At 43.4% G+C, this 144,179-nt stretch overlaps 1 protein-coding gene and 2 long non-coding RNA genes across 10 annotated transcripts; 2 read left to right on the top strand and 1 right to left on the bottom strand.

Annotated features, from left to right (window-relative positions):
- Positions 1 to 3,215: 3,215 nt before the first annotated feature.
- LOC123363587 lies at positions 3,216 to 12,561 on the bottom strand. 4 transcript variants are annotated; one of them, XR_006576820.1, is made up of 3 exons: positions 8,548 to 8,694; positions 5,266 to 5,359; positions 3,216 to 3,354 (listed from the first exon to the last, which is right to left on the bottom strand). It is a non-coding gene; the product is annotated as an uncharacterized LOC123363587 (long non-coding RNA). The 4 variants fall into 4 exon arrangements; XR_006576822.1 differs by lacking the exons at positions 3,216 to 3,354; positions 8,548 to 8,694 and adding exons at positions 3,364 to 4,122; positions 12,456 to 12,561; XR_006576821.1 differs by lacking the exon at positions 3,216 to 3,354 and adding an exon at positions 3,364 to 4,173.
- A 12,688-nt stretch (positions 12,562 to 25,249) lies between these two features.
- Positions 25,250 to 47,614, top strand: LOC123363588. Its single transcript, XR_006576823.1, has 4 exons — positions 25,250 to 25,367; positions 32,214 to 32,286; positions 44,175 to 44,270; positions 47,394 to 47,614. It is a non-coding gene; the product is annotated as an uncharacterized LOC123363588 (long non-coding RNA).
- A 54,987-nt stretch (positions 47,615 to 102,601) lies between these two features.
- On the top strand, positions 102,602 to 143,516 carry UBXN2B (UBX domain protein 2B). Of its 5 annotated transcripts, none has more exons than XM_045004731.1 (9): positions 102,602 to 102,692; positions 109,387 to 109,490; positions 111,669 to 111,740; positions 114,190 to 114,355; positions 114,682 to 114,768; positions 118,302 to 118,411; positions 124,511 to 124,648; positions 135,988 to 136,149; positions 141,801 to 143,516. In XM_045004731.1, exons 1-9 carry the CDS (start codon positions 102,684 to 102,686, stop codon positions 141,961 to 141,963), a joined length of 1,011 nt encoding a protein of 336 aa, XP_044860666.1. In that variant the 5' UTR covers positions 102,602 to 102,683; the 3' UTR covers positions 141,964 to 143,516. The 5 variants fall into 5 exon arrangements, with proteins under 5 accessions (XP_044860666.1, XP_044860668.1, XP_044860665.1 ...); XM_045004733.1 differs by lacking the exon at positions 102,602 to 102,692 and adding an exon at positions 102,706 to 102,723; XM_045004730.1 differs by lacking the exon at positions 102,602 to 102,692 and adding an exon at positions 106,322 to 106,484.
- The last annotated feature ends 663 nt before the right edge of the window (positions 143,517 to 144,179 follow it).

Here is a 144,179-nt window from a genome sequence, read left to right as displayed (position 1 = left end):
TAGTTCCCCCGGGATGGAGTATGGAGGTGGATCACCTGGCTGCTGAATTTGAGCAGCCAGATACCAGGGCTATTAGAGGGGTACAACATGGAGCTATTTGAATCAGGGAGGCTTTAAGGCAACATTTTGACAATGAGCACCAGTAATGTGTCTTTCTATACAGCACTCTGCCATGCTCTGTTAACTTGCCGCCTTGCATGAAAATTGTGATGATTCCTGACAGGAATTTGTAGTCAGCAAATGATCAAACAGCAACTATATATTACTACCAGCAGCAACCACACCTGTAGGAGACAAATAAAGTATGGCTATCTTTCAGAGAGTTTGTTTTTATTAAATACCAATTAACAACACACACACAAAAGTCTTGGTGGGAAGGGAGATAAGAGTGCCGGGCAGTGTAAGCTCTCATAGCTATGTGTAAGTCCAGCTATCATTTTGGAAGCTGTCCAAAGGGGTGGAGTGAAGGGGGTACCAAGACATGCTGGGAAGTTGCAAGGAATGTGTGGAAAGAGTTAGGGGAGGGCATGGAAAGCAGGGCTGTATGGGTGGGGCCAGCATGCATGGAGCGTGCTTGGAACATGATTAGCGACCTCAACATCTCTGTTTGCTCCTCCATCACTTTTATCATCTGTTCCTGGCCCTTTACAATGTGCTCCTCACTCTCCTTTCTGTCCCCTACTTGCTCTCCCCTACTCCCCCATTCCTTTCCCTCCTATGACTAGAGGAGTGTTAACAGGCTGCTTCACCTTGAATGGTTACTTGAAACGTGTTAGCTACATATGCTAAACAATCTGTTCCACCTTGTATTTAGCTGTGACACTCTGAGGGCTTGTCTTTGAATCATAAAATATCAGAGTTGGAAGGGACCTCAGGAGGTCATCTAGACCAACCCCCTGCTCAAAGCAGGACCAATCCCCAGACAGATTTTTGCCCCAGATCTCATAAACAGGGAAGCTGCACCTCTGTAGTGTTTTAGTGAAGATGCTAGTACATTGTTGGGAGAGCGTCTCCCACTCAAGTAGTTAATCTACCTCCTCAAGAGGCAGAAGCTATGTCAACAGGAGAAGCTCTCCCGTCAACATAGCAATGCCTATATAGGAGGTTAAGTCGATATAACGATGTCGCTCAGAGATGTGGATTTTTGACACCCCCAAGTAATGTAATTATACCAATATAAGTCTGTAGTGTAGACCTGGTCTGATTTGGTTTCCCAGGCCTGAAGAAGAGGTCTCTCACCAACAGAAGTTGATCCAATAAAAGATATTACCTCACCCACCTTGTCTACCTGATGTGTTAAAATAGGCCAGTTATGTGCACATTTGTATACAATCAGTTTTCAGAGTTAAACTATGTTTTAATTGACTACAATAAACTTTGAACCAGTCCTTACACAAAGAGACAAGCTACACAATTTCAGGATCAGCAGATCAGAGGCAGGGCAATCAGATAAACTCTCATTATGTGCTAGAATGAACATATAGACTCAACCTTAAGTATGGGGTAAGGCATAGCTGCGGGTCTGTTCCCCTTAAAAAGAAGGGCAATATTATTTTACACTTTTTCAGATTACGGCACAGTTCTCTTGTTTGCTTGCTCTCTGGCTTTCTTTATTTCTCTTGTGTATTCTATCACATCTCCTTTGTAAATATCTCGTGTTGTAATGAAAGCTGTTGTACTTCTAGTATGTCAATAATCTCCTGATAACTTCCTTCATGTAATGTGTGCACAGGTAAATTGCTTTGATGAATTATATTTCAAAAGTGAGTAATGAGAACACACTGTTGCTTTACCGTAAGGTGAATGAGAAACTCTTTTGGAAGTGTGCAAATATTGGGAGTCAGACACGTGTTTCAGTAAACATCCCTTTTTGTAGTAACTACTCACGCCAGTATCCATCAATGAGGAGTCACTAGGGATGGGGTAAACATAAATGTTAAGATGGACAATAGCAATAAATTTTGTTACATAATATCACACAAAATAATATAGCCACTCTGTTGAAATAAAGTGATGCTTTCATGCTGGAAAGGATTAAGCCACTTTCAACACAGACAAAGGGACAAGAAGGTTTGGTGAATCCACCTAACTGCTGCTCCAAAATCTTCATCAGACAGCTCCATCACTAGCATTGCATAGCATGCCTCCATTTACTAAGAAGAAAAATTCCTGGGGTCAGGGGATTTGAAAGAACAGGATTATTTAGAACACAGTTATTTTACCAGCCGCCAGGTGTACTTCATCATATTAGCCTGTCTGAAGATAAAGATCAGAGGGGTAGCCGTGTTAGTCTGGATCTGTAAAAGCAGCCAAGAATCCTGTGGCATTTTATAGACTAACAGACGTTTTGGAGCATGAGCTTTCGTGGGTGAATACCCACTTCGTCGGATGCATCCGACGAAGTGGATATTCACCCACGAAAGCTCATGCTCCAAAACGTCTGTTAGTCTATAAGATGCCACAGGATTCTTGGCTGCTTTTGAAGATAAAGAGAGATTTTGTAATCTGTTCACATGCAGTACTGGTATGACAGGAGTAAGTTACATGATTGTTCTTTTGAAAATATGTACAATTCTCCTATCTGAATAGCCGTAGAATAGCTCGGCAACCTGTGGAATTCATTGTTGCAGGAATTCCTTGTAATGTGTTGCCACTTTATAAAGTTTTATTTTGTTATGCTTCAATAGGTATATCCTATCAGTAGCTGCCTAGAAATGTCAGAACTATTCCAGTAAGATGCTTATGCAGAGAACAAGCTATAATGGTGCCCACAAAGCTTCTGAAAAGATCTGAATTACAATGCCTCTCAAATATCTAATTGGCTATACATTTAGTTAATCAAAACTTGGTAAACAATCTACAGTAGTGACATCTGGCATCCTTCAATAATATCACAATCATTGATAACACTCTATTTGGATCATGTTTTAACAGGGCACAAATATTTTGACTCATAATAATCCTTGCAGTTATACATGCCAATAAAACCTCATTGTTTAAGCTGTTTATTGCCAGGGTAGGAAAGAATTCCCTAGCTCCCTGTACCGCAATGGCCAGGTGCATTATTTGCAGGGTAGATTTGTCCTTTTCCTCAGGAGCATGAGACAGAGAGCCATTGCCAAAGGCAGGATTCCTGAGCTGGGAAAACAATGGTTTGATGTAGCAGAGCAAATCCTATGTTTAAATTGGGACTCTTCCAAATTCCCATCCTCTGTCTGCCTAGTATCACTGCATGCTCTCCAATGAAGGAAAACATACTGCATCTCTGCCGGTCTGGATGTGGGAAATCAGTTTCATTGCCAAAAAACTGGAATTGCTAAGGTAGAAAGTCATTGTTTGTTCTGATGCTGGAGTCTGGAAGGAGGATAGAAAAAGCTGCATGAATACTGTTTTGTAACTACTATCTTGGGATGCTATAGGAAGGATAATGTGGAAATCGAACAGCTTGGGTGGTTTTTTCCACACTCGACAATAGGTTTATTGAAGAGAGGGAAAAGGGAACAAAAATAATCTGTGTATCTGATGATGAGGGAAATTATGTTGATGCCTAATCTTTAAAGAAATTGCATGCAAACAATTCATCTCTATGTTAAAGGCTTTGTCTGTAATGCTGCCAAGGTCATTAAATGCATAAATCCAATGAGCAGAAAGCCCTTGAAAGAAAACTGTACTCCTTTTGCTCAGCACAGCATTCTCAGAGCTTAAATGGTAAGAAGCATTGCTTGCCCTGTCTGAATGGAGAACTGCATTTGGAAATAAAGTTTTTAATTACAGCTGGCACTTCCAGGTTTCCCTCATAGCGTATACAGCCCTCATCCTACACAATGCAGTTGAGTCAGATCAGTTTGTCCTTTTTTCCCATCTCAAAGGTGCCAGGGCTTCTTGCTTCAGAGACCCCACCTGTGAGCGCTCTCCAATTCTGCCAGTGTCTCTCTGTGACACTGTTCAAGGCTCATTACGAGACTCTTCTATTCAGGTCAGTCCATTGTTAGTTTTTCTTCTATTCTTACTTTCTGGATCAGGGCTAAGGTACGATTCACAGCATCTTCTTCCCGTCACTGGCTAGGAGGCTCAGAAGCCTTTTGTGCAGCCAGCACTCTCCATCCATCACAAACCATGTGGCTTCAAACAGGAAGTGCAAGATTTTGTCCTCTTTGTAAATACAGTAAATTGCTATAATTGTTAGACATTAAAACAGAATATGGGTAGATGGCAACCGCTTTATGATTCCCAGTACAGGATCTGCCTAGAAATGTAGGAACTATTCCAGTAAGATACTTATGCAGAGAACAAGCCATAATGGTGCCCACAAAGCTTCTGAAAAGTTCTGAATTACAACAATGCTTCTCAAAGATCTAACTGTCTATACCAGGGATAAGCAACCTCTGGCACGGGTGCCGAAGGTGGCACGCAAGTTGACTTTCAGTGCATTCACACTGCCTGGGTCCTGCCACCAGTCTGGGGGGCTCTGCATTTTAATTTAATTTTAAATGGAGCTTCTTAAACATTTTAAAAACCTTTTTTACTTTATATACAACAATAGTTTAGTTATATATTATAGACTTATGGAAAGAGACCTTCTAAAAATGTTAAAATGTATTACTAGCACGCAAAACCTTAAATCAGAGTGAATAAATGAAGATTCGGCACACCACTTCTGAAAGGTTGCTGATCCCTGGTCTATACATTTAGTTAAATGGGTGTTTTTAGCTAAAGCTGATAAAGATTCCACTTTTCAGCAAGAGCTTCAGAAATGCCAGTCTTCTCACCTTCTGAACTTTCAGTTTGCTACACTGATCTTGAAGGAGGGGTTACTGCTATCTTTTAATATACTAATCCCTTTCACCAGAATGGAAACTATTGGGTCCAATTCTGAACGCACCTCCAATGAAGTAAATTGAGAGCAATTTTGCAGATGTAAATGGAGTTACTTCTCTCATAAGTGAGATCAGAATCAGACCTATTGTTAGTAGTATTCACAATGATCTTTACAAAGTTACCCCAAATCCTTGATATTGCTTGTCACACTAGTTTGGCTACATTAAAAGGATTGCCTTTGATTTAACCACTCAGCAGCACATTCTGAGCATGTAAAACAACTCCACTGAGCAGACCAGCTGAGTCGCTGCTTTTGACTAAAAACCCCATGCAGCAGAAACTGGAGAAATCAATAACACTGTGTAGCTTAGAAAATGTGCTGAAGTGGTCCAAATTTCTTAAGTAGAACCATCCCAAATAATAATAGTGAAAAAAAAAGCAACTCACCTTGTTACTATTTTAAACATCTTTCTAGTTTGTCAGACACATGCAGGTGCAACCTCCATGATGACGGAAATTGATGAAGGAATACAGGAAGCAACTAGAAACAATGATGCCACAAAGGTGGAAGAAATCAGATTTCAGGTGTTACCACAACGCGGAGGAAATCTGTTTATTGCACTGCACATTCTATTGTAATGTGCTGAACACACACATACACACGCTGCCTCAATAGACATTTCATTAGTCTACAAAGCCTGCACAGAGATAAAAATGTATTGCATTTTAAATTGCAGTGCCTGGTGTTCTCTGGGAATTAGTAGGACTAGGCAGCAAGATGCATAGTTCCCTCACAAATCATCTTGTGAAGCCTGCTATTTGGGGAGCATAGGCTTCCTACTATTATACAGCATGGAGGGAATCTAAAAGATCTACATCCCATGGATGACCAAGGGAATACTTCCCCATCATAGAATCTCAGAAGATTAGGGTTGGAAGAGACCTCAGGAGGTCATCCAGTCGAACTCCCTGCCCAAAGCAGGACCAACCCCAATTAAATCATCCCAGCCAGGGCTTTGTCAAGCCAGGCCTTAAAAACCTCTAAGGATGGAGATTCCACCACCTCCCTATGTAACCCATTCCACTGCTTCACCACCCTCCTAGTGAAATAGTGTTTCCTAATATCCAACCTAGACCTCCCCAACTACAACTTGAGATCATTGCTTCTTGTTCTGTCATCTGCTGTCACTGAGAACAGCCAAGCTCCATCCTCTTTGGAACCCCCCTTCAGGTAGTTGACGGCTGCTACCAAATACTGCCCCCACATTCTTTTCTTCTGCAAGCTAAATAAGACCAGTTCCCTCAGCCTCTCCTCATAAATCATGTGCCTTAGCCCCCTAATCATTTTCGTTGCCCTCCGCTGGACTCTCTTCAATTTGTCCACATTCTTTCTATAGCAGGAGGACCCAAAACTGGATGCAATATTCAAGGTTTGGCCTCCTAGTGCTGAATAGAGGGGAATAATCACTTCCCTCGATCTGTTGGCAATGCTCCTACTAATGCAGCCCAGTATGCCGTTAGCCTTCTTGGCAACAAGGGCACACTGTTGACTCATATCCATCCTCTCTTCCACTGTAATCCCCAGGTCCTTTTCTGCAGAACCGCCGCTTAGCCAGTCGGTCCCCAGCCTGTAGCAGTGCACAGGGTTCTTCCATCCTAAGTGCAGGACTCTGCACTTGTCCTTGTTGAACCTCATCAGATTTCTTTTGGCCCAATCCTCCAAATTGTCTAGGTCACTCTGGACCCTATCCCTATGCTTCAGCATATCTACCTATCCCCCCAGCTTAGTGTCATCTGTGAATTTGCTGAGGGTACAATCCATCCCATCATCCGGATCATTAATGAAGTTGTTGAAGAAAACCGGCCCCAGGACCAACCTCTGGGGCACTCTGCTTGATACCGGCTACCAACTAGACATTGAGCCGTTGATCACTACCCATTGAGCCCGATGATCTAGCCACCTTATAGTCCAATCCATTCAATCCATTCGTCTTTAACTTGCTGGCAAGAATACTGTGGGAGACCGTATCAAAAGCTTTGCTAAAGTCATCATATATCATGTCCACTGCTTTCTCCATATCTACAGAGCCAGTTATTTCATCATAGAAGGCAATCAGGTTGGTCAGGCATGACTTGCCCCTGGTGAATCCATGTTGACTGTTCTTGATCATCTTCCTCTCTTCCAAGTGCTTCAAAATGGATTCCTTGAGGACCTGCTCCATGATTTTTCCAGGGACTGAGGTGAGGTTGACTGGTCTGTAGTTCCCTGGATTCTCCTTCTTCCTTTTTTAAAAGATGGGCAGTATATTTGCCTTTTTCCAATTGTCCACGACCTCCCCCAATCACCACAAGCTTTCAAAGGTAATGGCCAATTGCTCTGCAATCACATCAGCGAACTCCCTCAGGACTCTCGGATGCATTAGATCTGGCCCCATGGACTTGTGCAATTCCAGCTTTTCTAAATAGTCCTTAACCTGTTCTTTCACCACTGAGGGCTGCTTACCTCCTCCCCATACTGTGTTGTCCAGGACAGCAGTGTGAGAGCTTGTCTGTGAAGACCGAGGCAAAAAGAGCATTGAGTACTTCAGCTTTTTCCACATCATTTGTCGCCAGGTTGCCTCCCCCATTCAGTAAGGGTCCCACACTTTCCTTGACCACCTTCTTGTTGCCTACATACTTGTAGAACCCCTTCTTGTTACCCTTCACATCTCTTGCTAGCTGCAACTCCAGTTGTGTTTTGTCCTTCCTGATTACACCCCTGCATGCTCGAGCAATATTTTTATACTCCCCCCTAGTCATCTGTCCAAATTTCCACTTCTTGTAAGCTTCCTTTTTGTGTTTAAGCTCACCAACGATTTCTCTGTTAAGCCAAGCTGGTCGCCTGCCATATTTGCTATTCTTTCTGCACATCAGGATGGTTTGTTCCTGCGCTCTCAATAAGGCTTCTTTAAAATACAGCCAGCTCTTCTGGACTCCTTTCCCCCTCATATTAGCCCAGGGGATCCTGCCCATCCATTCCCTGAGGGAGTCAAAGTGCGCTTTTCTGAAGTCCAGGGTCTGTATTCTGTTGCTCTCCTTTCTTCCTTTTGTTGGGATCCTGAACTCGACCATCTCATGGTCACTGCTGCCCAGGTTGCCACTCACTTCTACTTCCCCTACCAATTCTTCCCTGTTGATGTAGCAACATTGACTTTGATGGAGTTCTGCTAATCTATACCAGCTGGGGAATGTAGGCCGTGGTGTGTATTAGCGAGAATAGTTACAGAAAAGTTTTAAATTCATTCTAGAGCCCCAACTGTAAGTTATTCCCATCCAGCCAAAAACCAAAGAATACCGTGTTTTTCCATTCACAATATAGCTTGATTAGCAAGACTAAAGTCCAGTTCTAGCAATGTTGCTAACTCTCATGGTTGTATCACAAATCACAATATTTGGGATTTTTCTTAAAGCCCAAGTTTGTGGAGGAATGAAATTAACCTCCAGCTACTGTTATTTTTCTGCTTTCCCTTAAAAAAAATGTGGTTTTAGCTTTCATAGTTGCTAGGAAAACTCTGAAGCTTGAAAACATGACCTGAGTGCACCCTAAAGACTCAAAAACCAGAGGGCAAGTCAATGAACCCCCAATATACCATTTTAAAAAACCTCATCATTTTAAGCCAGTCTGACCACTTTTGAATTCTTGGGGTTGGCAATACTGTTCACAGGTCCCCTCCAACAGTAAAAGAGCACCTGGCAACTTCTTGGGTCTGGCATTTTCAGGATTCTCTTCTTCCTGGACTCCATTGTCAGGCTGTGGCCAGCAAAAAGAGGGCATGGCCCAGGAACATTCTGTGACACCAGGGGCGGCTCTAGGATTTCCGCCGCCCCAAGCACGGCGTCATGCCGCTGGGGGCGCTCTGGCGGTCGCCGGTCCCGCGGCGCCGGTGGACCTCCTGCAGACGTGCCTGCAGAGGGGCCGCTGGTCCCGCGGCTCCGGTGGACCTCCCGCCGGCGTGCCTGCGGATGCTCCACCGGAGCCGCGGTACCAGCGGCCCCTCCGCAGGCATGTCTGCGGGAGATCCACCGGAGCCGCCTGCCGTCCTCCCGTGGGACGCTGCCCCAAGCGCGCGCTTGGCGCGCTGGGGTCTGGAGCTGGCCCTGGCCCTGTGTGACACTGCACCCCATATTCTTCATAGTTATATGATTATGATATATTTATGACATAATTATGATGCATTTTGTAAAGATGGGTCATGTAAGGTGTCATTAGAAAAGTTATGATTTGCTGAATATGATTATCTTATTTGTATGCATGGATCATTTTTGCATCTGAAGTTATGAATATTGACTATGTATCTGCATTTTACATGTTGTCATGCCTGGGTGACACCCATTAGGCAAAATGGCTTCCAGTCTAAATAGCTGGCTGTGAAGGGCCTATTAAAGGTAATGGGCCACTAGGAAAAACAATAGGCCTTAGGAGAAGCTTATCCCCCACCTGGTGATCCTTCCTGAGAACACTCCAGGCAGCCTGCCATGACTCAGCAAGATATGCAAAGGCATGTGACCAGGCCACAAGACTCTGGACTCCATTTTGGGATGTCTGTATTTTTCCACAGACTGGTCTGGGAACCAAGTTTGAAACAAAGGGGTCCCACCTTATGCTAAAGCTGTATAAAGTAGGGAGTGACATAATCTGCTATTCTTCACTCTCCCACAACTCAACACCTAAAAGAAGTTCCTAACGATAAAAGACTTGGAATAGGGATGAGGATCCCAAGTTGCAAAGCAAATGCCGCTTGTCCCATAGGAATCTGCAAGCCTGCTTTTATCATCAGCCAGGGGAAGATATTGTTCATTCATATCCTATTTTCTAGGTAATCTGCTTTGATTTGTTTGCTATCACTTAAAATCTATCTTTAAATTTAAGTATTTATTTTAAAGTAATTAAAAAACTTATTTTACTAAACCAGTGAGTTTGGAAGTGCTTGGGAATCTTAGCTCAGAGGGGCTGTTGCTTTTCCACATTGAGGGGGAGGTGAACTGGATAATAAATTCATACTGGGTTGGGGTTTGGACCAGGACAGGACAGTTCAGCTCTGGGGTCCAAGGCTGGGAAATGGGTGGTTATTTTGGCTGTAGCTGCTCTCTAGTTGGTTCATGCAATGACTGGTTAGAGAGCCTGCATGTAGCTGCTGCTGGGAGTGTCCTGTGTGAATGCCGGTGGAAGTGTAGGACTGGGAGCCTGTTTGCAGCTTGTCACAGCAGTACAGTGTGAGAGGGAGCCCAGGGTGGTGAGTCAGAGGGCTCAGTGGTACCCCAGTTCCAGGTGGCACCCTGGGGGGAACCCATCTCACCCTCCTCTTCAGTGATTCTCCATCTGTGAGAGCAACCCTTTGGACTGTCCCGTTTTGGCCAGGACAGTCCCTTTTCTAAGCCCTGTCCCAGTTGTCCCAACTTTTTTGGCAAAAGTGGGCATTTGTCCCATTTGCTCTTGCCAACTCGATCAGTAGGCAAGAGCAAATGGTCAAAAAAGCAGGGTGTGGAGGAACATGCAGGAATGGGGGTTAGCAGTGATGTCACCCCCACAGGGAGATGGCGGGCTTGGGCAGGGGGCAGGCAGGGCTTGGGTGAGGAGTGACACCACCCCCAGTCTCTCACGATGCAGGGCAGGTAGGACTCGGGCGAGCAGGGATGCCAGCTCTGCACAGGGAGGAGGGCTCGAGTGAGCAGCTCAGGCCAGCCCCACATGGGGGGTAGGGCTTGGATGAGTGGCTTGGGCCAGTCCCGTGTGTGTGTGTGGTGGGGGAAGCCACGAGCTAGCCCCATGTGGTGTCCCGTTATCCCTTTGGGAAATGTGGTCACCTTACCTTGGACCCATGTATGGCAAGACCTCCAGCTTCTCCCTTGTGATCTCTCCAGTGCAGTTGTGCATTTTCCATCGCAAAATTTTCTGACACATTAAACAATTGGGGGAACCATAAAATCAAGTGAATATCAACAGTGGCCATGAGACATTAGATTGGAGGTCCAATCTTCTGATCAGCCACAGTGTTTCACCTCCTTACTCAGGCTCCTCTGAAGGTGCACCTGCTTGGAGCTACTTTTTGTCCCTTCATGCTACTGCGCTCTCACAGGTATTTATATGCTTGAGATTGCAGTAATGCAGAATGCCTGCTGCATAGTTTGTGTAATGTACTGCATAGGACAAGCATCTGACAAAGTGGGTATTCACCCACGAAAGCTTTTGCTCCAATACTTCTGTTAGTCTATATGGTACCACAGGACTCTTTGTCGCTTTTTACAGATCCAGACTAACACGGCTACACCTCTGATACTTGCATAGGACAAGGACACCAGGCCTTGCCTTTACCACATATTAATTATTATTGATATTACAGTACCATATAAGGACCTTTAGATATTATTGCAAATACCATGGGAATGTTCTTTAATTGCAAAGGTAGCATTGGAAAGTTTTTAAAGGAAGCCTCTATAAATTAGTACACTTTGTCTGTCTATTTGTGTGTATAGTTAGATATCTAAATTGTGTGTGTATATAACATATTATATATAATAAAAATGTATCTGGACATTACAAACTTAGAAAGTAGCACTATGACTAGACGAGTTGTATTCCAAGCTCAGATGGAATGTGCTACCAAAATAGCCAATTAAGGCCAAAAAAATTCAACCCTCCGTAGAGCTGTTTTGTACTAACCTGCTAGAATTTAGTCTTGGCGAGATTCAAGAGCAGCTGGTGACAGACTATAATTTCAGTCAAACAGTTAGGGAATGGGATATAGTCTTTTCGTGATGTGCAAGCTTAAGTCTCATTAATATAGTTTTCTAGTGGGGGAGGAGGAGACATATTAAACCCGAGTTCAGGTTGAGAGTACATATTAGTAATTTAAAGGTAAAAAATAACATTACAGGGATGTTGTGACTTTCCCCAAAACAAGCATTACAAACCCACAAAATTCAGAGTTAATGTTTTAAGCTTAAAAGAAATCTAAAATGTTAAGACACAGCCATGCATAGTGAGGGCACCCAAAGAGCCTTAACTCTTGAGAAGAAAAATAATAATCTTTAAAATTCAGTTCCATCTAATCAGGGACCACAGCCACTAAGATGCATTAGTCATAATTGAACCGGCCTTCAGGGTTTAGTCAGGACCGGCTGACACCTGTGTGAACACAATTTGTGCAGCTAACTGCAAAGGCATGGGCTGCACTATGTCAGTTTACTGTTGTCTTCACAGCCCTGTTCAAACACCATCTATAGTGAAGACTTAAGCAAGCTCTTTGAGGGAGCTTTCCCTGACTTATTCAGAGCAGTCTCTCTCTTGAAAGAAATTCTGTTGTTCATATTCTGTCTGCAGATGTTTCTTAACTGGTTTCAGTTTCAACAACACCCATATGAGACATACAAAAAGACAAGCAAAATGAAATTTGATTGAATATTGCAGAAAAAGCTAAGTATGAAACTGAAAGATTTCATAAATAAGGCAAGTACAAAGAAACAATTCAGAGAGGAGCTTCAAGATGATAGGGTTATAACAGTGCACTCCTCTTTCCATATTGCACTTAAATACAGCAGTATTATGATATACTGGCAACATAGGAATAATAACAATATCAAACTTCATGGGTTCAAACCTTTCCAAAGGCAGCTTGCAATATTGAGATGATGTGGTTTATCCATACAACAGAAAGTCAACTTACTAGTAGACTAAAAAATGTCACTAACAGCCCCTGGTGACTGTCTGGGATTATGGCACAGGTGGATGCTGACATCACAAAGAAGAATCAGAAGCAGTGTTATCAAAAAGGTACGTGACCAAACCAAAGATCTTTAAATATGAAACCAGCACATCTGCCCTTCTCTCTCTTGTGGATAGGAAAGAGCAAAGTTTGTTAGATGAGAGTGGGGAAGGGACTGGACAGGGATGAAAAAATTACCTATTTCTTCATCTCTCATTCTAATTGTGCAGATTTATCTGACTATAACAAGAAAAACAATTTAAAACAGTTCAGTGTTTCAGCTATTTTTGAGTCTTCTACTTAACCACCCTCCTTGTTTATTAAGGCTTGTTTTCTCCCCAGTGGTTTTTCCTCTGATGTACAGTAGTTATAAAAGCTTTTCTTATCTATTTGTGTATGATGATAGCTAATTGTACTATAATATACTCATAACTTCTTTGGGGTTAGAGAGATCCCTCAGCATCTTGAAGGATCTAGCCCTATTAAAATCTTCCCACCTGGTTTCAGATCACAATCACCACCATTTAATAACACTTCTGGTTCTCCTTGCTTGTTTCCCATGCCTTAATTTGCATGCAGACATTGTAGTACATTAATACTCATTATTCATCTATTTTATTTTCAGAACAAGTCTACCTTCTACCTTACTTCATATGGTCATTTCAGCTGCAGGATTATTTAAGTTAAGCAAAAGTACCTTCCTCCCTATTCTTACCTAGGTAAGGCCATCTACCAAGCCCTGCTTAAACACAGATTTTGAATCCAGCCAGAATGTCACCACAGAAACTCTTCTAAAAATCCACATCCCTTCATCTACCCATCCAGAGTTGGCTGCCAATATCTTTCTTCTCCATTCTTTGCACGGTGTACTGGATCTCTAAGAAGACAGACTGCTTCACTTCATCTTCACCTTCCTTCCGGTGTCCCTGATGTGATTTTTCTTTACAATCTTCTTTCACTCAAATCATTTGTTCCCATACAGAAAAAAATTATCATTCTTTAAGAGGCCAGGTCTTCTTATTGTAATAATACCTTTTACAATCCCAGAGACAACAGCCATCCTATTTAATTGGATATCATGGTTCAGATTCTTCACCAATCAGGAGCCTTTCTTTTTGGCAGCACCCAGTTAGCTGTCAGCTCATGATCAAAAGTCAGCTGCTGGTTTTGCTTCTATCTTGTCAGGGACAGGGAACCTATTGGGGGTATGAAAGTTAAATTGCTCCATGTCATTTTCCTTTCTATTATTCAGATAGCATCTAGTTTTCCTTGATGCCTCCCTCCTCCACATCTTTCATGGCAGTGATCAGCTTGCATTTCATTACTTATATTCATATAGACTTTTTGTGAACTTCAAGTCATAAATAGGAATTTTTCACATGCTCAGCAATCAATTTCCTTGGCTCTCCTGGTAATCATTATTTATAGCAGTTATTTTATTTTATTACAAGATGTCTTCCAACTTGGTTGTAACCTTTAAGCATCAAGACTGCTTCACAAACTCCCCTCTTTGCTTTCCCCTGCTCTCTGGTTGGTTAATGTTTTGGATGTTTTATAATGATTAATTCAAATTCCCCTTTTGATTGCACTCATTATCTGTAGTCTTGCTGGTTGGCTTCTCAGTGTTTGATACAGCCTAAATTTTAGATCGATATCCTTCATCTTTGCATACCTTGAAATGTGAGAATCTTACTAGAGCAATCAATTGAAAACACAAAAACCGTTGTTATATAAGTTGCTAGTGCTATTATTGCTATTTACCACCTTTCTATTACTCTCACAGCCATTCCACATAGCTTCTCTTCCCTCTTGTGTGTGCTTCCTTTTGTTCTGGTGGCATGTCATACCAAAGTACTAATAAACTTACAGCTCAAACAGTGTTGTGTATATTGTTTATAAAAATGCTAAACACAAGAGTTTGCATTCAAAGAACACTTTGAAAATTAGCTGATTGCACAATTTGCACATACATTTTCAGATAGCTTTGGGATTAAATGCCTTTCTTATTGCTACAAAACCTCTCTCTCCATTCTGCTGCAATGGCATGTGATGCCTGCTAATGGTGGTGAAGTTGTTTCATGTATAAGGACTTTGTCTTTTTTCTATGTTCTTAAATATTAGAGGCTTCTTGATCCAAGAGGTTATTTCTTCTCAAATAATTCAATAATGGTTTTTATTTACAAAATGAAATTTGGAACACGAGTAAGTCTACATTATGTCATTGGTTTTGATATTTTCAATGCATTGTTTTATAGAACTTCCAAAATATCCGCTTTCAAGAGTGATTACTGCACTTTCACAGCATTTAGAATACACAAAGACTTTTTTTACGGATGCCCCAATATATTTTCAAGATTGACTTAACGTGTCAGTGCATTCATGTCCTTTTAATTTGACAGGGAAACTCACCTCCCAAAATCTAGTTTAAAAGATGAATGGGTGGGGAAGTCAACCAAACTTGTAAAAGAGAAATCTGATTTTGTATTTTTTCAGTTCTTGCTGGTGTCTCTATCCTGTGACCTCTTTGGGCTTTCATAATTACAATTTAGCACTGTCTTAACCTTATGGGTAATGCTACGGAAGTAAATTCATCCCTACAGAGCAGTGTTTTTCAAAGTACAGGTTGTGACCCAGTACTGGGTTGCAGAATGTCAGGCACTGGGTCGCCTTGCTGATTCAAATTATAACGATTGTTGCCGTGCAGCAGTTCTAAAGGGCTGTGCAGCAGGGACCTGGAGAGGAGAGAGGTAGGGGGTGGGCGGGACCTGGGGAGGGGAGCAAGTTGGGGCTTGCAGGGCTGCTGCGGGCCTCTCCCCTGGCCCTGGAACTCGCTGATGCCAGCGGGGAGAGATGGACCCTTCCCCCCCCATGAGCTCCATGCAGAGGGAGAGAGAGGCCCTTCCCCCGGAGCTCCATGCTGCCTGCCCGCAGGGGAAGAGCAGGGCCCCTTCCCCGTGCAGCCTGCCAGCAGGGAGAGAGAGACACCCCTCCCCTGAAGCTAGCTGCTGCCAGCAGGGAGAGGGCTGGGCGGAGTCCTCTAGCCCCAGCCCAGAGGCAGCCGGCCTGCACCCCAAACTCCTCAACCCTGGTCCCTTCCCAGAGCCTGAACCCCCAGCCAGGGCCCTCACCCCCCCCCCCCACATCCCAACCCTCTGTCCCAACCCTGAGTCCCCTCCTGCATCATGAACCCCTCATCCCCGGCCCCACCCTGCAGCCCTCACCCCTGCACCTCAACCCCCTGCCCCAGCTCTGAGCCCCTCGCACACCCCAAACCCCTCATCCCCGGCCCCACCCTGCAGCCCTCACCCCTGCACCTCAACCCCCTGCCCCAGCTCTGAGCCCCTCGCAGACCCCAAACCCCTCATCCCCAGCTCCACCCTAGAGCCCTCTCCCCCAGACAGAGCCCTCACCCTCGCATCCCACCCTCTGCTCTACCCTGGGCCACCTCCCACACTCCTTACCATAGGCTTACGAAGGCTAGTGTCTAGTGTTAGTTATGTAAAGTGGGTTAAGCTGGAATGTATTGCACTATTATGATCTTATGAAAACTCTAGTCAAAAGATATAATTATGTTGGGTCATGGGCATCAACAATTTTTTTCAACTGGGTCATGAGGAAAGAAGTTTGAAAACCACTTCTATAGGGTGCAAGTCTGATTTGGCCCAATTTATCTCATTCTTCCACCCCTGCTGATTTAGATATAATATTTACCAATTTGCTGATGCTTCTCTTTTCTCCTCCTACCATCTCTCAGATGCTGTCTTTTTCTTCCATCTCTTTCCAATGTTCTCACATAGTGCTCTCTTCTCACATTCCCTAGGTTTACACATCTGTCTTCTATCATATATTGTCTGCTTGGGGGACACTATCTCGACCACTCCTTTGCCCAAGCTTGTTTTTCTTCATATCTTGACAAATGTAAGTCTTCAAGCTCTAGTGTTCAGTTTGTCCAGAATGTTCAGCCATACCTAGAAATGGAAGAGCTGGACCCTTCACCTTAGATATTGCTACTAGTTTCCTGTCCATTTCAGAACCCAGAAAAAAATCTCTCATTCGCAAACCTCAAGCACCTCCATGGGCTGGTCCTCCTCTCCCATCTTCCTGAAACCATCTCTTTGTATTCTCAGACTCATTACTTATGCTCTTCTGGTACCTGAATTCTTTCCATCACCTCTCTGTCTATATTTAAAGAGACCAATATACCCTTTTCCCATGCTTCCCTCACCATTTGGTACAGTCTTGTATGCATCTACCTGACTCCCCAAGTCATTTCAAGTCCAATGTGAAGACCTGTCTCATCCGCTCCCTTCTGTAGCCTATTCCATGAGCCCCCCTAGTTTCTCTGTGCTGTTAGCCTCCATATGAAACATGGCCATTTCACTGAGCCCTCTTTGACTAGGTCCAACTATATTTACAGATGCCTGCTTTCTGCTATATTGGTAGCCCACATTATGTGTGCCATTTTCCAGAGTCTAAACATGAAAATGAGACCACTGTGGTTCAGACCATATGTGATATATGCCAGTCACATCATGTATTGCTCTACTGGCTGGTGCTCAGATACCAAGGTGACGGGCATGGTATAAGAACCTGAATAGAATAGATCATGGAGTCTCCTGTGACACTTGTATATAAATGATATTATAGACAAAATAAATTGTATGCTTATGGTTGTATGATTTGCATAGGCCTGAGAACAATGGGGATTACAAAGGACATAGCATCAGACACATCTTTGATTACACTCAACTTTATATATTTTGTGTTTCCACCTCAATGTTATTTTAACCTAACTTTTGGCATGTTCATTATCATCTTTAGATGCCAGCCATAGGCATAATAGCCATCATGTTCTATTAAAACTATTACTCCCATTTCTTTGCAGGTGAAATATCATTAGGATTCAATCATTTTTTCTTTCTGGAATGACCTAGACAAGAATCATTTTTACAATCTAGTTTGTTACCACAATTGCACAATCATAAAAAAAAAACCACTACAACAAGAATCATTTAAACTATTGACAGCAGCTCAGAAATGAATCACTAAATTGCAGTGTTGTATTCAATTATACAACATAATGAATAAACTTACAGTTTATGAATAAATGAATAAACTTACAGTTTTCAGAATTTGACATTAAAAAGGTGGGTGTTTTCTGGCAAATAAATCATGGTAGAGCTGAAAATCTCAACTGTTTTCTGGCACATTTTTGTGCTGTTGCTGATTTGTGCAACCCGAGCCATTAGACATGTATGTCTTCTTAGTGAGACGTTGACCTGGAGAATATTGAACTGGTTTGTCCTGGGGGCAGAGAGCCAGATATATAAGAACATTTATTTGATGCACACTTTTCCAGTATAAAACAGTATTTTCTAGCAGGGGCGGCTCTAGGATTTGCGCCGCCCCAAGCAGGGCGGCACGCCGCGGGGGGGCGCTTTGGCGGTCACCGGTCCCGCGGCTCCGGTGGACCTCCTGCAGACGTGCCTGCGGAGGGGCCGCTGGTCCCGCGGCTCTGGTGGACCTCCCGCAGGCATGCCTGCGGATGCTCCACCGGAGCCGCGGGACCAGCGGCCCCTCTGCAGGCACATCTGCGGTAGGTCCACCGGAGCCGCGGGACCAACGGACCCTCCGCAGGCATGCCTGCGGGAGGTCCACCGGAGCCGCCTGCCGCCCTCCCGCGGGACGCCGCCCCAAGCGCGCGCTTGGCACGCTGGGGTCTGGAGCCGGCCCTGTTTTCTAGAAAGCTGCTCTTTTAAACCCAAACCTGCATGTGATCGTCATAGTTCATTTGACTCTCATGAACAATGCTTTTGATTGTCTTATTAGAGGGAGCTTTGAAGCTACACTCTGGCTTGTAAATGTAAGACCACATTTTGCTGTCAGTTACAAAGCCAATGAAGTGAATTGGGCTGTTCATCTGCCAAAAATTATGTCAGCGGTGCTGCCAAGAATAACTCAAAGTACCCCTACTGATTGGAGGATTGAATGACTTGGAGATTGGTAATGGGCCTTACAAAATTTCTTCTTTAGGCGTCTGGTTCAAACAAGCTCAGTCTACAGCTAACCTAAAGTCATTATTTCCTGAGAGCTGTTCATTGGTATATGAGCAATGAATTGGTAGTCTCAACCTCATTGCTAGTGGGAGAACATACATATGTAGAGGGTGTGTATGGTATCTGTTTTGGCAGTCTCAGCAGAGAAGTCCAGACTAAATGGATGTAGAGATGGAACACCCCTCTGATCCTCCAGTGATGGGAACTCCAGAAAAGAGAAGCTCCAGCTGCCAGTGCCCATTCTGTACCTGTTAGAATCATAGAATATCAGGGTTGGAAGGGACCTCAGGAGGTCATCTAGTCCAACCCCCTGCTGAAGGCAGGAGCAATCCCCAGACTGATTTTTACCCCAGATCCCTAAATGGCCTCCTCAAGGATTGCACTCACAACCCTGGGTATAGCAGGCCAATGCTCAAACCACTGAGCTATCCCTCCCCCCCCAGGGGGTAGAACATTTTGCTTGTTATAGCAGTCAATTTAGTTAGTTTCAAAATTAATAAATGTACTGGGAAAAAATCAATAGATAACATTCTGTGAATGCTCCTAAAATATATTGGTTAATGTCTAGAAATCTCAATGAGTAAAAACATCCATCAAGGAAACCTTCGGAGTATAACAGATTTAGTCTGCTTTTACAAGCAGCAATATCATCTCAGAACAACGGTGCACCCAGGTTTGAGGGGAAGCAGTGCCATTCAAGTAGAGATCCACTTCCCTTAGAAATTAAACAACTTGTGATATGTTCTATTACCGCCAACTGTGATTTGGTCTTTGTTGGCCAAACCAACACGAACAAGTATCACACCAGAGTTTCAGGGGCTCCAGGACAGTCTGTGTGTGTGCAGAATTATGCAGGCACCTACATGCATCTGAAGTTTGCACAGAGCAACACCCTGTGTGTGAATTTAAAGAAGTCTAACTCCCTTGTGTATGCTGGTTAACAGGGATGGAATTTGCACTGGCAAAACAATCATAGCAGTCTTAATCTTGTAGCAAATGAGATTATTGGCAGGCAAGTTCACTGAAACAGTCAGTTTTATGTGACTACTGCAGAATGCTCATAAAACACCAATTTCAAATTTGTGAATATTCACCCCAGAAACTAATACCATCTTTATCTACAATTTACTTATGTATGTAGCTTTGGCAAGCCCCTTGCTCATTTATTCAGAGGCTTGCTCTTTCATCAAACAAACATCTTCCAGACCAGAAAATTTTCTTGGAGTGTCTGCAAAAAAACAGATTGAGACTGTTTTAAAAGCAAAACACCAAACAGGACAATCCCTTCTATTTATGAAGTACAAGAATAAGAGGAGAGTGCTCCATAGAAGGAAAACATTCTCACTTTAGTGGATGAAGAATAGAAGAGGAGAAAATGACACAAAATGTTCATCTATAACAATGGCAGTACCTTACACCCTCCCCCCAGGTTAATCCCAAATATTTAATACATAAACAGGATTTGCTTATAGTCATAGAATGTGCCTGCAATTAGTTGGACAAAAGGAGAAGAGATATGGATTGCTTATGTTACGATTAAATAATACACGTTCCTCTGCTGTCTCAGGATATGTCTGTGTGAATAAACTGTAATTATAATCACTGATTCACTGCATTTTTTACCTTGCTCCTATTTATTTGATACATTGTTTCATACAATTTCACAGAATCATAGAAGTTAAAAATCGGAAGGCCCCATTAGCTCATCCACTCTAGCTGCCTGTCTCAGCAGGTTTGGTTCCTTATAATACGTTTTCTTATACTTTGTCCAGACTCGTTTTAAAATGTTCCACGCAATTTAACATAAATAATTATATATAATGTAACTGTTACACCATTCCAGAAGGGACTTTCAGGCTACATCTACACAGCAAAAAACCCCGATGGCAGTGCGTCTCAGAGCCTGGCTCAACTGACTCAGGTTTGTGAACCCCACGCTGCAGGGCTAAAAATAGCAGTGTAGACATTCAGGGTTAGGCTGGAGCCTTGGCTCTGACACCTTCCGCCTGCTAACCAGGTTTCAGAGCCTGGGCTCCAGCCCAAGCCCCAATATCTAGACTGCTATTTTTAGTCACTGCAGTGTGGGGCTCACAAACCTGAGTCAGCTGAGCCAGGCTCTGGGCCTCACTACCATGGGCCTTTTCTTGCTCTGTGGACAGACCCTAAGATCATAGGCTGAAAAAATCAAGTGCCTTAACAAGCTTAGAATCCTATTTTTGTGTGGCAAAGAAAAGGGGATTTGAAGCCCTGAAGCACCATGGGGTGTTCTGGAAACACAAAAAGAATGGCTGTTTTTTGGTTTGGTTTTCTTTTAGTTTAAGGATTTAAGCTGAAGGGAAGGTGGCCAGACAGTGCAATGGTTTTTGCATATATGTTATTTTGGTTGCACAAAACCAAACCTACAAAAAATCCTCCTCAATGGAGAGGGTTTGCTTTTCTTAAGATGGGACTCCTTCATTGCTGCCATCCAGCTGCATAGTTCCTGACCCTGGTTCAGTAGAGAAATGCAGTTCCAAATTCCCTTTTTCTTAATACAATTATATGAGGAGACGCTCTATTGCTGAGTTGCCAAGTTCATTGCAGCTGGTAGCAAAGCCTGTTGCTCGTATCCAGATACATCTTGTAGTTTTAGTCTCTTTGTTGTGTCATATTTTCCTGGGCACAAATTTCTATTTCTCATCAGGCTATTCAGACTATTTATCTGGCTACTCTTTACTGGCTATGTTTTCTTTAGGCTCAACAGCTGAAAACTGTTACATTTTGAAAACCACTGAACCTACACTATTAAATCACCAGGGAAACAGAATGTTTATAGTACATTTGCCTAAATATTTTATAAGACAAACATAAAGAAGTTTTCCTTTTTGGCCAGAGATGTGAATTTGGCACAGCATCATTAAAACATATCCCATTCATGTCTTATGAGCCTTAGAAGGGAAAGATGGATCATAGGCCCTAAGAAGCTCTGGCTTTGTTGCATTGTCCTTTCCTGGAGTGGACCTTCCTAAGGTGCAGGGCACTGGATCAATAGAGGAGATCCATAGTCTTCTGTATGTCAGCCTTCTGCCTCTCAGGGTGTTCTAGTTTTGTGGCATTGCCACAGGGTCTGCCCAGCCACCCCGCACATGGAGAGTCCGGCTGCAGTGTTGAAAAGTGACAAAGGAGAAGTTACTGTTGCTGCTGCAGCAATATCATGATGCTTTAAATATTGTAGGTCCCAAATGACTTGTAGGATGCATACATTTTTCAACAGACCATGCAGACTGACTGTTACCCTGATTCCTTATCCATGCCAGTACCCCCACTTAGATCCACCTAAGGTTGATCAGAGGTAATTATGTATTTAGAAAAGCTGGACATGCACAAGTCCATGGGTCCAGATCTAATGCATCCAAGGGTGCTGAGGAAGTTGGCTGATGTGATTGTAGAGCCACTGATCATTATCTTTGAAAACTCGTGGTGATCAGAGGAGGTCCCAGTTGATTGGAAAAAGGCAAATATAGTGCCCATCTTTAAAAAAGGGAAGAAGGAGAATCTGGGGGAACTACAGACTGGTCAGCGTCACCTCAGTCACTGGAAAAATCATGGAACAGGTCCTCAAGGAATCCATTTTGAAGCATTTGGAGAAGAGGAAGATGATCAAGAACAGTCAACATAGATTCATCCCGGGCAAGTCATGCCTGACCAAGCTGATTGCCTTCTATGATGAGATTACTGGCTCTGTGGATATGGGGAAAGTGGTGGATATTATATATCTTGACTTTAGCAAAGTTTTTGACAGTATTCTTGCCAGCAAGTTAAAAAAGTATGGATTGGATGAATAGACTATAAAATGGATAGAAAGCTGGCTAGATCGTCGGGCTCAATAGGTAGTGATCAACAACTCGATGTCTAGTTGGCAGCTGGTATCAAGCGGAGTGCCCCAGGGGTTGATTCTGGGTCCTGTTTTGTTCAACATCTTCATTAGTGATCTGGATGATGGGGATGTATTGCACCTTCAGCAAGTTTGTGGATGACAAACTTGGGGAAAGTAGATATGCTGGAGGGTAGGGATAGGGTCCAGAGTGACCTAGACAACTTGGAGGATTGGGCCAAAAAGCATATTGGGCTGCATTAGTAGGAGCATTGCCAGCAGATCGAGAGAAGTGATTATTCCCCTCTATTCGACACTGGAGAGCATTGCGTCCAGTTTTGGGCCTCCCACTACAGAAAGGATGTGGACAAATTGGAGAGAGTCTAGCAGAGGGCAATGAAAATGATTAGGGGGCTGGGGCACATGACTTACGAGGAGAGGCTGAGGGAACTGGGCTTATTTAGTCTGCAGAAGAGAAGAGTGAGGGGGGATTTGTTAGCAGCCTTCAGCTACCTGAAGGGGGGTTCCAAAGAGGATGGAGCTCGGCTGTTCTCAGTGGTGGCAGATGACAGAACAGGAAGCAATGGTCTCAAGTTGCAGTGGGGGAGGTCTGGGTTGGATATTAGGAAAAACTTTTTCACTAAGAGGGTGGTGAAGCACTGGAATGGGTTACCTAGGAAAGTGGTGGAATCTCCATCCGTAGAGGTTTTTAAGGCCTGGCTTGACAAAGCCCTGGCTGGGATGATTTAGTTGGGATTGGTCCTGCTTTGAGCAGGGGGTTGGACTAGATGATCTCCTGAGGTCCCTTCCAAATCTTCTATGATTTAATTTACAGCAGCTGAGGTTCTGGGCCACGTATGTGCGTACAGTGCTTAGCACAATGTGGCCCTGATCCCTGACTTGGGTCTGTAGGTGTTGGCACAATAAGAACAATCATTGTTAAAACAAGAACATTTAGAATTAATAACAGTAGTAAAGCTTAATCACATGATGATTAGAAAGCACAAACGGGGCACAAGGACGGCTGATACAAATTAATGTAAACATTGAAATAAATATTTACAGAATTGTTTTGCAGTAGTTTCCAGCCCCAGGTGAGGCAAACTGGCAGGAGGCAGTCAGCACTGCCAAATCACTGGCTATGCTGTGTGTGCTCAATGATAGAGGACTGAAGTCTCCATAATTTACAATTTGTGCTCCATTTGGGATTACAAAATTTGTCACAAATAGCTTTGATTGTTTTCATAAGGAGCTTATTGAGCTCAATATAGTATAAATTGCTCTTATGTAGAATTTTTCACATAGTGCATCACAACACACCACAACATCCATAAGAAGCCATACTAAACAAATAATAAAATTCTTAGTTTTTTATATATATATTCAATCCATTTATTAACCCCCTTTCCATTCTTGCATCCTTCCCTTATGCCCTTGCACTGTAGCTAGAGAGAATTGTTATCTATATTAGCACTTTAAATGAAAGCTCTCTTCTCTTTTACTCTAACATATCTTCTTATGCCTTTTCTCTTGCAATTGTGCCTTCTTTACAATCCATTCGGTAATGTAACTTCTAATTCTGTTCTCTCTCACTGTGAAGGATTTTAAGATTCTCTGTTTGAAAAAGGCTATAAAAATAGACTGAACTCGATAAATAGTTTGTCTAATGTTCTGGTGTCTCCTTGGTACAGTGCTGTACTGAATGTGACACTAATCTGAGATTCTGCAACATAACAAACACGTTAGAGCCAAAAATCGTATTCCTCTTAAAATACTGGATTTTCTGGTCTCCAGCTCTCTTAGCCACCACTGGCTTGGCCAGATTCATTATGGGCACAGCTGAAGTCCTCTCATTGCAGCATCTGAGGGGGAGTGGGGCACAGGTGGATGGGGCCTAATATGATAAATTCCTCAGAACAGAGACATTTTCTTTTACTTGCCTGGAAAACCTCATGAACAATTATTAGGGGCCTACCAAATTCATGGCCCATTTTGGTCCATTTCATGGTCATAAGATTTTAAAAATCGTAAATTTAATGATCTCAGCTATTTAAATCTGAAATTTCACAATTTTGTAATTGTAATCGTCCTGACCCAAAAAGAAGTTGTTGGGGGGGGGAGGGGGTCACAAAGTTATTGTAGGGGGGTTGTGGTACTGCTACCCTTACTTCTGCACTGCTGCTGGCGGCGGTGCTGCCTTCAGAGCTGGGCAGCTGGAGAGAGGTGCTGCTGGCTGGAAGCACAGCTCTGAAGGCAGTGCCACCACCACCAGCAGCGCAGAAGTAAGGATGGCATGGTATGGTATTGTCACCCTTGCTGCTGCCTGCAGAACTAGGCCCTCGGTCAGCAGCCGCCACTCTCTGGCAGCCCAGCTCTGAAGGCAGCAACACAGAAGTAAGGGTGGCATGGTATGGTATTGACACCCTTACTTCTGCACTGCTGCTAGTGGGGTGCTGCCTTCGGAGCTGGGCACCTGGCCAACAGCTGCCACTCTCCAGCTTCCCAGGTCTGAAGGCAGCACAGAAGTGAGTGTGGCAATATTGCAACCTCCCTAAAATAACCTTGTGACTCCGGTACAGCTCTCTTTTGGGCCAGGACCTCTAATTTGAGAAACGCTGGTCTTCCCCCCAGGAAATCTGTATAGTGTAGAGTAAAAGCACCCAAAAGACCAGATTTCACGGTCTGTGACACGTTTTTCATGGCCGTGAAATTGGTAGGGCCCTAGCAATTATGGTGTCATAGAAACAAGTCACAATAGCAATAAAAACAGCTCAGGGCTGGTCCTGAATTGCTGTTACTGACTTGCTGAATCACTTTGGGTAAATCATCTTCTTTTTAAAAATGAGATTATTAATGTGTACATTCATTTGTAAAGCACCTTGAGGTGAAATTTGCTATGTAAGTATTATGTAGTTTTAATTTTGAAAGCTTATATAATTATAAATATATACATTTATATTTTATAATATAAAACCCATAATTTTATACTCTTACAGATATAAAATAAAAAATGCTTCGCTGCTCAGCTATTGCTAAAGAAACATTTATTCCATTTTCCTAATCTTTGTTCATTGAAAGTGATGTTGATTGATGGACATAGCGAGAATGACATGAAGTAGCACATTGTTTTCAATGTTTAAATCAAATTCTAGTTTCTGTTCCGCCTAGCAGGCATCATTCTGAAACTCAAAGGCTCCCATCAACCCTAGTAAAACCTGCAATTCTATTACAGAAAATTACACCTAATTCCACTAACAAAAATCTTAGGGTGCTTTAAACTATTTAGGGTTTTTTTTATTCTATTTGCAGCAATTGTTTTCAAGCTTTGTTGTCCTCTTCACTTCCAGTGTTTTCCCCAATGCCACCCTACAATGTTGCCCTTGGAAGTCGGCACAAAGCAACAGAAACACACTGAACATATTGATTACCAAGTAAAATGGTTACCCTAGCAACTAGAACCCTATGAAAGCTCTTAGAACTTCCTTCCCTTCTCATGTGACTTCTTTTCCCTCCCTCCCCTCAATGGTTTCAGAAATCACAGATGGCAGATACAAAAGTACCAAATGTATTGCTTTTGAGAAAAGCTGACTTGGGTCTAGATTATAGATTCCACTAGTAATCTGTCTACCCCCACTGCTGATTGGTAATGTGGCACTTTTCTAATTGGCAGTCAAATCGTGTAATGCTTTTAATCCATTCCCCATCCATCAGCTCTTTAAATCTGTATTCAAATATGATTTAAGGAAAAGAATAAAAAGGCCAAAACTGGACTCTGTCAACAATGCCAGTGCAAGTAAGATTAGCGGCTGGAAAGAGTTATTATTTATACCGGAACCCAAAAATGTTCTCTGTTCTTTACAAAACAAAGACAAGACATGGCCCCTGTTCTGCAGACTTCACACTCTAATTTTAGCCAGATGTGACAAGTGAGAGTAACAAACCAACTAGAAGAAAAAATGAGGACAAGGACAATAGCAATAAAATCATGCAGTTAATTTGGCTTGTTATATGCACAATCTGATTATTCTGATATATTTACAAGTACACCTCTACCCCGCTATAACATGTCCCGATATAACACGAATTCGGATATAATGCGGTAAAGCAGCACTCCGAGGGGGCGGGGCTGCACACTCTGGCTGATCAAAGCAAGTTCAATATAACACGGTTTCACCTATAAAGCAGTAAGATGTTTTGGCTCCCGAGGACAGCATTATATTGGGATAGAGGTGTATGTGTTTGTGTGTGCTTTAAAATGTATATTAAGGTCATTTATAATCAATTAAAGAAAGCTTCTTCCTCCATCTCCTATTTTGATTTAACCCTAAAATAAACAGAGTGCTGCTTATTTAACATTCAAATTAAATCTAGTAAACAGACTCAGCTTTCTCTCGGCCATTTTGATGTTTCAGAAGGAATTCCCTCCACAAGCATTAGGCAGATACTTGCTGGACCGTTCATTTGTAAGCAGGTGCTGTAATTAAACTATGAGAAAGAGGGGGGGAGATATGATAGTGATTACATTAGGGTTTCTTTTAATAGAACAAGAGAGTCTAAGCTGGGAGTTCAGAAAACAGGGCAGCATTGTTCTAGCTTTGACACATTTTTTTTCTTCTGGCAAATTGTGGTGGTGGTTTTTCTCCCCGCTGCACTGGCTTTCCCCAATTCCAAATAAAAACTGTTTTGAAAAGCTGTAATTACAGAGGTTACTAATAATGTGACTCAACACAGCTGGTCCTGGAACATTTCCAGAACATAATCACCTGTCGTGTGCACTAATTTCTACCATGATTACAGACCATTATTTCCAATGGGGTCCAATAGCTCGATTGTTAAAAATGTCATCCATTAATGGAGCACGTTTAAACTTGTCTGAGCTCTAGCTTGCAATGCGTCCTATGTCCGTTTGAGTTAAGTGGATATGGTATTGCTTTGAATGATAGCTTTTTATTTGTCCCAGGCCAGCATTGTCAATAGGAGACTGAAGAAAATGTGATTAAGCTACATGGAACCACAAATTCGCCAGCCCTGAGCAGAAATGACACAAGCAAAACTTTCCAGTAAACATTATCTTAAAAAGAACTGAATAGGCTGCAGAGCATAAAGATATTCAGAATAGTTAATTTTTACAAGTGGAGTACTATTATTTCTGTGCTACAAAAGGCAGCATTATACCTCCCTTTCTCTAAAGAGATGTTTGCCTTGTATTTTCCTTTGTGTTCTCAGGATTGTTTGTCAGTTGTGAGGACAAGTGTATTTGTTTGTCAGTTGTGAGGACTTTCTAAAAAGATCTGCTAATACTTTCTAATATGCAGTTTTATTTCATTGTTTTTTTTTCACTTGAGGAATGCAAACCCCATCTAATGTGGCATCATTGCTTGGCTCATGAACAAGTTGAAATCAAAATCATTGTAAATGTCCCCTAAACAGCTGCCTTTCCCTGAGAAATACCAAGATGATAAGAAAGGGCTGTTAAAATTTGACACTTACCTCCTATACTTCTTAATAACTCCAGCAAATTGGCAGAGCAGCCCTCTTAAGTATTTTTGACCACCAGCTACAGTCCACCCTGATCACACCACCATGCCCAGAACCAACTTGAGGATTTTAATGCAAATTATCCGGTGAGTCTTTGATAGATGCCCCAAAACTAACTGACAGTCTGTGGCAGAGTCCAGCTGCTTGTGTTGAGGTTTCTGCCTACTTGCTAAGGACAATACCATGAGGGTGCAAGAAGTGCTAGTCCTCAGCCAAGGAAGAGCTTTGTGCTTCTCTGGTAAACTTTGACCGATGGCAATTTAGGACAGATGCTCAGTCCCTCCCAGGCCTTTGGGTATCACTATAAACACTGTGAGTTTGCACTTGTGGAGATTCTGAAGGATGAGGTGGTTGCTGGGTTTGGTTTGCCTCTCTGAAGACTGGGTATGGATTTTGGCCCTTCTATCCCATAGCTGTTCCAAGAGCTAGGAATGTATTTTCCACATCCCCCAGGATCTCTGTATAAGGCTGATATCTTCACACACAAAGCCCACCCCCTAGTATCATAGAATCATAGAATATCAGGGTTGGAAGCGACCTCAGGAGGTCAACTAGTCCAACCCTCTGCAAAAGCAGGACCAATCCCCAACTAAATCATCCCTTAAAAACCTCTAAGGAAGGAGATTTCACCACCTCCCTAGGTAACCCATTCCAGTGCTTCACCACCCTCCGAGTGAAAAAGTTTTTCCTAATATCCAACCTACACCTCCCCCACTGCAACTTGAGACCATTATTCCTTGTTCTGTCATCAGGTACCACTGAGAACAGTCTAGATTCATCCTCCTTGGAACCCCCTTTCAGGTAGTTGAAAGCAGCTATCAAATCCCCCCTCATTCTTCTCTTCTGTAGACTAAACAATCCCAGTTCCCTCAGCCTCTCCTCATAAGTCATGTGCTCCAGCCCCCTAATCATTTTTGTTGCCCTCTGCTGGACTCTTTCCAATTTTTCCACATCCTTCTTGTAGTGTGGGGACCAAAACTGGACACAGTACTCCAGATGAGGCCTCGCCAATGTTGAATAGAGGGGAATGATCATGTCCCTCGGTCTGCTGGCAATGCCCGTACTTATACAGCCCAAAATGCTGTTAGCCTTCTTGGCAACAAGGGCACACTGTTCACTCATATCCAGCTTCTTGTCCACTGTAACTCCTAGGCCTTTTCTGCAGAACCGCTGCCTAGCCATTCAGTCCCTAGTCTGTAGCAGTGCACGGGATTCTTCCATCCTAAGTGCAGGACTGCACTTGTTCTTGTTGAACCTCATCAGATTTCTTTTGGCCCAATCCTCTAATTTGTCTAGGTCCCTCTGTATCCTATCCCTACCCTCCAGCGTATCTATCACTCCTCCCAGTTTAGTGTCATCTGCAAACTTGCTGAGGGTGCAGTCCATGTCATCCTCCAGATCATTAATGAAGATATTAAAGAAAACCGGCCCCAGGACCGACCCTTGGGGCACTCCTCTTGATACCGGCTGCCAACTAAACATGGAGCCATTGATCACTACCCATTGAGCCTGACAATCTAGCCAGCTTTCTATCCACCTTGTAGTCCATTCATCCAACGCATACTTCAACTTGCCGGCAAGAATACTATGGGAGAGCGTATCAAAAGCTTTGCTAAAGTCAAGGAATAACATGCCCACTGCTTTTCCCTCATCCACAGAGCCAATTATCTCATCATAGAAGGCAATTAGGTTAGTCAGGCATGACTTGCCCTTGGTGAATCCATGCTGACTATTCCTGATCATTTTCCTCTCCTCTAAGTGCTTCAGAATTGATTCCTTGAGGACCTGCTCCATAATTTTTCCAGGGACTGAGGTGAGGCTGACTGGTCTGTAGTTCCCCGGATCCTCCTCCTTCCTTTTTTAAAGATGGGCACTACATTAGCCTTTTTCTAGTAGTCTGGGACCACCCCCAGTCACCATGAGTTTTCAAAGATAATGGCCAATGGCTCTGCAATCACATCCGCCAACTCTTTTAGCACCCTCGGATGCAGCACATCTGGCCCCATGGACTTGTGCTTGTCCAGCTTTTCTAAATAGTCCCAAACTACTACTTTCTCCACAGAGGGCTGATCACCTCCCCCGATGCTGTGCTGCCCCGTGCAGCAGTCTGGGAGCTGACCTTGTTTGTGAAGACAGAGTCAAAAAAAGCATTAAGTACATTAGCTTTTTCCACACCCTTTGTCACTAGGTTACCTCCCTCATTTAGTAAGGGGCCCACACTTTCCTTGACTTTCTTCTTGTTGCTACCTGAAGAAACCCTTCTTGTTACTCTTAACATCTCTTTCCAGCTGCAACTCCAAGTGTGATTTGACCTTCCTGATTTAATCACTCCTGCATGCCTGAGCAATATTTTTATACTCCTCCCTGGTCATTTGTCCAATCTTCCACTTCTTGTAAGCATCTTTGTTGTGTTTAAGATCAGCAAGGATTTCACTGTTAAGCCACGCTGGTCGCCTGCCATATTTACTATTCTTTCTACACATCAGGATGGTTTGTTCCTGCAACCTCAATAAGGATTCTTTAAAATACAGCCAGCTCTCCTGGACTCCTTTCCCCCTCATGCTATTCGCCCAGGGGATCCTGCCCATCAGTTCCCTGAGGGAGTCAAAGTCTGCTTTTCTGAAGACCAGAGTCTGTATTCTGCTGCTCTCCTTTCTTCTTTAGGTCAGAATCCTGAACTCGACCCTCTCATGGTCACTGCCTCCCAGGTTCCCATCTACTTTTGCTTCCCCTACTAATTCTTCCCTGTTTGTGAGCAGCAGGTCAAGAAGAGCTCTGCCCCTAGTTGGTTCCTCCAGCACTTGCACCAGGAAATTGTCCCCTACACTTTCCAAAAACTTTCTGGGTTGTCTGTGCACCGCTTTATTGCTCTCCCAGCATATATCAGGGTGATTGAAGTCTCCCATGAGAACCAAGGCCTGTGATCTAGTAACTTCTGTTAGTTGCCAGAAGAAAGCCTTGTCCACCTCAGCCCCCTGGTCTGGTGGTCCGTAGCAGACTCCTACCACATCACCATCACCCTTGTTGCTCTCACTTCTAAACTTAATCCAGAGACTCTCAGGTTTTTCTGCAGTTTCACACCGGAGCTCTGAGCAGTCATATTGCTCTCTTACATACAGTGCAAGTCCCCCACCTTTTCTGCCCTGCCTGTTCTTCCTGAACAGTGTAAGAGGCAGTGAAACAAGTGCATTGGCTAAGCAATGTTGTGGGTAGTGTTTTTCTTTCAGCCAACTCTTCATAATGTATCAAAATCTCCTTTTTAAGTAGTTCCTGTCCCTGCCAGTAGCATGATTCCCTGAAGTGGTATGCTGACATTGCCTCCCCCAAACACTGGGGGTCCTGCTATTGAGGTGGGAGTGGAAACTCATGGGAGCTAATGCTGACATAGCTAGTGTTCATTCATGCTGGCCTTTGCTTATGCCTTGAGTGGAGGACAATTTGCTAGAGGAGCAGCTTTCCCCCAGCCAGGGAGGGGCCCCTGTGAGAGTGGAGGAAGATGAGATGATTTCTTAGACTTCCTTCTAGAAAGGAAGCAGTGTTTTGAGCAGTGTTGGTGGTGGTTTGAATATGTTCATCTCCTCTGTGGGGATGAGCTGTCCTTTATTTATTAAGAATATTAAGGGGGTGCCTCTGGGAGGAATAATTATTGCACAACCAAGTCTTTCAAGTCCACAGATGTGAGAAAGTCACTGGGCATGAACGTCAGCAACTTTGAACGATTGCCACTTTGACCACTCGATAGTTCTTTTAAGAGGGGGCGTGAGACAGCTGTTAGTGCTGATGGCCACAACTCATTGTAGATGTTTACATGAGAGGTGGGGCCAGAAAAGTGTGTAAAGGAAAAGGGAGAAAGCTGTCTAATTTGATAAATAAAATCAGATACTGTAATGGAATAGTCAACAGATGTGTCATGTTAGCCGTAGTGTATCAAACAGCCTTAGCAAACAGGGTTTATCTCTCCAAAGTTATTTAATAAAATATACTGACACCTGTTCTCACACAAGTAATAAAAAAAAACAGCGCATTGGGTGCATCCATGAAGCCCTTTTATCCGTTGAGGCTATATGTTGTCTTAATATGTCCTGGTGTTTCATAGAAAACATTTCCTGGAACAACTATAGGGAAAAGTGCAACAGACTGTTATCAGTATTGTTCTTTTTAAAGGGTGGGGAAACCTGAAATATTTCTTTGTTTTCTCCTTATTAGTCTCTCAACATTCACTGGATGGTTCACAGGGATCCCTTCCCCCCACTTACAGGTGATCAAAGAAAACAGAAAGGTACTAATGAGCTCCATTTGTCTGTTATATTAATTAGTCCTTCAGGAAGCTCCTAGCTGTTATAATCTATGCCCCTTTAGAAGCCCCATTCTCAAACATATTGGGTATGGAAGAATTTTTCATTCAGTTTCACCACTGTAAGAGGCAGTGAAACAAGCGCATTGTCTAAGCCAAGGGTCTCCAAACTTGATGGGACGAGGGCCATATTAGATTTTTGAAGGGGCTCTGCAGGCCAAAGCGACTGTGAAAGAAATTAAATATATACAAATATATGCAAAATCGTTAAAAAACAACACAACTCTACTGTGTCAGTGTTGCATTAAATTCTAAATCAGGTATAAAAGTTAATCGATGCAGGTACTGTAAAATCACACAAAATATTTCTCAATACATTAAAAATCATTTCACATTTTTTTATTTCTAAAAACTCACATTTGTATCATACAAATACTGTTTGGTTCTATTAGTGCTGTAGTTAAAATTTAACCCTTATGAAATTGTTAATTTCCATCTTCTTTACTCCATTTATTGGAGATGTAATTAAGCATCTGGCTTGTATTTTTACTCCAAGGCAGGGGTCCGTGCCTGCTTGGCTTCAGCAGCAACTCTCCCCTAAGATGGCTCCCCTTTTGGGGGGGGCACTGGCTCCCGGGGGCACTCATCCCTCTGTACAGCTCAGCTGAGCTACTCTCCCCCCCCCCGGAGAAGCTGCCGGCTGCCCCTCCCCCTGCTTGCTCGGTGTGCCTACTCAGCTGCAGCCTGCCTCCTTGCTTCTCCCTGTACCTGCTCGGCTGCAGCAACGACTCTCCCCTACGTTGGCTCCCCTTTTGGGGGGACACTGGCTCCCAGAGGCACTCACCCCTCTGCACAGCTCAGCTGTGCTGCCGCCCCTCCCCCGCCTGCTCGACGTGCCTACTCAGCCGTTCGCTTCTCCCCTGTTGGTTGGAGGGCCAGACAAATGGAAGCCCTGGGCCAGATCCGGCCCGCAGGCCGTAGTTTGGAGACCCCTGGTCTAAGCACTGTTATGGGTGGTGTTTTTCTTTCAGCCAATTCTTCATAATGTACCAAAATCTCCTTTTTAGGCCTGGGTATCTGTACCAATGAGAGAATAAACTTATGTGTAGTAGAGTGGGTCAAGATTACTAAATGGACTTAAAGCTCAGACTCAGACAGAATTGATGTGAAATGCAGACATTGAATTCAGAGAGCCTGGTTTTCTGTTGCTCTGAACCTTGTGTAGTTATTTACATTAACACGAAATGGATGCAAAATAGGACTGGTAGCATTTTATGCCCACTTTGCACTGGCATGAAGCACAGAGCAATGGAGGGTCAGGCAGGCCCTACATTTTAAAATATCATTCAGGCTTTGACACCGAGATTAGTACTTTGGCATAACAAAACAAGCTAAGGATGAACTGTCAGCTTCAACTTTACATTTCTTAGCTTGATTTGGTTTCCATGTGTTTTTCCCCAGAGGAAAGAGGTGAAAGTCCTCCATGTGATTCCTTCACCCGCTCCCTTGAGGCCCTGCATCACAGAAACCTTTCTCTTTGAATGAAGAAATGGGTCTCCCTTTGAAATAATTTCAATCCGTTTCAGTTTCTCACACACCAGCAAGATGTCACAGCAGGGGGAGGCGAGTCACCCACTTTCCTCAGGGGCAAAATACACTTCCTCCCCCGCACTCTCCTTCCCCAGTGCCTCAGGCAAGAAAAGACTCCACCTGAGACCTGTAGGCAAGGGTCTCACCTGACAATATGATGCACTAACCACAAGAGGGCAGCTACCCTTTCCTATGCTTTTTCATTATGATCTTGCATGGAACGCATAATTTTAAGCAACTGTTTCTTCCCCGTGATCATGATCCCTCCACTCAGTTAACAGATTATTGACTGTGGAATATAACTGCTGCTTCAGAATAAGTACAGTTTGTCATATCAGCAAAGCTAGCATGTGTGCACTTAAGCCCCAAATCATTAGTCTTGGCCCTTGAGACTAAAGGGCGAGACCATTAATCTTTATGAATGTGCTAAGGATAAAGTAAATATTTTTCTTTTCCTGTGAGTTTAGACTTGTGATTTCTTTATTCCAGACTCTGGGAATGCATCTGGTCAATCACAATGAATTTATACCAATGTTTTGGTTTAGTTTAGGAACATTCTTTAAGACGAAGTAATCCAAGGCCCTTACACAATGAAGGCACTCGTGAGTTAATTTATGCATTTGAGTAGTCTTCTTGAGTTTACAGTCTGTGCCCCAGTTGCCAGAAGAACTAAAAATTAGTGATGGCTCTTTGGCTTTTGTTTTGGGGACCTAGACATACACATTGTCAGGTTTATTCAGGGTTCAACAGAATCCAGATGCGCACATGTCCAGTGGCTAAAAATGGTATCTGAGTTAGAGGAAGCTGGCGTCTTTCTGCTACTAGAATCTAGCAGATACATAAAAAACTCCTGAAAACTAGACTTGGAGAGAGGCAATGGAGTCGTGGATATTATCAGAACTGAGGCTGAAAGCCTGGCCTCATGGAAGTCAATGGCAATGCTCCCATTGACCTCCATGCTGCCAGGATTTTGCCCAACTATTTTTGTAAAGAGAGTTTCCCTTGCTGAAAGAACCCTTTATTTACCAAAGCCTCTCTGGGAAAGCTAATTTATAATCTGTTCCGGATGTCTGGATGGATGTGTGTACATTCATGTGTCTGTCACAAAAAATTCTCTACCAGCCTATCATCTAGTCTGCTCTCCAGCATAGACTGGAAACTGGCAGAACTGCTAATTACCGTTCACTAAAGAAAAATCTGCTATTTTGATTAATGCCTGTTTTCAAAAGTGTTACTATTGTTTTAGCTGCAATGCAAAAAAGAGTTTGCTCAGGACAACTGTGCTGGGTCTCTGGCTTTTCTTTGCCATTCTACAAACAATGGTGCATTCTGGCTATTAATTCGGAGAATGAAGACTTTCAAAGTTACAGTTAGCACATGCAATTGGGCACAGACATACATGTGCATCTAATTTATGAATGCAAACTAACTGATGAGAGAGCACAAAGCATGTGTGCACACATGGCTAGTTAGTGGTAAGTGTCTAAATGGATATAGGTGCACAAATATCTGATTTGTGCATGCAAATGTTTATACTTTTTTAGTTATTTTCCTAAAGAAAGGTTGATTCTCATTTGTTGGTAATTATTAAAACATGTTTTGCAACTAAATACAGGCTTTGCATAAATTTGGTAACCAAGAGAATGCCCTATATCAATACATATTCATATAAGCAATTATATATCTTACTTTTATCCAGATTCTTAATTTTTACATTTTTTTATTATTGTAGAAAATAATATATTTATTTATTAGATTTTTTTTACTTGTGATTTGTGTCAAGCTATATTTGGATGGAAAATCAAATTCAATTAAAAATGAGCAGTTTTTATTTTTATTAAATGAAACTGTCTTAAAAGTGCTAGAAACATTTAAAAAATGGTTTTCAAAACATGTTTTGGATTTAAAACTAAATGATTTACTACATAAAGGAAGGATTATCTGTAGTTAGTGAATTGAATTGATTGTTTCTGGTCATTATGACCTTGAAGTTATTAGAACTAGTAGATCTCATTCTTTCACACCCAGTTTTTATTCATAGACTGGAAGAGGAATACAAGCTTTCCTGCTTTTTCAACTCCCAACTGCTTTCTTAACTTCAAATGAGCTAGTTACTGAACTCAACTAGTTGTATAAGTTGATACGAAGAAAACATTCTCTTTACACTTGCATAAGAGGCTACTGATGTCAAAAGCTTGTTTAGCAGTTCAATACACTCTGGTTCTGTGTGCTTAGCCAGTGACTTCCACCAGTTCAGTGATTTCACTTTCTTTACAATTTGGCAAACATGTGCTCTTAATATTGTTATTTTTATTTAATTTAAATGCTTTTAACTGATTATAAGATTAGGCTTTAATGTAAGTTGTCAATTTAAAAATTATTTTAAATAGGTTTATTTTAAAACAAACAAAGCTATTCAATTTAAATTTTAAAAAATCCAATATTTTAAATTATGTTTTTTTAAAAATCACCAATTTTTCTCCACCCTGTTAAACATACATCAGCAAGTGCCTAACTGTGAACAAGGAGCCAGATGTGCTTTGTGAAGCTATGATGGGAACCCTTAAGTTATCTTCCCATTTTAAGGCCTGGTATAGACTACCAAGTCAGGTTGACATAAGTTGCCTTGAGTCAACCTAGTTGTGCATGTGTTTACACTTAAATTTGTCTCTCACTGATGTAAGTGCCTCGTTACAGTGATGCAGTATCACTACCTCCCCAAGGGGCATTAGCCATGGTTGATGTACTAAAGTCAACACAGCATGAGTGTAGACCAGGGGTAGGCAACCCTGAAGACAGCACGCAAGGTGATTTTCAGTGGCATTCACACTGCCCAGGTCCTGGCCACCGGTCCGGAGGGCTCTGCATTTTAATTTAATTTTAAATTAAGCTTCTTAAATATTTTAAAAACCTTATTTACTTTACATACAACAATAGTTTAGTTATATATTATAGACTTATAGAAAGAGACCTTCTAAAAATATTAAAATGTGTTATTGGCATGCAAAACCTTAAATTAGAGTAAATAAATGAAGACTCGGCACACCACTTCTGAAAGGTTGCTGACCACAATGCCTGACACTGACTGCTCTGGTCACAGTGATGAACTCAGGGGTCATGGAGACCAGAAGGACTCCCTCTGCTTAAAAGCCCTGCAAATTTTTGAAATGCCTTTTCCTGATCATCCAGTTTGGCAAGTACACCTAGCAGCTCTCTGTTGTTGTGCTACAACCCATGTGACCATGCCAGCTACAGACACCAGACACACTCTAGCTTGGAATAGACAGGAGATATTAGCTCTCCTGGGCCTCTGGGGAGAAGAGACTGCAAGCACAGCTACGGACCAGCCATAGAAATGTCGACACCTACAAGCGGATTGCATGGGGGATGCAGGAGAAAAGGTATAACAGGGACCAGCAGCAGTTCCATGTGAAAGAAAAGGAAGTGCATCAAGCATATCAGAAGGCCAGGAGGCCAATAGTCTACCTGGCATCAAGCCACAGACCTGCTGCTTTTATAAGTATGCATGCCATACATGGCAGAGACCCCCTCCCCTCACAAACCTGCCCACCAACCCCTGGCATGAACAGAAAGGATGAGGAGGAGGAGAATGGGGGACATGTGACTGGGGAATCCAGCTATGCTACGAGCCAGGACCTGTTTGAGACTCCACTGCAGTCCAGTCACTACCAGCAGTCAAGCATGGGCGAGCCTGATACAGGGGAAGGAACCTCAGGTAAGTGTGTAAATGATATACTGATGGTGCCCCCAATTTAACAGGACACAGCTATTGACTTTTCATTAATTTACTCATACTAGAAGAAGTAGCGATACAAGAGACAGAGGAAGCATTGCTATCTGCTTTTCGTTCCCCTGCAGAGGTAAGCGAAATGCGGGGGCATGGGGGCATGCAAAGCAGTTTGTTTAGATACACAGGGATGTCCCTTGAATCCTCCTGAGATATCTCAATGCAAATTTCATGGAGGTACTCTGTAGTCCTCTCCTGAAAGTTTCTAGGGATGGGAGCCTTATTTCTTCCTCCTCGGTAGGACAGTTTTCCATGCCAGTCAGCGATAACTTCAGCAGGCACCATTGCAGTAAACAGGCTAGCATTATATGGGCTTGGGCAGCTCCAGGACAGCAGCAGCAGCTGTGCTCTCTCTGCCTCTGTTACCCTCAGGAGTGCTTGAAAAAACAGCAACCTGTTAAAACAATGAGGAGTCTTTGTGGCACCTTAGAGACTAACAAATTTATTTGGGCATATGCTTTCGTGGCTATAACCCACTTCATCAGATGCATGGAGTGGAAAATACAGGAGCAGGTATAAATACATGAACAGATGTGAGTTGCCTTACCAAGTGTGAGGTCAGTCTAACGAGACAATTCAATTAACAGCAGGATACCAAGGGAGGAAAAATAACTTTTGAAGTGGTAATGAGAGTGGCCCATTTCAGACAGTTGACAAGAAGGTGTTTGTAACAGTAGGGGAAAATTAGTATTGGGGAAATTAGGTTTAGGTTTTGTAATGACCCAACCACTCCCAGTCTTTATTTAGGGCTAATAATATAACTGATGCCACAAGGACTCCTCGTTGTTTTTGCTGATACAGACTAACATGGCTATCACACTGCAACCTGTTAAAGAATTTGTATATCATGTATTAGCCACAAACATGTGCAGGATCAGTTTATAGTGATTGATCTGCAAATTAGAAACTTGAGGATTTGTATTCTGAGTAGATGCTCCCCAAGGAAAAATTTGTGCTTAAAACTGATGAAAAGTCATTAATAGAGTGAAAGCACAAACAACTTCCACATTTACACGAAGTATGTTCAGTAAGCAAGATATTCCTGCTCAGATTTTTAAAAACTGTCATTGACTGCATGTATAGAAAGGTCCTGGTATACATTATATATTATATGATATCATATATAATAATTTAAAAACCCTACAAGTTTAAACTAGAGAGAGACCCAAACAAATATCCTGGATGTTAAAATTCCCAAACTCCGAGCAAGTTTCTGTCCAGATCTGGACTTTCAGATTTGTGTCCAAATCTAGTTAAAAACTTCCAACCTGCATAAATAACCACCAGTTTAAATGAAAACAGAGTTTGACATTTGCAATAAAGATCTAATCCAAATCACATTGACGTCTATGGAAAAGCTTCCACTGTCTTGAAAGGGAGTTGGATCAGACTCTAATATAAAAGAAAAAAAAGTTACAATAAAATATCAGGAGCTAAACTATCTTGTCTATTTCATTTGACCTCAATTTAAAATAAAGATATCCCCCAAAGTGCAGAAGCATAGTTTCCAGGTGTTACATGGGATCAAAACTGAAAATACGCTTCCTTTATTTTTACACAAATAGAATTGTTCAGCTTTAGACCACTTGTGTTTATCTCAGACATTCATGTGGTACAGATAGTGGTTATGTACTGATTGTTAAGCCATGTTTAACTTTCCAAAAGATTAATTTTTGCTTTGAAAAGATCTTTAAAATGTGTTTGAATTAATGTATTCATCAGCTGTGATTTTAGTGACATTTTCATATCAAGGCCTGATTTTCTTAACAGCCTGCATATCATTCAATAGGAGCACAGAAGTATACCAGACTACAGAAATAATCTCTTCACTTAAAATGAAAGCACAACTGAATGAAGGGATAAAGTGAAGTGACAGAGCATCCCATCCAATTTACCTACTTTGAGTTCTGCCGCATGCTAAATGGTGGTTTTTCCCTTAATCTTTGAACTGAAAAAGCAAGGCTATTTACTGCCAGCCACAGAACTTCAAATATGCTTTAATCAACTCCAGTGTTCATCCCCATACGCAGACTCTGCTTGAGTAGGTAACTTTGAATGCCAAAAAAGGTCTGGTTTGTAATTCTTGCGGGCCAGACCTGATTTATTCTATCACTTTGGGTGCAGCAAGTCTCCTCAGATGTCTCCATACTGCACTGCTCCCGCCAATTCTGGGGGAGCCAGGAGCCAACACAGCCCCCAGTGTGTTAAACCAGTCTTAGGGCCCCTCTAATTTATGTTGACTGGTAATCATAGAATCGTAGAAATGTAGGGCTGGAAGGGACTTTGAGAGGAAGGATTAAGTACTTAGGCCTCCCTTACTGTATGTCTACACTGCATTGTAAATCCGTATCTGTGAGACCCGGGCTTGTGGCATATGCTATATGAGCATCCACACAGCATTGCAAGCCTGGGCTCACAACTTCTGGACCTAAGTCTCACTGCTGCACTGCTAAGTCGCACACACCCATACTGCACTTTGCAGACCTTCTGACTGGGGTCTGCAGCTTGAGCTGCTTCCACAATGAAAAATGACAGGGCTTAGACCTGAGTCTCAGTGGGACTCAAGGTCTGATCCCCTCTCCCACAACAGGGTACATCTACACTGCAATACAAGACCCACAGTCATGACTGGCCCAGGTCGGCCGACTGGCTGCAGGGCTAAAAACTTCAGTGTAGATGTTCAGGCTCAGGCTAGAGCCTGTGTTCTGAAACCCCAGGAACGGGGTATGTCTCAGAGCCTGAGCTACAGCCCAAGCCTGAATATCTACACTGTAATTTTTAGTCCTGTGAGCCTGAGTCAATTGACCCAGGCTCTGAGACTTGGTACCGTGGTTTTTTTATTGCAGTGTAGATGTACCCATAGGGTCTGGGACCTGGATCCTGAGTGCTTGCTGACCCGTGTCAGTCTGATTTGTGTGTGGATGGAAAGGGGGCATGGGCTCAAACCTGAGTCAGAGCCTGGTCTACATATGTAGTGTAAACGTAGAGGCTTTGTCGACACAGTACAAAACAAACCAGCCTGTTGCAGTGAGGCTCAGAGCCTGTGTCTACAGACCTTGGCTTGCACTATGACATTAAAACCAGGCATGTAGATGTTCGGGCTTGGGCTCTGAAACCCATCCTCCTCCCCAGGCTTCAGAGCCCAAGCTCCAGCCACACCCCTCATGTCTGCAGGGCTATTTTTAGCGCTGTAGCGCAAGCCCACGTCTGTAGACCTGGGCTTTGAGACTCTAAGGATTTGTTTTTTTTGCCATATAGACATATCCTGCAAGGCCGTCATGTGGACAAAGTTTGTCAGAGCACAAAGTGCTTTGGGCACATAAATCACACCCTCTGGTGTGTGGCAGGGAGGGATGCGGTTGAGAGGGGCAGCCTGGCATACAGCCAGCGTATGCCAGCTGTGAATTCCCCTAGGAGTGCTGCAAAAGGGACATTGTATGGACTGAGGTTATGACCTTTAGACTCTATTTTTTAATCACTATCCCAGGATAGCATACCACAGACCATATGCTTTCTTGTGGGACATTTTATACAGTAGATAGTCCTCCTGTAATTGTAACCTACCATGCCAGAATGAAGCTAGGGAAACTCTGAATGGGTTAGGCCTTTGGATGATATTTTATACTTATTTGCTGTTAGCCATGGAAACTACTATTCAATATTAAGCTTAATAAATCTATTGCACATATACAGGGATGGAGCTCAGCAGTCTGAGACTACTTGCCTATGTGCTGTTTGTTTTTAAGGAAGAAAAATATTGAGGTCTAGTCATAAGGTCTGAAGTACATGTTCAAATTAGAGGTGGCGCAGAGCTGTAGAGTTCAGATCTGGAAGTAAAATCAAATTTTCCTCAAGTCTGATATGTTCAGATTCAGTTTGTGGTTTGACCCTTTACTGAAAGAGGCCTAAGCCACAAAGTTCAACTCCAGACCAGGGTTTGGGGGATTTGGTCTCCTTTGAGATCATCTCAAATTCTAATGCTTCCCCAGGAAGGACTTCACTCCATTTGAAACAGCTCCCCAAACAGAGCCTTTCCTCCCACATAGAGCCATGTGATACATTCACATCGACCTGGAGGGAGGGCCGGCTCTACCTTTTCTGCCGCCCCAAGCAGCGAAGCAAAGGGGAAAAAAAAAAGCGGCCGCAGCGGTGCCGCCGAAGAAGAAAAAAAGAAAAAGTTGCCGCCGAAGTGTCGCCGAAGAAGGGGAAAAAGACAAAGCTGCCGCCAAACTGCCGCTGAAGAAGGGGGAAAAAAATTCGGAGTGCCGACCCAAGAACGGACAGAGTGCCGCTCCTTCAGATTTGCCGCCCCAAGGCACCTGCTTCCTTAGCTGGTGCCTAGAGCCGGCCCTGCCTGGAGACTCAACTCAGACTGAATGTTGGGTTCGAAGCTAAGTGAATTTGTGAACCTCAGCTCATGTTTGCAAAAGCTTGACAAATGCAGATAGAAAATATTTACACTTTGGAGTTGCTGGCAAACTTCCCTCCGCCCCCCAGTAATCTCCTCTTCCCCTCCTGCCTGAAATTCCTAAGGAGAAGTAGAAAGAGGCTGTGTGATAGCAAGAGGTGCAACTGAAGCTTGAGAGTTAAACCTTCATGAATTTAAACCTCCAAGCAAAGCAGCAGGGGGTGCTTCATTTCCATCTGTGAATCAAACTGCAGGATTTGCATGGCATTAATCCCCAAACTCTTTCCAAACATTCCATACACACCTACCCAGTACTGAAGCAGAGCAGAAATGGGGTAAGAGAATATATGGCAAAGAATATGCCAAATGCTTGAATCAAGAGCCAAAGCCATAACTCAACATACTGAAGCATAAATACAATTGTGTGTGTAACCAGGGCCAGCCTTATGAGTGGGTGAATGCCCAGGGCACCCGTGGGCAGGGTACACCATGGTTAAGAGGCAAAGAGCGGGGCTGGCCTGGGGTATGAGGCTGTGGAAAGGAGCTCAGGGCAATGGAGGGGAGGCAGTGGGTCCTGGGAGTGATGGATGGAGAGGCACCAGGAGCCAGGGGTGATCAGAGGATGGGGCCAGGGAAGGCTGTGGTGGTCAAGGGTACCAATATACAAGTTCACTCAGGGTGCCATTTTCCCTAAGGCCAGCCCTGTGTGTAACACTGAGCAGGGTGTGTGTGTGAGTGGGGATTGCTGATTAGCTGGGTTTAGTTTTTAAGCGTGAGAACATACATCTCCATGGCAGACAAGTTGTGGAGGTAGAAGGGCCTTGAGTTGGATCTCTTTTGCCATAAAAGAGATGGAGGTGTTAGCAGGGCCCCAGGACGGTCCCTTGGCTATCGAACACATTCCCCTACTTGGGGCCAATATAGCCCAAATGTTTTCACCTTCTATTTATCTTTTATAGATACCTTTGGGGAAAGGAGATATTGAGGGAGGGTGAGGTACTTCCCTTATTTCTCCTTTGCTGTACTGCTTTATAAGTTACTATCAGGTATTGTGGGTGATGATGCTTTTGCCTTTATGTCTGATTATGCACTGAGGGAAGGATTTACAGAGCACTTGGCAGTGGCCAACTCTGCTCCTATGGAAGTTTGTGTGTCTAGGTTGCTTATAGTTTAAAATAAAGATCATTTTATTGTCTCTTCTTAGAAATCCAAACAAATAAAAATCAAATCAGTATTAGTGCTCTGCTGAACTATGTGAACTTTCAGTGTCAATAATGTAACACTTTATCTGTGACATCAAGGACAGGCTGCTCTTCTTGGTGATAAGAATACATGGATTGGCCCTCAGGGAAAAGGAGAAAGATGAGCCAGTGACGTGAAGCCCATGCCCCTCTATTTGTTGCATGGTCAATTTCAGGGCCAGGGCAGTAGGGGCTGCCGGAGCTCTGGGCCCTCTAAATCGCTATCGGAGCCCCGCCACCACCTCTCCAGGGCTCTGGGGAAGATTTAAAGGGCCCGGGGGCAGTAGCTGCAGCTGGAGCCCCAGGCCCTTTAAATCGCCATTTGAGCCCCACTGCCGCTTCCCCGGGGCTCTGGCAGCAGAGCTCTGGTGGCAAATTTAAAGGTCCTGGGGCTCTGGCGGCTGCTGGGAACCCCAGGCCCTTTAAATTGCCGCCAAGGGAAGCCAATCTGCCCTGGTACAGTGCACCGGCTCTTGCCAGTACGCCCTAGCGGGGCGTACCAGCTTACTTTCACCTCTGTTCACAGCAAATGTGAGTTTGTCTGTTTAAATCTGAGACAAAGGAATTTATAACTTCTGTTTGCCTTGATCTTGGGAAAAGGGCACTTTAAAGGGGCAAGGGCACAGGATAATACCTACACCAATGTCTTTCTATTTTCCCTTCATTCTCTACTTGGGATGGTTTTGTGGCTGGGGGAGTTGGGTTCTATGTTTGTCTTGGTTCACTAATTATTCACTCACATTTCAAAATAAATACATAAAAAGGCATCTAATGGGGTACTTGGGGCAAGTCCTCTTGGCTTCACTGAGGCTTTGTATGGTTGCAGGGAGTCAGTTCTAGTGGATTGAATTCAGGATCAAGATCTCACACTGAATTTTTGGGTGCGAGGTTGTGGAGGAGCTAATGCTACATTCTGCTTCAGGTAAGTGCTTGCTGACCTATTTCCTCTGGAGGCCTTGATTCATTTTTGCTGCAGATCATAAGAAAAATTAACATAGTGGTTAATAACTAGTCCCCAGCTGGTATTTAAGAACACTAAAGAAAACCTAGAGAGCTTTTTTCCTTTGGAAAAAGGAGGTAGGTCAGATTGAGGTGGCATTGGTGGGAACCATGTGGGGAACTTGCAGAGTACCCATTGGCAATAACTAAGCATTTGGTTGACTTTCTGTTCTATGAGGAACTGAATCCACTCAAACATTTTAGAAAAGATAGAGCCGCAATCTAGAATTAAACAGTTTAGGTTTCCAAAAGTGTAAAAACATGACATAAGTGAGAGATGATATTTATGAAAACAGTGTCCTATTATTATAGCTCTCATGTACTTTATCAACAGAATGTTTATTTCTGCCTTATGCAATAGGACAGAGTAACATTTTCTCTAGGTAATTAAGCTGTTCTTTGGAGATATTTTAAAAATTGGTAATTCCTCTTTGCCTGGTTGTTATCACTCCAATGTCTTAAGTAATAGGAAGGGGTGAGAAAATTATTTTAAGATAGATGCATAATTGTGACTAAATCCACCTGCTGAGAGTGCTAATTAAGTGAACTGGCTGGTACCTTTCCCAAGAAACTAACCTTGTCATCACCTTCACAGCTGCACCAGCTGGTTGGCTCAGTCCCAGCATTTTCACATCTGTCCAGATGGTATGAAGGTGGTACAGATAACCACATAACATGTGGAAATTATTTATGAGAACTTCCGTGAAATGAATTTCATAAAACATTCCTAAGATGCCTTTAAGGGTTTTATTAAAACCGTCTGCATGGTAAACTTGCAAAGTATAAACAAAATAGCAGCCACATTTGGCCTTCTAAGAATTCTAAGCTCATGTTTTCTTCTGCATCATCCTCCCCATCTCTTGCTGTCTGATGAACTGCTTTATCTGTCGTAAATATTGAAGCATTGGTTTCTATGTTCTAATGGTTGAACTCTCGTGCCTCTATAAGAAATCATGACATGCCAGAATTTTTCAAGCATTGCTCCTTAGCAGCTTTACAGACTCTACCTGCTTAATGACTGTGGTCTGGGAATTTAATAGCAAATCTTCTAACCATCTGAGCTTAAATAATGGCAATACCAATATCTAGAGTATGTAATGTATAGCACCTTTGAGTTCAAAACACTTTATAAACATAATGGTTTCAAATTGATTTTTGCTTTATTTGTGGATTTTTGCTTTATTTATTTATCCCACAAATAAAGCAAAAATCATTTTGCAACCACTATGTCCAGTTCTAAATTTCTGTATGTAGCAAAATGAAATGGCAGTTCCTACCTGCAGTAGCCATGTAGGAACACAAATATGAATGTAATGAACAAGCAAGGCCAAACTCTCTCATGCTAAAATCAACAGGCACTCAAATAAACAGAGCTATAGTGTGTATCTATCTAAAAAACATACATCATCCACTATTGAACTGTATCTGCCATTCCAGCAATACTACACAGGTCAAGAAGTGAAGATAAAACGGAAGCTGTAAGGAGGAAGTAGAGAGAGACTGAATATAATTAGCCAAACTGAACACTAGCTTAAAAAGTCCTTTAGAATACTAAGGGCCAGGTGTTCAAAGGAATCCCAACCTGGTCTTCATTTGTGTGCAACTTCAGCTTTGCATGCACAGTTACTGGCTTGTGCATCTATTTGTGCCTTTTCATTTATCTACACAAATGAAAAAGTACAGTCAAAACACACTGAGGCCCAGTTTGTATCACAATAGGCCTTGTGTTAATCTTTTCATTTGTATGCACAAGGCATAGTGTGAAGAAATGTGCTTGTGTAATTTGTGGTCACAACTTTGTTTGTGGTCACATAAAAGCCACAATTTTAAAGATCATTGTGGACTCAGGAACTCAGTTTTAGATTTCATCTTAAAGCCAGCACCATCAACAGCACAGTATCTCAACACCATGTGGGGACACTTGTTCAGTACACTAGTACCTACCAAAATCAGCAATGTGATTTCTTGTAGACACCTAGGCTTTCCTCGGAGATGTATAATCAGGGGTGAAAGTAACTTAAAGGACTTACCGGTACTCCGGAGTCCTTAGGAGGGGGTGGGGCCTCAACCGGAAGAGGCTTGGCCTTTAAATTCTCAGTGCTTTAAATCAGGATTTAAAGGGCCCGGGGCGGCTGGGGCTGTGATAGCAGCAGCTGGGAGCCCCAAGGGCTTTAAATCACCATCGGAGGGGGCCCCGGCCTCTGGTGGAGCTTTAAAGGGCCCAGGGCTCTGCTGCAGTAGTGGCAGCTGGGAACCCCTGGCCCTTTAAATCACCGTCAGAGCCCTGCTGCTGCTACCCCAGGGCTCCAGCAGTGAGGCTCGGGTGGCGATTTTTAAAGGGCCCCAGAGGGTAGCAGCAGTGGGAGCCCTGAGCCCTTTAAATCACCACCCGAGCCGCGCTGCAGAAGCCCGGGGGTAGCAGCAGCAGCCGGGGACTTGGGCGGTGATTTAAAGAGCCTGGGGCTCCAGCTGCTGCTACCACCCTGGTCCCTTTAAATCATCCCCGGAGCCCTGGGGTAGCGGCAGCGGTGCTCCAGTGGCAAGTTAAAGGGCCTAGGGCGGTAGTGGTGGCTGAGCCCCTGGCCCTTTAAATTGCCGCCAGAGCCCCACCGCCGCTACCCCAAGGTTCCAGCAGGCTCTGGGGATGATTTAAAGGGCCCAGGTAGTAGCAGATACCAGATCCCTGGACCCTTTAAATCATCCCCGGAGCCCTGCTGCCGGAGCCCTGGGGAGGCAGCGGCAGGTCTCCAGTGGCTATTTTAAGGGCTGGGGCTATAGCAGCTGCCACAGCCCTGGATCCTTTAAATAGCCGCCGGAGCCCTGCTGCTGCTACCCCAGGGCTCCGGGGACAATTTATAGGGCCCGGGGCAGTAGCTGCTGCTGGGAGCCCCAGGCCCTTTAAATTGCTGCCAGAGGAAGCTGATCTGCCCCGGTACAGCGCACCGGCTCTTGCCAATACACCGTACTGGGGCGTACCGGCTTACTTTCACCTCTGTGTATAATCCACATACCTACTCAGCCTGATCTTGTTTTTTTTCTTTTCTAGTGATTTTGTGAGATCTCATATCCTGAGGAGGCCTGCTGCAGGCAGCACTGTAACGCCAGTTAATGTAATAAGATTTGCTGATGCTTGTGTACTATCCATTCCCACTGAGGCAATTGAAATCATGATGAAAGCCCCAGTAATTGCTAATAAGAATGTTTTAATTTAAATGACATATAATATTAAGCACTTTAGTATGTCTCACTGGAAACATAATAGTTGTGTCCCTCCCCTTTATCTTCTGATTTCTGTCTTTCCTAGTGTGTATCCCAAAGCTTTGCATTAAAGTGAAACTATTTGTTCCTCTTGTGAAAGTGAGCCTTCTGATGCACATCTGATAAAGCCATCAAAATCCCTGTTATTATGTGCTATGATAGCCTGGAGGAATATTTTATTAGAGTATTTTCCTAGTCACACTGACAAGCTAAGAGATATTATCTGCCTTGGGAGGCTAACTGGAGGACTTGAGGGATAAAAACGGTCTATTGTTATTACGTACATAATCTTGTGATTGAAAATATCACTAGGGATTTGGGAAGCTCCATGGATATATGAAGTGAGGCAGCAGTAAATGCAAATTACTTTGGTTTACCGATACTAATATAATAACTGTATCTAGCTAAACCTAAACTTCAAAATAAAGCAGGGTATATTCTAAACACAGTGTGATTACATTCTCACTTACAATGGACATTCCTTTGTTTACACTTCAGAAAAGAAGTTAAGTCTCAATAATAAGGTGTCTGTTTAGACCATAATACAGAAAGTTCTGTACTGATGGGCTGTGGAAAGATCACAAACTTTCCTTTCCATCTTGAGCTAAATGCAGCATGGCCTTAGAGAAGCAGTTACTCAGATTCAAGTACTGTAGCAGAAGCCTCCTCTAGTTCAGTGAATCCAACAGCAGCCGATGAAGCTGCAGTTCATGTTATCCAACATGTTTACTGTTTCACTGGCCTTGACATATCCTGTAAGAACACTGACCTGCCTGAAATATCCTGTGTCAAGTTAGCCAAATATCAAACCTGCAAACCCAGCTCCATGTGAAAAAAAGAGGAGCTGCTGTTTCATTGTGTTAAACTTTAGATCTACTCACCGTTAGATTTTTAAATGTATATTAATTTTTCTTTCTAAAAAAGAAAAGAAAATCATTAAATTTTGTAGGGCCACTGTGGATGATTACTGGTGAAATGTACCTGAATAAGAAACTGTTAAAAAGCATTATTAAAACAGTGGGCTGATTCTCCACTCCTTTACTCAAATTTTACAGCAATGTAACTAGCATAAATCTGGTGTAACAAGCCCCAAACATTCACATGACATGTTGAACAATGTGTTGCTTTAAGGAAGTGTCACTTATCTCATAGGTGGTAACACAGTTGTTATGGTAACTGTTTCCCCCCCCCCCGCCTCTTTTCTATTCAATATAGCAAACGGGTGCACCAAAAATACCCCAACTTATATCAAACCTTCCCCATGGCTGTGACTGTATGGAGACTGAGATTAGAAGCTTTTTTTAAATTTCACTTTTGACTCTGGAAATTGAGATTGTGACAAGATGTATTAATGCAAACTGTGACAAAATAATGGGAAAACATTTTTACTCTATGCAGTATATAATTGACTCTCACCTCTCTCATGCATATATTTAAGTGCTGTTTGAGAGCCTTGAAAACAGAAATCTTTTCCACATAACACAGTCAGCATGGGTAATGGCAGTGTAAGCTTCTCTTATGGCATCATCAGTTCTAGGGGAAATATATTTGACATATTTCACTCTCCCTAATATCCAGTTTTTATGGCCTTTCTGATGAGGTTAACATCAAATGTACAAATGGTGGTGATGTTATTGTGACATGGATTAAGACCTAGTTTGAGACCATCAATTACTTTCCCAAATTTTAGTTCTCAGAACAGGCAATATATTTCATTAGCCCTTTCTGTTACTCCCTTAGGTCAGACTTGATAAGAAACCTGCCATACAGGTGAAAGTCCCCATATCTAAATAAGGTATTTATCTGGCCCCCATTACCATAGTATTTGAGCATCTCACAATCTTTAATAGATTTATGTTCACATCCCTGTAGTAGGAAAGTATTATCCCCATTTTACAGATAAGGCACAGGGCAGAGTGACTTGCCCCAGATCACAGAGGGAGTTTTTACTAGCACAGGAAATTGAACTCAGATCTTGTAAGTCCCAGGCTAGCATCTTGACTCCTAGGCCATCCTTCCTGTATAAAACCACAGAGTCATCCAGGCTGCCTCCATTTCTTTAGTTTATTAGAGCAATTCTTATAGACATAGTAGCTATTTACAATGCTGTTTTCTTTTTTAAAAATGATAGTTTACATAAAGCAATCTACAGTGGACTAAAGAGCCACCTGCTGCAATGTCAAGAAATGTCTGTGGCTTCGTGTTCATGGTAGGACTTATAGAACATAGAAACCAACATCAAACACAAATCAAATGAAAGCTCAGTTAAATGAATGAGCCTTGCACCTTACCCTGAAACTCTCTGGACTCTCACTCAGCGAAATCACCAAGTGGAGCAAATTCCAAAGGCAAAAGCCATAAAGTGAGAGCAGGGTGGCTGGTTCTGGAGTGTTCAAGCATGGATACCAACAGCAAAAGCCTCCCAGCCCACCATAGATTCATAGATTTCAAGATCAGAAGAGACCACTTTGATCATCTAATGTGATCTCCTGTATGACCCAGGCCATAGAACCTCCCTACAATAATTCCTAGAGCATAGCTTTTAGAAAAACAGCCAATCTTAATTGAACAACTATAGGGTGATGGACAGCCTCTCAAATAACCAGGACTCACACACATCATCATCAATACTTTGAATTGTAGCAAGAAGCTAAGGCAGAGATTTCAGTAGAAGTTCACTTCGGTAGAAGATGGGAGGCTGCATCCTGCACTAGTTGAAACTTCTAGATGGACTTCAAGGGTGATGCTTTTGTAGGGTACATTACAGTAGTCTTGCTGAAGGTAGCAAAGGTGGATGACTTTTTCAAAGTCAGCATTAGAGAGGAATTATTATGGTTTCCTGCCCACCCATGAATGATGTAAGGTGCCCGATGTGCAGAGCCCAGACTGGGACAGATACCATCAAAAAAAAAAGGAGAAGGACACAGAGGAATTGATTGAGAAGGGGGTAGGAGAATAAGCAGCTGGGAAGCGAAGCCTGTAGTGGGAGATTAAAAGGTGGAGCTCCTGAGAGGAAATTAGAAAAAAGTACAGATGATACAAGTAAAGGGACAAGGTTGGTAGATGGAGAACCGTGTGAGGAAGAAGAGCAGGGAATAAGGCATACAAAGGCAGTCAGGATCCAGAGAGGAGTGGATGTGACATGATGAGTGTCTAGATACAACAACAGGGACAGACAATGTGCAGAAAGCTAACACTTCTTGTGCAAAACCATTAAAGAAGTCTATGATCAACTGCCACATTTGAATTCCCACAAGAGGATAATTTCCCTAGAAATAGTCTTATCACTACATCAGCCTCCCATACAAATGAATCAGCAGCATGTGATTGAAATAGCGATAACAATTGCTAACTTTTTAGAATTGCATCATCAGTGTAACTTTTTAAAGACTAATTTATCATCCTTCTGAGGATTTATTTGTATTAACCTCACATGTGCTTTAGCATGAACTACTTTCCTAATCTTGGTACTGGCAGCCTGGGTTCATTCTATTACCATCAGTAAAATTACATAGTATAGCAAAGGAAAATCCATTTGGCTTATCTCCTGTAATATATTGCACGTGCATGGTTGGTTTGTTTACAATGGGAATATAGTCAGCTTTTTTAAAATGTATCTTTGCATGAAATATATATTTAAAATAACAATACTGAGTCCCTTTAAGGTAAGACCCACTATGCTGGACAACTTTTTAGTTGGGCTATTTATATGCCTAACCATTCTAAGAATGTCCTTGATGAAACACCTACCACCGATTTGTACCAAAGGAAGGAGGACCTTCCAAAAATATATGTGCAGCTCTGTCCCTGAGTCTTAACTTTACAAAATTATGAAGGTTAGGCCTAGCAATATTATGAAGGTTAGGCCGGCACTAATATTAAATGGCAATATTAGTGCCATTTAAATCAATATTTGGGTGAGGCATTGGAGGGTCCTCAGGAAGCTCCTAGCCCCAAACCAGGAATAAGCTCTGTCTGCAAAACCTCCTAGGTTTCTCTCCTGCTAACAGTGAGAAGCATCTGAATGGCTGTTGTTGCGGGGCACAGGATTAAGCACCCCTCATCCCTCAAATACTGATGCATTTCTAGCACCAGCAATTCTCCTTCCCACCAGAGATGCTTGGGAACAAGGACAGCAGCTAGCCACAGAGACAGGCAAAAGTGAGAGGGAATTCCCTCACCAAACATCTGTCCGTCTGCAACAGGGTTGATGGGCACTCAAACACCACCCAATATTTCAGCTTCCAGGATGGGGGGAGTTGGGGGCAGCTGCGGTCAAAAGGCTGTGGATGCTCTTATATTCATCATTTTTTTTGTTTGCTCTTTTTTAAGACACTCTTTGATGCTAAATATCATAGGGTGTGTGTCTGTTCTGCTCCCAGATTGCTATAGCAGGACTGGATAGGAGTGCTTACTCAGATCTACAAACAGTTTCTTCAGCCCTACAATGCAGCACTAAGCTGCTTCTTGTTGCCAGTAGCAATAGCAAAGGCTCCCCCTGGGGTAAAACTTAAGGAAAAAAATAATGGCCAGCTTGGGCAATCACTGATCCTGGCTCTCACTTTTATTCAAATTGTGGATCAAGAGAAAATAGAAGGGACCACCCCATCTCCCTTTAAGTATCAACTTTATGGAATCCACTTCCTAGAGTTGCCAACCCTCCAGGATTGTCCTGGAGTCCCCAGGAATTAAAGAGTAATATTTAATGAAAGATTATGTCATATAATGAAACTTCCAGGAATACATTCAACCAAAATTGGCAACCCTATCACTTCCAGGCATTGCAATATCATCCCCATAATATGTGCGGGAATTGTACAGCATGACAAGTCGACAGTGTAGCAGTTTCATTCGTAGGTTTCAGTAGATTTCTTCTTTGTATCATGATTATGGCTTTTAACAGGATTTCCCTATGTTTGTTGCCACTTAAACCACATGGACAGAATGGGCTGCGAACAGAGATATTGCACAGGAGTCTGGGCCTCCACCTCCTCTGTGCAGCTCAGACTGAGGGTTTGCCTTAGGCCTGAATAAGCTCAGGGTGTGGGTCATACTTTGGAATCAGGATGGGATGGGATGGGGGTGAAGGGTAATAGAAGCCTATCTAAGAAAAAGACCCAAAAATCATGACTGTCCCTATAAAATTGGGACAGCTGGTCACCCTAGCCTAATCAGTAGCTTAACACCCCTGCATAGCTGCATAGAACATGGAGGGAGGAGCACAGGTTACACCAAGGAAGCAACTGAAAGTCAGTCTGCAAGAACGTGGCTAGAAATGCTACATGTGGTATCTCTGTAAATACTTCTCTTAATAAAGAACCAGTTTAGTCTGATTTAGTTCAATTCAATGATAGATCAACTTAAGCCAAATTGATTTAAGCCAGGTATAAATTAAGTCAATTCTTAGTGAATGGAGCTAAATCAATAGAAGCCTGGTTTAAACTGATTTGGGAGTATCTATAAATGGATCTTTCAGCAAAAATCTTCAAATTCCTCATTTTGTCACCTTCTGCTGTCAGTTCACGAATTCTGCTTAACTTTCACATTATACTATTGTAATTATTATTTAAGCATTGAGTGTGTACTCATCAACACTTGTTAAATTTCCCTGTGTATTAACAGGGGAAAGGAGAACAACTTTTTCTTCCTGGTCTGTTTGATATTAAAATAGATGGCTAGGAAGCAGGAATGTTTTCCTTTGAAGCCAGGAAAGAGAGAAGCATGAAGCTGTGAACCCCCATATGAGACATACAATCAGGCAAGCCAACTGGGTGTCAACCCCTTCATACCTACCTATGACACCAAAAAGAGAGAAGCAAATTACTGGGGGGGGGAAGAGAGCCAAAATCATAACCCATCAGATAAGGTAAAGAGTATCTAGATGTACACTGTGATGAGGGCCCTACGTGTCCAGGTGGGTCCCCCCCGTTGGCCTGTATGGGGTTGGTACACCCCGTCACCCAGTTGTTGCGACTCCCTGTTAAACTGGTGATTGCAGCCAAGTGGGTTCCATTCCCCTGACTGGGTCACATAAACAAACAGTCCGTAGCCCCAGGGCGGGCAAAACAAACAAACAAACAAACAGTGTACAGCCCTGCAACCTTCTGGCTGGGGCAGGCAGTAACCCTTGGGGAATCAGCCCCCTGGGCAGGACAAAGCAGAAATCAGGCTGCAGCCCCTGGGCAGGGCAAAACAAACAATCTAGAACAGCCTCCTAGCTGGGGAAAACAGTCGCACTTGGGGTGTGGTAGGGGAACCCGGCCCCACCCTCTCCACCCATCCTATGAAGCCAGAGAACTTCCCATCAGGGTCTCAGGTATCCACTTCTACTACCTCTCCTGCGTCACTTCCTACCACTAAGCGCATCCTGGGCGTCTCCTCAGCTGGCAGCGGCTCGGCTTTCCCGTCAGTCTCTGCAGTCAGCGAGTTGTCCACAGTGTAGTCTGGACCTATTGGCTCTACTGCCCGGAGTGTCACAGGTACTTCTGCAGGAACCCGCAGTACTCATCCTGCTCCCTCCGCCAACTGCCCCCACTGAGCTGGGCTGCCTCCTTTTATCTGGCTCTTCCACCTGGAGCATGCACAGCAGGGTAAGGGGGGGCATAGCCTTCCGAGCCCACAGTGACTGGTCAGCCCCCATTGGCCCCGTGCGGGGTTGGTACACCCTGTCACATGCATGTTCTCTGTACAGCCTCTGACAAGAATTATAGAAATTTTAAAAAATTGTCTTAAATCAAAATATATAATGACCAAAAATATTGTCCCAACCTCTACTAAAACCAACTAACACTTTGTCTGCCAACTCTTTACTGTTTTCTCAGAATCAGCATATACGCTTCTGCCTCCAGTGCATACACTGCCTCAGATTTGTTTGTTTTTTCCATTGGGTAAAAACTGTTGCACATATTTAGTAGGTAATGACAAGTCTCAAAATACCTTGTCAAAATAGTATCCTATGTTTGGCAATACAGATGTTACATCTTCAGCAGTGAGTTTAACTTCTTTCTGAAGCTGGAAGTATTGATAATGCCACTAATCAGAGCTGGGTAGGAAATGGTTTGCCTGTCACACACTCAAAAATTGAGATTTGAGAAATGTTTCCTATCCCAAATTGGAACAAAATATGTGACCAAAAAAACCAAACCAAAAACACCACACTTTTTTGAAAATTTCCCAACCAGCTCTATCTCTAATACCTGATACAATTTCAGGAAATACTCTGCAAAGAGAAATTGTTGGGGGTGGGTCTTCCAGGTCTCTATTTTATGATTCACTTGTGATTTTTTTTGGACTGTGAAGATCAGGGTGGGCAGTGTCCCCTCTTTTAATCCATAATCCGCATTAACTGGTAACTGGAGATTTATCACCCTAAGGGCTTCATAGTTGCTTGGCTTTCTCAGTCTGGATGCCTGAAACTCACATCTTCCTCTTAGTTCTTGAAAAGAGCTATTTCATATTTTAAAGAATATATCCCAATTCTGCACCAGCCATGACTTCTCTTATCTCTGCCTTATCTTTGCAAGCTGAACATTCCTCTCAATATCCACACAGTATTGTGTGGTACAAAAGACTCCTAAAAAAAATGACACTTTCCCCCTTCAACACTGTGTCTCCCCCATTGCCCTCGAATTGGCCTTCTTTCCACCTCTCCCAGTCACGTTCTGTGTCCCCCATGCTTCCCCAAGCAATCACTCAATTGGCCACTAATTTGCTCCTTTACCTGCTACTCTTCTCAGGGGTTGAAGGAGGAGAGCAAGCGGGCAAACTAGATAGGTGCAGCAATACAGGGTGGAAAGAGAACCCTAGAAGCCATGCTTAAAATGGAGGGGAGAATTTCACAAGGGGCTGCAGACCCCAGCAAAATAAGGAAATAAATACTCAGCACGACACACTTTAAGCACTGTTTTACCAAAGTTGCTGCTCCCAGGTTATGATAGTGCTCCCCCCCCCACACACACACACACTTTGTTCAGAGTTCTTATAGCACTGCCCAAAAGAGCAGGAAGCAGCAGAGAGGAGATTAACTGATTGGAGGACCAGACTGGAGCAAAGTAGTTAAAACACTTGGACAGAGAGAGAAGTGGACCTCAAGCCAGAGGTGGACAGTTGGAGAAGCCTGGTAGACTCATCAAGAACAGCTAGTTTCTGCTCCCAGGTTATGATAGTGCTCCCCCCCCCACACACACACACACTTTGTTCAGAGTTCTTATAGCACTGCCCAAAAGAGCAGGAAGCAGCAGAGAGGAGATTAACTGATTGGAGGACCAGACTGGAGCAAAGTAGTTAAAACACTTGGACAGAGAAAGAAGTGGACCTCAAGCCAGAGGTGGACAGTTGGAGAAGCCTGGTAGACTCATCAAGAACAGCTAGTTTCTGGAGATGGTGGGGGAGGTGACAAGAATATAGTTGTGCCCATTGGGGGTGGGGGAAGGGAGAAGATCAGATAAAGCTTAAACAATAAAATCTGCTTCTCAAGGACTACAGAGACTGAGGGGAAGAAATATTTTCCCCATTACTATAAATAATATCCTAGTTCAATACTAAAAGATCTGGGATACAGTCTTGGCTCTATTGAGGTCAATGGTAAAACTCACACTGACTTTACTGGGGCCAGGATTCCACCCCTGGAATCAACATATTGTTATCAGCAGGGGAAAGCAGGTTCTGTGTTTAATTTCTGATGTGACTGAGTGGTTTCCAGGGATGCTGCAGCGGGGACTGAGGCTGGGGTAACAGGAAAGGCCACTCTATAATCATTTTATTGCAATAATTACCATCTGAGCTGACAACTTATATGCCAAGTTTCAGCCCAAGTGTTTCTGAACAGCTGAGTTATTAAACCCTGGATAACAGAGTTCATAATGCAAATGCCAACAGATACTTATAGAGAGTAGATTGGTACTAGCGGGTGCCAGAGTGGTGTTAAATCACAAAGGGACTGAGAATGACTCTGTGCATTTTGCAGCTTGCATTGCAGAAAACAAAGGGAAATAATACAAAGCTAAAAAATAGTAACTGATTAATTTGATTGAAAAAAAATGTCCTTTTAAAGGAATATCTGGTGAGATACTGCCAGGCTGATATGAAAATTCCTCCAGTGTTTATCATATTGGCAGAGAACAAGGCAAGCAGTGATGCAAGGCTTAATTGACCTAAAAACATATATGAGAAAATGAACCAAGGAAAGTCTGGATTAAAGGTCAGGATTGTTTTGCTCTATGGAAACAAGGAGAATAAGTATAAAGTGGACACACTGGCAATTCATTGTGACATAAAAATATGCTTGTTCCAGCATATTGCTACGTAGTGATAGAGCAAACAAAATGGGGGATGAAATTCAGCCTTCTCTCCTCTAGTGCAAGTGCCAAGGAACAAAAATAAACACTAGAGTAAACACCAGCAGCCCTTCCCCATCTGATATAACATACAATTAACTCTCAAAAGCTGGCTATTGGCTTTATGAGAAGCCCAGTGAAAAATCTGTGAGTTGAGCATGGCTGTGAACAGGGGCGGCTCTAGGAGTTTGGCCGCACCAAGCACGGCGGCATGCAGCAGGGGGCGCGCTGCCGGTCGCCGGTCCCACGGCTCCGGGGGACCTCTTGCAGATGTGCCTGCGGAGGGGTGCGCTGGTCCCGCGGCTCCGGTGGACCTCCCGCAGGCATGACTGCAGAAGGTCCGACGGAGCCGCCTGCCACCCTGCCGGCAAAATGCCGCCCCAAGCGCGCGCTTGGTGCGCTGGGGTCTGGAGCCGGCCCTGGCTGTGAAGGTACTTAAAATTCATCTCAGGTGAATCTCCTTGGAGTCTCTCTTGCTGTTATCTGAGTGAGGTGTCTGTGCTTACAAGATCAGACAGCAGCAGTGCAGCATAATCTAGTCTCTCTGGGCCAAATTTTGTTCTCAGTAACACTATAGGCAACCACACTGAAGTGACAGAAATTGTACCATGGTATCTTGTCATTAACCTAGGCCCTGATACTGCAGACACTTATGCTCAGCTTTACTAATGTGAGTAGTCCCGTTGGGGCTGCATTCAGAGGACTCAGAGATTCGAAAGCCAGAAAGGACCATTGGGATTACCTATTCAGAAATCCTGGATAACACAGACCATGAAACTTCCCCAGAATAATTCCTGGAGCACATCTTTTAGGGGAAAAAATCCAAAATTGCCCGTGATGGTGAATCCACCATGACCCTTGGTAAGGATCTGGGCCCTACACTGTAAACTCTTTAGGGCAGGGACTGCCTCTTTACTACATTCATGCACAGCACCAAATACAGTGGGGGCCTGTCCCTTGAACAGGGCTTCTAGGGCCTATTGTATATAAATAATAATTTGGCCCCTTCTGTCAAGCGTTTCCCCATTATAAAATAGAGAGAACATTTACTAATGTATTATTCCTCTGTTACCATACTTCTGCTGATGTGTAACTGGAAAGGGTTCTAGGACAGCAGACTAGATAGAGAGTTGCAGGGGGTCATGAAACTTTGATTTGGCTGATAACATACACCACAGTCATCTTCAAAAAAGACCTGAGAATGTTTTTGGGAGTTCCCAATTTGAATTACATAGACATTCCCACTGACCACCACCACCACCACCCATTTATGTGACTATGCTCTATGGAGCGCCAGGAGGGACTGGCAAGTTCTCACTTAATGCTGATGAACACTAGTCTGTTCCCATACTAAGTATAATCCTGATGCAAGAAACCCCCAACAACCTGATTCTTTTTTTAAGTAAAAAAATCACTGAAGTTAAACAAATTATTCCAATAAAATCTACAGATCTACAGTTAGTGTTAATCAACCTAGCTTTATTGATTTCAACAGAGCTTTGGAGATTTTCATCACCTGAGTCTCTGGGGTGACCTCTTGGCCCTATTGAAGTCAATGGTATTTTTGCCATTGACTTCACTGGGGCCAGGTTCCATAATACTTCATGTGATGGGTAAAAACTTTTTCTTTAAAACATAGCGGCCCTCGTGTCCCATAAAACAACCAAGATAACTGTGGGCATTCTCTGTGGAGTCCCACTACACTGCACCAGCCCAAGTGACTTAGGCCTGGTCTACACTGTGGGGGGGTGTCGAACTAAGGTACGCAAGTTCAGCTACGCGAATAGCGTAGCTGAACTCGAACTACCTTAATTTGAACTACTCACCCGTCCAGACGCCGCGGGATCGAAGTCCACGGCTCCCCCGTCGACTCCGCCACCGCCGTTCGCGGTGGTGGAGTTCCGGAGTCGACGGGAGCGCGTTCGGAGTTCGAACTATTGCGTCTAGATTAGACGTGATAGTTCGAACTCCGAGAAGTCAAACTCTACGCGTCGACCCGGCAGGTAAGTATAGACCTACCCTTAAAGACGGGTCAGAAAAACAGCACCTTTACTATCTGTATAAGAATGAAGTTGATTGAGAATCAAGGGTGCAGTGAGTGACAGATATTACAAGTCTATGCAGTAAATTTGGGGACCATTTTGTTACATTTTTGAATAGTTCATATATGATTGTGTTCTACTCCATGGAGGTGGGTTACTGCAGCTCCTTCAAGAACTAAAAATAGTGCGGGGGTGAGTACTCCTGAGACTGTAAATTACTCCAGAGAAGTTCCACCCCTGCAGTGGTTTGCATATGCTTGTTCAGGCTGAGTTTTCCAGAGACTAGGAAACAAAGAAAGGGTTTTTGGTACAAAGGGATGAGCTTGAATTGACTTTCTGATCTTCTAATCTAAGCCTAATTGACTTCTTTCTGATCCAGCAACAGACAAGGTGGAGCCCCCTTGTCCAAGGTGAAGCCCCCAACCCTTGAGGGTTGATTGGAAGGACTTTGATCTACTAGGGCCCCATAACACTGATGAATGACCTCTGGTAAGCTTTTAGCTTGTGTATAGGAACTTTTATTGTTTTCACTGTAATGCTTTTTACCTTATGCATAAAGGTGCTTGCTTAGAAAAAGAGCTGTGTGATAACTTATAACTGCTGGCAATACACTGGTCATAGCCCTCAGGCATTGTCCTTGCACAGACTGACTTTTAGGGATATCACAATGTAAAGCAGGAAGCTGTGCAGCCTTAAAACCCTGGTCCAGAGGGAGAGAAACGCAGGTTTCCACCCAAGAAAGGTGATGGCTGGGAGCCAGAAACCTTGAGTGGTTGCCCTTGAGAGACTATGGAAGGGGAATATAGGTGTGTGTTTTTAATAAAACTAATCACCTTAACATCTGGAGAAAATAATTTTAACAGATGCCTATTTATGGAGACAGCTAGGGATAAATGCGTGCATTTTTTCCGTTCGACTTCTTTCTATAGTTAGATCTACATGACATTTTCCATTCATGTACAGATAAATCTTGATACTATATGCAGAAGAAAAGAAGCTCTGGCAGACCCTATAGCTTCATATTCAACTTTTAATTACTTTTTACTTGTAATTCACAGTGTGCTTCTGTTGCTCTCAAGAAACAATAGGGGAGCCCTCCTGTGGCTACTTCTACTTTTGTAAATTCCCATGGATTGTACTGAAAGGCTGTGAATCCTGATGGATCAAGTGTCTGGTACATATTTCAAAGGCTATTCATTCAAATTCTGTTGAGGTACTACCTTTACTGCAATGCCCATTGCCTTTTTCCATTTATCTAGTTATAGCTTCATTTATTCTTGACATTTTTCTAAAGCAAATGACAAGGGAAAAAACTCATCTAAACTATTTTGCAAGTAAATAAAGTCAGGGTACTCTAGAAGAGCAATTCAGCCATATAAACATCTAGTGAATCTTTGATAATTTTGTTAAAGGAGAGACATCTGTGTGTGTGCCTACATATAACTCTCAGCACTATAACATTTAAACACCTTCTAAATAAAAACTATGGAATTAACAAGACACTTGATCACTTGCTGCTTGTTGCAGGCTCTTATCCCACCTACATCTGTTTGGAGTCCTGGAAGATTTCAGACGAAAGATAAGAATTTGAGTAAGTTATAAGCAATTGAAAGAAGCCCTTTGGACTGGAAAAAATCCCTTTGATCTTAACTGTAGGTGTTGCTATATGCTTCATCGATAGTCTCAGTCTCTCATACACACTCACTATCCATACAAACATTTGTATGCATATCCACTCTAAGGCCTGGTCTACACTAAGAATGGGGGTCGAACTAGGGTACGCAAATTCAGCTACGTGAATAGCGTAGCTGAATTCGAACTACCCTAGTTCGAACTACGTACCCGTCCAGACGCCGCGGAACCGAACTCCGCGGCTCCAAGGTCGACTCTGCTAACTCCAGCTGCCGAGGTGGAGTACCGGAGTTCGAACTAGCGCTTCCGGAGTTAGTTCGAACTCCGGAAAGTCGAACTCACCGCGTCGACCCGCGCGGTAAGTGTAGACTAGCCCTTAGTGAGATCTCATCTGGAATAGTGTGTGCAGTTTTGGTCTCCCATGTTTAAGAAAGATGAATTCAAACTGGTACAGGTGCAGAGAAGGGCTACTAGGATGATCAGAGGAATGAAGAACCTACCTTATGAGAGGAGACTTAAGGAGCTTGTTTAGACTAACCAAATGAAGGCTGAGGGGAGATATGATTGTTCTCTATAAATACGTCAGAGGGAGAAGCACCAGGGAGGGAGAGATGATATTTAAATTAAGGAACAAAACTGGCATAAGAACAAATGAATATAAACTGGTCATCAATAAGTTTAGGCTTGAAATTAGATGAATCATCAGAGGAATGAAGTTCTGGAACAGCCTTCCAAGAGGAATAGTGGGGGGAAAAGACCTAACTTGTTTTAAGACTGAGCTCAATAAGTTTATGGAAGGGATGGTATGATGAGATTGCCTGCAACGGCATATGGCCATCTGCAACTGCTATTAGTAAATATATCCAATGACTGGATATGGGACATTGGAGAGGAAGGGCTCTGAGTTACTACAGAGAATTCTTTCCCAGGTGTCCAGCTGGTGGGTCTCATCCACATGCTCAGGGTCAAACTGATTGCCATGTTTGGGGTTGGGAAGGAATTTTCCCTTGGGTCAGAATGGCAGAGGCCCTCCTCAGCAAGGGGCAGAGGTCACTTGCTGGTTTTAACTAGAGTGAATGATGGATTCTCTGTAACTTCAAGTCTTTAAATCAAGATTTGAGGACTTCAGTAACTCAGCAGGAGTTTATGGATCTATTACAAGAATGGATGGGTGAGGTTGTATATGGCCTGCAATGTGCAGGAGGTCAGACTAGATAATCATGATGGTCCCTTCTGGCCTTAAAGTGTATTAGGGCTCATCTACAATGTAGTAGTGCTGCTGCAGCTATGCCACTGTAGCGCTTAGTGAAGATGCTACCTACTCTGATGGGAGGGCTTCTCCTTTTGGTATAGGTACCCCACCTCCCCAAGAGGCAGTAGCTATGTTAACAAGAGAAGCCATCCTGTTGACATAGAGCTGTCTACACTGGGAGTTTGGTCAGTATAACTGCGTCACTCCAGGGTTATGGATTTTCCACACCCCATAGTTATACTGACATAAGTTTGTAGTGTAGACCAGGGTTGAGTCTATGCTGCTCCTTTGAGAGATGGGGCTAAGGTGGTTTTACATCTGTGCTGCTTTAGGGACTGCAGAAGCCCTCAGCATGACTAAGCCCTGGTCTACACCACACAGTTAGGTCAACGTAAGGCAGCTTACGTCAACCTAACTCTGCAAGTGTCTACACTAAAATGCAGCTCCCACCAATATAACTTGCCCACTACACTGACTTAATAACTCCACCTTTGCGAAAGGTGTATCACTTACGTCGATGTAATTAAGTTGACTCAGTGTCAAGTGTAGACACTGCATTGCTTACATCATCCGTTGTTGCCTTTCAGAAGCTGTCCCACAATGCCCCACACTGACAGTTAAATCAGTATAAACGCACCTGGTGAGGATGCGCACTGCCGACACAAGGAATATACTGTGAATATGCAAAAGTGATTTAATTACTGCAGTGGCTGGACGTTGATGTAACTTAGGTTGACTTAATTTTGTAGTGTAGACTTGCCCTTAGACAGCCCTGTCTGCTTCCCTGGGCTGTCCTATGGACTGCTCCACGGCCTGGAATCTCCACAGCACTGTGTGCTGTAACCTCAACCCCGGCTCACCCCTCCCACTGCCAGCCCTGAATCTGATCTCAGCATGCCCCCTGCACCACGGCTTGAGGGGGGCCCTTAGTGAACTGCCTTACAGCTGTATGTAGCTCTGCCTGTACATAGTGAATGGTTCCACAGCCAGATACAGGGCTTTTAGGACCCTTTCTGCTGCTCTGGCCCTCTCAGCTGGCTTAAAGGGGCCAGAACTGGTGTGAAGGTCTCACCCACTGAATCTATAGGCCTATATTCTCAGTTACACCAAGGCCCCTTTATGCTTTTCTAGCCGCATAAAAGGCCCTTAAAATGCCAGATCAGTGTAAAGGGGTCTTAGTGTAACTGACCTGAGAACTGGCCTTTAGTATTTGCTGAGAACTCTTGCCTCCATCCAAAGCACATAAGCATATGCTTAACTTTAAGCATGTGAGCAAACATTCTAAAGTCAATTGGACCACTCATGCTTAAACCTGGTTTACAGGATCAGAACCAGAGTGCTCAGCACCTTGCATGATTAAACTCTGGATTAACATCTGTAAGATGAGAGAAGTTTTTCACATAGTCTCTTTTGATTAGGAGGGAATACTAAACGTAAAAGCTTACCCAATACAGCTGCCACCAGGTTTTCAAAAGCATAAAAGATTGCAGTGTACTGTATTTCATACAAGACCGTATGGACTTTAAGGTTCACTGCAGTGTCATTGTTTTAGTGGCTTCTGAGAGGATTCTGTTAGCCTGCAAATGGCTCATCTTCTTTAGTTACCGGAGACTGGATATTTAGCCACAAAGACAACCACCTTTCTTCATGCCAGTGTAGCTCTCTCTCCCAAAATCTGTTTTGAAAATTCTGCATTTCAGCTAAAAAATTCTACAATTCACTCAGACAAAGTTTCAAAATTAAGTGCCCAAGATGTGCATGTATCTATGCGAGACCAAACAGGTACAGTAATTGTACATGCAAGATACACAGATGCTGTGTGAAGTAACCATTTCACACACATACCATTATCTCATCTGTACTTGCAATCCATTTTTTGTGCATGCAATGATCTGTGGGCCTATGTCGTAGGGCTTCTTTTTCCACCCTCTGCAGCTCCTCCTGTCCCATTCAGCACTTCCCTTAGAACCCAGCTTCCCCATGGCTGTTTCTCCCCATGAAAGTGAGATTCTTCTTAGTCCCCTGCGACTGCTTCCTTCCCAGAAGCTGCTTTTGCCAAAGCAGGATCTTCTCACCTCTGACCTGCACAACTTCTTCTGTCCCAAAAGAAGCTTCTCTAGGCCCCTCTTTTCTTCAAGCTGTTCCTATCCTCTTTAGGACATTCTCTGTTAGCTCAACTGATGCTTCTGGAGCAGAATGATCTGAGCTATTTGACAGCTCTTCAGCATGTTTCCAGTTAATTTCACATGAGTTAATTTCAAGACTGTATCTTCTTAAAAATTAGATGGGAAAATGTGTTCTTATATTCAGACTTTGCAAAGATGAAATCTCAATCCTAAGGGAAACAATGTTTTCTCAAATAATGGCTCATGGCCTGGTTTTAATTCTATATCCCTCACCTCCTGGAGAATAGAACAAGGTCTGCAGAGATAATCAGACTGTTGATGTGCTCGGACAGGTTTTGATGGTAAAAAAAAATGAATGTCACTTTTGAAATCACAATCAAACTCACAAAGCTAGTATAATAGTGCCAGTTGTACCTTTCTAATCAGCTCCCTCTGCCAAATATGACTACTACAGACTATCTTACAAAACACACACTGGAAAGACTAGTATGCCCCATAGAAGGTTCACAACCCCCGACAGTGCTGCCTCATGGTCAGACAGCAGTTGGCAGGCCATCTCCCTGTTGAAACATAGTTCTGTCTTTCAGTGCCCTGCCCCCAAGAGTTTCTAGTCCTCCCCTTTAGCACAAGGATTTGGGGGACCAGTCCCTCAAACAGCCAAAGTCTTTTTCTGCTAGCCTCTCACCCAAGGTGAAGGCTTTTTTTTTTGTTGTAATGTCCTTTTGGAATGGGTAGGAGAGCCCAGGCCCACCTTCTCCACTAGGCTCTGGTCCAAGGCCCAGTGGTGGGCAGCTCCAGTCAGCACCTTGGGGTGCTAAGCAGCTGCTCCCAGTTCCTACCTCAGCCTTCTTTAGCTTCTTGGAGTAAATCACTTCTGGCTAGTCTCTGTCCTGCACACTCACTCACTGGCCTTTCATTTGGAGGTTTGCACAGGCATCGGGTCTCAGGCAGTGAGCTTCTGGGCTGTACTTTCCCCTCACAGCAGCCATCTGCTTCCTTCCCACTGCTTCCTTCTGAGCTGTCCTGCTCTCTTTTTTAAAGCCCTGCCTCCAGCTTGGGCAGGCTTTGCAGGTGTGTCTGGGCCCAGAGCTGTACCTTCACCCCTTGCTCTCCAGTATGGGGTTTGTATGCCCCAGCAGAGCCCTGAATTTGGACCTCCTCACAGGTGGATGGAACTCATCCCTACAACTCTATTGATTTCAATGGCACTGCACTCACATTCAGTGGGGTTGAATGAAGCCCATACTGTAAAATTGTAATTTATAACAAAACAAAATATTTAAGCTTCAACGACCCAGGCCAGCAGTCGAGAAGAGGAGAATGCCGTGTGATAGGAATGTTCTGTGATTCTGTATTGCTTGGAGTTTTATATCATTTCTGCCTGCCAAATAGAGTGCTCCTGACAATTTCACTGCTAATGCTGCCCTTAAGTTACAGGGTACAGATATCATCTACATGCACTTTACTTTTATTTCAACAGCTAGGGTTGGATGAACAGTTATCCAAATGTAATGCTGACACCCCTGGGTGGGTGGTCAGCAGCAGGATCAAACCTGGGACCTCTAGAGCTCCATATGTGAGCTGCTACTGCCTGAGCTAGAGGTTTCACCTCTCTCAGTCAAGACTGTAGCAAGCTGGTTAACCTCTGTCTGGTCTAGCCATTGTTAGAAGGGGACTCAATGCCACAATGCGTAGGCATGGCTTTACATACTCCCTCTGGCCAGGAAGTGCATTCTGGATCTTCCCAATTCAATTCCCCAAATAGGACACCACTTGTAACACTGATGCCCCTGGGTGGGTCATCAGCAGCAGGGACCAGCACCTGGGACTTCTGGATCTTAATACGTAAGCCTCAACTTCCTGAGCTAAAAGACTGAGCTCTCTTAACCTAGGCTGTAGCATGCTCATTAACCTCTGGTAGTCTAGCCACCATTAGAGGGGGACAGAGTGCCACCCCAAGTGGGCATGGCTTTAGCCAAGCCTAATTTATATGAAGGCAATGCATTCATATAACCCCTATCATCCCGAAGGATGCTAAAGCATGTTACAGTGATATGCATGCAGTGGCAGTGAAATACAGCCCTTCCTGGAGTGAAAGCTGGCAGGCAACTCATGCCCTGTTGCAGTGATGCAATATTGAGAGTAAGAGAAACTGTGGCCAAGGATACTAGGATGAATCTCTCTTACTGTAAGAGCCAAGAGATCATTAATGTCAATGCAGAGCAGACAGAATCCTGGTTTTTAAGGTCTGGTTTTGAATATTTACTCTAGGGAGCTCAGTTTGTCTACTTCAGAGAAGGATGAAAAGCCAAGTCAGCCCTAAGCAGAGCAGCAGTTCTAGTGTCTAATGCTAGAAATGCTTCCACGGTAGACATTACATTTATATTATATGCTGAAAATGCTCTTTATCACTAGTATTGCTTTGTAGCACATCTACAGCCAAGTCCAAAATGCAGCATCCTGCCTTTATAGCCTGAAAGGGGTGATGGAGTAGGCAAAGAATCTTCCATGCAAGACCATGGCCTGGTTGTGGAGATGCTTCATCAAAGCTATGGCACCTTAGTGACCACTGTAGCCTCAGCAGCTGTTAACATGTTGTCCCCCGTACCTTCCACTCCCAGCAGAAATGCTGGTTTTTATAGAGTAGAAAAGAAAAGACTGAAGCAGAAACATATACTATGGTGATGGCAGAAGGCCAAAAAGCATCTACAGCCTGGAAATATGAAGATACCGTACATGAATAGGGAAAGGGGGAATATTGTGTATCTATGTTTTCTCATGAGCTAGAGATCAAACAAGGGAATAGAATACAATTTTAGGAGACTAGATGGAAAACTAAGTTACGAGAGCAAAATAGCTGGAGAATACTTTCATCTTTATATAAATGACACCATTAAAACTTTTTTAAAATAATTGTTTATCCAGAGCCCTGGAAATCTGTATGATCAATGATGCAGTTCAAAACCCACAAGAGCTGACTTCTGTGTCTAGAGAAGAGCATATTGTGGAGCAGAAAGCAAGTGAACTAAGTCTGGAAAGATCAGGGGCTATGCTTTCAAAACGTCATGCCAGAGAACTCTAAGCTGAAGTCCATCTTCAGGAAAAAGGGACTATCAGCTAAAGATTCCTGGTAAAAGAATGAATAGAGATGTTTGGTGACCTCTATTAACAGTGAAAACCACTCTGTAACAGGTTTGACTTGTCACCAGTTTGACTCCTTTAAATATGACACAAAAGATGAACAACCTGCAGTCAAGCACTTCCGACTTAGAGACCCTGAGATCAGTGATTGAATGTGAAATTATCTGACTTGGGAGTCTGCTCCAAACTGATCTGAGTCAGAGCACATAGATTCAGAGGAGGCTGGCAGTGATAACATTTAGGAATGAAGTATAGTCCAATCTCTTCCCTCAGGATTTGTAGGGCTCATACTTCAATGGGAAATCTTGCTTTCTAGGTGGAACTAATCTGTGTTCATATCATGCAATCAGTCTCTAAGAAGCGGCTCAGGAACTGACTCAGGTCAGAGTGCTTTGCATGTTGATCTATCACCTGATAAACAATTAAATAAACTTGTCTGCCAGTGAAAGGCACCAATATTATGGGAGATATGAGAATGAGAATATTGTTTAGAAACATTAAGTTATTTTAAAGTTCATTTCTGCACAAATGGAAGTAGGGGGGTCCCATATTTATTGCATCTTGTTGACTTCTAGTTTAAATTTGTTCAGTACAGAAGTAAAAAAGATTTCTTCCTCCACTTCCCCCAAATGCTAGCACTGCAAGCTCCACCAGAGATTGGAAAATCACACTTTGTTCTTCCTGGTTTGCACATCATTACCAGTAATGAAGCTTTACAGGACAAATGTTACACCTGTGCAACCTCACTGTTTTCAACATCTTGAACCCTTGACTCATTCACCACATACTGTACGAATTCATTCATTGCAAATCACCAGCACATGAGAAACAGTCACATGAAAAAAAGTCTCATTCAATTACATCATGTAATGGGAGACAGCTAAAAAGTGACACGTTTTTAAAGTGTTTATATACCAATGCTAGAAGTCTAAATAATAAGATGGGTGAACTACAGTGCTTTGTATTAAATGGGGATATTGATATAATAGGCATCACAGAAACTTGGTGGAATGAGGATAATCAATGGGACACACTAATACCAGGGTACAAAATATATCAGAAGGACAGAACCGGTTGTGCTAGTGGGGGAGTGGCACTATATTTAAAAAAAAGTTAAACAGAAATTAAAAGGTACAGCACCAAAAGTAAAATCCCTGCAAGCTGCATGGAAACTTTTTAAAGACACCATAATAGAGGCTCAACTTAAATGTATACCCCAAATTAAAAAACACAGTAAGAGAACCAAAAAAGGGCCTCCATGGCTAAACAACAAAGTAAAAGAAACAGTGAGAGGCAAAAAGGCATCCTTTAAAAAGTGGAAGTTAAATCCTAGTGAGGAAAATAGAAAGGAGCATAAACTCTGGCAAATGAAGTGTAAAAATATAATTCGGAAGGCCAAAAAAGAATGTGAAGAACAGCTAGCCAAAGATTCAAAAAGTAATAGCAAGATTTTTTTTAAGTACATCAGAAGCAGGAAGCCTGCTAAGCGACCAGTGGGGCCACTGGACGATTGAGATGCTAAAGGAGTATTCAAGGGCAATAAGGCCATTGCGGAGAAACTAAATGAATTATTTGCATCAGTCTTCATGGCTGAGGATATAAGGGAGATTCCCAAACCTGAGCCATTCTTTTTAGGTGACAAATCTGAGAAACTGTCCCAGATAGAGGTGTCATTAGAGGAGGTTTTGGAACAAACTGATAAACTAAACAGTAATAAGTCACCAGGACCACATGTCAGAGGGGTAGCTATGTTAGTCTGTATCCATCGGACCAGATGGTATTCACCCAAGAGATCTGAAGAAACTCAAATGTGAAATTGCAGAACTACTAATTGTAGTCTGTAACTTATCATTTAAATCAGCTTCTGTACCAAATGACTGGAGGATAGCTAATGTGACACCAATTTTTAAAAAGGGCTTGAGAGGTGACCCCAGCAATAAAAGGCCAGTAAGCTTGACTTCAGTACTGGGCAAACTGGTTGAAACTATAGTTAAGAACAAAATTGTCAGACACATAGATGAACATAATTTGTTGGGAAATAGTCAACATGGCTTTTGTAAAGGGAAATCATGCCTTACCAATCTACTAGAATTCTTTGAGGGGTCAACAAGCATGTGGACAAGAGGGATCCAGTGGATATAGTTTATTTAGATTTTCAGAAAGCCTTTGACAAGGTCCCTCACCAAAGGCTCTTAAGCAAAGTAAGCAGTCCTGGGATAAGAGGGAAGGTTCTCTCATGGATTGGTAACTCGTTAAAAGATAGAAAACAAAGAGTAGCAGTAAATGGTCAATTTTCAGACTGGAGAGAGGTAATTAGTGGTGTCCCCAGGTGTCTATACTGCGCCCCATCCTATTTTACATATTCATAAATTATCTGGGAAAAGGGGTAAACAGTGAGGTGGCAAAATTTGCAGATGATACAAAACTACTCAGTCCAGTTGAGTCCCAGGCAGACTGCTAAGAGCTACAAAAGAATCTCTCAAAACTGGGTGACTGGACAACAAAATGGCAGATTAAATTCAATGTTGATAAATGCAAAGTAATGCACACTGGAAAACATAATCCACTCAACGTGCAGTGGCAGTCAAAAAGGTGAACAGAATGTTGGGAATCATTAAGAAAGGGATAGATAATAAGACAGAAAATATCATATTGTCTCTATATAAATCCATGGTACGTCCACATCTTGAATACTGCGTGCAGATGTGGTCACCCTATCTCAGAAAAGATATACTGGAATTGGAAAAGGTTCAGAAAAGGGCAACAAAAATGATTAGGGGTATGAAATGGCTGCCGTATGAGGAGAAATTAATAAGACAAGGACTAAGGGGGGATATGATAGACCACTTCTGGGTTTTTTACCTGCGAAAGATTATGCCCAAATAAATCTGTTTGTCTTTAAGGTGCCACCAGACTCCTTGTTGTTTTTGTGGATACAGACTAATATGGCTACCCCCTGCTACTGTTCTGTTCATTCCCTCTGGGGTACCTGGCATTGGCCACTGTCAGAAAACAGGATACTGGCCTAGATGGACCTTTGGTCTGATGCAGTTATGTCACATTTGAGTAAATTTCTACATTAATATGTACATATTCACAGCACATCTTCCAGTTGTTCAAAATGTTTTGTGATCATTATTAAAAAACACCACTGATGTTAAAAAATGTTCTGTTCATCTTGCAGCTCATTTTTCAAAGTCGTATAAAAAAATCAGCTAAGTCAAAACCAGTTTTTACTAGAACACACAAACTAATTTTTTTCCCAGTAAGGGCTATTCAGGTGCAAAAAAATTAAGTTCTACTCCACTAGGGCTACATTTTTTTTTTTTAGGTTTTAAGGTTTATTTTGTATAATGGGAAAACATATTTTTCACTCATACTCAGAAACAGCTGTGTTATTTTTGCTCAAACTTTTTAAAAGTAAAAGATTCCTGTCAAATAGAGATCAAGCATGGAAACTTCAGCCTGATAGGTGAAATTGACAGGAAGTTATGTATAACTTAAACCAGTTAGTGTATTAAAAAAAAAAGTGCAGCCTTCACTATTGTGGTCACTGCTATTCGTATTGTAATATACAATCAGGAATAATCCAACATTGGCAGAAAACTTCTCTTTTCCGCTATTCTGGCCTGGTTCGCCTGTGACCGTACACAGGTGTAATGCCACTGAAGTTAAAATAAGTTTGAGAGCTTACTTGTTTGAGTTCTTTGGCCCCAATCCAGCTACACATTTAAGTGCATGCTTAGCTCTAAGCATATGAAGTCAACGGGATCAGGGCCAAAATGCTCAGCACGTTGCTGTATCAAGCGCTAGGACAGAGAAGAGTTGATGATTTTCAGCAAAGAAGGGTTGATAGTTTTTTTTAAAGGCAATAGTAGTTTCAGGATATAACCAAATAAATAAATAAAGGCAATCATGCTACCTAGTGGTAGACTTACATTACTGGAAGATTGCAACATCATATGCTGATCACAAAGCTTGGCACAATTCCTGTTGGCACTGATCCAGAACTGAATCAGAAGAGACCCTGCAGCTCAAAACTGAATAATATTGAATAACTGAATGTGGGGAAGTATACATAGTCCCAGTCCACTTTGCTTAGATTTCAGTCATTGTTATTAATTTGTCATTTTTATAAGCAACCAAATTTGCCCAAACACTAATGACGTGATTCTCATTTACATAGAGGTTCTTTCACTCTATTCTGTCAATGTAAAGAGACCTTTTTTGTGGGGTACAAATATAACAAAAACCAAATAGCCTATTGTTAACCCTACCAAATCAGTAAGTATGTAGGAGAGAGAATATATTTTATGCACATGTATATCTGTAGTTGTGATGGATAAACTTACCAAATAGCATAAATATTAGCCATATTTTGTGAGACAAGTATTTCTAAATATCAACCTGAAAATATTGGGGTGTTGGAGATATGGGAGTACACATATTAAAATGGCCTAGAGGTAGGATGTGGGGCTTTGAGACAGATTTCCAAGTCTCACAAAGCACTCCAGCCAATTAGTGGCTGAAGTAGACTCTTAGGGCCAATGGACTAGTGAATGAAAGAAGACCCTTAAGGCCTGATTTTGATCTCACCAGTTGTACACTAAAAGATAGTTTTAAAAACAATATTGTGGAACTAACTAACTGTTTGGCATATATGAAGATCCCTTTCTCCCCCCCCCAACATCCCTTTCTTCCCCCCATATCTGTTTGGTCAGTTTAGTTAGTTGCTTCCCTGAAGTAAGGTGCCACAATCTCTTGTTCTGTGTTTGTATGTAGCTCAGTGAGATTTTGGTTGAATGCTGTAGGTGCTATCTCAATAAAAGTAAAAAAAATAAATTAATTAACTGCAGAGGAATTATTCCTGATGTCACTGGTGTAGGTGAGATAAGTGCCCAACAGTTCTCAGATTGTGGGTTGGGACCACAAAGTGGCTTGCAACCCCATTTTAATGGAGTCACCAGGTCTGGTGTTAGACTTGCTGGGGCTCGGGGCCAAAGTCTGGGCAGCACGTATAATAGGCTGGGAAAGGCTGTGCCTCGCCAAACAGCCCCACGTGGCCCCACCTATGCTCCGCCCCGAGGCCCCCTCCTGCTTGCTGCTAGTTGGCCCCAACCCACGCAGGCTGCTCCTCTTCCAGGAGCTAGGGCAACTGGGACTTGGGATGGCTGGGACCACCCAGTGCTGGGGGCCCCCGGCACTTCCCAGCACTCCAGGGCTGGGGGCGCTGGGGCTGCGTTGCCCGGTGCTCCGGGGCTAGGGGAGTTTGCGCACTGCCCACCCACTGCTCCGAAGCAGAAGGGGTGGGTTGGACCAGGGGCTAGCCTCCCAGAGCCCATGGTTCACCCACTGCCCATGCTGAGGGCTTCAGCCCCAGGCAGCGGGGCTCAGGCTTTGGCTTCACCCTGGGCAGCAGGGCTTAGGTTACAGACCTTGGGCTTCAGCTTTGGCTCCGCCGCCTGGGGTGGTGGGGCTTGGGCAGGCTCAGGCTTCGGCCCCCTTCCTGGGGTCATGTAATAATATTTGTTGTCAGAAGGGGGTCACGGTACAGTGAAGTTTGAGAACCGCTGTGCTAAACCATAGATCATAGGGCTTCCGAGAAGAGAACTGGAGCACAAAACATCACTGCTTCTGTTCCACAAATTGATATACACCTCTACTCCGATATAACGCTGTCCTTGGGAGCCAAAAAATCTTACCGCGTTATATTGAACTTGCTTTGATCCACTAGAGTGCGCAGCCCCCCCAGAGCGCTGCTTTATCATTTTATATCCGACTTCATGTTATATTGGGTCGCATTATATCGCGGTAGAGGTGTATATCAATTCAGCTCCCCTTTAAAATAATAAGCAAACTAATCCCAATGTAACTTCACTATCTTCACTGAGGGTGAATTTGGTTAAACATCTGTGTTTTCGCACAATAGGGGAGACAGCAGTACTGTGAATTTCTGCTTCTGGCTAATGTAGAATTTAGTGCAGAGAATGTGTAGATAGGGAAGAGGCAGCATTAGAAAAAGACATGCATATCCCATCCAAATGACATTATAATTTTGCCTATCACTGATCAAACACAGATGGCCTGATTTTCTTTACATAAAGGGCTTTTTATACCATTCTTTCAGAGTAAAATGGGCTTAAACCCCTTTCACCCTTCCAAAGTGCAGTAAAGAGGCTTTAAGAATCAGATCCCAAATATTTTGTATCCCTATTCTTTTTACTTGGTGTGGATTATTATAAAGAGCTTCCAGATAAAGGATCTAGAAATGAATTTGTAATCAAAAGATGTTGGCTTCCTAACAGGTGGGAAAATCCTTTCTGCCTACTGTCCCCCTAATGCTACATTTAAGGCTTGTGGTTTTTACAATGAAACTCATTCATTGACCCACCAATGTTAGAACAGAAATCATTCTAAAGGACACCAGTCCACACTGATTATTTCAATGCTGTGACAGTTACTATAGCTGCAAATCTGTACCCTTAGCATCAAGAAATAATTGAATATTAACATTAAACATTCATTAATGTTTCTAAATGTAGACAGAGGTGAACCTGCTGGAGTTTACTAGAGGCTTAGCAATAAGAACAAACAGTTAATCCATTCTCTCTGCATCAGTTCACAATATCAATTCAAGCTAGACATTAAGTATCTGATTCTTGATGCAAGTAGGTAAACAAATGAATTTACTGGAAGAAAACCACCAGAAAGAAAAATAAACTCTTCTGAGAGCTTTCATATCATTCTCATTGTTAAGGAAACCACTGCCTTTTGTCTGTAAGGATTAACAATGTCTCTCTCATTTGGATTCTAGTTTGTAAATATGCCAAATTTATTCCTGATGTTGCATTTACTTCAGTGGATATACACCACAGATGAATTCAGTCCATCTTACAGCAATGGAAATGCCTATACAAATATTTTTGCAAAAAGAAGCTAGAATATTAACACACTTGTAAAAGTACTTTTTAAAGTGATTCATGGGAATTATTTTTCACTTCTCCAAAGATTTACCCTGAACCACACATTTTATAAATACTGTATAAAAGTATTTTTCTGATGTGAGTGAAAGCTGTTTGAAAGGATGCAACAAGTAAAAGGTGCAGAAGGTTGAAAAGGTTAATTAAAAATATAATGATTGCATTTACTGAGAGAGAACTATTAATTACTTCACATTGGTGGTCATGTGACTTGGAAACCATTGACTATAGATATATATTTTCAGGGGTGTAACATGGTCTGTATTTTTTTTAAATGCATACCCATAACAGGAAAGGATAGGTATGGTTCATATTTGATTTTGGAACTCGTTTTGATTAGGGTTATTTTTTTAAAGTATTAGCAAAGATTTAGCCCCATATATAGAAGAGCCTACTCAAGTGTTACAGCAAAAAAATTCCCACTGAAGTGACTGAGAGCTTTGATTGAAAAAGGATTGCAGGATTTGGCTCTTTGATATTTCTAGTCTTCCAATTTTTCCCCGGAGGAGGTTTGCTTACAGCTTAATGCTTAATGGGGTTGTAGGTATGGGAGAAAAAAGGGCAAAAACTACATAGAGATGATGTTGCCGATGGCACACTATAAGGTTGTTCATACCCGTTAAGGCCTCTGATGAGATTTAAGGTAAAATTGGCCTCAAGACAGAAATAGGCCTTCACTTAGGCACAGAGATCTGCCTATGCAGTTCTCTTGGCAGAATCAGGGCCTTTGTGATACCAGTGGTACCCTTGACATGAGCTTATTCAGTGATGAGATTTGTGTGGGATGGCTCACACCAAACTACATACATGGGAGCATCTCCTCCCTTGGGGTAAATTGTCATAGATCCACTGACTTCAATGGAGCTATGACAGTTTATACCATTTGAGGATCTGCCCTATGACGTCCACCTGCCATTCTGTATTTTGTTACTTTGTTCATTGGTCGGGTAGGATTTATTAGAAAAGAGGAAATACTAGATTGTGCGTGTGTAAACTTACACTGATCTCAAGTCAACTAGAAAAACCTTAGATGGTAGCTCCAGGATATCTATTAGTGGTATTTATTTGATGATATATGATATCTCCTTTTTAAACTAGATACCAATCAGTAACTCGATGATTTTTCTGCAAGTGAGTTCTGTATGCATTTTAAATTTACAAAATGCACATACTCAGTACTGGGTACATGCACAATATTTCAAATACATATAGTTCACTGACCAGTGACTATGTTCTTATGTTTTTCTAAGCATCAGCAGTGTGCTTACCGCTGTACAATATATTTTATGGAACACTACATTGGAATTAAGGCAGGAGATTACGTGCTTTGGTTTTGAGTTCTCAAGTTTTGCTGCTGGTAGAAATAGATAAGTACTGGTATCTCACAAGTGGTTGCCATTAAAAAGTTATAATTTAACACAGTTACTGCACATTGGCATAGGAGAACCACATTTTCTCCATATACTTTGAATCTTTTGGAAAACATTATGGCAACCACTTTGTGTCAAAAACCATCATGATTCATTTCCATTCCTAAATTTGCTCCTCAATACTCCAGGTATACTGGTTAGGGAAGAGCCAGATAATCATTTCCTTCATCCAGATCTTTCAGTCTTCTAGTTTTGGTGTGGGGGAAGGAAGTGGACAGAAATGTTTGCCCCTTCATTTTCTCCCTCTTAGACTGATATGCTGTATTTTCATTTTTTGTCAGTTCTACCTTCAGCAGCAGTATTGATATTTTTGGATATGGCTTGCATCATGATTGTGACCAGTAAGTAATGACTTAATACTACTGGCTTCCACACAGTGTTTTCTGTCTCCTAATGCAGTTTGCCCACTGAACTAATGATAACATTTTCTTTAGTCATCTCAGTTAAGTCTGCTCTGTTGCACACAAGTCTGTTCAATATCTCACTGTTTGACATATTCTTGGAACAGAACAGAATAGACTGCTGTATATTTTAATACTTTTCTGCCTTTGGTGAATGTGAATATTAATATGTAAGGAAAGAAAAGAGACAAACAGCAGTTTGGGTACAATTCCAGTTATTCCTGCTCTTGACCAAAACTTCTAATTTAATAAAAACTATCAGACATAACGCTAAATATATAAAATAAAATGTTGACAAAGTTACCAGGCCAAATGCAGCACTGTCTTATGACCTAATTGGCCTCAAAGGCTTTGCAAGGCAAGAATTGGCCCCAAGATTATAAATTGGAATTAAATTTAAAAAATCCCTGTCACACATATCAACAGGATCATTTAAGGTCTATCACTGGGCAAGGTTCCCTCACCCTCGATTTCTCTCTGCAAACAGTCCTCACACACTTCCAGGACAAGTTTAACAAAAGGTACTTTATTTACAACATGCTATACAAGTGCTTGATCCTCACAGCATAAGGTTTTTACCTTCTCTGCAGACGTGGGGTGATAGTTCTTACCTCTTTGAGACCCTAGGCTCCATTAGCCCTTCCTTCCAGATGTCACCCTCTATCTTCTGCCTCTTCCTGTCTCTCTTTTAGCTGTCCTCAGCTGGATCACCTTCTTAATTGGTCAGTCACCTGGTACTTAATCTATTATCTCCTCAGTTTGACCCAAGTGGAGACAAGTCAACCTTAGGCCTAGTCTACACAAGGAAATTAGGTCGGTATAACTATGTCGCTCAGGGGTGTGAAAAATTAATTCTCCTGAGCGATGCAGTCAAACTGACCTAACCCCCAGTGGAGGCAGTGCTAGGTTGATGGAAGAATACTCCTGTCAACCTAGCTAGTGCCTCTCAGGGAGGTGGAGTATCTAAACCAACAGGAGAACCCCTCCTATCAATGTAGATAGTGTCTTCACTGCAGTGGTACACTGCTGCAGTGTTTTAAGTGTAGACAAGCCCCTAGGCTGCTCACACTCTGTCACAAGGTCTCATTGGATTTGTTTTCCAAACTATTATTTATATTGTAAGCAGCAGGTATTGCTGCCCTTCATCTAAAAGAATGGTTGCGGTTTTCAGGGGAGGGAGCGGAATGAGACCCTCCCCCCAGCTTCTAGAGAATGTTGATGGGATTTGGGAACTGAAATACCTTAGACACCTTTGAAAATCCCAGTCACTGCACCTAGTCCAGTCTCTGCTGGAGCGTGACTCTTTTGGTTACTCCTACAACCACCACCAAACATACATATCAGCCTAACCTATCTCCTTCATTTCAGCTGTTCCTAGCTGCAAATTCTGTCTATCTATCCTCCCCCTTCTCCTCACCTCATCCCTTCTTCTTCAGACAGATACTTCAATCGCTGTTATTTGCCCTAGATCAGTGATAGCTAGAGAAAACTGATCAAACCTTGGAGCAATGGAGCAAAAATACCTCTATGGCCTGGTCTACACTAGGACTTTAATTCGAATTTAGCAGCGTTAATTCGAACTAACCGCTCAACCGTCCACACCAGGAAGCCATTTAATTCGAACTAGAGGGCTCGTTAGTTTGAATTTGGTACTCCAACCCCGGCAGGTGGAGTAATGCTAAATTCGACATGGCTAGCTCGAATTAGGCTAGGTGTGGATGCAAATCGAACTTAGTAGCTCCGGGAGCTATCCCACAGTGCACCACTCTGTTGACGCTCTGGACAGCAGTCCGAGCTTGGATTCTCTGACCAGCCACACAGGAAATGACCCGGGAAAATTTGAATTCGTTTTCCTGTCTGGGCACTTTGAATCTGACGTCCTGGCTGGACATCGGGGCGAGCTCCGCAGCACCTGCAATGATGCAGAGCTCTCCAGCAGAGGAGTTCATGTTATCTGTGAATAGAAAGAGGGACCCAGCATAGACTGACTGGGAACTCTTCGATCTGATCGGTGTGTGGGGCGAGGAGTCTGTGCTTTCGGAGCTGCGCTCCAAAACAGGGAATGCGAAGACCTACGAGAAGGTCTCCAAAGCCATGAGAGACAGAGGATACAGGCGGGATGCAACGCAGCGCCGCGTGAAAATCAAGGACCCCAGACAAGGCTACCAAAAAATCAAAGCGGCAAACGGATGCTACGGAGCCTGCCACCACTGCCCCACCAGTGACCGTGGACTCTGACGATGGGACAGTGTCGACGGCCAGTTCCTTGGTGATGTTCGCAGACGGGGAAGATGAGGAAGGGTTTGTGGAGGACGAGGCAGGCGAGAGCGCTTACAACGCTGGTTTCCCCGACAGCCAGGATCTATTCATCACCGTCACGGAGATCCCCCAACAACCCTCCCCGGCCATTAACCCGGACCCTGAATCAGGGGAAGGAGCAGTCGGTAAGTGCTTTAACCATGTTAACTTTTATTCTTAATATAACAGGAATCTTAAATGTGTGAAAAGGAGGTCTGTCTAGATATGGGGATAGAACAGAAATCATCCTTGGAGATCTCCACGAAGCTCTCCTTCCGTTAATCGATAAGCATCAGCAGGAGGTTCCTGGGGAGAGCTGCCTTATTGGGTGCTCCGTGATAGCACCCTTTTCCGCGCGAGGCTTTCATGAGGTACTCAGGGAGCACTGCCTCCCCGAGCACGGCTGTATCGGGCCCTGGTTCGTGCTAGCTTTCACGCAGCATGCGCTCTCTATCTCCTTCAGTGACCCTCCTCAGGGTGATCTCGCTCGGAGACTCCTGCATCTAATTAGGGTAATTACTGTAATTTTACGCCTGGTCTAAAGTATTTAAAAAAAAATCTACGGACAGACGGCATAGCACAGACTCAGCACGCAGCTGCGTGACGAGCGTAATGGAAAGCCAAAGAATATAATGGACGCTCATGGAGGGAGGGGGGAATGAGGACGCAAGGTATCTCACAGTTCCTGCTGTCTCCGAAAAGTATTTGCATTCTTGGATGAGCTCCAAATGCTTCTAGGGTCAAACACAGTGTCTGCGGTGGGTCAGGGCATAGTTCGGCAATTTGCGCACACACCCCACCCACCACCAGAAGTGAAAACAATCCTCTGTTGACTCTTTTACATGTCACCCTATCTTTACTGAATGCTGCAGATAGACGCGATGGTGCAGCACTCAACACCAACATCCTTGCTCCCCCACGCTATGGATGGCTGATGGTACAAAACGATGGAAATCCGTCCTCATCATCAGCCTATTGGCACATGGGGCAGTGCAAAAGGGCTGGTAACCATGCCGACTAGCATCAGTAAGGTCGATCAAGGGCGCCTGTCCCTAATTTTTCATGGCAGATGGTGCAATATGGCTGGTAACCGTCCTCATCATTGCAACAGGGGGCTGAGCTCCATCAGCCCCCACCCTTCATTGTAAATAAAAAATTCGATTGCCCCTGGACTAGCAGAGGGATGATGGGCTCCTTCATCCACACTCCTTAATGTCCTGCCTGGACTATCATTGCAGCTGGAGGCTTCCTTCCAGTCATTTCTCACAAACAAGTCACTGTGTCTTATTCCTGCATTCTTTATTACTTCATCACACAAGTGGGGGGACAATGGTATGGTAGCCCAGGAAGGCTGGGGTAAGAACGGAATGAACAGGTGGTGTTGTTGCAGGAGCACCCCCTGTGAATAGCATACAGCTCATAATTTATGCAGGATCGGACACAGAGAAGCTGTGCTCTCTGGTTCTATGATACAGTGGTTCTCTAGTACACTTGCCCATAATCTAGGCAGGACTGATTCTATTTTTAGATACCAAAAAGGAGGGATTGACTCAGGGAGTCATTCCCAATTTTTGCTTTTGCGCCCCTGGCTGCTCGGCCAGGGGCACTTATGACAGCCCCAAATGGGGCAGTGCAAAAGGACAGGTAACCATGCCCATCTTATTACCATCTTATTACCAATTTATGGTATGGTTGATGGTACAATATGGCTGGTAACCATCTCTGCTGTCATGCAAAAGCAAAAGCATGCTGCTGTGTAGCGCTGCTGGCCCGCCTCTGTCAGCGGCATCTAGTACACATACGGTGACATACACAAAAGGCAAAACAGTGTCCATGGTTGCCACGCTATGGCGTATGCCAGGGCAATTCTGGGAAAACGGGCTTGAAATGATTGTCTGCCGTTGCTTTCCCGGAGGAAGGAATGACTGGCGACATTTACCCAGATCCACCGCGAAAATGATTTCTGCCCCAGCAGGCACAGGGGTCTCAACCCAGAATTCACAGAGACAGCCTAGACTCAGTTAATTGTTCGCAAAAATGCATCTTTGCAAGGAATTCACTCCCTGTTTCCCATCTCACAGCTTCCACTGTCTCCAGACCTGCCACAGCATCCCCCTCGCAGAGGCTGGCGAAGATTAGGCGGCGAAAGAAAAAGACAAGGGACAAGATGTTCGAGGAACGTATGGGCTGCTACCTAGCAGAGGCGGACCAGCAGAGCCAGTGGAGGGAGACCGTCTCTCTGGGCCAGCGCTCACACAGCGAACGGGAGGAGAGGTGGCATGAGGAAGACAAGCAGGTGACTGAAACAATGCTTGGACTAGTGAGGGAGCACACGGACACGCTCAGGCGCCTTGTGGATGTTCTGCAGGACCGCAGGAGGACAGAGCCCCCCTGCAGTGTATCTGCAACCGCCCTCCCCCGCCACAAAGTCCCATACCCCCCTCACCGAAAATAATCAGGAGGAGGGGCGGCCGGGGACGTGAATACTGTCACTGCACCACAGCACAGTGCTCAAGTACCCAAAAGCTCTCATACCGTACATTTGCCGAAGTCCTTCACTTCCAGACTCACAGTCGTCCCAATCCCAGTCCCATCCCCTAACTGTCTACTTAATTAATAAAAATGATTTGCTGTTAATTACTGTTTCCGTTATGTTTTTTCAAAGAAGACTGTGTTTGAATGGGGGGCGTGGGGAAGGGGGTGGTTAATTGCATAGGACAGTCACCTTTCCCAGGGTACAGACACGGGGGCAGGATCAGCAGCAGGTCACACACATGGTGCAGTCAGTAGGCAACCTGGTCGGTTTTTGGAGGTGGTTTCCAGGATCTGTGTGGGCGGGGGAGATGTGACTTTGCAGCGGGGGAGGGCGGTTACAGATCTTATACAGCGGTCCTTGTCCTGGACCGCTGAGTCACGCAGCTGAGGAATCTGTATCCGTCCTCCTCCACCACAAGGTCACATATCCGCCCGCACACAGAATTCCATAAAGAGGGATGGCAGGCTCCATTGAAAGAAGCCTTCCGGCACTGCGGACCGCTCTAGGAGCAGGAGCCTGTCATTCCTTGAGTTTAGAGGCGGTCTTTACATCACCGCACACCCTACCCAGCACAGCCTGCGTCCCAGTTTCACGAAAAGTTTTGAGTTTCACGAAAAGTCATGAATAAAGAAACCTTTGTTAAGTAATAATGGGACATGTATTTTATTTTTACACGTGTGCTGGAAGTGGGGGTAACGGGGTGAACGGGGTATGTAACCGAAGAGGAGAGTCAACAGTAACTGGGTAAAGAAACAGGGGCAGGTTCAGCTTCTCTGTAAAGAAACTGAACAGTCACAGGTCACGCTGCTCGCTGCTCGCTGGTATTTGAAGAGTTCCTTGTCGCTGTCCCAGGCGCCTGTATAGGGCTTCATGAGCAAGTGCATTAGCGGGCAGGCTGGGTCCCCGAGGATGACTATAGGCATCTGCACATCCACAACAGTTATTTCGTGGTCCGGGAAGAAACTACCTTCCTGCAGGCGTCTGAGCAGCCCACAGTTCCTGAAAACACACGCATCATGAACCTTGCCCGGCCACCCGACGTTGATGTTTGTAAAACGTCCCCTATGGTCCCCCAGTGCTTGCAGCACCATTGAAAAGTAGCCCAATTTCTCAGCAGCTGACTGTGGAAGACGTGGACGATAAAGTGCGAGGAGGAGAAAACGGCGATGATCGCAGCGGGCTCCGTGCTTGCAGTGCTGTGGCGTCCACGCTGTCACTGACCAGAAAAGTGCACGAACAGATTGCCCGCAGGCGCTTTCACGGAGGGAGGGAGGGAGGTTTTGATTGACGGTTCAATGACGACACTTACCCAAAACCACCCTCGACACATTTCTCCCCCCAGCAGGCATTGGGGGCTCTACCCAGCATTCCAATGGGCAGCGGGGACTGCGGGAACTGTGGGATAGCTTCCCACAGTGCACCGCTTCCAAAGTCGACGCTGGCCCCGTGAATGTGGACTCAGAAATTCGAATTAGTGTATTTAGTATGGATACACAAATTCGACTTCATAAGGTCGAATCCACAAATTCGAACTAACTTGATTCGAAATAGTCTTGTAGTGTAGACAAGGCCTATGTCTCTATTAACTGTGCAAGCACCTGACATTAGGTTACTCAACAGAAGAGCCATGTATCCTTCTGCAAGGTCCCCGAATCTGTCACCCTGTTATATACCTTTCCCCAGCCCATCCCAAGCAATGTCTAGAACATCCTCTCCTCCCCATTGCACCTTTGCATAACCTATTTGGGATTCAAAGCCAAAGGTCCACTTTCAAGCTACCCCTGCCATTCTCACACAGTGGAATAGGATGGTTCTACTGGGGTCAGGACCATCCATGCCAATACAGAAATATGTGCCAGAATTGTAAATCAACAACATAGAGATGTCAGCACTGTAAATAGATGACTAACATTTTTGACAGCATTGCATTAAGAAAGACGGACATAGGGTCTATACAATGGTCGAATTTAGTCCAGGCTGAAAAGCAATAGAGAACAGCCTCATTTGACTACGAACAGCAGCATCAAAGGAACAAAAGTACCAGCAGAGGTTAACAGAAGATAACATACACAAATGCAACAGTATGGTCAACACTGGTTGATAAGCTGACCTGTTGCTCCCCAGTATCTCCTGTAGGAGTACTTGCGTAAGAGCTAGGAGATTCTCTCATTAAATTAAGTGGCCTTGGGTTGAGATTGCTGTTATGCTTAGTGGCAAATAAATCATATTGCTTTGTTTTTGACATTTTCCTGTTCAGTAAGCATTTGCAAAGTTTTATATTGCTATGAGAGGCTTGTCAAGTTGTTGTGGCTTGAGTTAAGTAGCAATTTTAACACAGATGCTGGAGTTCTGCAAAGGCATTATCTTCCAGGGAGAGATGCAAGCTTCATCCACATTGTAGGAGGTTTCAGTTTGTCTTATGGCATAGTTGCAGGTGATAAAAAAAAACAAACCCTGTTTTTCGATGAGTGTTTAAAGACTTTAAAGGTGGGATTTTCAAAGCATTTAGCATTGGACAAATCTGCCCCTATTGAAACCAGTGGAAATTCTACCTGTGACTTCAATGGGAGCAGAGCTAGGTAAAGGCTGAGCACTTTTTGGAAATCCTATTTTGAATTCTGAAATCCATCTACGGTATCTGGCTAAAGGCATAATCTTGCTAGTTTGAGTCTTGCACAGAAGCACTTCAAGGCAGATGGGTTCCATGCATTATTCCCTTCTGCCATGTCCAACTCATTCTGGAATTTTTCTTTTAATCAGTATATAAATGGCCTAGTGGTAAATAAATCACAGTCTGTTTTCATATTCCCAAATCTTCCATCCTTTGGAAGTACAGTGGATGTGCAATTTAGTAAATGAAATTTGGAGATTTTTTCCCACTCCCCAAATAACATTCTGAAACTGACTGTTAAAATCAGCAAAGTATTTATTAGGCATATTCATGAGTAATGCCCTGAGTATATATAATATTCTGGAAACTAAGTTATATTAAATTAATCTTTTCTTCTCCATATGCTAAATTTTAATTGGTCCCAATTAGCTAGCTCTATTGATTTTTGAAGTTAAACTTAATTAAACAATATATTTAGATTTATTGTTGATAACAAGGATTAAATATTTTAGATCTTTTTTTGGGGGGAAGGGAGGCTATCAAAATTTCCATTTGCTAAAATGTGGTGTGAAACAGCTTTCTAGAGATTTGGTTAAATCCTTTTATCCCCTATTTTTTATAGTTAAAATACTTTGATCAGCAAAGCAAGTTAAGGATAATCTATGCTGGTCTGATCAGATATATTAATGCATCATGTATAAATTAATTCATTGCACGTCACAGCTCCAGATGTGATCTGCTGTTTTACAGTTTTATCTAATAATTGAAACTATTAATGGTTCACATCATTCCAAAACTGGATTTTTATCCCTTTCAACTGATTCCTTATACTTTATGCTACAACACAACCATCATCCCACTGTCATTCTAGTTAGTTTATAGGTCTATGGCCACTCATCTAGAAAATTCTACTTTCTGTCAGGAAAAAACATCCACCTCAAGCTGAATCCTAATCCAACGTCTCGGGTACACACCAAGGGCTATGAACAATGTCGTAATTAGTTACATAATTCAATTCAGAACCTGTCTTGGCATCAGATATGTTACTTGCAGAGATGAGCATGAGTTCACTTGTTCGTTTTGGTTTTTTTCCTTGTGCATTTACAAAAGCTCCATGCTTTCTCTTAGTGACATGTATACCTTTTCAGAATCCCAAGGATTTCCACTTTTCCCTCCTGCCTCCTCCATCATTTCCCCCACACGATTATTCACTTTCACTCTTCCACACCTTCTGTATTTTTTGTGTCATACTTTGTATCCTTAGGCAGATCCTCAATAGGGTTAAATTGCCATAGTTCTACTTGAGCTATTAAAATTTATACTAGCTGAGGATCTGCCCCAGCTTTTCTAGTTAAGGAAAGCTGGCCATAGATCTTTAGGGAAAGTATCAACACCATTCCTGAAAGGTTCAGAAAGGTGGCTACAGAGAACTGTGAGGTTCTCTTCTGTTTACTTTCTGCAATGTTCTTGGGCCTTGGTATTGACCTAAAAGTTGAAAATACCACATATAACTAATTTGGGGGGAGGGATAGCTCCGTGGTTTGAGCATTGGTTTACTAAATCCAGGGTTGTGAGTTCAATCCTCAAGGGGGCCATTTAGGGATCTGGGGCAAAAATCTGTCTGGGGATTGGTCCCACTTTGAGCAGGGGGTTGGACTAGATAACCTCCTGAGGTCTCCTCTAACCCTGATATTCTAATTCACACTCAGAAACCCCACATTATAGTATTGCTAGACCACCAGTCTCACTTGTACATCCATACTGTAGACTCTACATTATTGATAATAGTATTATTGCACTAGTGAACTAGTACTAGACTAAATGTCAAATTTACTATGCTAAATTAAAAGCATTATCCTTTTCTAAAACACAGTTAAAGTACTTAGTATCATAACAATGTTTTCCTTTTAAACATAGGCCAACGATGGGTCACTAAGTCCCCTGGTATCAATACCTTTAGCTGTTACTATACACTATACGGTACATTAGGAAAATTCAACACCCAGTAATATTAGGATTCAAGGCTTACTAGAAGGGACACAGTTATTCTCCTGTAGTTAAGACTGTGTGTAGTATACAAAAAAAATTAAATATGTAAATTAACTATAGGCCCACCCTTACTTGCAGAGTAGTATGTTACTCTTGGAGTATTGTTATTTGTATTATCATAGTACCTAAGGATATGTCTACACAGCCCATGGCAGCAAGCCTCCCAGTTTGGGTCAACAGACTCCTGTTAGAAAGGCTCATGCTGGTGCTGTGTAGACAGCACTTTGAAATTATGGCTTGGGCTGGAGCTCAGGCTGTGAAGCCCCCCTCAGCTTCAGAACACAATCTTCAAACCCTCAGCTTCAGAACACAAGCTGCAACATCAAAGAACTACCTAGATAACTATTTTTAGAGCACTAGCATGAGCCCTGCTAGTCCAAATCTGTCTACCTGGACTGGGAAGCTCACTTTCATGGGCTGTTGAGACATGGGAGGCTGAGTCATAGACCAGGATAGCTAGGTGCAGTAAAAATACGGAACAAAAAGACGGTCCCTGCCCTAAGGGGCTTGGTAGTTCCATTGATTGTAAGGTACTACTCAGCTTCAGTAAGGGTGACAGAATCAGGACCTATAATAGAAACAATGCATAGATCTTTGGTCTAGATCCATTCAGTTATTTTAAGATAAATAGATCCTGGTTGGAAATGAGAAATTTGTCTTGCATGAAATCAGAAGCCATTTAAAACACCACAGAATAACAAGGCAAATTGAAATGAAAAGTCAGCTTGTAATGCTAAAATTCAAGGCTTTACTCATACCTTTAGGGCCATATTTTCAAATGACAGCTGTATTTCTGGAGGCCGTTTAAAAATTAGGCCTTTAGTGTCATTTTTACATTGTGTACAATCCAAAAATCTATCTAAGTAGTTGGACTCTATAACCCAACAATCACAGTAAATCCCTTGTTATATTGTTAAGCAGAATAAGTGTCCTTTGACAGGGTGATTCTATGTTGCACATGCTAATGTGAATCAGAGAGTCCACAGAATAGCTCATGAATATCCCAAATACTATTCTGTACTCTAGTCAGAGATGTGTTTTACTTCACCGTAGTGCTAAAATGCAATTTCATTAACCTTATTTCTTTCTCTTCTCTGTGAGGAATAATTTTGTTGTAACCTAGACTCACCAGGATACAATGTCATGGATACTGAGTAGACTAAATAATATTAGCATAATATGCACAGTCTTTGTCTCCAACTGCCATGCATCACAGAAGAATATGTAATGACTGGCATCTGACAGCTTAATTTATTCAGCCTTATTACATTGGTTTGTTAATAAACTTTAATTCTAGATTTCTTTTTACTTTCTCTAGGTCATATGAGGTACATAGCCATGCCCCACAGAGCCACAAAGAGGGATGTAATTTACTTTCCACTCTTCTCTTAATTTTTAACCTAATTGTGTAACATAAGGTTAACATTAGAGTTCAGTTTAAACAAAACACATACACTCCATTATTTAAGCTTCTGACTGCTCCTCAGAGGTAACTTCATTCTGGTTGCTCAAAACAAAAGCTGAATTCCAACAAGCACATTAACTATAGAGCCTACAGATGAATGTAAAGTCCAGTCGAATTATAAATATGATATTTAATTTCAGATTGCTATATGCAAAGTGATATTCTGGTTTATTAGGAATTTAGCTGTTTTGTCTTCCATTTTTCTTACCTGGCTGAAACCTGATCTACTTATACTATGTCAGAATTGCTTGTAATAAACTCATTTGAACTATTTATGAAGGATATCAAGTTTGTTTCTGGATCTGAACTTTTTCAAAGGGCGCTAGCCCAGGATTTGGATGACCACCACAGATTTCTTGGGTTACTTTGGGCAAGCTACATAGGGCCAAGGTGACTAGGCACTTTTCAAAATCCCTCTAGGTGCCTATCTACATCTTTAGATGACTAAATACTTTAAAAAATCTGGCCCTTAACCTCTCTGTGGTTCAGTCCCCACCTGTAAAATGGGGTGATAGTACCTCCAAACTGCCAAGGGTGATGTGAATCTAAATACATTAAAGACTGTGAAGTGCTCAGATGGTACAGTAATGGAGGTCATATAAATACTAAAGATAGATAAACTGTCCAAGGGGAAGAATAAGTGTATCACTAGCATACAATTGCAAATGGAATTGATGATGATTGTTTCTTAGTCAGAACTCAATAAAACAATAAACAAATAAATAAAGAATAAAACAACTCCCTCACAGTTGCTAGATCACCAATTTTGGGAAAGCAGTAACAGCAGCAGACTCACATGCCTAATAATTTTGCAATGTCTTAAACCAGGTTAGAAAAGGTCCTTTACAGGCACATTCAAATGCACCCTCTACAATAGAGGGAGGCAAGCATCTGAGGTCCTACACAAAATTGGGAAGAAAAGGGAAATTCAGGCCAAAGACAATGGGGGCACATTCCCAGTCCAACAAAACAAACCATGGACTCCTTTAGATCTATGCAGCGCAGACAGGACCTCAGTGTTTAAGGTTTTAGAATCATAGAATCATAGAATCATAGAATTCAAGATCAGAAGGGACCATTATGATCATCTAGTCTGACCTCCTGCAAGATGCAGGCCACATAAGCCGATCCACCCACTCCTGAACTAATTCTCTCCCTTGACTCTGCTGTTGAATGCTCCAAATCGTGATTTAGAGACTTCAAGTAGCAGATAATCCACCAGCAAGCAACCCCTGCCCCATGCTTTGGAGGAAGGCGAAAAACCTCCAGGGCCACTGCCAATCTACCCTGGAGGAAAATTCCTTCCTGACCCCAAATATGGCGATCAGCTGAACCCCAAGCATGCGGGCAAGACTCTCCAGCCAGACCCTCTGGAAAGGGCTAACAATATCCCAACATTGACCCTTTGTACTAATTACCAGTGTGGCACGTTATTGACCTATTGACTAAACCCATTATCCTATCATACCATCCCCTCCATAAACTTATCCAGCTTAATCTTAAAGTCATGGAGGTCCTTCGCCCCCACTGTTTCCCTTGGTAGGCTGTTCCAGAATTGCACTCCTCTGATGGTTAGAAACCTTCGTCTAATTTCAAGCCTAAATTTCCTAACTGACAATTTATATCTGTTTGTCCTCGTGTCCACATTAGCACTGAGCTGAAATAATTCCTCTCCTTCCCTGATATTTATCCCTCTGATATATTTAAAGAGTGCAATCATATCTCCTCTTGTCCTTCTTTTGGTTAAGGAAAACAAACCGAGCTCCTCAAGTCTCCTTTCATACGACAGGCTTTCCATTCCTCGGATCATTCTAGTGGCCCTTCTTTGTACTCGTTCCAGTTTTGGCTGGACAGCCTCTGAAAAGTAAACAATGTGGGACTTGTTTTATCTGTTTCAAAAAGATGTGACATTTGTCTCTGGATCTGACCTTTCCCAAAGGTATTATGTTCAGATTCAGGGTTTTGGTTTGGCTCCATCTCTGTTTCAAAGATGCTTGCTTTTCAGGGAAAAATAATAAGCATAATAACTAAAAATGTTATAATAAATGTATAGAGAACTTTACATCCTCAAGACTTGGAAAACACTTTGAAAATGGAGGGCTTGTCTACACAGGACAGTTTTACCAGTTATATCAGTATAATTCTAATACAGTTAAACCAATATAGTTATACCAATATAACTCCCATGTGGACAGGGCCGGCTCTAGGAACCAGCAAACCAAGCACGGCACATTTTCAAGGGCGGAATTCTGGCCATCTTTTTTTTTTTTTTGCTTCTGGCAGCAAAAGCCTAGAGCCGGCCCGGGGCAGCAGCAGCGTGTTGTGCGCAGGGGACGCCCTGGGGCTGCTGCAGTTCGCGCTCCGGGGGAGCAGCGCCGCACCTTGTGGCTGGACCGGGCAGGCTCCGAGCGGGGCACGCTCGGGTTGGGGGCCACCCCACAGGGCACATGAAGCAGCCTGCAGGAGCGGCAGGGCAGCCGCCCCCCAGCACCACAGCCAGGGTTGGGCAAAGCGGCCTGAGCTGCCCAGGGACTGTGGCAGGGCGGCCAGAAGCAGCAGCAGCAGTGGGGCCATAGAGGATGGGGCGCTGCCATGCGGTTCCTACATCCCACTCTCCGGGGCTCTGCCCCCTCTGTGGCTACCCTGCCCTGGCTCCTCAGCCCCCTGCTGGGGCGGTCCCCCGGCTCTGCCCTCTCGGGTCCCAGCCGGTCCTGGAGGCGGGAGCCCTGGCTGGAGGGATCCTGGGCTGAGGTGCGGCCCAGGAGCCCCACTGCTTACCCCGACCCTGCCAGTGCTGGAGCGGCTGGAGGCAAGTGGGGAGCGGGTGGAGTCAGCACTGGTAGGGGGGAGCCCAGGGGTGGGGCAGCAGGGGGTGCAGGTGGGGTGAGGTGGGGGAAGAGAGAGCCCAGGGCTGGGGCGGCAAACTCAGCTAAATTACACGACCTACCTTCCAACTCTACTAAACCAATTATGACTTGTCTGTAAGTGCCAAGATTCAATTATATTTTCCTTCCTTGGCTAATGCCAGCTGACTAGTGGAGCAACTGAGCAATAAATCAAAAATATTGGGTTCAATTCCACAGATCTTGGAGAAGACATGTAAAAGAACCCCATTCCCACTAACAGCTAAATAAATTCTTGCTAGTAGCACATCTACCTGCATAGATTGGACACTGATGAGACTGGGGAACTACACCACCAACTAGGGAAATACCACCAATAATAATCAACATGAGACTAGTGAATAGTGCACAAAACAAATGAAATTAAAGCCACATATATATATACCACCACAGACCACACACATGGCTATTTACAGCTCAGTGAGCCATTGACTCAAGGGAACTTTGACAGACACAGGAGTGTATGAAGCCATTCTCAGAGCAGTGTCTTTCTCCATAAGTGAACCCTTCAGCTCCTCACTGCATCTGCATGCCTGGCCCAGGAAGAACCTTGCCTGTGGTTAGCATCGCATAATGTAGAGACTCAGTAGAAAATAAAAAGCAATGCTTAGTACTCTAGGAGTGGCTGGAGAACAGATCCCATTATATAGAATTTTCATGTAGATGCAAAACAGTTCAGGGAGACTGGGAAATCAGCATTTGTTGTAAAAGTGCCAGAAGAAACCCACAGCAATCAGCACCTGTTTTCTGAAATCAGGCTAAGCTAGCAACGCTATGTAAATTGTAAGAAGCTACTCAGCCACACAAACATGAAATTGGGTGTGCACATCTTGAGTCTTCCACTAATCCTAACGGATAGTCTGCATTCTGTTAATAGTGCTTATCTGTACTGTAGGGTCAGCCAGCAACACTTCACTACTGTAACGGTGTATGGCTGGTTGAATGGATTTACAGCCTGATGTAAGAGTGGGATGAACACATATCTCTGTCATAGTCCTTCCTTGGAATGTGACTGCCGAGTTCTCCCACTGCCTAGATTACAAGAGATTAACCTTTGGCTTATCTGACAAGAATATTCATTTCCTAGCAGACAGTCTGAAATTCAGTTCCTCAAAACTAGAGGTGGGACACATAACTTGGAGGGCAGTTGGATTTGAAATATGTCAGAACATTTCCTCAGAATGGCAGTAATATTTTACTTGGGTCTGAACTTTGTAGGTGTCAATGGGAAATCTTAAAAAACACATTAAAACACCATTTCAGTGCAATGACAGAGAAGTAAGGGTCAGAGCTCAGGCACAGCTATACTGGATTCTCTGCCACAATTTCTCCCTGTACTGAGCAATGCAGAGACTCACCTGGTCTGCTTGATGATCATTTCTTCAGGGGTGTTTTTCTGATGTGCCTCACCATAATGGTTTGTGCCAATCACATCTCAGGTAGCAGGCTGTGACAGGTTACACATGTTACTCGACCCCACTGATGGCAGTACCTCACAAAGTCATATTAACAGTAGGAGATTTGCAGTTTTGCATTCATACAGTTTACTTTTAAGTATCTAAGCGATACTGTTCTGGCTGTTGAGCAGCAGCCAACACCTGCTTTTTGTCATTGGGTTACTGTCCCACTGATCTGCCTACCAGCTGCTGCCATGTTGTTGCAGCACAGAGAGCAGCCAGGGAAGAAGGAACAGGACTAACACTGCTCAGGGAAATGGGGATGGAGAAGAGATGCCATTGACAAGATCCCTGCAGAAAATCACACTCTAGGCCAGGGATCGGCAACTGTGCCGAGTCTTCATTTATTCACTCTAATTTAAGGTTTCACGTGCCAGTAATACATTTTAACGTTTTTAGACGGTCTCTTTCTATAAGTCTATAATATATAACTAAACTATTGTTGTATGTAACATAAATAAAGGTTTTAAAATGTTTAAGAAGCTTCATTTAAAATTAAATTAAAATGCAGAGCCCCCCGGACCAGTGGCCAGGACCCGGGCAGTGTGAGTGCCACTGAAGATCAGCTTGCATGCTGCCTTTGGCACACGTGCCATAGGTTGCCTATCCCTGCTTTAGGCCATACAATGAGGTAAAAGTTGGATGTGCAACTGAATGGAGAAAGAGCATCTCATGCACTTCCTGGCTCCTTTCCCACTCCTCCCCCACACCACCGCCAAACTTCAACTCAAATCTGTCCTGGGGAAAAATAGGTATAAGAGAGATAAAAGAAACAGAAAGACCAAAAAAGACTCTCAAAGCAAGTGTTTCCAGATCTAAAAGCCACAACTCTTTGAACTCCTCAAAGCAGTATGGTTAATCCCAAGCATGCAAAGCTCATGAGTCACCCCTCTCCCAACTCCCTAAATCATAGGGGAGAGGGACAGCTCAATAGTTTGAACATCAGCCTGCTAAACTCAAGGTTATGAGTTCAATCCTTGAGGGGGCCATCTAAAGCAACATCAGTACTTTGTCCTGCTAGTGAAGGCAGGGGGTTGGACTCAATGACCTTTCAGGGTCCCCACCATAAAATATTGACTCAAAATCATGAAATGTTAATTTTAAATATATTTAGGATTCTTTTTACTTGCCTTCTGGGTTGTTGGTTTTATATTATTATTATTAGGGTGCACATGGGCCATGTTTTCAAACATTTCTCCACCACTATGAAGTCTAGAAAACTTTTTAAAAAATGGAGAGCTGAGATTTTCAGATATTCACATTACTCCAGAAGCTGGAGATTTAAGAAAATGGGCAAATATTGTTTGATAGAGTCATAAGATTTAGCAACACCATAAAAATAAAGCAGCTTGGGGCACATCAGAAAACTCAACCTGCAAATTAATCTCAAAAGGGATTAATTCAATATGATGGTTACTAGCAAATCAAGGAAGAAATCCGCTTTGGCTGTGATGTGCTGTCAATATTTCAACAAGAGGTTCCCCCAAAATTATTCTCCCTTTATCTGTGATAAACCCGTTGGGCTGATAAAGAGGGGAACAAGACTAGAGGATATGTTCACTTGTTTTCCAAGTTAAACAAAAATGCTTTCCATAACCAAGGAAGGAGATGAGATGCTTATGTTAAAAGCTGGAAATTTACTTTGCCTTGAAAAAAATATATGGGGTACATTATAAATATAGCACAGCTTTCAACTCTTAATTTGAAGTGGAGAGTGAGGTATCTTGAGGGGGAATATCCCCCTGGGAATTATTTTATAAAGTGCCTGCCAATTTGTGTAACTGGCAGTTCTTGAGATGAGGTCTTTCTGCGTGTGATATAGTATCCATATAGGATCAGCTCCATGAGAGACAGGTAAATCATCTACACCTGACAATTCAATTGGGAATCCCCAAGAGTCCTATTTGGCAAGTAACTGTCCTGTAACCTGAAATAGTGGAGGAACAAAACACTGTTCTTTTTGTTCTGTGTTTGAACAGCCCCTGGTACAATGGTGCCCTGGTTGCTGACTAGGGCTCTTAGGCACTATGGCAATACAAATAAGAAATGATAATAATATTAAATAGTAAACAATGGTGTAGAAAAAGTAATAGTGGGAAACAAAGTTTTAAAATATTCCCTTCAGAGTTACTACTTACTGTTATATGAGTGCCACCTAGTGGTAAATCACATCTCCAATGTTTTTCTCTTTTGTAGCAAGATTTTTTCCTTTTGCATTTTATTTGCATTATGAGAAGAATTTAGTGGGAGACAAAACAATGACTGTTGCTTTTGTAATTCTGAACCAGTGGTGCTGGAACAATTTTTACAGTGGGGGTGCTGAAAGCCATTGAACAAAACTGTAAACCTCGTATATGCTGGAAACCACTCCCAGCACCCTAGTTCCAGCACTCCTGCTCTGAACTGTATGGAGATCTCATAAAACAAATAATGTTCAGCACAAATTATTCTATGAAGTTGAGAAGAAATGAGTAGGCCAAATCCTGAAGGGCTCCCTCAGGCAAAATTCACATTGAAACATGTGAGCAAAGGCTTCAGGGCTTTGCTTTTCATAGATTCCAAGGCCAGAAAGGACCACTATGATCATATAGCCTAACTTCCTGTATAACAGACCATAGAACTTCCTCAAAATAATTCCTAGAGCAGACCTTTTAGAAAAACATCTAATCTTGATTTAAAAATTTGTCAGTGATGGAGAATCTGCCACAACCCTTGGTAAATTGTTCCAAGTGTAATAACTCTCTCTGTTAAAAATGTATGCCTTATTTCTAGTCTAAATTTGTCTAGCTTCAACTTCCAGCCATTGAATCATTATACCTTTCTCTGTTAGACTAAGGAGTAAATAATAAAATATTTGTTTTCTATGTAGATATGTACAGACTGTAAATAAGCCATCCCTTAACCTTCTTATTGTTAGATTGAGCTCCTTGAGTCTATCACTATAAGGCATGTTTTCTAATCCTTTAATTATTCTCATGGCTCTTCTCTGAACTCTCTCCAATTTATCAACATTGTTCCTGAATTGTGGGCACCAGAACTAGACAGTGTTCTAGTAGTGGTTGCACCAGTACCAAATACAGAGGCAAAATAACCTTTCTCTACTCCTACTCGAGATTCCCCTAGTTATGCATCCCAGGATTGCATTAGCTCAGGGGTCTCAAACATGCGGCCCGCGGAGCTCCCCAGGGGAGCTCCGCAGGGGCCCCCAAGAGAAAAGCGGAGGCTCCCACCTCCGCCCCTCTCCTGGAGCCTCGGCGCATAGAGCGCCGAGTCTCCGTCCGAGCGCCTGAGCCCCGCCCCGATCCAAGCCGCGTGGGGAGGGGGCGGGGCTGGGAGCTCTGGGCTGAGCGCTGCGCTCGGCGTGGAGCTCCCAGCCCCGCCCCCTCACCACGCGGCTCTGAGCGGGACGGAGCTCAGGCCTCGCCGGAGACGCGCTCGGGTAAGGGGGGGGGAAAGCGGGACCCGCCGGGGCCGGGGCCGGGGCCGGGGCCGGGGCCGGGGCCGGGGCCGGGCCGGGGGGTGGGGGAGGGAAGCGGGGCCCGCCGGGGCCGGGCCGGGGGAAGGGAAGCGGGACCCGCCGGGGCCGGGCTGGTGGGGGGGAAGGGAAGCGAGACCCGCCGGGGCTGGGCCGGGCCGGGGGGCATGGGCGGCAGGTTATATACTTGTGTGGGGCCCAGGCCCCAGCAATATTCAGGGCTGGGCGCCCTGCTCCAGCAATAGTTGGAGCTGGGTCTCTTCCCGCCCCCCCCCCCCGCCCCCCCGGTCCTGCCTGGATTGGCCCCGGCCACTGCAGGTCTCCCCCCGCCGCCGCGACCCTGCCTGGAGCAGGTCCCAGCCCCCGCCTGCCACCCCCCCTCCGCCGCGTTGTGTTGCGTCCCTGCCTGACGGAACGCAGCGCGCCTCTCCCCTGCCTGCTGCCCGGAGGGCTCCCAGCAGATTTGCTGTCTGCTGCCGCAGGGTCCTAGTGCCTGCCCTCCGCCAGTACTGGCAAGGCAGGCTGCCCTTACCCTGAGCCTCTCCAACCCCAAACCCTCAGCCCCAGCCAGAGCCCTCATTCCCCCCGCACCCTAATCCTCAGCCCCAGCCCCGAGCACCCCCACATCATGAACCCCTCATCCCCCTGCACCCTAATCCTCAGCCCCAGCCAGAGCCCTCATCCCCCTGCACCCTAATCTTCAGCCCCAGCCAGAGCCCTCATCCCCCCGCACCCTAATCCTCTGCCCCAGCCCTGAGCGCCCCCACATCATGAACCCCTCATCCCCCTGCACCCTAATCCTCTGCCCCAGCCCTGAGCGCCCCCACATCATGAACCCCTCATCCACAGCCCTCACCCCACACTCCAAACCTCTTCCCTAGCCCTGAGCCCCCTCGCATCATGAACCCCTCATCCACAGCCCTCACCCCACAGCCCAACCCTCTTCCCTAGCCCTGAGCCCCCTCCTGCATCATGTACCCCTCGCCCTCAGCCCTCACCCCTGCACTCCCTCCTATCCCCAAACTCCATCCCAAAGCCTGCACCCCCACCCCCTGCCGCAGCCTGGAGCCTGCATCGAGCACAGAGCCTGCATCCAGACCCCCTCCCACACCCAAACTCCCTCCCAGAGCCTTAGGCAGTAAATCTAAGTGCGTGTTTTGTCCTTTGAGTGAGGTGCATTACTGAGTGTATATATTTATTAAAACTGCGCGCGCTTAGGGGAGGAGGTGGAGAAGAGACAGGGCAGGGGCGGGGCCTCATGGAAGGGGTGGATTGGGGGTGGGGCCAGGGGCAGCAAGGGGGCATGTCAGTGATGCGGCCCTCGGGCCAATGCACTAGTCCTCATGCGGCCCTCGGGGTCATTTGAGTTTGAGACCCCTGCATTAGCTTTTTTGGCCACAGTGTCACATTGGGAGCTCATGTTCAGCTGATTCTCCATCAGGACCCCCAAATCTTTTTCAGAGTCAGAGCTTTTACACAACTTTAATTTTTTTTCCATGTAGTCTAGAGTCAGTATCTCTAAAGTAGCAGTCTAAGCAAAATTAGATTAATGGTCGTTTTACACATTGTGAGTAGTCCCATGGGCTGTGCAGGACGGAGGCCATAATTATTAAGAATATCTATAGAAACACTGCACCCATTCATTTTAGAAAAACTGAATTTTTTTATAGATGTGGGACTATTGCTTCATAGATATTGTCAAGTGTGGGTCACATAAGATATATGATGGTACATACTGTATATTAATCCAAATCCTGTTTGCTTTACACCTACTTGATTTCAATTGGATTATTCAAGGGAGTAAGACAAGCAGGGTTTTGCCTATCATCATGTAATTTTCCTGCTGCTTTCCTTTTATCACATATTAAAAGGAGGATACTCATAGCATGCTATATTAAAAAGAAAATGAACATATACAAATAAACCTGATGGAAAAAATATCAATGCTCCTAGAAAAAAAAAGCCTTTTACTCAGATATGATAAAAATGGCATTTTTAGGACTATTTTATCTCTAGGCAGAATGTAATCACCTTAGTGGCTGAGTCTGGCCTGATAAGTTCTGCTTTAAAAACAGTGAAGAGTCAAAGCCCTAGTGCTCAGCAAGCAGTGCTTGATTAGCACCTGTGCAAAAAGTCTTCTGCATAGTCTGATAAAGATTGTGACTATGCTAGCCTTTTGTTAAATGTTTCCATCATTGCAGCTCCATTGGTGGTAGCATTGGTTGGAGTGCTGTTGTAAACTGACCGCAAGCATCTTAAATGTGCCCTTCCTGCTTTTCTAAGAGCCTGCTGCTTCCTTCCTGCAGCCTACTTTCCAAACCACTTCTGCAGCCTATGGAGCTTAGTCCCTCTCCAACCCTCACCTTACCTCCTAATCCTTCTCCATGCCTGCCCAAGTTTCTCTCCACTGGCAGCTGCCCTGAGGAGGAGAGGGGGCTGGGTAGCAGAGCAGAAACAAGGAATAGCCCAACTAAGATTAACTTTACGTCCCATGATTTTTGAAAGCATCTACAAAATACATACGAATGTAATCATTAAAAAATACCTTTACAATATTTATCAAAACGAAACATTTTCCTTACTTCTTTTGCAGCAATGGATTGTCTGTGGGATGATTCATCTGTTCTCTCTGTGCATCTGTTCTCCTTTGAGTATTCTTGAACCCTTGGAGTGCTTCTACTCAGTCAGGTGCATAGATGAGGCAGAGTGGAGTTCAAATGGACTGTGCCTTCATTTCAAAGGCACTTAAATATTCTCCTTGAATCTGTCCATTGCTGCTACAACCAGTGAGTGTTAGCAACATTGACAGCTCTAGGGGGTTTTTCTGTATTTTTTTTCTGTTCTCTCTTCTTTATCCTTCATTTTGTCTGCTGTTTCTATTTCATGTTAGAAAACTTTGCAGACACATAAGTCTTGTCAAGCAAAGGTCAACTACATTTCATTATACATCCCACAGCTGAACTTACATTATTAAATGTATTTTCAATAACGTGGGCAAATATGACCAACACAAAGACTGCTCAGTGATGGAACACTTGTAGAAAACCAAAGAACAGTGCTAGGACTCATGGCCATAGAGTAGAACCCCTATGTACTAGGTGCTGTACAAACACAAAACAAAAAGACAGTCCCTGCCCCAAAGAGCTTCCAGTCCAAGTCTCTCATTTTATACTTAGATGTAAACAATTTGCTATATGTTTCTACAATGTTAGCAGAACAGGGCTGGGGTGCTACCACAATATAAATAATTATAATTATATAATTAATAAGTCAAAGTCCTGGGTTTATGACATCACCGTCTTTTTGTCATGGACAAAAGACTGAGAATATCAGTGCAAATCCGTATGAAAACACAAACGGCTTTGTGACTGACAAAAGACTATGACCCTGATGCTGAATTTGTTGCATGGAAGCAGAACCCTGCTCCCAAATGAAGCCCCACTGAAGTCAATGGGTATGTCTACATTGCAACATAAGCCCATGCTTGAGCCTGGGCTCAAGCCTAACCCCCTTTGCATTAACAGTGCAACTACACTAACCCAGGGCTCAGCTCTCAGGGCTGTAGGGTCCGAGCTCAAGTTAATCTGGATCCACAGTCCAAGTCCTTATTACTTTGCAGTGTAGACACAGCCCCACTTGACTCAGGTCCCAGGAGTATCCCACAATTCCGTGGGTCAACTTCCTTAGTCCTCTTTATCCCTACAATCTGTAATCCATTCTCTTGAAAACAGAAGCCACCCCCTCCTTTGCAAACAGCAGCAGCTCAGGTCAACGTTAACCCAGTCTCTTCTGATCGCCGATTTGCAAGCACCCTGTCAGAGAGTCTCCTGGGTTTGCAATGGAGAGCGAACTGAACAAGCCTTTTGCAAAGCAAGCTACTTCCTGATAATATCCAGGGCAAGCAGTAAAGTTTTTACACAGAGCACGACGGTCCTAGGGCTATGCAGCTGCATTTCAGGCAGAGGTGGGCGCTTGGTGCTAGGGACTCTGGGATATGGTATTTTGACTCGATTGTCACCATGTCTCAGTGGGTCACAGCTGAGGATGCCAGATTCAGGACAAACAGCTGAGAAATAGGGCAGACTCACTTCAAACTGGTGATTATTCTCTCATTAGATTATACCAAGCTAGTAACAAAAGTAAATTTCTGTCTCACCACACTGGTTAACAAGACGTTAAAGACCGTCTCCTTAGGCATTTCAGCTCTTCTCTCACCACAAGACACTGGGCTCTATGATGAGTGGTTACTGAAAACCAATTTAATCAAACATAGAATTCTTCTAATCCCAGAAAATCAGCCACAAATCAGGTCAATATATAACTCAGATCTTACCCAATAATCACGCTGATGCCAATCCTTTAGTAAGGCTATGTCTACACTGCCAATTGAACGACAAAACTTTTGTCTTACAGAGGTGTTAAAAAAAAACCCTGAAAGACAAAAGTTTTGATGCAACAAGTGCCGGTGTGAACAGTGCGTTGTTGGCAGGAGCGCTCTCCTGCCGACAACGCAAATGCCACTCGTTGGGAGTAGAAGTTTTTTGTTGGCAGGAGAGCCAACAACCAATGGCTACACTGAGCGACTTTTAGCGTCACGGCTGTGGTGATACAGCCATGTTGCTAAAAGCTGTGTAGTGTAGACATAGTCTAATTAAAAATTAAAGGTTTAATAATGAAAGAAAAGAATAAGAGAGTTAATAATGTTTAATAGATTATATACATACAAATAATTGCAAAGGCCTTATATCAAGTTTATAATACTGATGGAATAGACTGCTGAGGTGTCTGCAGGAAGGCTACTGGGCAGGATGAGTTTTGTCTATGTTAGTGTGAAATGTCCTTTATGAGCCATCAACATAGTTGTCTAGCCTTGGTGTAAATCTTATTTTATGGGTGTTGCCCAGGAATACAACACATGTATAAGATACAAGTCCATGGCCAATATTCATAACTTTAGATAGAAAGATGATACATGTATATAAACAGGATAATTATATTTATCAGTTCATAACTTGGTTAATTTGACTTGGGTCTGTGCACTGCAGTGTGGATTCCAGAGCCCTAGGTTTGAGCACGAGCTAGAAAAGTCTTAACATAGGGTTCAAATACACTGTAGATGCTTAAGCCCATGGTTCTCTAACAGGGGTCCTGGGACATTTTGTATAGTGGGGGTGCTGACAGCCATTAAACCAAACTGTAAACCCTGTATTTGATGGAAACCACTTCAAGCCAGGGGGTGCTGCCGCACCCTCAGCACCTCTAGTTCCAGCTCCTATGTTTCCTAGAACGGGTCAGCTGATTCACATGCCACTAACAATGGCCTTACATTGAAGTGTAGACACATCCAATGGGGCTCTGCATAGTTGCAGGGGTCTGCCACCTCATAGTCAGTGGCAGGATTGGGGCCTATATCAATTTAGAGTACAGGAAATGCCCCTCTAACACAGTTTCCTTGTAATTCTTCTGCTGGGGTGGGAGATGCATGTTCCCTCCCATTCTAGCCTCCAAGAAGTGCCAGGGTGTTCGGGCCCCAAAATTAGGGTTTATTCTCTGAGAATGACAAAGGCACAGGGCAGACAGGACCTCCTTACTACCTTCTCAATCTTAAGCTCTATGGCAACATAGCTTCTGAAGAAGCCACACTACAAGGGAATTCCCTGCTGATTGCTGCCTCCAGAGCCTTTCTTAGAGATGGGGGGAAGTAAATTTTGACATGGCCTGCATTACTTTATTCACCAGGAGTCTGATCCAGAGCCTGAAATTTCTGGAAAGACTCCAGTTGACTCCAAGCCCACATTAGTTGAGAGATCAACCCTAGTCTCCTATTCCCACACTATGAAACCATAACTCCATAGAGCACTCACTGATGGGCTTCTGATGGGTCAGGCAAAGGGATCAGGGGAACTGATGTCATGTAGGTGGTATGCCCTTTTTCACACCTTCCCAGCGGGAATCCTTCCAAGTTCTTGTACCCTCTGCTCACAGGAGGGGATGCTACAGTGCATGGAGGGCCTGATCTTACTGTGCCTAGACATGCATTATTATCCCTGCAATTATTAGGAATCTTGGAGGCAGCAGAGCTGCAAAAATAAGGAAGGGAAAGTTAAGAATTAAAAAAGTAAATGGATTTGTGTTTGTGACTATAACTGAAAGTTTCTTTAAAGATTGTCATATGTATAGAGCACCAAGAGAGTTCACAGGCTCTCCCTCACAAACACTCCAAGGGTCTGATCTTGCATTCCTTTTACATCTTTTGGAATCAACAGAAGTGTTGGGTGTGCAGGGAACGCATTATCAGCCCCCAAAAAACATAAGTAGCACGCACGCGTGTGTGTATATACATACATACATAAAATGAAACTAGTAAAAGGAAACCAGAACCAGAACAATTAAAACAATTGGCCCATCCATAAATAGGAAATTTTTACAAGAGTGTTTAATAAATCCCAACATGGAAGATCTTTAAAATGGTTTGTTTCAGAATGACAATCAAACAATTTCAAGCACTGTCTTTCAATACTTTTTAAAATTACATATTAATTGTATTTTAATAATCTTTCAGTGCCTTATGGCACAAACTTCAGTGGGGATTTAGGAAATAAAGAGCCACATTGTCCCTTACATCCATCATTCCGACGTAAAAGACTAGAAATGGTGTACATTTCCAATTGTCAAGTTCCCTTATCAGTTTTCCTCTGTGGGTTTGTGAGAATAGGTTTGTGCCCCCCTGCCCTTTTTAGTCCCCTATGTCTTCCCTTCCTCCTGATGTTCACCCAACTATGCTGTGCTAAGGAGTTTCACTAAGTAGGATGGGAAGCCCTACAAGTTAATGCTGACCTAATCAGTGTTCATTTGTGCCTGGATGTCCCATGGGATTAGTGTGGGATGATGCCATAGAAAGCAGCCATCCTCAGGGGCGGCTCCAGGCACCAGCATGCCAAGCGCGTGCCTGGGGCGGCAAGCCACGGAGGGCGCTCTGCCGGTCACCGCGAGGGCGGCAGGCAGGTTGCCTTCGGCGGCTTGCCTGCGGAGGGTCCGCTGGTCCCGCGGCTTCGGCGGACCTCCCGCAGGTGTGCTGCTGAATCCGTGGGACCGGGGACCTCCCACAGGCAAGCCGCTGAAGGCAGCCTGCCTGCCTTGCTTGGGGCAGCAAAATACCTAGAGCCGCCCCTGGCCATCCTTTGCTTTTCCTAAAGTTTGTTTGGTTATGGAACTCTGTTAAGGTGCATCTATGCTACAGGAATCAGTTATAACTAGATCACGGGACAACCATTCCTAAACTAGATCTGCAGATGGGGTTGTATGCTGTAGTGCATACATGCCTAGAAGTATCACCTCAGCTGGATCTTTGTGATTGGCTTTGAATGTATGCCTTTTCTGTCCCTAATTTATCTTATTTTAATTTTGGGAGGGGGATGGCATGGAAAGGGGGGGAATAGCTGGGACAATTGAAAAAGCATTTTAGAAATCAAGAAAAATACAAGATTACTTTTATTTAAGGAAAGATAGCTGCAAGATAGTAATTAACTATTTTAAATTTACAGCTGTGCAGAAAAGCTTTGGTCCCAGCAATAATATTATGAAAATTAAATGGTATCTTAGGGTAGCCTGATTTGCATTTGCAGATGTTCGGGTTTATATACATTCTCAATGAAAAAAAATTAATGTTAATCTGTATTCAGGTGATATCTTGAAATGCTATTGGCAGCTTTTACCCTAGAGCAGGCAATCAAGAGTGGCAAGCAGGAACAGTGCCAGTGTTTGGGGGAAGATAAAATATGGGACATCTGACTGCAATAAGCTTAATTTCTTCATACATTCATTTGGATTTTACAGCAATTACAATTTGGTTTCCCTCTCCTAATTCAGACTATGTCACTCCAGGAAGATGGCATTTTCTTTCAGGCAACAACTGCACTTCACTAATCAGCCCAAAGAAGGGTAAATGAAGCGTGTGAGTACATTTTCAACCTTGGATTACTCAGGTAAGGTCCTCAACTATGTAGCCAATTGCTGTTGGTTGATTTCTATTTCTATTTTATTTATTTTTAGCAGTTTAGCTGGTGATGTTGATATTTTACAGTAGGTGTGCAGCCCATGAATGAATACCAATATTTGTTAGGAACTCAAGTTATGTTTTCTTTTCATTATTATTATTTGCATTCCTTTATCCTTCCTTCTTTTTCTGCCCCACTTTCTACAGTTTATTTTTTAATTTTATGTTTGTAAACTACAAACACTACCATTTTGCTGCTTTATTCCTATATTGTGCTAAGGTGACATTTCTCAAAGCTTCCTATCCTGAGTGATTGAGACAATCCACCTTGCTATATTCAGCAGTGGCAATTCAACATAGCAAAGCAGTAAGAGGCCAACTGATAACATTGTGCCAAAGTGAGAAATTGTCCACTGTACTGGATGATTCACTACAACCGGCAGAAATGCACGCAATATATAGCAATTAGGAGCTATTCTTTAGGGTAAACATTACTCACTATACATTACCTACATATATGGCCACACTGAAGCTTAGCTATGCATATTCAACTCTGATTTCACTGCAACTTGGGACATAATATGGCCTGCAGAAAATAAACACGTGGGACATTACCTGGTGCTGAGGGAGGGGATTATGAATTAATCATTGGTTTCTAAATTTCTAGTTGTAACTTTGGTTTCTGACTCATGCTACACACAGTGCTGCCAACTCAGGTAATATTATTGTGAGAGCCATAATATGCAGATTTTTTCTTAAGGCCCCAGCTCCTGGACTCATATGATTATGTGAGAATCTCAGATTTCATGTTTTTTAAAAGTAAATTTCTAACCCGCATGGTTGCAGAGAACCCCAAGGCTCAAACACCAGAAGGCAAATAAAAGGAAACCAGAAGTATTTTTTTAAAACTGCAGGATTTTTAAGGCACTCTTTTTTATTTTGGGGGCCTGACTCATGGTTTTTGAATGCGTGGGGCTGGCAATACTGTTAACTAATGAACTTGTCATGTCTCTGTGCCTTTCTGCAATATGTTATAAAGGTGCCCAAATATTTAAGTTAATAACCCTGCATTAAAAATAGGATTGTTACTATTATTAGAAAATCTTAAAAATCAGATTATTACCATAACGGCTTATCTACAGCATACTTTAGTTTACTGCAAGCTGGGGTGTAAATCTACCCCTGACTAGCCTGCACACTCTCACTGCTGTTTTGATACCAGAGTTTAGGCTATTACTCTAAAGTACAAATAAAGAGATGATTCTGGCATGTCACACTACATTGTGGCAACAGAGACTCATCGCACAAACAGGGCTAGGATAGGAGGGGACTGAAAGAGCCAGAGACACACATACATAGGACAGTCAGGCACATACACACAGAGGGGCAGGCAGACACACACACACACACGGGCAGGCAGATGCAAATACAGTCAGGGCCATAGGCGCTGACTTTGTGGGTGCTCTGGGGCTCAAGCACCCATTGAAAAAAATTATGCGGTGCTCAGCACCTGCAGGGCCGAATTAAACTTTTGTGGGCCCCAGCACCCAAACTGTGGCCCCATCCCCACTTGGCCTCTTCTCCCTATCCCTCGAGGCCATGGTCCCGCTTGGCCTCTTCTGCGCTGAGACCCACCATTTGCACGGGGGAGGAGAGAAGTGGACAGGAGCACCCACTGGCAAAAACAAAAGTCAGCACCTGTGCTCAGGGCAGGCAGGCAGATACACACACACACACACACACACTGTCCCTTACACGTGTGCAGGTAGCCACAGACACAGGGGCAGACAGACTGGCAGATGCACACTCATACCTGGGGCAGGTAGATGCAAACAATCACAGGGACAAGCAGGCAGGCACACAGGGCCACACACACACAGGGCAGATGGGTGTGTATATGTGCACCAACACACACAGACAGCTGGGCACACACACGGGGTGGACGGGTGGACACATACACACAAGGGCGGGCAGGCGTGCACACATACATGTGGTAGGGTTGCCAACTTTCTAACCGCACAAAACCTGCCTGCCCTTGCCCCAGGCTCCACCCCTGCTCTGCCCCTGCCCCCACTCACTCCATCCCCCCTGACTCTGTCACTCACTCTCCCCCCCCCACTCACTTTCACTGGGCTGAGGCATGGGGTGGGGCCAGAAATGAGGGGTTCAGGGTGCGAAAGGGGGCTCTGGGATGAGGCAGGGAGCTGCGGTGTGGGAGGGGGTGAAGGCTCCGGCTGGCGGTGCGGGCTCTGTGGTGGGGCTGGAGATTAGGGGTTTGGGGTTCAGGAGGGGGCTCAGGGCTGGGGCAAGGGGTTGAAGTGCAGGAGGGGGTGCAGGTTCCAGGAGAGAGTTTGGGTGTGGGAGGGGACTCAGGGCTGGGGCAGGGGGTTGGGATGTGAGAGGGAGTGAGGGCTCCAGTTGGGGGTGTGGGCTCTGGTGTGGGGCCAGGGATGAGGGGCTTGGGGTACAGGAGGGGGCTATGGGCTGGGACAGGGGGTTGGGGTGCAGACTCTTGGAGGGAGTTAGGGTGTGGAAGGATGTTTCAACCTGGGGTTGGGGTGCTGGAGGGGGTTTTGGGTGCCAGCTCCAGCTAGGCGGCACTTACCTCGGGTCACTCCCTGCCTGCCCTGGCTCCACATAGCTCCCAGAAGGCTCCTCCTAGGCAGATGGGCCAGGGGACTCTGTGTGCTGCCTGCGCCAGCAGGTGCCACCCCACATTGGCCAATGAGAGTTGCGGAGCCAGGGCAGTGCGTGGAGCTTCCCTGATTGCCCCTCTGATTAAGGGTTGCAGGGAAATGCTGGCCGCTTCCGGGAGCTGCGCAGAGCCAGGGCAGGCAGGGAGCCTGCCTTAGTTCCGCTGTGCCACTGACCGTACTTTTAACAGCCCGGTGGTCACTTGTGATGACCAGAGCTGCCAGGGTCTCCTTTTGACCAGGCATTCCAGTCAAAAACGGGACACCTGGCAACCCTAATACACGGGCACACATACCCAAGGGGCAGTCAGGCACACCCATGGGTGGACAGATGTATACATACACACAGGGGTAGGCAGGTGCATACACCCATGCACACCATTCCCACACAGGGCAGATGTGTGCAGACACACACAGGGACAGGCAGAAACATACATGGGTGCCTGCGGGCGCACACACATACACACACACACACACAGAGGAGTGAGTGCTCATACATGGGTGGGGGGGCATATGCACAAGGGTGCTGGAACAATCTGTATAGTGGGGCTGCTGAGAGCCATTGAACCAAACTTTAAACCCTGTATATAATGGAAACCACTCCAAGCCAGGGGGTGCAGCAGGACCCCCTACTCCCAGCACCTATGCACCTGGATGCACGCCTACAACAGGCAGCTGGTCAATCACACGCAGCAGCAGGGAGGGACATGCAAACACAGGGGGGGGAGGGGTGAACGCGCACACACAGACGGGAGCAGGTACGCGCGCAACCACACAGGGTTCGAGCGCGGGCCGCCCATACACACATTGGGCGGGTCCAGCGAAGGGGGCTGGTCCAGTCCCGCTCCCCCCGTTGCCATGGCAGCCTGGCTACGGAAGTGCTCTGCGGCGCTTCCCTCCAGCCGCAGCTCCGCGGGGAGCGGCTCCCTCCGTGCTGCTGAAGATGGCGGACGGCGGGGAAGCCGCGGGCCGGCAGGAAGCGGCGGCGGTTGGCGGGGCGCGGCGGGACAAGGGGCCCCGGGCTAATGCCCGGCCACCCTCGGCCCGGGACTTACAGGTGCGGAGGGGCCGGGGCGATACTTGGGAACGATGAACGAGAGGCCGGTGGCGCCTCCCCGACAGGTGCCGTCCCGTCCCGGCGGCTGCGGTGCTCCGGGCGGCTGGGCGGGGGAGGCTGCCTGGGCAAGCCCGGTCTGTGCGGTTAGAGGCGCTGTATTTCCCGGCGGAGCGGGGCGCAGGGAGCTGCGCGCTGGCGGGGGGCTGCTGCTGCCTGCCCTTTCCGTGCACACCCCTGGCACCCTGCCCCTGGGCCATCCACCGCGTGAGCCTCCCCACGGGGCCGTAACGTGCCACACGGTGTGGAGTGATCCGCCAGGCGGAGGCGGGTGGCTGGCTTTGTGTCACACCCCTTCTCTCACAAGACCCACATGTTTCAGGACTTAATAGCCCGGCGTGATGAGGCTGCCAGCTCTTGTTTGCAAGGCCAGACTAAAGCTGCTTAATGCAAAACCCCTCTTGTACGGATGAGCCTGGCTTTCAAACACTAGAGCAGAGGTTCCCAAACTTGGTTCGTGGCTTGTTCAGGGTAAGCCCCTGGCGGGCTGCGAGACACTTTGTTTACCTGAGTGTCTGTAGGTATGGCTGCTCGCAGCTCCCAGTGGCTGCAATTTGGCTGGGACTCCCTGTGCTAGAGCAAGGGGTCAGCAACCTCTGGCACCCGGCTGGCCAGGGTAAGAACCCTGGCGGGTCAGGCCAGTTTGTTTACCTGCTGCGTTGGCAGGTTTGGCTGATCGTGGCTCCCACTGGCCTGGCCAATGTGGGTGGCAGGAAGCCACAGCCAGCACATCCCACGCCACTTTCTGCAGCCCCCATTAGCCAGGGACAGCGAACCGTGGCCAGTGGGAGCCGCGATCGGCCAAACCTGCCGACACGGCAGGTAAGCAAACTGGCCCGGCCCGCCAGGATACTTACCCTGGCGAGCCACATGCCAGAGGTTGCCGACTCCTGCACTAGAGAAATGGAGAGGTGCCTCAGCCTGTAGAGAGTTTGGCTCCCATTGTTAGCGTCCTGCAAAGAAATGCTATAAAATCTCAGCTGTAACCATTTCTTTATCAGTATTAATTTTCCCCACCAACTTTAAAACTATGAAATGCTTCCAAATAAAATTATTTAAAACCATGTCTATGCTTGCCTATGCTTGCAGCAGCATGTAGGGTATGTGTAGCCAGGGGTCCTGGTGCTGGGTGCGCCAACAACCCTGGCTTCATCACACATAGGGTATACAGTTTTGTTCAATGGCTTTCAGCACCCCCACTATAAAAATTGTTCCAATGCCACTGCGTGTAGCTACATGCCGCACACTCACTGGTGTGTAGCTACATGTGGCAGTGAAAGTCTCCAGCAGAGAGCTGCTGGCATGTAAAGAGCTTGGGCATGTAAAGAGCTGTGTAGGGTATGTAGGGCCTTCTGCTCTACTCAGCCATGCCCCATTGTCTACACTACTGTTTTATACCCATGCTAATTGGGCATGCTGTGTCTGCTCTACACAATACCTAAGTGTAGACCTACCCTTAGCTATTACTTAAATAAAAGAAATGTGAAACTCTAGGCAGTGTTACTGTTTTTGTTTAAATTACACATAAGGCCAATACACTGCTGACCAGTCCTGACCATTTTTCCTTACTAATATTAGGTTTGCACATTTAATTATTGTTGATAAAGTCTATGAGTCTATTGAGACTAACATTTTTAACTGAAGCATACAGTAGTTACATTCATCTTCAGTTTTCCAGACTGTTGACGATCGGACTTGTAGTTAAGCAGGCTTTTTGAGTAGATGGTCTTTCACGGTGTTAAATTTATCTGAAATAAAAGTTCCCTTTTTAACTAGCACAAATCTGTAGAATGCATATTAAGTTTGAGACACTGGATGTCTTTTAAAAGTTCTATTGAAATCTCATTACTCTGTACGATTTTCTTAATAGCCCTCAGTTCTTCAACTAGTTTACTTTCCTGGATAACGAGCGTCTCATTGCAATACTTATTACAGTATTAAATACTGTGATTCTAAAACAGTTTGTCTTGAAAAGGGCTGTCTTTATTCGAATGTTTGTTGTTTGTAAGCCAAACCATAGTAGAATTGTAGCCCTGCAGCACCATGTGGTGAAATGTTAATCACTCCAGAGAAAAGCAGAATCAAATTTTAGAACTCTGTTTTGAGATAAAAATTTTAATATTAACAATGTTGTATTTATTTTTTGTAAAAGGCAATAGAAATCAAGCTACCAAAAATGTCATATTTGGTATCCCTTCGCATACTGTTCTTAAAGCTGAATCTGCCAGAGAAATGGCAGCATCTAGGGCTATCCTTGGGAAAAGCTTTTCTAATACAGGTTATTACGCTTGGGTGTAAGCCTTTAAGCACTTGCTGAAGTCAGTGTTAAACACATGCTTAAGTGCTTTGCTGAATTGGGATCTTAATATTAGTACATTCTGTCATGGTTGTAAACATGTTATATAGGAACTGAAAAATATAAATTAAAAGCTATTACTGTTGTGTTCTCTAACAATCTTATTGAAAGTAATGTGACATTGTTTCACATAAATATAGAATATTTTTGTCTTAACCTTTTACAAGTAATGTGAGTGCTTTCTATGTATTCTGAACAGATGCTTCTGTATAAAAGTCTTGTCATTCTTTGCTAGTGTAGCCTTATTGCATACTTAATGAGGTAATTCAGACTTGTGTTTAGTATGTAAATAAATACATGTGTATTTATTTCAGAGTACAGGTATCCAGACAAATATTTATGAGTCTCTGAATAATGTCACTCGTGTTTCTAAATCAGTAAGGAACCTAGGCTTCTAAAACAATGCATACAATGTTTATTCTCTTGTTCTTTGTATAGTTTCTATCTCTAGTCTTATAGATTTTCTAAAAAGTCTGGTATTGTATGTAGTTGGCTTTGGCTGGGTTATATGAAGATGAAGTTAAAGGCAAGTTATCCCATTCTGACAGACCACCAGCTACAGTGTTCGGTAACCCAAGAGTACCAGTTCAGAGGTAAGAAGTGCTTTGTACATTAGGATTAGTAATTTATTTGACATCTGTAAATCTGTTTCAGTTTACTAACACTGCTTTTGTCACAACTTTCAGAAATTTAATCTTGAAGAGGTATTATATTCCAATGCTTGTTTAAAAAGCTATAATAACACAGAAGAGTAAAATGGGGAACCCTATAATACTACGTCCACTCTGCTTCCTTAGAAAGTGTTTGTAGCATATATTTATTTATTGAGTAGTCTTCATTCTGCAACTGTTCCCAACCACTTTGTTTCTGTTAGATGCTGGCAAAAGGCTTAAAGTTAAATGCAGAAGTAGTTATGCTGTCACACAGATTTGGACATATGACCTGTGTTCTTTTGGGGGAACAACTGTTAGGAGCAGGAGCAATTCATATGGAAGACTATGCCTAAGTGCCTCTTCAGGGTCAGGAAATCACAGTGCTCATGTCAACATGAGGACTATGATCCATGACCGTTAAGCCCTATCCAAAATTATCCCTCAGCAGCATCTACCATAGGAGAATTGGCAAATATCCTCTAAGATTCTTCATGGAACAAAGAACTTGAATGGACAACCTCTGTATGGAAGAGGAATTGAATATATTTTTCTCTGTTTTTCTGGCATGTTTAGGTGCCTGTGGCCAACAAGAATATGCTTTAAGTACTTAGGGTTCACATAACAGAATATATGGAGACTCATTATAGCTCACTCAAATAAACTTTAAAAAAATCTTGCTAAGTTTAAATGAATCAAATACAAAACAACTGAACAGTAAGATGTTTGTTTTTTTAAAAATCCAATCTATATGTGGCAAGTGACTGGGACATGATGAACCAAACACAAGGCTTGTATGACTTTCTAAAAAGACCCCATCTATACAGATGTGTCAGTGTGAATCTCATTTTTAAAAAATGAGTATATACCAGAGGACATCTCCATGACTGATGACAAACCTACAGTCCATTTCTGCACATGGATCTCTGGAAAGATGAAATTCAGCCCAAGGCTGCATACTTGGGACAATAATGATTGTTTCTGGTTGAGATCACCAATCTAGTATGGTTAACCATCTACAGATATCACTATTAAAAAGCTGCTTTCCAATACATACCACAAAGTTGTTATACTTACTTCCTATTCTATGTAGGGAATAGGTTGGTACTGTATCTTGAATACTTCAGAATGGTATATGCTGGCAAACTGTAGCTCTTTATTGGCAATCATATACCGTGATTCAGATGAATCTCTTTTGGAAAGAAAAGATGCCCCCTTTACACAATGTTAAATAATCCCTAATTTGGATAGATTGTAGTCTACATCAATTGTCAAAGTTCCATTGAAGTCAGTGGAGCTATGGCTGTTCGCACCAGTGGTGGGCCTATCCCATGGATGTGAAGCTAGTGCAGTGGTTCTGATTCCCTATTTCAAAGTATCTTTTAAATTCATTCTAAAATGTTTACTGTAAACCTGTGCAATGTTGGCTGTAAGAATATTTTTGAATCCATGTAATAAACAGAAAGAAATAGGGGAAACTACTGCTTGTAAGCTCTTTGGGAGCAGTGTCTGTCTTTTTGGTCTGTGTCCAGCACCTATCACAATGGGATCCAGGTTCATGACTGGGGCTCCTAGCACTTTGGTAATACAAATAAATAATAATAATTCTGGTTGGTCCCATTGCAGGTTCAAGTACTACAAAGCCATTTTTCAAATATAATTGAAGGTTAAGGGCCAGATTCTGCAACCCTTATTCACATTGAATGTTACCTACTGATGTTAGTGAGGCCACTTGTGGAGTAAATTGTCATTCAGCATGCATAAGGGCATTGCTGTACGGCCCTAAATGAGCTCCCCTCCATTCTTTCCTTGCTACATGGTGAATATTTGGAACTATTTACTGTCGCCAAAAGAACATATGCCATTACAGTGTGTCAGCAATTTAGAATTATTTTATAAAATACTTAAACAGTTAGCCTGAATGGAGTCCATCAGGTCAGAACTTTTGAGACACCTTATTTTCGCGCTCTCTCTTTTTTTTTTTTTTTAAGTATATTAAAAAACTAACCATTTTACATAGTCATAAAGTGTGAAGTGCTTGTTACAATGGATATATTATGCAGTGTATATATCAGTAATGTTTTTAATAAAACTGAATTTTTAAAAAATATTTGTTGGCAGTCTAAAAATTGACTCCTTCAGAAGCTTGAGAAAACCAGGAAGAAGCATGAGTGATGACAAAGAAAACCAAAGGTACTGTAAAAACAGAGGCTTATTTATCTATAACAATTATGAATAGAATATTAATCTAGATTTTATTTTTTTCATACATTTTTTTCCTTTCTTCTTTCTTCATAATGGTGTTGATCTTAGTCTTTGCTCTAAGTGGTAACATAAGGGCGGTTGCGTGACTCATTAGAGGGAAATGGTGACATGAGGTATGGAGGATAGCCTTCCCTATTTAAAATAAAATGCTTTCTCCAATTTTCAAACTATAAACGGAATCTTTCTGAACTGTAGGCTTCCATTTTTAATCTCCTTGTTTTTACATGTAATAGAAACCCCAGAGCAGTGGTGGGCTGACCCGCTCAGCCCGCCACCACTCTGGGGTTCCCGCTGCTGGCCCCTGCCAGCTGGGGGCCCACACAGCACCCGCTGCTGGCCTGAGGGAAGGAACCCCAGGCTGGCAGCGGGCTGAGACCCCGGCTGGCAGGAGCCGACGACCAAACCCCAGAGCAGCGGCAGGCTGAGCCACTCAGCCCACCACTGCTCTGGGGTTTCCACCGCCGGCTCCTGCCAGCCGGGGTCCCGCCACCGGTCCCTCTCAGCTCCCGCTGCTGGCCTGGGTGAAGGAACCCCAGGCTGGCTGCAGGCTGAGACCCCAGCTGGCAGGAGCCAGCGGCCGAAGCCCCAGAGCGTTTTGGGCTGAGCCATTCAACCTGCCACCGCTCTGGGGTTCCTACTGCTGGCCCTTTGCCAGCTGGGGTCCTGCTGCCGGTCCCTCTCAGCGCCCGCTGCTGGCCTGGGTGAAGGAACCCCAGGCTGGCAGCAGGTTGAGACCCTGGCTCGCAGGAGCCAGCGGCCAAACCCCAAAGTGGGGGCGGGCGGAGATGCTTAGCCCACCGCCAAAACCCCAGAGCTGGGCGGGCTGACCTGCTCAGCCTGCCACCGCTCTGGGGTTTCAGCTGTTGGCCCCTTACCAGCCAGGGTCCCCGCCGCAGCCCTACTCACCTTGCTTCCGGTTGGAGTTCCAGCGCAGGCCCCCTGCCAGACAGGGTCCAGGCCTCCGGCCCTGCTTAGCCCTACCAGCCACCAGTTCCACTCACCTCAGCTGCTGATCTAGGGTTCCAGCCAGTTAACAACTGATCACTCAGAAGCCTGTGTGCAGCTTAACGTATTCAAATACGTGCCATCAGACACAGGAAAACTAAGCAAGGAAAAGCAAGGGCAAGGATCACACTAAACTAATAAGATCTGCATTTTAATTTAATTTTAAATAAAGCTTCTGAAACATTTTGAAAACCTTGTTTACTTTACATATAACAGTAATTTGGTTATATATTATAGATTTATAGAAAGACCTTCTAAAAACCATTAAAATGTATTACCGCACGCAAAGTCTTAAATTAGAATGTATACATGAAGACTCGGCACACCACTGGTGAAAGGTTGCCGACCCCTGGTTTATAGACATCAGTGTTGAGATAGCAGAATCAGTTTTATTCTAGTAAGCAGCAGCAGATTGACTTGTTTTATCCTGAATCAACTCACCTTGCCTCCTATACTTAAATAGTATACCCAAAGAGAATAGGAAGCATTCAGCATTTTATTAGCTGTTTAAAATCAAATCAAACAGAACATAAATCAGAGATGCTACAGCTTGGCAATATATCATATCTAGCTATCTAAATTTGGATAGTATCCATCACCATGGTGTCTAAGCATATATTAGCCCTTAGCACTTCTAGTTTCTTAATCTTACTCTCTGATATGTATATAACTTCCGATTACAGATAATAAAACTATTTAATACACTCTATGAAATGGATCTCATGCAAGGGCTAGAAATTAGTCTATTTTGAAAATAAACTAGATGTTTACTACTGTTTGTTTTATCCAATGGTTTTCTCTGAAGTTACTGCAGACTCTAAAGTGCCTCAGAATATAAATTAATCGTTGTTAAAAAAAGAACTAATATTGTTAGAAATGTGACCATAATTGACCATTAAGCCTAAGATCTCACTTTGGTGCTATTTTTAGTTGTTGTATGTCAATTATACAAAGGCAGTGTTAATTGTGCATCTGATTTTTCAAATGCATCTGCATTTCATCAGACCAGCCATAGTTTCATACACAGAACCTCCCAGTGGAGATTATTCTTTCCAGGAGCTGGTGGAATCCACATAAAATAAGGAATGTAAAGTCACAGCTATGTCAGGACTGTGTTCGCTATAAAATATGACCATGGCTCCTAACCTCTAGGAACCTCTATACCTTTGTAGGTCCACTGTAACAATTCTTTTAGTAGTGCTTCTTTGTGTATTGAGAAAACCAGAACTGGGTAGAATGCTTCTGTGATCAAAGTGAAGAGGTTTTGTGCCAGAATTTGGCTCCATTTGTTTACTGAGCTTTTTTTATTGAAAAATGGGTGTCCATCAATTACTTCAGAAGGATTGTCACTGATGAACATTATTGTTTAAAGATTTTACTCAGGTGACTCAGAATATAGCGGACTACAGATTGTTGGGCCTTCTAATAGTAGGAATCCCAATAAAATTGTTGGTGAACTTTTCAAAGAGGCGAAAGAACATGGGGCAGTTCCACTGGATGAAGCTGCAAGAGCCTCAGATGATTTTAGTAAAGCTAAAGTAAGTATAAAAAAGATAGTTATTTTTGCCTAAAGGGCTTATTGTCTTGTAAATTATATTACTAATACTTGCAAATATTCAATTTCGAATCCTAACATTTCATAGTACACTGACTGCTTAGCATGGTTATAATTTCTAACTACCTAATTTGCTAATTAGAAGGCATATCAATTAGAACATTGTGTGTTTGTGTTAACTAAAGAAGCAGGCTTGTTCACATTTTAATTTATATCCTGCACCCCATTAAATATCTTTGTAAATTGTTTCACATATCTATTCAGGCTGTTTAATTTTTTTAATTAACTTTCTTTTAAATATTTTATCAGTCATTTTCAGGTGGTGGATACAGATTGGGTGACTCATCCCGGACGCGCTCTGAATATATATATGGAGAAAATCAGAATGGGCAAGATGTAAGTAAAATGTTGAATAGCAGAAAATAGTGCTACATATCCTGCAATGTTTGAAGCCCAAGTTGTCAAGATAATGTTTTTATATAACAATAGTTTTGTTTATAATGAGTAGCTATAGAGCCATGTAATGTACATTTTAAGAATAATTTCTTAAAGCCAAAGGGTCGACATGGACAAAAATACATAGATTATGAAGTACATAAGCTCTGCTGGTAGAGGAAAGAGGGGTCTGACAAAGAAGACTGACTGGGTCCAGTGTTGTGAAAAGAAAGGGTTGTATTGCTATGAGGGCTCTGTGACTCTAATCTGAGTTGCAAAGTGCTCCTTTGGAATTAAACGCTTAATTTTGTGAGGTGGTGCCTACCATATTTCAAGGCTCTGTAGGCATTAGTTGTGTTGATTCAGCCCTATTAAGCATCTCACAACAATTCATAACTTGCAATTTTGTGTGTTGTCTTTATTCCCTGTGAAATAGAAAACTGAGTGTCATTGATAATAAGGTACTGGAATTCTCACTAGCTAGATAAGATCCTTCTAAAGTTGATATTGTGTAGGAAGAAAATAAATATTATATTTGACTAATTTTAAGTCCAATTTAGGGTGAAGAGAAAACAACTGAAATGGCTCTACTTTATAAAAGTTTCTTTATAAAAGTGGCATCATAGTATTCTTTGTTGTTGTAGCTCAGTGATTTCTGTGTCCATTTATAGTTAGAAAGATGTATCTTTTCCTCTCAGCCTTGCATATTATTTGCCCAGGGAGAGTCAAACAGGATTCTTTCCATATCATGCATCATCACCAATAATAAATGTTCTGACATCCAAATTGGGCCCTCACCTACACCTGTGAAAGTGCTGGGCGTAGTATGACAAATTGAGTAGAATAGAAGAGTTGTTTCCTGATTGCCATTGTTTTCAGCGGACTCAGATAGGTGTGACTGATAGGAGCTTAATAAACAACTTTGTTGATGCACAAGATGGAAAAAACATCAGCAGTAATCGAATCTTAGCTGAGGTTGGTCGGCAGTACTAACAGGAATAAAGAACAGTAAAGTTTACTCTTGCCACCAAAGAGAGCAGACATGACTCTGAATAGAATTGTGAACTAAGATGATGCCATTTTTATATAGTCACTTTTCAGAGTAAAACTACACTACAATATCAGTAAAACTAAATTAACACTAAAGCATCTTTCTCTCTCTGGTGCCCTTCAGGGTCCTGTGCTAGGTCATCTCTTTGTCATCTGTGCTCAAGATAGCTGAAATCATGTGGAGCTAACACCTCTAACAAATCTAATTCTCTACCTCTAATTTTCATCCCTCTGTCCATCTCTTCAACTGTGTTTGATATACTTATGTGAATGTCCTCCTGCCATTTCAAACTCATTTCCTCCAACCCTGAACTTTTCTCCTAATCTTTCTTCTTTTTCTTTTCTTCTCTAACATCATTGTCAACTCCACAACTCTCCCATATTTGTAACCTTGGTGTTATCTTTGACTTCTCCTGCTCTTTCCGCACCATAACTAGTGTTAAGTTCTGTCACTTCTTCCTTTTTAAGGGCTTGTCTACATGGAAACTTAGTGTGTGGCAAACCAGTGTGTGAATGAACAGCATACTAGCCTGTTGCACACTAAGTCCCTGTGTGGATCCTGCTATATCATACCAACAGTTCTGTAGTGTGCTTTGACGTACTGCTGTTTGAAACAGGTTGTATTAAGCAACAGTAAATCAAAGCACACGACAGAACTTTTAGTGTACAGTAGCAGGGTCCTCGTGGCCTGCTGCTGTGCAGTGGGCTAGTGCACTCTACATTCACACCCTGCATTTCTGAACAAGTCCTGTGTTTGCAAGCTCTAAAAAAACAAAATTGAACTATAGCCAGTGTTAAAACCTTTGTCTATGCGTTTGTCATATTCATCTTCCTTCCTGCACCCACTTCCTCTGTGGTCTTTGGAATTCTCACCTCTAGCAATGCTGTTTTGAATAGATGGGAGGGAGATAAAGTCATCTTTATCTGCATCTACTCTGCCTTTATAATTATCCCCTTCAGCCCTTTTGCTGGATTCTTTTCTTACTGCATCAGGTTTCTCATCCTTGCCTTTAAGATTCTGCATAATTTTGCCCTGTCCTTATCTCTACTTTTCTTTCTTCCTGTGCTCTTGCATGCTCCTTTTCTGCACTATAATCATCTCTGTCTGCTGCTCCCTCATTCTCCTTTTCCTACTCTATGCCTCATCGTTTATGCTTTTCCCAAGCTTGGGAGAAATCTCTTGCTGCTTCTTGTAAATCCAGACTTCCACATATTTCTTCTGTTAACCCTGAATTGTTCTTACCAACTTTCCCTGGCAGTAAGTCACACTCTCTCACCCAGACATTTTCCTGAATGTTTTCCTCATCTGTTTTAGAATGCAAGCTCTTCTGGGCAGGAATGTCTTCTTTTATGTTTTGTAACGGATTGCATAATCGTTTTTAGTCTTGTATAAATACTTAAGTAATCTCATCTCCCTACCTGTCATTTCTCATGACTCCTACCTCCAATAAACCCATGATCCTAGCCTCGATCACCTACTTGTCTGAAAATTTAGCAAGTACCTTCATGCTTTCTCTCATGCTGTCATTTTCCCTGTAAGCATCCACAAAACAAACTCATTATCCTATTTCAAATCCCTCTTTAAAATTCTCCTTTGCCTTGAGGCCTACAGAAAATATGACAATGGTTAGGCTGCTGGGTTTGCTGAGAATACACATCATACATGCCTATCATGCTGACCAATATGTCTCATTGTTTCCTTGTACTCTCCGGTCAGTTTGTCTGTACCCATCTATTGTTTCTTAGATTGTAAGGTCTTGGGGGCAGGCAGGGTCTGCATTTTTGTTCTGTGTTTGTACAGTGTCTTTCACAGTGGGGTCCTAGTCCATGACTTGGGGCTGTTAGGTGTTACAATAAAAATAACAGTGATAAAGCTAGGTATGGGAATTAGTAACTGTAACTCTTGCTTTATTCCACAAGCGATTAGAATAGTAATAGTAATCTGCAAGTTTATGGGCGCTAAGTCAATTTTAAACAAAAACAGTATTCGCTATTTTGAAAGCAGTTGCATCACCTGTTAAGCCTAGTACACTATTGTTAGCATATATTTTCTGTGTACCTTGTATTTTATCTGTTAGCTATGTCACTGATAAAAGTCAAGGCTTATTGTGAAGTTCAGGGTTGCCAATCTGTCTGAGGTCTCAGTACCGTAAATTTGTAATCTCAACTGTACCAACAGTGCAAATGTTACTAGAAGTCAATATCACTTTGTTTGGGGGAATCTAAAAATGACAGTCCAAAATCTCTCTACAAAAACTAATACAATGTTTTTATTTCTTTTGCCTTCTATCTTATGTGTCTGTGTTTTGCTACAAACTATGTTTTGTTTTAGATTCAGTTCTCTAATTTTTGCCAATATGTACAAAGCTAACAAAAAAGATCAGCAGATAATTGCTTAGGAATTTTTTCATTTAGTTTTTTATTATATTTTCTTTGCTCAATAGGTTCAAATTTTGCTTAAACTGTGGAGGAATGGTTTCAGTTTAGATGATGGAGAGTTGAGAACTTACACAGACCCAACAAATGCTCAGTTTCTTGAGTCTGTTAAAAGAGGGTAAGTTATAATGGTGGTTCTTTTGCTGACTATATCAGAGCAATCAGGTGCAGAGAAGGAAATAGTAATAAAACAGTGATGAATATTAAAGTGTATAATCTTTCTGCAGTGTAAAGCAACTGAGTACTGAAGCATTAAATAATCCTTCTACCAGAAACAAGATTGATGTTACTGCAGAGATACAGACAGTGTACAGTAAGTCCTCGCTTAACGTAGTTATGTTCCTGAAAATGCTACTTTAAGCGAAACGATGTTGAGCGAATCCAATTTCCCCATAAGAATTAATGAAAATGGGGGGGAAATGGGGAGGGTGGGGGTTAGGTTTGGTTCCAGGGAAATTTTTTTGCCAGACAAAAGACTATATAGATATCTCTCTCTCTCTTATATAAATAAAAATCAGGGATCAGCAACCTTTGGCACGCAGCCTGCCAGGGTAAGCACCCTGGCAGGCCGGGCTGGTTTGTTTACCTGCCGCGTCCGCAGGTTCGGCCGATCGCAGCTCCCACTGGCCGCGGTTTGCCACTCCAGGCCAATGGGGACTGCGGGAAGCGGTGAGGGATGTGCTGGCTGCCACTTCCCGCCAGCAGGTAAACCGTCCCAGCATGCCAGGGTGCTTACCCTGGCGAGCCGCGTGCCAAAGGTTGCCGATCCCTGATAGATTATAGATATCTGTATCTATACACACACACACACACACAGTATAAGTTTTAAACAAACAATTTAATACTTTACACAGCAATGATGATTGTGAAGCTTGGTTGGGGTGGTGAAGTCAGAGGCTAGAAGAGGGTGGGATATTTCCCACGGAATGTCTTATTGCTGAATGATGAACTAGCACTCGGCTGAGCCCTCCATGGTTAACACATTGTTGTTAATGTAGCCTCACAGTCTCCAAGGCAACACGAATGGAGGGAGGGGAGACAGCATGGCAGAGAGAGATAGAAACACACACATTGTGTGTGTTTGAGAGAGAGAGATGCACATTGCCCCTTTAAGTACACTGACCCCACTCCAAGTACATTGCCTTTTTAAGTAGACCAGCAAGTTGAGACAACAGCAGCTCCTGCCAGCAAGCTCCCTCCGTCCCCCCCTGCTCTGGAGATAAAGTACAGGAGAGTGGGGGGGACAGACACCCTGACATTAGCACCCTTCTTCCCCACCGTGCTCTGCACAGCAAGCAGAAGGCTCCTGGGAGCAGCTCCAAAGCAGAGGGCAGGACCAGCACAGGGCAGTGGGGGAAGGGTCAGCTGAACTGCCTGGCAATTGATAGCCTGCCTGGCGGCTGCCGCACAAAGAACTTAGGGGAGCAGGGAGCTGATGGGGGGTGGGGGAGGGGGCTGCCGGTCCACCCTAGTTTCAAGCCTCTACCAGCTCACTCCAACAGGCTGCTCTTTCTGCAAGCAGTGGCCGAAGCAGGCGTCTGCCAAACAACATTATAAGGGAGCATTGTGCAATTTTAAACTAGCATGTTCTTTAATTGATCAGCAATGTAACAATGAAACAACATTAACCAGGACGACTTTAAGTGAGGAGTTACTGTATATTGTCATAGGGACCTCTGCAATGGATCAAAAGGCATTTATGCCTCCTGGAATTTTATAAGGATTGATGTCGTACGCTTTCTTAATTTCCTCCTATCTTGAAAACTTTTTTTGTGATAGGGGAAGGACTGCAGTATGGGACTATTCCATAGACTATCTATTTATTATGCTGAAGCTGCATTGGGGACACCTCTGAAGCCTAAATGTTAGCGAGCATTATCTGCATATATACACACCCATTGCCACTCCATGCAAAGTATTTCTGTGTGAAAATATGCTCAGATAATCTACATAGGGGGTGTGCTTTTAGTTCCTGCTGTGCAGAATACATAGGTGCACATCTATGCTTTTTGCAGTCAGAAGAAAATATCTGAAGTTTTATTATTAAAATATGATGTTCACCATATTTTTATGATGGTTAAATACTATAAAAGCAAATTGTACATTAATTCAATCTCTTAGGGCTTATACATAGCACCGGCAAAATGTGCCAGAGAGTGGGATTTATAAAATGCTCTAACTACTCCTTGGAGACCTGCTGATTCGCTCTAAAAGGTGCCTAATTCCCATCGGATTATGATAATGTGAACTACACTTCTGCCCCGATATAACTTGGTCCTCGGGAGACAAAAACATCTCACCATGGTATAGGTGAGACCACGTTATATTGAACTTGCTTTGACCCTCCCTGCTCCTTGTTCCCTGACTGACCCCTCCAGAGACCCCCATCCCTAATCACCCCCAGGACCCCACCCCCTACCCAATCCCCCTGTCCCCTATCCATGCCCCCTGACAGGCACTCACAGGCAGCGGCGGGAAGCAGAGCAGCCCAGCCCCAGCCCGCTCCACTCCGCTACCTCCCAGCTGCGGTGCTCCACTTCCTGCTGTCAGGGAGTGCGGAGAGGTTGGGGAAAGAATGCCCCGCCGCACTCACCTGCAGCGGGAAGCGGAGCGATGCGGCCCCAGCCTGCTCCACTTTCCTTGCCCTGGCCCCAGCTGTGTCGCTGGGGGTTGGGGGGGAGGGGCGGAGTGGGGAAAGGTCCTGCACTCACCTGTGGCGGGAGGAGGAGGAGCACCGCGGCTGGGAGCTGGCAGAGTGGAGCTGCCGCCAGTGAGTGCGGGGAGGTTGGGGAAAGGATGCCTTCCGCACTCACCTGCAGCGGGAAGCGGAGTGACGTGGCCCCAGTCTGCCCCACTCTGTCAGCTCCCAGCCGCGGCGCTCCGCTTCCTGCCGCAGGTGAGTATGGGGGCCGTCCTTTCCCCAACCTCCCCGGACTCACCTGCGGCGGGAAGCGGAGCGCCGCGGCTGGGAGCTGGCAGAGCGGGGCAGACTGGGGCCGGGCTGCTCCACTTCCACTGCTGCCGGTGAGTGTGGGGGGGATCCCTTCCCCCAAGCCCCCTCCCCCGAGCGACACGGCTGGGGCTGGGGCAAGGAAAGCAGAGTGGGCTGCTCCCGGCCCCCTGCTAATCCCCAGGGCCACTCAGGGCCCCCAAAAGTGTCCCCCACAGCTCCTGCCTCCCAGATCCTGGGGGGGTAGCCCCTGACAGCCTGCGAGACCCTCTGCCCCTTATCCAACCCCTCAGCCCCAGCCTGGCCCAACACCCTTAACACGCTGCTCAGAGCAGCATGTCAGAGCTTTACCGCGTTGTATGCAAACCCGCGTTATATCGGGGTAGAGGTGTAATTTCCTTTGAGACCATGCCAGCAGAGTTTACATGGAGCAGTTAGAGTGCAGCATGTTAGCACTTTACAAGTCCCATACCCTGTGATATGTAGTCAGATGCTAAGATTGGCTCTCCACCTGGCCTGTGCCACAAATAACATAATTCTTCAATATGATGGCCATCTCCAGCAGTAGGCTCAGAAGTGCCAACTGAGATTCAAAATAATTTACGGCATATTCACTGCAACAAATGCCTCCTTCGTTTTGAATATTCATATTATGCTAGGCTGAGCAAAACAGTTGAGGCTATTCCTTAACATCAATAACGTTTTAATTAGGGCTGTCAAGCAATTAAAAAAAATTAATTGCGTGATTTAATAGCACTGTTAAACAATAATAGAATACCATTTATTTAAATATTTTAGATACACCGCTACCTCGATATAATGCCACCCGATATAACACGAATTTGGATATAACGCGCTAAAGCAGTGCTCCGGGGGGGCAGGGCTGTGCTGCGCACTCCAGTGGATCAAAGCAAGTTCAATATAACACGGTTTCACCTATAACGCGGTAAGATTTTTTTTTTGGCTCCCAAGGACAGCGTTATATCGAGGCAGAGGTGTATTTTCTACATTTTCAGATATATTGATTGCAATTACAACACAGAATATAAAGTGTACAGAGCTCACTTTATATTTTTATTACAAGTATTTGCGCTGTAAAAAAACAAAAGAAATAGTATTTCTTAATTCACCTAATACAAGTACTGTAGTACAATCTCTTTATCATAAAAGTTGAACTTACAAATGTAGAATTATGTACAAAAAAACTTCATTCAAAAATAAAACAATGTAAAATTTTAAAGCCTACAAGTCCTCTCAGTCCTACTTCTTGTTCAGCCAATCGCTAAGACAAACAAGTGTATTTACATTTACAGAAGGTAATGCTGCCCTCTTATTTACAATGTCACCAGAAAGTGATAACAGACATTTGCATGGCACTTTTGTAGCTAGCATTGCAACGTATTTATGTGCCAGATGTGCTAAAGATTCATCTGTCCCTTCATGCTTCAACCACCATTGCAGGGGACATGTGTCCATGCTGATAACGGGTTCTGCTCGATAACAATCCAAAGCAGTTTTTATATCTCTTATTGTATATGTATATATTAGATTGCATCCCTCTTCCCTCCACCCTTTACATGTTGATTGTTGTCTGAGATTGTAAGATCTTCAGGGTAGAGGTTGTGTCTTTGTATGTATTTGTACAGCACCTAGCACAGTGGGGCGATGTTACTAATTGAGGGCCCTGGGTGCTACTGCAATATAATAATCAGTTAATTATTTCTCAAGCTGTTTTTCCTCACCTGAATTGGATTATGATCCCTGTTAAGGACTGTGATTGATTGATTGACAGGCAAAAAAAAAGTATTGCATTAAAGTGGGGGGGGAGGGGACCTCCAGCCCACAGGCCGGATCCAGCCCACTACTTAATTTAATCCAGCCCGCAGCAAGTCTCCATCCTGAGCCTCGGTGCCCTCCCCTCCCACCCCCGCAGCTCCCGGGCGCAGGGGCGATCAGGGAAGCTCCGCATGCTGCCTCCAGCACCAGCTTCACAGCTCCCATTGGCCGGGAACCGCAGCCAATGGGAGCTGTGGGCGCGGCACCTGCGGGCATGGGCAGCATGCACTGCGCAGAGCCCCCATCTGCTCCTCCGCCTAGGGGCCGCACATGCCGGCCGTTTCCGGGAGCAGCGCGGGGCCAGGGCAAGCAGGGAGCTTGCCTTAGCCCCGCTGCACAGCCGACCAGGAGCTGCCTCAGGTAAGTGCCACGTGGCCAGACCCTGCACCGCAACCCCCAGGTCTCAGCTCCCTCTTGTATCCAAACTCTCTCTCCCAGCTCCTGCACCCCTACCTGCACCCCAACCCACACCCCAGTTTGAAACCCCCCTTCCTGCACCCTAACTCCCTCCCAGAGCCTGCAGCACCACCTGCACCCCAACCCCCTGCCCCAGGTCAAAACCCCCTCCCACACCCTAATTCCCTCTCAGGCCCCCAACCCCCTTCCCCTGCCCTGAGCCCCCTCCTGCACCCCAAACTCCTCATCCCCAGCCCCACCCCAGAGCCTGCGTCCCCAGCCGGAACCCTCACCCCCTCCCGCACCCCAACCCTCTGTCCTAGTCTGGAGTCCACTGCTGTACCCTGAACCCCTCATTTCTGGCTCCACCCCAGAGCCTAGGGGAAGCCCAAAGGCCCCCCCTCCCGCCGTGGGGCTGTGTGTGGCCCGCAACTGATTTTTTTTTTCTGTGGGTCAGTGGCCCCTCATAGAAAAAAGGTTCCCCACCCTTGCATTAGAGATTACTTGAGAAAACTTTAAAAATGTTTGATTACTGAAAAATTATAATATAATATTATAATTCCAGCAACTATTTTTAGACATTATTTCTAAATTCTGTTCCTCTCGATTATTTTTTAAATTCTCAATCAAAATATTAAAAATATCTATGTATGGGCAATATTCCATCTCACTTTTTTTAAAACACAGAACTCCCCAGTAACTTCATCTGCTTGAACATCATTTGCTATTGAATGTGGCTATTGAGATTGTACACTTATTCATTGTATCAGCGCACTCTAGATTTCAACTTGTGACTTAATAATGAACTACATTAATTATATATCCATTAGTCTTTATTTTTAACTCTAGCTTCTAGAAAAAGTAGGCGCAATTGGATTCCTCTGCATTTTGATACAGATAGGGCACTACTTTCCACTCTTTGTTAAAATATTGTTTAGGCTCTTGTAGGATCCATACTGAAATGTCTTACTGTACTGTAATTGGGAATTTGTACTGTGTACTTTAAGGAGACAATGGTTTATTTTTGTATTTAAGGGAGATTCCTTTGGAACTTCAACGGTTGGTGCATGGTGGCCAAGTTAACTTGGATATGGAAGACCACCAAGAACAAGAATATGTAAAGCCTAGATTGAAATTCAAAGCTTTCAGTGGAGAAGGACAAAAGCTTGGAAGGTAAAAATAAATTTAACAAATTAATGTTCTCTTCTGTCATGTACATGTGTAATTTGCAATTAAAGAGAAGCGTAGGGCTCAGGATGGGTGCAAAAGATACATTTTATTTTTCTATTTTCTATATTTGTTTTCTATGATGCTATTTTAAATAGAGCTTTCAGACACTGATTTTAATTGAGTTATCGGAGACTTCTGGAGAAGGTAACTCAGTGCACTTTCCACCTAACAGCAGTTAATACCAGAAGTGTTTACTGATCAGTCTTGGTCAGAGAATGTAGTGAATGAAAACCAATACTTGATTCACAAGTCAAATATGTCAAAACTTAAGAGTTAGAAGATCCTAGAATTAAGGTTGACTTTGCAATGTAATTCTGTCCCATTGTATGTACGCCTTATTTTACAGTCTTCAAGGCTGCAGAGAGTGTTTTGGGGGGTCTGAAACTGATGTCCCCATCCAAATAAAAAACCACTACCATGGAAATGAAAGTTTAAGAAGAGGAGAGAGGATGGGCGGGAGGGGTCAGCGAGGCCCCAGGCCTGTGTGGTTGCTGCCTTCCCCACAGGAAGGGATGCTCTTCTCTGCATGTAGCCTGGTCTTGCCTCTCTCTGAACTCTAGCCCTGCCACTAGCGGGAGTGGTATCCCTGATACTCCTTCCTCTGGGCTCTCAGCATGGTAGGGCCCCTCAAGCCTGGCATGATGATGCCAACAATGGTGACTGTGGGTTCTGGGCCTGGCTGAGATGGGCAATTCGCTCCCTGCATTATTGATGGCAGGCATCAAACCTGAGCGGCATTGCAATCCCGTTCACCATGTTGCAACACCTCTTCACTCAAATTTGGCTCGTCCGTCCCTTTGTCGTTTTGTGGGCCCTCTCAAACAGGGGCCCTAGGGCAAACTGCCCCTTTTGCCCCCTCCCATCTCTGGCAGCCCTCCTTAATTACATGATCACATACTCATTTTTGGATAAATTGGTCAAAATTTGGGCGGGGGGTCATGGGAACAGCAGAAGCTGCATCCTTGAAACCAGGGTGATACCCTTGCCAAATTTCAAGTCCCTGCTTCAAAGCATAGAGTTGCTATAGTTATAAGATTTATTTTTTTTTAACACTGGCAGAACAACATATTTTACCCTTATCTTTATTCTCAGATGTGGCTCAACCATTTTTGCTAAAATTTTACAAAAAATTCAGCCTGAAGTGGACACCCAGCATGGAACATTTCAGCCTGAATGCTTAACATTTGGCTAAGTTATAGGCAACTAAAAACAAGATCTTATAATGGATAGGGTGACCAAATTTCCCAACAGGAAAACAGGACACCACCTGGGGCTTGCCTGAGCCCTGCTGCCTGGGGTTGACAGCCGGAGCGCCTCTCCCCCTCTCCCATGTGGGGTTTGCCCTAGCCTTTCCCTCCCAGGGCAGGGCTGACAGACCTAGCCCCACCACCCGGGGCTGTGGCTGAAGTCTGAGTCCCGCTGCCCAGGTCTGACATACCGAGCCTTCCACCACCACTCCACACCACCCTCCCCTTCTCTTCCTCTCCCCCCCTCCCCCATGTAGGGCTCACCCAAGCCTTTTTCCCCCTCCCCCCAGCACAGAGCTGACAACCCTAGCCCCCCACCACCCAAAAAAACAACAACTTTTCCTCTGCTTTGGCAAAACTGCACTTGTCCCATTTGCTTTTGTGACAAATGAACACCTTTGCCACAAATGTCAGGACATCCTGGACAGGGCTTAAAAAGGGGACTGTCCCAGCCAAAACTGGAACGTTTTTGGGCAACATTAACAAAGGGTGGGACTATCGATTCTACCTATAATCATTGGAAAAAAATGTAAGCGGTATGTTAAGATTATTCTATTCAGATTTAAACTTGCTGCTTTATTACTGTTTCTAGAGTGACATGAAGTGGAATTTGACATTCATAGTGGAATGTCATTCCAATCTGCCAGATCAGTTTACCTAGACACTTGATAAATTAATTTATACATAGACCTGTCCTTCTGTTATTAAGGAAATGTAGCTGATTAAAAGTAATGGATTAATTGCCATGCAGATTGAAGCCCTTCTTTTATTGTTTGAATGGGTAGAATGCTGAGAGCCGCATTATAGGATTCCCCATGCCACCTTGCCAGTATGCCTCAGCCCTGATCTGGAAGGACCACAGTTTGTACATTTAAAACAAAAAAATCAAGGAGTACTTGTGGCACCTTAGAGACTAACATATTTATTAGGGCATAAGCTTTCATCAGGTGCATGCAGTGGAAAATACAGTAGGAAGAGAGAGAGAGAACATGAAAAAATGGGGGTGCCATGCCAACTCTAACGAGACTAGTCAATTAAGGTGGGCTATTATAAGCAGGAGAAAAAAAACTTTTGTAGCGATAATCAGGCTGGCCCATTTCAAACAGTTGACAAGAAGGTGTGAGTTACAGTAGGGGGAAAATGGGGAAATAGTTTTTAATTTGTGTAATGACCCATCTACGCCCGGTCTTTATTCAGGCCTAATTTAATGGTGTGCAGTTTGCAAATTAATTCCAGTTCTGCAGTTTCTTGTTGGAGTCTGTTTTTGAAGGTTTTTTTGTTAAAGAATTTGCCACTTTTAGGTCTGTAATTGAGTATCCAGGGAGGCTGAAGTGTTCTCCGACTGGTTTTTGAATGTTATATTTCTTGACGTCTGATTTGTATTCATTTATTCTTTTACATAGAGACTGTCTGGTTTGGCCAATGTACATGGCAGAGGGGCACTGCTGGCACATGATGGCATATATCACATTGGTAGACGTGCAGGTGAACGAGCCCCTGATCTTGTGGCTGATGTGATTAGGTCCTATGATGGTGTCCCTTGAATTGATATGTGGACAGAGTTGGCAACGGGCTCTGTTGCAAGGATAGGTTCCTGGGTTAGTGTTTTTGTTGTGTGGTTGCTGGTGAGTATTTGCTTCAGGTTGGGGGGCTGTCTGTAAGCGAGGACTGACCTGTCTCCCAAAATCTGTGAGAGTGAGGGATCGTCCTTCAGGATAGGTTGTAGATCCTTGATGATGCGCTGGAGAGGTTTTAGTTGGGGCTGTAGGTGACAGCTAGTGGCATTCTATTACTTTCTTTGTTGGGCCTGTATTGTAATAGGTGACTTCTGGGTATTCTTCCTGCTCTGTCAATCTGTTTCTTCACTTCAGCAGGTGGGTATTGTAGTTTTAAGAACGCTTGATAGAGATCTTGTAGGTGTTTGTTTGTCTCTGTCTGAAGGATTGGAGCAGATGCGGTTGTATCTTAGAGCTTGGCTGTGGACAATGGATCGTGTGATGTGTTCTGGATGAAAGCTGGAGGCATGTAGGTAAGTATAGTGGTCAGTAGGTTTCTGGTATAGGGTGGCATTTATGTGACCATCGCTTATGAGCAGTGTAGTGTCCAGGAAGTGGATCTCTTATGTGGACTGGTCCAGGCTGAGGTTGATGGTGGGATGGAAATTGTTGAAATCCTGGTGGAATTCCTCAAGGGCTTCTTTTCCATGGGTCCAGATGATGAAGATGTCATCAATGTAGTGCAAGTAGAGATGGGGCATTAGGGGACGAGAGCTGAGGAAACATTGTTCTAAGTCAGCCATAAAAATGTTGGCATAGTGTGGGGCCATGCGGGTACCCATAGCAGTGCCGCTGACTTGAAGGTATACATTGTCCCCAAATGTGAAATAGTTGTGGGTGAGGATAAAGTCCTTCACACTTAAGTCTTGATCATTGTTAATTCCTTGCTGTCTCACGTGAGACTGCCAAAAACTTCACCTACTTTGTTGGAGATTTTAAGGAAGGCACCAGTTCAATAGGAATTTCATGGAGACCACTAATTCATTCAACCTTATAGCTGTTAGTACTTGGTCTGTATTTGATCCAATGATCAATATAAATAGAAAACTGTATGTTCCATTACTAATTCCCTGAGCCATCCAACCCCCATCCTTCTCTGTCATTTTCTGCTTTTAGCCATGAACATTTTCATAGTCTGATACTTGACCAAGTTCCTAATGGGATTTCTGTATGGCAGCAATTAAAGCATCTATTGGCTGAAATGCCAGTGGCAGAAATATTGTGATATAATATATGAACTGGTAACATCTTTGATTATAAGACTCCCAGCTACACTATTGACAGGTCTAGTATCCTTAAACAGAAGAGAGATTCATTTAAGAATCCTGCTTGATTTATTTGATACAAAATGAATATGAACAATAAATTGCATGATTTTAAAAGCTTAATTCCAATGAAATCCTGGTGAGAGCTTCAAATGCTCACAAAAAGCTGAAGTACATAGATGATAATAGTTGTTGAAATATAAGCAATAATGTTAAAGAATCTGACATCTGCCTTTGAATTGCTTAGTCTGGTATCTGGGGGCAAGAATATGTGGATTATAAAATTCTAAACAGTTACATAACAGTACAACTACAAAATATGTTCTAGTGACTGAGCATCTGAGATGTGACATTCAGTTTGCATCCCTAATCAGACTTGAGATATTATACCTTTTTAGACAAGGCTCTAAAAATCTGTTCAAGGTAACTCAGCAAGAATAAGCAGCAACAAATATACTTGTAACATTCTGTCATCAAGCTTTTCTGTAACACAAATTCATAGGCTCCAGAGCAACCTTATAAGCTAACTCAATAATGCCTAACAGTTGAATAGTAAACACCTCAACTGCTTGATGCTCACCATGTTATATAATATGTATTAATTTTGTCAGCAAGACAGTTCTGATACCTTTTTGGAAATAGCTTAATTCATTTTAAACTATGTAAAAATAGATCTTATTACAGTATAAAATAAATATATAACATATCTAAGATCACATAAGCAGATTTGTTTGATTACAACAGGCAATAGCTACATATTGTTGTTGATTCAAAACTCCTCTTCAGTTTCTAACTCTCCAAGTCTTCCTTCTTTGCACTTAACTGACATATTCAAATGAATTTTCTGAAAAACCTTTCATTTGCAGGTAAGATGTGTGGGATGTAAGTGTCAAAAGCTGGTTCCATTAATTGCATGGGATTTTGATTTGGAGCTTTCAGTATAAGCCAATGGTGGGCAATGTAGCAATAAATGAAGCCAAGTCCGTCAGTCTGTTCCAGTGGAGCGCCCCCACGGGGGTTTTCCACGTCCTTTTATTATAAGTGGTTACATAAATCATCCTATTATGTGCATGTACTAACTCAGTCCAACTTCTTGCCCCTTCTCCTGATTGGTGCTTTATGCACTGCGTGTTCCAGTGGTAAACACCTGGTCGGCGCTTAATCAGTGTGTCTCCTGATCGGATGTTGAGGGGGGGGAGCCACTTCAGCCGCTCTAAATTCGGGGGCGGTCTTCCTACCCCCTTAGTGCTTAAGAAGTGTAAAGTTCCTACAGGGCAACCTGCGGCCCACGGGCTGCACGCAGCCTGTCAGGGAAATCCACTGGTGGGCCACCAGACAGTTTGTTTACATTTGCATGGCGACCCGCAGCTCCCAGTGGCCGCGGTTCGCCATTCCCGCACCACTTCCCGCAGCTCCGATTGGCCGGGAATGGCAAACTGCGGCCACCGGGAGCTGTGGGCAGCCGTGCAAATGTAAACAAACTGTCTTGCGGCCCACCAGCGGATTACCCTGACAGGCCGCAGGTTGCCCACCACTGGTATAAGCTATAAGCCATGTCTGATTACTGACATGACAAACTTGAGTAATGTTCTCTCTCGCTTTCTCTGTCCCCAGCATCTTTGCACATTTCATGCCATTCAAATATCTTAAATCAGAATGATTTTTCTTCCATTTTAGAAAATACTTTCATAATTTTCATCAAGACTGTCTTGAGCTCTGTGTGTTACCAGCTGTTGGCACCAGAAAGATATTTTTATTCTTCCAAGAATTTCAGATCTGTTTTCCTCCTGCTTTGCATCCCAGTTCTCCTAGCTTCCGTTACTTGTTAAGGATTATGGGCCAAATTTATCATGTTGTAACCACATTGACTTAAATGGAGTTCAATTTTGGACTCAGGTTTTATTCAATCTTGATCAGAAAAAATATCTGTAGATAGAAAGGGAAAATTACCTAACGCTTAACACTCTTCATCACTTCCTAATCCCTGCTACTTCATTTAGTACCAAATTATAGCTGGTCCTGTGCTCGAGTAGAAGAGGGAACCTCTTTGCAGTGCACCACTTTCTTCCCAAGGCAAGTAAATCTTTTAAGAGAAATAAATGGACCTGCAGTGTGGTGTTAGAAAAGCTACTTGTACTTTGGTCTCTAAGGACCACAAAACCTACACTAAATAATGTATTGTATTGTGTATATATGGTTCAACACATTTTATATATATAGTAATATATAGCAGGAATCTGGGTTGTGCATGCACAGTCCATTCCGTCATCTTAGTACTGAAGCATGAGTGGAGGAAGAGGTGTGCTAGAGGTGATCTAATTAAACCTCCAGGAAATATTCCATTATAAACACCTATTTCTACATTAGAGAATTCCTTAAAATGCTGTCAAGTGAAATTTTTATATATTGTCAATGGTTAAACTAAGTTTGAAAGGAATTGGGTGGGTACTTCTTAAAATTAGACAAGTATAAAATTATTACTTAGCTATAGAATCATAGAATGTAGGACTGGAAGGGACCTGTGCTGAGCCAGAACCAAATATACCAAACGGGTGTTTGTCTAACCCAGGGGTAGGCAACCTATGGCACGCGTGCCAAAGGCGGCACGCGAGCTGATTTTCAGTGGCACTCACACTGCCCGGGTCCTGGCCACTGGTCTCGGGGGCTCTGCATTTTAATTTAATTTTAAATGAAGCTTCTTAAACATTTTAAAAACCTTATTTACTTTACATACAACAATAGTTTAGTTGTATATTATAGATTTATAGAAAGAGAGCTTCTAAAAACGTTAAAATGTATTTCTGGCACGCGAAACCTTAAATTAGAGTGAATAAATGAAGACTCGGCACAGCACTTCTGAAAGGTTGCTGATCCCTGGTCTAACCTGTTAAAAACGTCCTATGATGGGGATTCCACAACCTGTGTCGGTAACCTATTCTAGTACTTAACTATTCTTATAATTAGCTTTTCATAATATCTAACCTAAATCTCCATTGCAGCAGATTAAGTCCGTTACTTCTTGTTCTACCTTCAGTGGACCTGGAGAACAATTGATCACCATGCTCTTTATAACAGCCCTTAACATATTTGAAGACTGTTTTCAGGTCCCCCCATTCCCCCCAGTCTTCGTTTCTCAAGACTAAACATTCCCAGTTTTATTAACCTTACCTCATAGGTCCAGTTTTCTAAACCTTTTATCATTTTTGTTGCTCCCTTCCGGACTCTCTCTCTATTTTGTCCACATCTCTGCTAAAGTGAGGCCCCCAGAACTGGACAGAGTGCTCCAGCTGAGACCTCACCTGTGCTAAGTAGAGCAGGAGAATTACCTCCCAGGTCTTACACATGACATTCTGGTTAACACACCCTAGAATGATATTAGCTTTTTTCACAACTGCATCACATTAACTCATTCAGTTTGTGATCCAGTATAACCCCCAGATCCTTTTCAGCAGTACTAATGCCATGCCAGTTATTCCCCATTCTGTATATGTGCATTTTGATTTTTCCTTCCTAAGTGTAGTGCTTTGCACTTGTCTTTGTTGAATTTCATCTTGGTGATTTCAGACGAATTCTCCAATTTGTCAAGGTCATTTTTAATTCTAATCCTGTCCTCCAAAGTGCAAGCAGCCACTCCCAGCTTGGAGTTACCTGCAAATTTTGTAAGCATACTCTCAAGTCATTAATAAAAATATTGACTAGTACTGGACCCATTGTAAATCCCTGTAGACCCCACTAGATATGTCCCTCCAGTTTGAGAGTAAACCACTGATAACTACTCCTTCAATACAGTGTTTCAATTAGTTTTGCATCCACTTTATGGTAATTTCATACTTCTTTTGCTTTTGAGAACGTCACGTGGGACTGTCAAAAGCCTTACTAAAATCAAGATGTATTACATCTTTTTCCCTATCCATTTGTCTAGTAACCCTGTCAAGGGAGGAAATTAGGTTGGTTTGGTATGATTTGTTCTTGACAATTGACTATTTCTTATAACCCTATTATCCTCTACATGCTTACAAATTGATTGTTTAATAATTTGTTCCAGTATTTTTCAAGGTATCGAAGTTAGGCTGACTGGTCTATAATTTCGCAGGTTGTTTTCCCCTTTTTAAAGATAGGTACTATATTTACCCTTGTTCAGTCCTCTGGAACCTCACTGATCCTCCATGAGTTCTCAAAAATAATCACTAATGGTTCTGAGTTAGTTCCTAAGGTGAATTTCATCAGGCCCTGCTTACTTGAATATATCTAGCATATCTAAATATTTTTTAACCTGTTCTTTCTCTATTTTAGCTTGTGTTCCTTGCCCTTGTAGTTAATATTAATCGTTCAAACCAGTGTTTCCCAAACTTAGGACGCCGCTTGTGTAGGGAAAGCCCCTGGTGGGCCGGGCCAGTTTGTCTACCTGCCCGGTCTGCAGGTTCCGCCTATTGCGGCTCCCACTGGCCGCAGTTCGCCGCTCCAGGCCAATGGAAGCTGCTTGAAGCAGCAGCCAGTACGTCCCTCAGCCCGTACCGCTTCCAGCAGCTCCTGTTGGCCTGGAGCGTCAAACTGCGGCCAGTGGGAGCCGCAATAGGAGGAACCTGCGGACGGGGCAGGTAGACAAACTGGCCCGGTTTGAAGTATATTATCACAATTTACCTTTAATGAAGACTGAAGCAAACTATGCATTAAACACCTCAGCCTTCTTGTTGTCATCCATTAGCTCTCCTTTCCTGCTAAGTAGAGGACATAGTACATATATGTTATGTATGTGGAAGTGGTTTCCATGTGATAAATTTCAGAGCTATTTTATAAATTTGTTTAACCTGTGTCTTTGCTCCCCTCACTTATCTTCCATCTCCCTGGACTTAATCTTGCATTACAAACACTTACTCAGCTTTAAATAGCTTTTACTTTTTTAAAAATATTAACCTGCCAGCCAAATTATTTCTCTTCCTTTCCTGCAAAATTACACCTGCCCAAGCCCTGGAGAGGCAAGATTTAGTCCTAGGCCAGTAACAACTTTTCTCTCCATAAAAAAATGTGATCTTTCAGCCCTGCAGAGTTAGAAGCAGAAGTTTTATATCATTGGAAAGGGGAAACTATCAGCTTCTAGCATTCTTCCTGCTCTTGAAAATCTATTTTAGGTCACTGTCACAGATGGCCTGTGGCTTATGATCTTTGGCTTCCTCTGACCCCTTTACACTGTGGACTCATTGTAATAAAGGAATTTGGCTTTCCAGATGGAGGGATATGAAAGGGCCCTACAAGGCCAAATTCTTAACTTGTGTAAATCTGCATAGTTCTGTTGATTTTTAACAGTGATGCCAGTTGACACAAGCTGAGAATCTGGATCATTATGTTTAAAATAGCATGCACAATGTATCACATTGTGATATAAAAGTTTTCTCAACACTGGACGACATGCATGTTTTAGAACTCATCGCTTAACCTCTTCTGAGCAATATGCCCATGCCAAACTCATGCAGCTAAAACCTTTCATACCACACCATCATGTATTCCCTACATATTTTGTGCATGTATGTGTAGATACACATATTATACTGTATATAAGTAGTAGAATACTCCATGCTAGAAAAAATGATTTTATGCTGTCCTTATATTAATTTTTTTATGTTCTAATGATGTTAGTTTCCAGTCTTACAAAATTTGCATCTCATCACTCAAGGATGTATAAATAGCTCTTAATGTATGTACTTCCGATGTTGTAGCCCCTAAGGTCTTAACTCCATAAACAGTGGGGAAAGGTAATCTAATAGATACAAAATTCATTAGAGAGTATGTGATTAAAAGACTAACTTGTTTGTCACACAGTGGTCATTTTCCCAGGTTTTCTTTAACAAAGCATCATTTTTAAACTTTTAAGAATAACCATATTGCTGAATAATGTTTACATAAATTAAATGGGGCATGATTCCTTACTGCAAATGAGTATGCAATGTAAATTAGCCAAACCTAGAATATGAGGCTAGGGAAAGAGGAATCAGTACTAAAAACAAATAAAAATGTGGGTGATATAAATCACATAAATGTTAAATTATATACAGACTTATATGACCAAGAAGGAAGAAGTAGAAAGCAGATAAATTTGGCATTAGTGCATTCATTAAAGCACAGCGGCTAGGTGTGTGAAAAATAGTCCATGCTGTAAACATTACAGTTTCTGAAAGCTTTTTTTCTTTTCAAGATTATCTACTTCACCCTTCTCTATCATGAGATTATAGCACTCTCAGATTCAGATCCTGACCAGGATGTAATCTCCAACCCAAAATCAAACCCTACCTACACCTAACCAGAGCCAAAACACTGCCCTTCACCATCTTTACAATAGATCTACCAATCCCTATACTAATCAGCATTCTTGTGCGAAAAAGGCCAAATTCAGAGGTGACTTAAATGGTGGTGTAAACTAAATATCAGTAAATCAGCATAAATAATATCCTGAGAGGGTGAAAAGACAGAGAGAGGTTGTAGCAGGCACAGTCAACAAGGTGTATGAAAGCATAAGCTAAAGCACTTAGGGCCAGCTGCCAATGTATAATTTACATACCACTTACATTATCTCCAAATATGGCCCATAAGGTACAATTAATAAAATTAAAATCATGCACATGTTGTTTCATGCTCTAGTATTAACATACACAAAAATGTTGTTTTATGATCATCTATCTGTGTGTGTGTGTGTGTGTGTGTGTGTGTGTATATATATATATATATATATATATATATAAAATATATATATAAAGTGTATTAGCCTTCCCTTTTATAGTAGTGACATGCATTAAATTAGGGATGTAAAATGTTTACCGGTTAACCGGTAAACATTAGTCTTACCGGTTAACCCACCGTTAACCCCTGTGCCTGCTCCGGCCCTTTAATCGATTAACCATTTAAATGAAATAATTTTAATCGTTTAAATGGTTAACTTTTTAAACAATATTTATATCCCTACATGAAATCGTCCTGTATATAAAAAATCATGTACAAGAAACCTCATGTATGGAGAAAATGTTCTTGTGTAACTAAATGCACGTATATAAAATTTTATCCATATATTAATGCAAACAATTTTGACACTCTTTTCAATACTCAAGTCAATTAGTAGACAGTGCATGATACTGGTTTCAGATAGAAAAGAAAGATAAATGTTGTAGAATGCATCTTTTTCAGTTGTGCTTTCTTTCAGTAACACCTATACTTCAATCCTTTAGCCTCACACCTGAAATTGTCAGTACACCTTCTTCCCCAGAAGAAGAGGATAAATCCATTCTTAATGCAACTGTTCCGATTGATGACTCCATTGCAACAACTAAAATTCAGATTAGGCTAGCGGATGGAAGCCGTTTGATACAAAGATTCAATCAAACACACAGGTAAACTAATGCCATAGAGATACAAGTAACCATGCTTCTTTCAGTAAGACTGTTTTGTATCTAATAGATAGAAAAGGAACTAAAATAGCAGCTGGCATATAAAAAGGCAAGAATGATGGTAAAACAGGGTAAAGTGTATAAGCAGTTTATTAATTATGAATGTTTGCAGTAGAGGAACACTCGATATAGAATAACACTTCTGGAGGTGATCAGATTCAGGCATTTGGTAACTGTTAAATTCATATAATTTTGGGGAGGGATAGCTCAGTGGTTTGAGCATTGGCCTGCTAAACCCAGGGTTGTAAGCTCAATCCTTGATGGGGGCACTTAGGGATCTGGGGCAAAATCAGTATTTGGTCCTGCTAGTGAAGGCAGGAGGCTGGACTCAATGACTTTTCAGAGTCCCTTCCAGTTCTATGAGATATGTATATCTCCATATATTATATTCATCGTCCGTACTCATATTCTGGCTTTTAGTTTGGATATTGGTTTGAGAAGCACTTTTGTTTGGCTGGTTGATATGTGGTGTTATGCAATTACTTATCTGTTCTAAGGGTGCATTTGTTCAGAGTCTGGCAAAGTTATACTGTTGTCACATTTCCCTCTCTACATGTATGTGAGAGCTATGGTAGGCAGAGTGAGACAGTTTCGGCTATGGTGCAAAGGGCAGAGGGACTAGCAATGTTAGGGCTCTTTATTTTAGCAGACATGAATAGTATAGCCTCTCTTCTTTCCCAGTATTTGGTTGAGAGCAAGGTGGCTGAGGCACAGTCCAATTAAAATAATGGTGATGCTGGCAGGTTGGGAATAGAGCTGTGCAGGAAACAGATTTCCTGTCCTGTTAAAATTGTTGAGGTTTCAAAAACACTCCCATTCTGCATATGGACAAAACAGTGACATTTTAGGTAGTTGCAAAGAGCTGGAGAGAGATGCACTCCAGAATAGTTAACGCCTGGTGCATAGAGGACTCACCTGGGATGTGGGAGGCTATGTTCAGGTCTCTGGTCTGAATCAGGCAGAGGCAAGACTCGTACTTGGATCTCCCATATCCAGTTGAGTGCCCTAACCAATGAGCTATTCTGGTCATGGTGGTGGAGGGTGTCTGTCTGTCTCATTTAGACCAGAAATTCCATCGTCAACCCAGGAAACCTTTCCTGACAAAAGTTTTGTTGAAACTGGCATGTTCCTGCAGAAAGTTTTGGCAGATCAGCATTTTGTGACAAACCACTGAATTGAATGTTTCTGACCAGCTCAAGCTGGGAAACTGATAGAACGTGTGACCCAGGAGTTGCTTTTCCCCATTATTGAGGGAGTTTTTCCCAGTCTTGAAGGAGCTTTGCCATCCAGGAATGGAAGGGGGATTCTGGATCCCAACCTGCCCCTAGGTTCCCAGGTAGCATCAATAGCCTGCAGCACTTGTTTCCATGTATTTTGTTAGGCAATAGTGACCCTTTCTCTCACATAGTTGTCATAGTTATCCAAGCACTGATAATGTCAATATAGAGCACACTTCACTGGCCAATGTATGGTAGAGGATCAGTAAGGAACTACACCTACTGCAGAGTGCTGCTGTCTGCTTGCTTAGTTGTTGGTTAAAGAGGACATATTACACTAACTCTTCAAAGATTGCACAGGCTTATTATTTTCTTCTGGGAGAATTTTTCAGCATTAATTTTTTTCTCGAGCCCTATATAATTTGTATCTAGGCTGGCTTAAAGATGACTTCTTATTCTGTGTGTTGACAGTAATTATGATGTCATACTTTTGCTGACAGTTTTTAGATTGTGGCTGGTAGATCGGGTATTCAGCAGAAGACTTTGTTTTTTGGAACATATTCCTGTCCCCAACCACCATTTTTCTGTCAGAGGTAGTCTGCTGACTTTTAGGGTACATCAGGGGTGTAGACATGGGTGGGTCTGTGTGGATCGTAGCTCACTCAGACCCACCAGAATCAGTCTGTCTGAATGCCAAGTTTAAGTCAATTTATTCATGGCCTTTATTTTGGAACCATGCACCATGAAGGTGGGAGCTCAGGTATTGGACATTGCCCATCCACCATGATTTGGGGCCCACCCAAATTTTGATGCCTAGCTACGCCACAGGGGTACAGTGTAATATTTCTCTTTTCATTCAGATTTGGCCCTGGCTGGGAAGTAGGGACAGCGCTAATCACTGGGAATTGAAGCTGATTAAGGAACTGCCATAACTTAGTTTGGCTCTGTCATTCCATGTTGCGTATTGGATTTTATGCATGTACTCAAACCACTGAAGGAGTAAATTACATTGAAAAATAAAACGAATTTATCTAGTGAACTCCTATGCCACCACCTTCATTCTTCAAGATGTGTCCCTACGGCTGCTCCACTCCAGGTGCTCATGTGCCTTTTGAGCCTTTGATTGGAGATTTTCAGCTAGCAGTGTCTGTTCAGCTCTCGCATGTGCCTTGTGCCGGACATCAAGGTTATATAGGGCTGCACAGGCAAACTGCCCTTAGCTTTTTCTCAACTACTTTGGCCTTAGTGTATCTACCTTGGCCATTCTATTTTTCCTTAGTGTTAAGATACTTAGTGTAGCAGTTACTAGTATAGTTAGGGTGGTATAGTTAGAGCAAACACAGCCAGCATCGAGGAAATGCTTTTGAGAGCACAACTTTGGTGGACTGGACATGTCATCAGAATGTAAGACCACCATCTCCCAAAACAGATCCTGCATGGGGAGCTGAGGCAGGGCAAAACAAAGAAGTGTCATTGGTATGATAACTAAAGATAACTTGAAATGCAGTCTGTAGTGGGCTGGGATCAATCTCAAAGAACTTGAGCAAACAGCTCAGAACAGGACTCACTGTTAGTCTCTGACAAGATTAGCAAGCCATGGCTTTGAGCAGGATTGACAAAATCGTTTCCAGGCTGCATGTGAAAGACGCCATAGAGGTTCATTGTTAAATATCATGGACATGGACTTCCTGTGCCCTCAGTGCGGCCGACTCTGTGCATCAGGGTTTGGACTTCAGAATCATAAGCGTATCCATAGATAAGAATTGTAATGTCGTCGTCATCAGCAATGGACGACTACTATGGAGAGACTACTAGTAGTAGTAGTTACAGTCAGTTTGTATAGATAGTTAGGGGGAATTGTTTTGTTCTCTGTACCCCTTTTTCCTTTGGGAGACTCATTTTCCTGGCAGGGCATGCCTGGCTCACCAGGCTTCAGATGCTGTCTCTCCTGCTGAGAGGCTATTCTTGTAAACGATGGCCCCTCTAAGTGTGGTCATTGCTTGGGGGAGTCCCATATCTCTCAAAAGTGCAACTTTTGCTTGGCCCTCAAGTCTAGGCCAAGGAAGAACAGGGAAACCAAGCGAAGACTGTTCGTGATGGAACACTCCCTGCAACCAGAACTGGGTCAGGAGACACCTCCCACCTCCCCAATACCTGTCCTCAGACAAACCCAGAGCATGCCTTTTACACTGGGGCAAGCTTCCCCCAAGGAAGGGAAGATTTTGGAGGCTTCTGGGAAAACTCCCAAAAAGAGAAGTGTGGACTCTCACTCCAAGGAGCCAGCCCCAGAAAAGACCAAGTCTCCCTGTCAAGTCTATGGTCTCTGAGGGTACTGTTGAGGCCAAAGATTCCTCTCCTTTACCCACAAGGAGAGCAGGCATTGGGCACTGTCGAGTTCAGCCCAGCAGTCAGTACCAATGCATCCGACCCAGCCAGCAGTGCCATTACTCCCCTTAACCCAGCCATTGGTACTGATGCAGTTTATCCAGCTATCAGTGCCAGCACATTTGGCATGATCCCCCTTTTCACCTGGAGTGCAATCATCATCAGTACCATTGGCTTTGGCGACCATGACCTGGGCTACTGCTTCAGTACTGGATCCCTTCTCAGTATCACAGGAATTCCAGTATTCTGAGGACCTTATGGTATCTGATGGACCGGACTCCCTGCTTCTTATGGGTACTGAGTGCCTTTCAGTACCGAGATGCCAGTCTCTGGGCTACTGTCCTCTGGCACCGTAGGAATCTCCACCATTTTCAATGGGTGCCCCCTACCCCCATGGAATGACATGGAGGAGAAAGAGGGAGACTTTCAATCAGTCTCCTCTGTCTTGGTCAGAGGTTCACCAACCTGCCCCTTCAGGAATTCCTTTTTGACCAGTCACAGGGAGGATTGTATTGGTCACCAAGGGTGATGGAACCAACCCTGTATTCCAGCTTCACTTCCTCATCTGTGTCATCAGATCTGATACATCAATAGGTTCTACAGTATCATCTTCAGTTCTGGACTCTGTTTTGAAGCTCCCTCCTCCTTCTGGGGATACTGCCCAGAAGTCACCTGAAGTGGAGCACCAATGGGGACGCTAAGAAGAAGAGGAGGTTACTCAACTTGTGCAGTAACTACAGTCTTTGAGATGTGTAGCCCTCTGGGTGCTCCAGCACCTACCCTCCTTCCCCTCTGCTTCAGACTGTTCCTTAGGGGACAATTGGGTAGAGAAGGAACTGAGGCCAGTTTTCCTGCACACACCTATATAGCCTTGGGGAGGCATAAACGAATGCATAGCTAAACAGAGGCATAGACGAATGAATAGGAGGCATAGATGAATGCATAGCTAAACAGACACTGCTAGCTGAAAATCGCTGATTAAGGACTCAAGAGGCTCATGCACACACCTGAAGTGGAGCACTTATAGAAGGACACAGCTCAAGGTTATTTTACAAGATGAGTAACTTTCTATTGTATGATAAGACAAACCATACATCCATTCTTCTTTTCAGTCATTGTATTCAGAAAGCAAGAATCCCTAGATTATCACCCTAATCGTTTGAAGAATATGATCAAAATACAGTGTAACAGGGTCAGGCCAGATGGCCACAGGAGAGTGGTAGAAGATAGATACATTAGCCCCAGATTAAGCAGGTTCCTTTTCCCTGAGTAAGATAACAGGGACTATTCCAGAACAATCAGGAATCTGCTAGAACCAATTAAGGCAGGCAGGCTAATCAGGGCACCTGGTTAAAAGAAAGACCTCCCTTCAGTTAGTGAGAGGCACGTAAGGAGCTGGGAGTGAGAGGATGTGCTGCTGGAGGACTGAGGAATACAAACAGCATCAGAAAGAAGGTCCTGCAGTGAGGACAAAGAAGGTGTTGGGGGGAGGTCATGGGGAAGTGGCCCAGGGAGTTGCAGTTGCCACACAGCTGTTACAGGAGACATTGTAGACAGCTGCGATCCACAGGACCTTCGGCTGGAACCCAGAATAGAGGGCGGGCCCAGGATTCTCCCATTCCCCCAACTCTCTCTGTTTGACACAAGAGGAGTTGACCTGGGCTCTGAGTCATATCAGAGGGGAAGGTCTCTGGCCTGTCCCCGACCCACTAGGTGGGAGCACCAAGACTGCAGGGATTGTTCTCCTCCCTTTCCCCCATGCTGAACCTCTGAGGCGAGCAAATCCTCTGGAAAGTGCAGGACCCACCAAGGCAGAGGAGGAACTTTGTCACAATAGGTATACAATCAAAAGTGTGTTTGTAAATAGTGCATGCTGTATGTGCAGTATTCAAATTTTTTGCCTTTACTGGTGTTGGCAGCTGATTCCTGTATAAATTAAATCATTAGTAATTTTTCAGTGTTTATATAATACCATGATATTTATTTCAACAGGATTATGGATATTCGAGACTTTATTATCCAGTCCCATCCTGCATTTGCAGCAGCTGACTTTGTTCTTGTGACTACATTTCCAAATAAAGAGCTAACAGATGAAAGTCTGACACTACAAGAAGCAGATATACTTAACACTGTGATTCTTCAACAACTAAAGTAATCTTGCACCTGTCAGTGCAATATAGCTTTTGGGGATAGGTATTGTGCCAAACAAGGATGCTTCCAGTGGTGTGGAGGGAGGGAATCAAATCAACATCTTCTTTCACTTGTACAGATCAGTTTTGTTTTTGTTTCTGTTCTGTCTTCCAATGATAGCATATTTGAATCAGATTTTAGAGTGATTTCTCACCAAATGTTTTTACAGTTTTAAAACTAAGCTTGTATAAATCGATATGTTCCAAAACCTAACAAAAACTAATAAGCTACTTGAGAAACACAGCTATCACTTTATTATTCAGATATTTTTAGGGCAGAAAAGCAGTTTTTTCAGGGAGTCAGTGTCTTTTTACACACTTGGTAAGTCTTGCACTAAGGAAATGATTTATGCTGCAGTGACAAACAGCCTTTTGAACACTTAACCCAGTAGGTTGAGATATGTTTATTTCCCTTAGCACATAGATTTTCAAGTATTCTCTTTGTAAGTTGACATGTGTACGTGCCCTAATATGATTTTAAAGTATTCGGTTTATAGTGTTTTGTTGGTGCAGTATAATTATTTTATGTAATTAACCTATAAATATTTTTCCTGTAAATTATCCTATAACCTTCACTATTAATGGATCAGTAAAAAAAAACAAATCTCAGCCTTTTCTGAGTATATTTAATATTGTTCTCACTGATATTTAATATTTTTCTCACTCATGCTCCAGTTGTAATTCTCATGTTGCAAAGAATTTACTTTAAACAGAAATGGTAGAGTAATAGCAACTAATGGACAAACATCAAGTTCGACATTTTCAAAAGAAATGGCTTGATGATCACATTCAAACACCCATGTTCAATCGAGACCTATGCAGATACATAATTCAATGCGTAAGCAGTTATTTAGGTGCCCAAATAACATTTGTGTGCACAAACACAAAACTTGTTTATGCAGTCACTTGAATACACAAAAGATGATGTGCAGTTTTGTATGCAGTTTTGTACCTGGACTTCAGCTCTCCATATTTGGTATTTTGACCAAAAGTATTATATTTTTAAAGTAGTGCAATGGTGATTTAATTATGCAATTTTCTTTATTCTCACTGGCAGCTGTGTGATTAAACCATGGCAATTATTTGAAAATACATTCTTTTCAAAGAGTTTAATCCTGCATTCTGCTATGCAGATAGAATAGTGTGAAATAGAAAATGGGTTCCTGTACTTACACAGCCACAGATATTATAAATCTGCATACTGTGCATCAAAAGAGGATCAAACCTTAGATGAGGAGAATGGGCTGCATCCTATGTGCCAGAATGTGTAGAATGTTGTCTTTAATATTATTATTTCCCAAAAATTTGAAACTTATTTCACTATACGTAGCTCACCCTTGGTCAGTAGAATTTATTTTAAGTTCTTACCTCAAAGTAGGCATTTCCAACTATAAGTAATATTCAATCATTTGCAACCATATATGAGGTCAAATGTTTTGCAAGACAAATATCTGCATGATTTAAACAATCACAAATACATTGTGTGTGCTAATCAATAAAGAAAAGATTAAGATAAAAATGTCCCAGACAACTTTTTCATATTCTGTTCTCTTTTATGTTGTGACAAAGAAGCAGTTGTTTGTGTGGTTTGCATGGTGAGTGTTGTGTATTTGGGATGAGGGAGGAAGGAAATATGTTTAAAACAATTTTAAATACTAGACCTAAATACTTGGTACATAAAATATAGATTTCCAAGTCAGAATTCTGATATGGATCTGAACCACTCCGAACTTTGGCCATGTTTGGATTCAAGGAGTAGCTTCACGTCCATCCCTAATAAAATGTAAGCAGTGCACAGGTAATGATAACTTAAACAGCTTACTTTGATGCATAAGGAACTGTGGTTACATAAAAGAAATAGGTTTTCATTTTTCAGGGTTGTTCAAAGACATATAACTACATATTGTCACCCTTTCTTTATTTTAAATAGCCAGTGAACTTCTAATGTAAGAGCTTCGTAACATCTGGGTAAAAGTCTTTACTTCAAGATTAAAGAGCTCAGAGAAAATACAACATCTATTTATTGATATCTTTGGAGATATTAAGGCAGCAGTTTTTAAACTTTGAGCTAAGCTCCACCCCACCCCCCTTGACCTACAATTTTTGATTGCACCCCCAACTCAGGCAAAAATAGACAATACTTGCCCCTCCCCCCTCAGGTTTTCAGGCTGGGGGAAGGTGC

This window comes from Mauremys mutica, chromosome 2 (assembly GCF_020497125.1).
Source record: "Mauremys mutica isolate MM-2020 ecotype Southern chromosome 2, ASM2049712v1, whole genome shotgun sequence".
Classification (NCBI taxonomy): domain Eukaryota; kingdom Metazoa; phylum Chordata; order Testudines; family Geoemydidae; genus Mauremys; species Mauremys mutica.
Note: the sequence above shows the minus strand (reverse complement) of the source record. Positions and strands in the feature narration are given on the sequence as shown.

What these genes read in the sequence shown, in the direction of transcription:
- UBXN2B (XM_045004730.1), top strand. Translation starts at nt 106,371, where the DNA reads ATGGCGGACGGCGGGGAAGCCGCGGGCCGGCAGGAAGCGGCGGCGGTT. An exon ending in AAAATCAGAATGGGCAAGAT is followed by an intron (nt 114,769 to 118,301) that starts GTAAGTAAAATG and finishes TTTGCTCAATAG; the next exon opens with GTTCAAATTTTGCTTAAACT. An exon ending in CTTGAGTCTGTTAAAAGAGG is followed by an intron (nt 118,412 to 124,510) that starts GTAAGTTATAAT and finishes TTTGTATTTAAG; the next exon opens with GGAGATTCCTTTGGAACTTC.